This window comes from Telmatherina bonti (assembly GCF_933228915.1).
Source record: "Telmatherina bonti genome assembly, chromosome: 5".
In the NCBI taxonomy this organism is placed as follows: domain Eukaryota; kingdom Metazoa; phylum Chordata; class Actinopteri; order Atheriniformes; family Telmatherinidae; genus Telmatherina; species Telmatherina bonti.
In genome coordinates this window covers 23542654-23661594 of record NC_136623.1, presented here as the reverse complement: position 1 = coordinate 23661594, position 118941 = coordinate 23542654, and the positions used below count along the sequence as shown (strand labels likewise).

The window sequence follows — 118941 nt, the reverse complement described above, 5'->3', positions numbered from 1 at the left end:
GGCTTTTAAGTTCAACAAAGTGTTTAATCAGCATTCAGTCTTGCATCACAGTCAGCCTGCAGTTGTCACAACCAACAGCTCTGGCTACAAATAAGATTAATGGAAACAAAACACCAGGGGGCATAAGGTAATTTTCAGTGTTCGATGTTTCATCAAACATCATCATTCATTTAAAAAAAAAAAAAAAGGAATTTCTCCACTGTAAGACAAATAAAGGCATCATTCATTCATTCATTCATTCATTCATTCATTCACCAAGAGCTTCCAACAGTTACAAGTAACTGTACAATATTAGTAGTAGACTTCGGAACTGACGGCAACAAAACAGAGAAAAAATGATTAAAAACTTATTTCCTTTACCAAATGCAAGATGGGCTGCGATGGACTGGCGAGCTGTCCAGGGTGTACCATGCCTTTCACCCAAAAGACTGCTGGGATAGGCTCCAGCTTTTACTATAATCGTCCATATAATTTGAAAATTCTCCAGTTTTGTGAGCATTTTGTGGTTGCAGGCGCACTGAGGATTAAAAGACATTGTTTCCAATGAGGACATTTTAGGAAGCATCGTTTAGAACAATACTGTTTTGTATTTCTTTTGTTTTCTTTTGTTTTTTTTAGATGTTGTGACATGAATGATTCATGTGAAATTATAATTTTGTGAAGGATTTAAATTTCATTCATATTATTAGATTTTTTTTATTTGAGCTGATGATATTCTAAGCCTGACAAACTTTAGCACATGGTGTGTGCCAAAGAAGTTGGGCTGATAAACAACATCCCATTTACTGTAATTGAGGTGCAATCCTTCGCCCATATGGCATGTATTTGCTATGCACCCACACATACTCATTGGCATTTCCATTTACACATGCTCATAACCCTTTAATCAATTAGTCTTTAACCTGCATAGTAATGTCATCTGGTAGCACTCAGGAAACCTTCCAGTTTTGCTAGCACTAACACAGTCTGCTCACCCTAATCTCCTGCTGCCCCCCAAATCTCCTGATGCCTCCTTTTTCCTCCCAACTCTGTGCAGTTTGTAGATTGAGCTGAACTCTGCTGACAAAAAAAAACAACACAAATTTAACAGAGTAAGCAAAAAAAATATTTAATGCATGTAGATTGTTATTGTTTATGGAGGCAATGTGTAAAAATGTATATATTTCTTTCTTTGTGTGGTCTCTTGATCTATACCTCCACTTGTCTGAACACGGACCCTAACCACCCACCCAGTACACCCCCTCTAACCACCTTATGAGATCAGAAATGCATAGACACGTTCAGCCCATAATGTTCTTACCATTTGCACTGTTTATACGGCCGGCAAACTCATTTACATAACCTTGATTATTTTATTTCAGTGTGTGTATGTGTGTGAAAGCATAAGTGGGTAAATGTGCTTGTCTGTGGGAAAGTGGCAGCGCTAGAGAGAATAAGTTATGCAGGTAATGTAGAGGTCCCTGGCATGTTAAATTTCTGTTGATTATGACTGCTTGTGCTGTCTAGCTTATTTGTTATTATATCACAATGTCTGCACGTGTTTGTTTTAATGAGGATTATAATGAATGGAACCATTAGAGTGCTGATTTCAGGAATGTGCAGCTCTGATTGCCCATTCAGGGTTCCCACCCTGCTTTCTTTAGAGGTGGGGAGGGGATGTGGGCTCTGAGTACTTTTTCACATAATAATTACAAAAACCCAACCATCTAGGTACAGTTATTGTTTTTATATGGTAATGTGCGAAGAGTAGAGTATTTGTTGTCAGTTTCTATTATTCTTTTTTTTTTTCAACAAAAACTTCACAGCACAGTGCTTCAGCTGTTCACAGCAGCAAGAAAAACATTAATCTTAAGTTGCTCCATCTTGAAAATGTTTATCCTTGGACTATTTTAATCCTCAACAGATTTTCCACTGTGTGTTCACAACCTGTCAAGATACAATGCGAAAGAAAAAAAATGTTTTGCTTTGCTTTGTTTTAGTTTTCGAATCAAATGCTGTTACTCATAACAGACAGGGGATGTCTTTTAAATGAGATCAGATTGACATGTTCAGATTGCAAATGTTCACAGCTGCTTTAATCAGCCCATTTTCCTTTGTCTTTGCTAGTTTTCTAACACTTTTGCAATTAAGCAAGAATTACTTTTGAAGTTGGTTTCTCCTCTTCTATCGCTGCTTTTGTCTGTAGTTATTTAAATGAGAGGCCGGCATACCACCCTGCATTGTGCATGCTGTGTTTATACTACTGCTTTAGAGCATAAACAAAGACTGTTTAATTAGGTGCCTCACACTTTACTACTCCTTAACTCATAGTTAACTTGCATACATATACACATATACACCCATTATCATCCCCACTGACTACACACAGCACTTTCTGCATTATATGCGATTGAATAACAAGCCTCCTGCTTGGCTTTAGTGAAGAGCACTTAAATGGCAATGACAACCAACTTATGTGTGCACACGCATTTCTGTTTGTGTGGCTATTTTTTTTTTTTTTTGGATGCTGACAAGGCAGAAGAGCTTGTTAAGAAAAATGTTTTTCTTGGCCAGAAATCAGCAGCTTTTTGCTAACAGGCTGTGTTATTGATCTATTTATTTATTTATTTAGTCTGGAAAACAAAGACAAGAGTAAATGTGCAATATTTAAATCTTAAATGTGGAAAATCACCTTCAAATTTTAACCATATGCAGGCATATGCTGACGTACTATAGCTTAACTGTTTTCTTTTCTCTGCATTACCAACTCTTTTGTCCCTTTGACAATGTTGCCCCAGTAGACTCTTTAGGTTGGTCACCATGGAGACCCAACCTCAAGTGTTGCAGAGTAACGCAGGTCAAAGGAGGTCAACCTGAGGGACTGTTTTGGCAAACGGAGCACGCTTCATTAGGCCTTTTGGCTTGGGGTTCATTAAAACTGCAAGAGCAGACATTCCAGGAGACTCTATTAACCAAGCGGTCTTGTGACACACTGTCAGGCCAACAGCTTTTGAACATCTTGTGTTAAACCAACGTGCTCCCACCCACCCCCCCAGCACACAAGCACAAAGACACAACGGCATAAATGCATGCACAGACAAAAACAAATGTACACTACATGCACAAACACACTTCAAATCACACGCACAGACATGCACTGTCTCCTCATTCCCTGCGTGTCACACGGCTCCTCTACCAGACCAACCCCACACCCTCCTTAACACAATAACCTCCATCTGTTGGCCTGTTCAACTTTCCCTGGTGGTCTCAGGGATTTGGGGGTTTGTGAGTTTGTAGGTGGAGGGAACCACAATCATCCTGCCATTGCTCCTGTGACACCTTCAGATTGAAACAGATACTGAGTACGAAAGCAGAGGAGGGAGTTGCTGAGCATTCTGGAAGTTAACCTAAAAGAGAGAAAATCAATATAGTTTGTGAAGGATGAGCTGTTTCAGAGGTACAGCTGGTTATGGGTTAAATATTTTCCTAGGGAGGATAAAGGGCAGACTCGTGTTCTGCCAGCAACCAGCATTTTTTTCTAATAATGCTACTATAAAACATTAAATGGAGTATGTGCCAGGTATTGTGGTTGCAATAACAGAGTGAATCCTGCATGACAGCGCCACCAGTCATAAGTAAATCAAGACACTTTGCGTAAATCAAAATGCAAGCTCTGGCACTTCCGAGGGATCCTGTCAGATCAGTGTTTTTAGCTGTTGGCTGTATAAGCAGGTATAACTGGATTATCCTTGTGTTTCGGTTGGCAAGCCTTATCATGTGGGCTCTATGGTTGGTCAGTTCAAACTGGGCAGATTACAGTTTGCAGAGAGCAGGTTTAGCTTCGTTTGGGGTTCTGATATGTTAATTAAAGTGGATTTTCTGAAATTGGGACAGCCAGAATGGCAAACTCCACCTCAGCAAAGCCTTAAGCCCATCTGTTGGCAGAGTGTTATTCGGGTCTGCATGCTTTTGTTTATCTATTTATTTTTGGGGGGGTCTGCAGTCTCTTATGCTTCCATCTCTATGACAACCGGTTGGAACCTTTTAGAATAAGGACATCAGGAATTTGTGATGTAAGGTCATTGTAGTTTGTGATAAGTTTTGAAGATATGAAAGAGGGGCTGCAAGATTTTTAACTAAAGCATTTCAGAAAAGAACTGACCGCACAAAGTGTATTTTCTCTGCTGGTCCAGAAGAACTCATGTGGCACTTTCACAGTGGCACAAAAACTGTAAAATGAGTTTGTTTAAAAACAAACATTTTGTTAAATAACTATTTAAAAAATCCTTCACTATCCCTTAACTATGTTTAAAAATCTTGACGATTGAATGAAGCCGAATTCATTCACATAATACGCACTAAAACATTTGGAATGTGATAGCAGGAAGTGGCAAGTGGTTTTTATTATCAGACTGTCACACAATAGACCAGAGTTTGAGTCAGGGGCAAATGGCAGTTGAAGCATAAAATTATAAACTTGAATTAGCTGGACTAGTCCTTGTCATGCTCACCTGGGATGAAATTTTGAAAAATAGGCTAATAAATGGATATTTCTGGTGAAATATAATTGACCATCTGCAGTAACAGAATACAACTTAGTATATTCAATTACATTCTGTTGTAAACAAAACTGATATAAACGTGCTATTTATTTGCCTCTTTCAACTGCAGTGTTTCTTGGAAAAATATTGGACATTTATCTGAATGCTATGGCTAAGAAGGGTGTAAATCCACAGTGTGATCACAACATAGTATTATATTGATTTAGAGTTGATATTTACCAATGTTTGCATTTTAGATAAATGGCATTGGCTCATTGACCACATGCACATGACTGATATGTTGTGGTAGATCAATGTATTATTGCATGTCTAATGGCTACTAACCTTTTAAAAATCAGAAGTTGATTTCTAAAAAAAAAAAAGGTATAAAAACAATGCAATTTGTTTAAGGATACTGTGTGTCTTTTCGCCACTAGGGGCGCTAACCCTCTAACTTTCTACAGGCCAAATGACTCTGTTGCAAAATTAAACAATATCCATCCATGACAGTCAAAAAATAACACTCACACAAAGCAAAAACGGCCCCAAAAACACTACTATAAATTAAAATTTCAAGTAAATATAATAAAGCAGACACTTGGGCACAACTGATGTCAGTGATTTATTGTTATGCATTTGCCTTAGCTTATGGGACATTATGGTGGCACTGCTTTCTACTGAACAGTGTATGAAACACTAGATGCTAATTGTTCTGTTACTTCTTTAATATTTACATGAATTATAAGAAATGTTATTATTGCATGCAAACCAGCCAAACTTGCACAACATGTTTAGGGAGTTACATTGGCCTTGGTATCTGATTGACTTTAACTGGCAAAGACGTGAAGTAAAACGCTACCAGTCACATGATCCCATGAGAGACAGATCTGCTCCTGCAATGTTATAATGGTTGCATCTAATTATAGTTTTTCACAAGATAAACCAGATATTTGTAAAATTTCGACAAACTACAACTGCGATTTGCAGGTGTTTCCATTGAAGAGTATTAAGCCCAGTAGTAAGCAGCAGCCCTCCCAGTAGTAAAATTTCGTCCTGATGACGAGATATTTGAGAATTGTGGCTTATGCAATGTAGCCAATAAGTGTTACTTAAGGGTTTTTATACTTACAGCAGAGGATTTTTAACAGCTTTTTGAAGCCCTTCTCCCTCATTTCACTTTCAAATTCATTGTAAAACTCAGTATTTCTTCACACCGCACCATCTTTACCAGAAATTAACTGGTCACATGACCCCTTACTTATTGGTCAGGATGTGTAAATGCTAAAAAAAAAAAGTGTTTTCATTGACTTTTGCAAAACACTTTGCAGGTAGTATTCTGCTTTCTGAAGAGGGCAGAACTCGGAGCACCAACACGTGCCAAGGTCTGTATAGCGATTCCAGAAACCATGCATTATTACTCACATTTGGCTAACATTGGGCTAAAAGTTACACGGTATCCCTTTAAATTTAAGAAGGATGAGTGTATGGATGATTGTATACAGATGGATGGATGCTGCACCTTCTTTTATTACTTAGCTTGCTTGTTTAGAGAAGGGGTGGCCAACGCTGGTCCTTGAGATTTACTGTTCTGCAAACTTTTCAGGATGCAGCCCTTCTCCAACACACCTGAATCAAATAAATGCACGTTGCCACATCTCTGCTGTGCTAAATGACAGACATTTGAAGGAATTCAACCATTCTATTCAGGTTTGGTGGAAAAGGGATACATATAAGACTATGAGCACACTAGATGTTGGGGAGTTCACTTGGGAAGCCATGATTTAGACGACTCAAGTACTATGAAGTACTAAGTTCAAAAACTATTTTCTGAGATTCTGATTCAATTAACTGAGAAAATAATCTGCAAATTAATCACAGTAATCATGTGTTTTAGCCTGACATGTTGAGCTCCACCTCCATTGATTAGAAGAGTGAAATAATTTTTCATCAAATTTTTATTTTTACATGCATAATGTAATTAGATAATTGTGTAATTCTTGCTCAATAAATTTAACTGGAGAGCTCATAAAGGAGTATTTGTACGGTGTTATTTTAGTGCTTCCTCCCTTTGTTAAACTTCTGACTGCTAAGTCTAACACTAAGAATTTAATAGCTAAAATGAGACTTGCCCAGCAGAGTGCTTACTTCATGTGCTGAATGACAATACAACTGATTACATGCAGTCTAAGGATGGACCATACCATACCATACCATACTATACCACTGATTCTGCAATGTGTTTCAAAGAAAGTGACATGTGCATAGCTTAACCTCTTGTATGAATATGTTGCTTTAATAGTGAAGTAGAGTGACCTTTCAACAGGTTCAAGCAACATTGGTCATGTTTACATGAGAGTTTTAAAAACACCTTCTGCCTCAAGTCTCTGGTACTTTATATTCTTATTCCTCCTCATCTGCTGAAAAAAAGTGAAGTACTTTGCTTGTGTCAAGCTGGATCTTTAAAATTATAATCAAAATCAAAGCAAAAAGAGTTCTTATTTTGTGGTTTTCCATGTTAATGCCAAGAAGACAAGTGGGAAGTGGAGTTTGTTAATTTACAATTGATGACCTCAATTCGGAATTACTATTTCCATGTAAACATAAGAAGAATACTTTAATTCAGAATTATTTCATTACAAATTATTAATTCTGAATTAAAAGACTGCATGTAACCATAGCCATTATTGGTCCAAAAACCATGCTGTTCACATTTCATGAATGTGCAAATATGTGCATAAGAGATTCTTTCTGGGGAAGCATTCATTTAAATTTGAAATAAAATACCTAAAAGCAACCATAAAAGTCACATATTTGCAAAATTGGAATTTCCGTCTGAAGTTTCTCACCTTTTATTAAGCAAATGTTTGCTGTCATTCCGTTTGAATGACCTTACCACCACCCTAACCTGCAAGGACAGCTGGTACTTTGAAAACATGTTAACCATGGTAAAGTTTGAAATCCATGGTTAGGGTTTGCCATTGCATCACATGAACGCTGCAAAGAACAATTGTCTGTTTCAGAAATTGACAATGAAGCTTTTTCTTCTTTTTTGTGACTTTTTTGTGCTGTGTCTTTGTAAGGCAACCATAGCAGTGTTTTTCAGTGAAACTGAGCCAGAGCACGCTTGAATGTTAACTGATACAAGAAAAAGATTTATTGTATTTGGATGTTGGTTCTCCCATCTGCACTGTGTAGTATTTGTATACATTGTATATACAGTACAGTGTGTTGACTTGACAGATTCTTGTTGTTCCATTTGCATACATGTGAATCACATTGCACAATGCTGCCATCACCATTTCCAGTTGAACTGGGTTGTGTACACATCCTGAAGTTCTATAGTTCATAACCTTTCATTGCACAAAGTAAAAATATGAATGCACTACAAACATGGCCATATTTTGCAAAGTAGTAAATGTCATATAAAGAACCACAGCTTTGTAACAGGAAGAATTACCAAGTTGTGACTCAGTTTTGTCACAACTTGGTAACTTGGTCACAACAGTCTGTCCATATAATTCACAATGTGTAGTCAATGTCTTCTAACAGCTGCATTGCCTTGGGTATTGGGTTAAGATGACACAACTCCTCATGCAGGCATCTTTGCTGATAATGACAAATCATGTCAACTGAATTAAAATGATTAAATCACTGCTTTTAAAAACTGCCAGACCTCCTTCAGAAATGTGTGTGTGTGTGTGTGTGTGTGTGTGTGGGGAGAGTGGGTTGGGAGGAGGGGTTACCTCCTTCTGAGGTAAAAATTGTAAAATCGTCACCTCTGTGGTAATTCTAATGCTGTGAGGACGGTGTGAGGAGGAGCATTACACCTGACCTGAGTTACAGCAGTAAGAAAGATTGTTTCAGGATGTTGGGAAGGAAGAATCTGTGCACTCTATGGAGTTTCTTTCATGGATGAATTTAACTTTAGCTTTTGTTAAAGGTGTGCTTTGGATCTATTTAACATTGTTTCTTTCCATGCCTTGCTTTTTGCCCCTATTTTTACTCACCCAGATTTAGCTCAGTTTCATCCTGTAATCCTTCTGTTTTGTTAGTGACACTGAGAGAACAGCCTGGACTGTGTGGCTCAGCCCTGCCTGTCAAAGCCTATAAGATCTCTCACCGGGATCAGGTTATTGCCTTTGCCCAGTGTGTTTTTATATTGAACTGCATGTGATAGTACGCCTTGGTGTTGTATTGTTTTGTCTGTGCACGTGTCTACGTGGTCCACGCACATATGTTTTATTTTGTAGTCACTGTACATGGATCCGGCTGCTCTGAATAAGTGAATGTGACACACAAGAGTGGATGTAACAATTGTCTTTTCTGACCTTAAATTTCATGCAGCCCTCTCATGTCTCTTCCATCCTCCCACCCATCCACTAACATATTCATCCATCCTCACAGTGGGGTGATAGATGGGGCAGTGGAGACGGTGGATGTTAAAGTTTGTGGGCCGTGGATGGACAGCTCTGCATGAATATCGGCGGCACAGAGCAAGTGCTGGGAATTGGATGAGCCAGAGCAAAGGAGGCGTCAGCACTTTCCCTCCCATGCATTTTCACTCAGCCAGATTGAGTCTTATTATCTGACCCTACTCCTCTTTCCTCTGTGACCTAATAATATTGTTTCAGCGATCCTGTCCAGCTTCTGACCTCATGACTTCACACAGGAATGCGTGAGATGAAAAGAAAGAAGCATAGTGAGTTTTAAAATTTTGCTTCCTACTAAGCCTTGCTGTAATTATTAGAATCAGAACAACCGTGAAGAATTTCACAGCAAAATAGTAGCAAAAGACGTATCAGCATTCCTCTGTTTTTTTTTCCCTGTGATTCTAATCTTGTTTTATGTAACACTATAATAATCTGTGATGGATCGCAGCCTATAAGTGTAGTTTTAATGCAGTTTCACAGTATGAACCAGAATGTCACACTTCATTTCAAAAAGGTAATAAAAACTGCAATCAGATAAAATTATAAGGAACTGTACATATAAATATTCTCGTATTAATTGCGTTCTTCTCTGCGCAATACACAGTGAAGACAGATTAAGTCAATTAAAATGATGCATTGACAACAGTGAGCAGCAGAACCAAATGCAGAGATTGAAAGTCGGAAATCTTCTTGCTGTGAAGCAACAGTCCTAACCACTGCACTAAAAAGTCACTTAGGGTATTTCACATATGTAATCACAGTTTGTTTTAGCAGAGTCCAATGTTTACAACATCTCGGCACTGTCTGCAATACATGTTGCAAGTAAATTTGAGCTAATATTCATGAGCTTTGTTCCCACAAAGCTTGCACATTCGAGATAACCCCACCACTGCGGATGTACCCTTCACAAGCAGTTGGATGGTTGTTTTTTTTTCCCACTATGAAGTCAAGTGTGTGGCGGGAGCTGCTTGACAGAAAACTGTTCAACTTGAAGAAATTGCAGAGGCTTTGTAGTTCATTTACATGCACAAAATAAATATTGTTGTGTAATTTACAGTTATTATGAAACATTTCTCTTTATTGTGTATCTACAGATTGCTGGATTTGAGTTATGACAGCCATTGACAGATCCACTGACATTCTGAAAGCATTGTAATGTTGTACATTACAAAGACAAAGACATCTAAAATCTCATCAGTGATATCTTTTATTGGTAATAGTGTGTTTTACTACTAGCAGAATCAAAGTAACCTTATCTGTGAATTAATGAGGTTATGCAGGGGTTTGTTAGGCATCCGAGGTAAATGGGGGGAGATTTGGGAAATAATCCCTTTCCAATCTGGCCACCACAGCTGGTTGTCTCAAGCCTCCCTATCCCTCTTCTCACATACAGACACACACATTTAACCAGACACACACACCGGGCTCTGAACTCGATGCTGGTACCAGCAGGAATAGCAGCACAGGGATGGGGACTGATAAGAGCAAGGAGCGTGTTGGTTTAGTTTGGTTTTCCACATCAGTTCTCATACATGTGTAAACACAAGATTCAGTTTCATTTAACATTTTTGTAATGTTATTAAGCACTTTGATATGTCTTTGTATGAAAAGTGCTTCATAAATAAAGTTTGATTTGATTTAGGTACAAAAGACCTCTAATGTTCTTATTAAGACTTCATCAAAACATACTTTTGGAGAAAAAGGTGCTGAAATGGACAAAGCAACAGTTGCTGTCAGACTTTTGAAAGTCCTCTTATCTCTGTTTGCTTGTGTTATTTTAGTGGAGCTTGTAATTGTCACCCTGAGTTCTGGTGATGCACAATCCCAGTTTGTGGCCGCCTGTTAAATCTCATTCTTCTGGGAGCCAGATTGGCTTGGGAAGGGGTTGGGGGGGGTGCGTGTTGACCTTGTGTACAGATTTAGAACACAGAAGCATGACTGATATGGCAGCTGTACTGTGGCAGGCAGCAGAAGCCTGAGCTCCAATCAGATCATCAGGTCAGATGGTTGTAGTTAATGCCAAGGCTCAGAGTGTAAATGTAATACTCTTCAACTTAATGCACAAATACAATTTGGGAGGCTTTTCTTTGCAGCCACCAGCAGTCTTGAATGATTATTGAAGTCAGTTTCTTAGGAACCAACCTCCTCTTGGTCCACAGTCTGTACTAAAATTCCTTTTCTTCCTCTCTGGCATCAGGAAATAACTGAATGACGTCATGTAGCTTTTTTAATTCATTTTTTAACAAGTGAAAAAATCTGAGCAGCCACCATGTCTGTAATCATTATAATCACTTTTGCACATTTCCCATTCTTTGTACACAGCCAGTTGAACACAGGAACTCAGACACACGTAAGGATCACACATAGACTCCCTTGGACACGACCCTCTTTCCTTTTTCCACATATTGTGTTCCTTTCGACCATTGTGCTTATTGCTTTCTTTGATTAATCTTCCTCCTTGCTCTCCCTGATGCACGGGTCTGAGTCAGTAGACTTCCTGTTGGCTTTCAAAACAACTCTTCATGTCAACCTTCCTTCCGCCCATCTCCTACTTCCCCCGCACCTCCCTCGTCTTCTATTCATCACTCTGCAACCCATTTTGCAGTATCTTTCTGCCTCCTTCCTCCATCCATTTCTCTCGCTCCATTACCTGGCTCGTTCATGTCCCCTTCATCTCTCCCTCTGCCTGTCCAGCCTCCTGACATGAATTCTTTTCACCCTCTTACTGTATTTTCCTCCTCTTCTCTGCATCTTCCCTCTTGCCATTCATCTTCAGGTCCTCTGTCCGTCCACCCCCCCCACCATCTCACCGTCATTCCCCAGCTCCCTCCCTTCCCCATTACTTCGTCTGGCTGTGGAGCTGCTCCACTCTTGCTGACGGTGCTGTTTGCCTGAACTGAGTGCTCAGCTTCACAGGCCCCTCGCCTCCCATCGCTAACCCCCCCCCCCCCCCCTTCCCACCCTCCACCTCTCTTCCACCCTCTTCTATCCTTTCCTCCTACCTCCCACCTACATATCCCCACTAGGCTAGGGAATTAACCTTCCAGCCCTGGGCTGCTGGGCTTTAATGACTGTTTGTGGGGCCTGCTTCAAGCACACAATCCAGCTGCCAACATCTGGGCCACACACACCCACTCTCACTGCCTATACACCAGCTCTAGGGTGAAACTGATCCCACAGAGTAGTTACTGGGTAGCAATTGTATGCACTATGCATAATACGAAGCAATTGTCATTGACTTTGTGACAACTTTGTTTCTTTATCATGCGCTGTGACAAATTTGGGCGTTTCTTGCCTCAGTTCTAACTGGTTATGGTTGGTCTTTTATTTCTGAAAGACTGACCAACAGTGGAACAACAGATGCACCAGTGCAACTGCCTCAGTGCACTGTGAGGTAATAGCTGGTCCATGTAGTCAGCGCAGAGCCATATCACAAGCGTAGACTCTCTCAGAAGATCAACTGAAAGATACATGCACAAGGAAAATAAACATGACCTTTAAGTTGTCTTGCTAGAAGAGCTTTCAGTATGTTTCACTGAGCAAATGGTGGCACTCTCCAGCCACCATTCAGTTGGAAGTATATAATTGACAAAGGGGGAGGATGAGCAATATTCAGAGAGAAAAAAAAAAAAACTTTGGTCCATCTCTTTCTCCAGCTCTTATCTGATTATTCAGTATTGAAAATACATGTATGTGGATAGTACTGATTTAATCCATTATATATGAGAATAAATGTTACACAATCAAAGCTGTGAAGACATTCATGTTAGTGTCGATCTTTGATGGCTTCTCTGCTTCTTCTATGCCAGCACAACCTAATGCTAAATAATGGGATTTATGAATACTTTACAGGAAGACAGAATAGTAAGGAACTAGATGTTACTCTGCACACTGGCTCACTGCAGCTTTGCAAGCTTTGCATAGGTATTCACAGAGCTCTGAAGGGCCTGTTACTTTTTTAGTGGTCGGATGCGTCTACCTGGCTTTACACCAACTATTTTTCTTTCAGTCTTGCGGGCTGTCTTTTTTTTTTAAAATTTTTTTACAAGGATTTTATGGATCATCCCCTTTTTAGGGAGTGCCACCCATACTCTGTGTAAATACACCTTCATTCTTCAGTCTGTGCCACAGCTTCTCTCCCTCTCTTTATCTGAATGCTTCCGTCTTAAACTAAAGAACAAGAGTAGAGGGAGTCCCATTGGCATTCTCTAACATCTCCATCGCTCACTTCTGTTCAGAGAGCCATCTGTAGATCGAAAGACAAAAAGACGCTCCAGAGCCTTCGTGTCACTCAACAGGTAAGCCATGGCGTTCTTTATCTCATGCAAATTCACACACATATCCGAAGACTCATGGCTTTTTCTTTTTTTTTTAAGGAGAAACACTCTTTGTGTGTCTGCCTTATGCTTTCTCTCTGTACGCTATAGGCAATCAAATATGCTTGACTTGGTGGAATTTGAAAGAAGATTTTGCTTTTCTGTCTAAACTTTTTCCTTGGTAGAGCAGTTGTATTAGCGTGCATAGCAGTCATTGTAATCCACCAAACTTTAAGGCTTTTAGTTGAAAGGACTGGATATAAAGCACACAAAAACCCAAGCTGGGTTTCTTATATATGGCCTGAAACTGCCCTGGACTTGTCGATTAACTGAGCTCATGTGATGAAGCATATCTTACTTTTTTTACATCCTGACAGCTATGACCTAATGAATGTTTGTTTGCATGAGTAGTGATTTGATTATGACTGGATTGTGTTGATAATCTAACCTGCAGATTTCTAAAACCCTTTTTATTTTAACAGAAATTCAGGGCTAAAATTGCAGTGGTTAACAGCAAAGCCATGAGCCACAAGCAACTTGTGAGATTGGTAAGAGTTTGTGCTAAATTGATGGCTGTGGGAAGGTTGAAAGTTCATTTTCTGCACATTGTCTGATTTATGGGGTTTCACATTAAATTATTGCAAGTTTGAAAGTATTGAGTTATTTTGATTATGTTAGGAAAGATGCCATTAAAAAATCTACCTGCTGTGGCCATGCAAAATGGTTGAGCTATCTCTGATGTCCTTGTGGGGATTGTGTCAACATTTTTTGCTGAAACCAAATCCAATTTTAAATCAAATTTTGTAATTTTCATTTTTAAGAAGCTGGTAAAGAACAAGGTCAAAATTCTGGTGACAATGTGAGTCTTTAATATGTTGGTTCCTTATATTTATAAAAACATTTAATAGCAATTCAAAGTTAATATTTGAATGACATCACTTTTATTTCAGAAATGTTACACTTTCATAGATTTGTCATAAAAAAGCAACAAACATGTACCATGTAATGAGCATTCGCTGGCTTGTCTGTATTTTTCAAGCAATTAGGGAGGTTGTTTAACTAGGTAATGGGAATGTGGGGAGGTCAGGCAGGCTGTGTCTGCTTTCATTAAGAGTCCCAATGAAAATGGTGACTCATGAGGCTAGCAGCGACCTTTTCTGTGTTAGACTAACATTTCTCTTCCTCACAGTAAATGCTTGATGTTTGAGCTCTAAATCTCAGAGGAGGAGATGAAACTGGAGGTTTTTTTTTTTAAATTGCAGAGAAATAAAAAGCACAAGCGCCATTGTTTACTATCAAGAGATGGAAACCTGTAAGTTGCAACTGACATGAGAAAAAATGTCAGCGTTTGGAAGGATTAAATAATTGTCTTTGTGTTTATCCACAGGAGGCAGAGATAAAGAGAAGATGGACATTTTAACCTCACAAAAGAATTACTATTCATTGAAGAGGGATATAATTGGCCTTGTGTGTTCAAAGAGTATACTGAGGCTCTAAGATACACAAATGTTTTGCGAGTGAAAAATAATTGAGTGTGAGTTAATTCTTATCAAAGCCTCTTGGAGTGCAACTAATCGACTGAGGAGGGAGATGCGTCAGAAACCAGTTGCCTACAATTCATTTAGTCTATTCAGATGAGAAAATATTTAGTTTTCAATTAAGTAAATCACTATTATTTGTTCTAGTCTTGCTGCAGATAAACTGAAGTGATTATGCGCTTACTTAAAATCCAAAGAGCTTTCTTTCTGGTCAGACTAGTCAGCTTAGGACCACATTTTTTTAACTCTAGACAGAAATATTCTATTTTCTTCATTCATTAGAGCAGGAATCGACCCTAACAGATCATCACATATGTATGTCATGTCATAGGTAAATGGCGTTAAAACTGAAACAGTCATTGAAAATGGTTAGTGTTTTCTTAAAGGGTTTGTGTCAATTGAATGGCAGATGTCTCTTCTTGCTTCTGTTTATTTTATGGTTCTATTGTTTTTAATGTCAGACAGTGATGAAAGATTCATATTGTGGATGTCACATCTGAAGTACAGCACTGGCATCAGGGGCACTTCCTTCCAGTGGTTTAGATCTTATCTCTCAGTTTCTCCCAAGACTGAGAGATTCCTCCAACAGCCCTGTCTGGTAGGGTTCACCCAGGCTCGGTGGCTGTTGGCCAAATTTCCGATATTTACTTTTTCACCATACACACACACACACACACACACACACACGTACATAATACATATATATATATATATATATATATATATATATATATATATATATATATATATATATATATACACTACTCACAAAAAGTTAGGGATATTTGGCTTTCAGGTGAAATTTATGGAAAATGCAATATGTTCATGCTACAGTGATATAATATCATAAAAGTAAGACATTTAAGTAGAAGGATGCACTACTGATTTCCTCATCTCAAAAAATTCATTCAACACAAAAGGTAACAACAATGGTAGTTACACCACAACAAAAAATTTGAACGTCTCAATATCTCGTCATGTGCCCTTGAGCATCAATTACAGCTTGACAACGACGTCTCATGCTGTTCACAAAGCAACTTATTGCCTGCTGAGGCATGGCATCCCACTCTTCTTGAAGGGCAGCCCTCAGGTCATTGAGGTTCTGGGGTGCAGGGTTTCGAGCCTCTACACGACGGCTCAGCTGATCCCACAGGTTTTCAATGGGATTCAGGTCTGGAGAGAGTGCAGGCCATTCCATTTGAGGTACACCAGTCTCCAACAGCCGTTCCCTGATGATGCGGCCTCGATGAGCAGGAGCATTGTCGTCCATGAAGATGAAATTAGGCCTGTGCTGTTCATGTAGGGGCGCTCTCCCTGACGTCTCCAACATCGTTGTCGGCCATCATTTCTGCTCAGTGTGAATCGACTTTCATCAGAGAACAGCACTGAGGCCCACTGGTTCCTCGTCCAGCGTAAATGCTCCCTGGCCCATGCAAGACGATGATGCCTGTGCCTGGTGGTGTGGTCAGGTACCCGTGCAGGTCGTCTAGCACGCAGACCACGCTGATGGAAACGGTTTCGAATGGTCTGACGTGACACTTGGGTGCCTCTCACCTCTCTTAAACGTGCCTGGAGTTGAGTGGCATTCATCATCCGGTTTCTCAGGGCAGTGTTCACAATGTAGCGGTCATCAGCACGGGATGTGGCCAAAGGACGTCCACTTCTAGGCCTTTCTGTGACTCTTCCAGTCTCTCGATATCTCTGTTGCAACCTGCTGATGACACTCTGTGACACTCCAAGCTCAGTGGCCACTTCTGTCTGAGAACGTCCTGTTTGAAGCATCGCAATGGCAAGGGACTGTTGTTCCATTGTTAGGTGTCGTCTTGGTCTCATGATGTCAAAATGTGAACAGCATGATGAGGACAACTGTTTAAACACCAGCTCTAACTGAACCAGGACATTTATTGGTCAATTCAAGGATCACACACCTGCCGTGATTTTTGCCGTTAAGCTCCTTGTTAGAGAACAGCAACTTGTGCAAAATTTATTGAAACATTTAACAGTTGGACATGTGCATTTAAAAGCTTAGAGAAGATCACATTAAGTTCACCTGTACAGGTTTGAATGCATTTTAGGCTTGTTGTGAAATTTCACCCAAAAGCTGAATATCCCTAACTTTTTGTGAATAGTGTATATATATATATATATATATATATATATATATATATATATATATATATATATTTTTTTTTTTTTTTTTTTTTTTTTTTTCTCAACCTTTCTTTGTTATGCTATGCTTATGCACCTTTATCTCACATTTGTTTAAGTCTAATTTGTGTTCCTTTTTTTTTTTTTATTTTCCCAGGATTATTGAAGGTCAGGTGTCAGTGGTGAAATGGCGTTCTTGTCAGCATGGATTTTGTCTCCTTCAACTCTACCCTTTCTGTGTCTTATCTGGGGTAAGAGAGTCAAATGTCACTGTGAAGCCTTCATCACAGTAACTGTGGCCTTTTCAAGTCCCATCTATGGTCAGACCATTCAGCAGAGTACTGAGAACCTTGAGATTTAATTTTGACTTTGACATAATAATTACTGTGTGTAGTATGTGAGTTTTCCTCTCAGTTTGGGTCAAAATACCAGTTTATCGTGATTTGTCCTTGACACATACAGAATAAACCAGTTGAAATGACAAGAAACTGATCTATGAATTACTGATCTATGAATTACTCCACATAAACTAAGTGTTGCAATATATGTTTTTTCTTGCCGCATCTGACCAAACAAAACAGAAGATGCTGATAAAGATTTTAGGGCACTGTCCTTAAATAAAAAAGAAGTATAGAAATTAACCAGTGGTTACAAGGAAAATGGGAAAGTTTGTTGTGGGGTGTGGGTATTTCTGGTAGTTGGCTTGACCTGAGTTTTGCCTTGGCTTTTATTAATCACTTTCTTGGCAGGATTGTTCTTTGGTATAACAGGACTTGTTAGATATATGATGATATACATTGTGTCACAAGTGCTGATAAACTTTTCCTATTTTCATCTCTGACTCTACTTTGAAAAAGTGAGCAATGCTTCTGTAAATGTTTCCATGGTGATCACATCCATGATCTCCAAATCATGAGGCTATGTTCATCTACATAGCCCCTTTATTAGTTGGCTGTGTGGTTGTGAACATGAACTGAATCACACCTCAACCTTTTACTAAAATTATAACTTTAATTTACACACTTTCTCTTGATCACATAACACCTACTGGTTGAAGAGGAAGATGTAACCTTAAAAAGATCCACAAAAAAAGTTTTTATTACTATTTAATACTTGATTACTATTGTGAAACAAGATTTCCACTTCTCATCCAAGTGTGTCAACTTTCTATTCCTGAGAGAAGTGGACTGTTTCCTTTTCTCTCAGTACTCTAAACTAGCAAATCTCGATTTCAAAACTAAGGGTACAGTTTCTTTTGGTGCTGAAAGGTTTCTAAATGAGCCACCCATCTTTTTGAAAAGCCATCCTTCTGCACTCGTTTGTGATCCCATAGGTCCTGTTAAATTATATAATTTTCCACAGTTAGAAAAAGAATGGGCAGACAAGACATAGAGTAAATGTACAAACCACACACTGTGTCCTTGTCATGATTTCTGCATCATGTTTGCTCATCAGCTGTGTGTTGTTGCTTCGACGTGCTCTCAACCTATTCTGCCACTGACATATTTCTGAAGGCATGCTTTTGTTTTGTTTTTTTTTTGCTATGGCAACCATGATCATGTGACATACCTGATTGAGTGATGAATGTTAGGAGTACTAATAAACACGTTGTGTTCCCGCAAATGCAGTTGTTGCACAGAAACAAAGAGCAGTACGTGTGCTTTGTGCTTACTTACGGTACGTTGAAAGCTTTGCGGATCAACTGAGAATGTCATCAATCAGTGTCTAGAAGCTGGTATAAAAATATTTCTAAATCAACATGATCGAATACCTATAATGTGAAAGTGGACAAGAAGAGAAGAAAGAGAGAGAGAGAGAGAGAAATTCCTGAATTTCCCCTCTGCATATGGTAAATCATAATACTTGATGGGACACCTCTAGATCAGGCTACGATGTATAAATATTTGGACATTTAGCTGGAATATGACTCTGTCCTTCTTAAACCACATTGATAAATTAGTGTCAATGATTACATTTTAAAATGGGCTTCCTTTATAAGAGATCCTCCTCTGACTTACATGTCTCATCAACATGGCGCTTGCAGATCAGTATGTAGGGCTTTTTATAAAGGCTTATGTCCTCTACCACTCTGCCATCCGCTTTGCAACAAACGCTCCATTCAAAGCTTCTCACCAGACTCCATGCTCCTCTATTAATTGGTAATCATTACAAACCCACTGCAAAATTCCCCAGTTTATGTTACTCAACATAACTCTTCTTGGTTTGACCCCTCCCTTACTTGTGCCAACTTTTCATACACTGCATACAACATTTGTTCTGCAAACTTGATTTTGTTGACAGTACCTTAAACCCAATCCTCTTTAGGCTTGTCGTGCTTTCAGCCTGCTGCAGCTACACTGGAATGACTCTCTAATGCTAGACACTCTCGTCTCCAAGGCAGTTTTTAAAGCTTTTATCATGGACCTTTTTAAAAAGCAATCTTGCTGCCCCCAAGATTGCTAACCCTTCATATTGGCTGCCTGGGTGTGTGTATGATGTAGCCCACCTTTTGTATCTAATATTTTGTCAATTATACTTAATCTGGTGTTTAGATTATTTGTTTTTAATTTAATTTGAATTGTTGATTTTATAGCCTCATTTCCTCTGCCTCAAAAGCCCAGGCCTTTTGCCAGGCCACAGTTGTAAATAAGAATGTGTTTTTAATCTGTCTTGCCTTAATGAAGGTTTAAATGAAATTAAAAATAAAGTCTATTAAATATGGTCTTACATTGTGCAGCTTGTAGTTTTTCCTGGTTTAGTCTTTGTTATAGCAAAGAATAATGAAAAAAAAACCTCTCTGCAGTACCTTTGTAATGTCTGACCACACACTGAAAAGCTGATGAGCAGCTATTGTAGAATTTAGCAGCTAAACAGCAACATATCCCCCTGGGGAGATGTTGGGAAAAAAAATCTGAGAAAAACAAAGGGTAGATGCTAGACTTAAATATGTTCAAAAAGCTTGACTTGTTCAAAAATAATGACTTACAGGAATTGCTGACAATTTAACATATACTTCCTTTTTATCCCAGCTGCTTCTGACAATTTAAAGGTATAAATGTCATTATTAGGTAACTTGACCAAAAGGGAAAAAAGATGTTTGTGACTGCAAGCAGGAAGCAGATGCATCCCTTGTTGAGATATTAACTTCTTTTACTTTTCAGATGAAACTGTTTATGTGTACACACTTGAGGGTAAAAGGAGTACAAGTTGTTATGCAAGTGTTCATTTCTAAAACAAGAAGGACACAAATGCACAAGGCACTGGCAGTATTCAGCAATGAGAGGGGAAAGCTGTAGCTGATGTGAAAAGGGAAAGAAAAGTGGAAATTCACTCTGGGAAACAAAGAACAGAGAACATGCCAAGGTAAAAATACACAGTAAAAGGAAAAAGAGCAAAAACTTCACAAGGAAAATCCTTAAAATATATGGTGTGGTGCGAGGAATACATACAGAAGAGAAGAGAACGATTAAACAAAAGGCTGCACTTTGAATACACAAGTTCCTGTTGAGTAACCAGGTAACAGTTGAGCTAAGGGCCAACCTGGGGAAAGTTTACAACGTAAGGGAGGATCTGTCATAAGGAGTGATGGAAAACACACCCAGGCGCATGGAGAAACACAAAATAGTAAAAGAAAATCATTTAATTTTTCATTTTGTAGGCACTTGACCTTGATGGAAAACATCATGTACATAGGGAAAGATGTGAAAGTGCACTCAAAGAAACTACATCTTTAGTTTAAATGAAACGCAACAGCACAATCACTAAAACACAATTATAGTAGCTGAAGCACAGTGTCAATATAGGTCCACTATATGACTATAATCTTCCATAGAAGCATGGCTAAATAGTGCATTTCCCACACTGGGGAAAAGCACTGCTTTATGGTAATAAAGTAATCCAAATGAAAAAAAGAGAGTTAAGACTTTCAAGTAAAACTGATGAAAAATTTGTCAACAGGATGGGCATAAAGGATAATGTCCTGTGGCTTAGATTTGCATTTAAAACATGTAACCATAAATCATCCATGATGCCACTTTGGTACTTCCAACTCAACCAGGAAAAAGGAACTAATTTGACCTTAGACAGGGAGGTACATGAAACGCAGAGGAGAGAGAAAACCTGAGACCTTTGGGCTGGTAGAAAAGGTTAATCGGGTTAAATCCCTGTTTAAGACAAAAACTTTAAATATGTTTAGTAATGGCTATTATTATTATTATTGTTTTTTATTATTATTAATAATAATAATAATAATAATAATGTTTAAAATCAATGTTGGACCAATTTTCACTCAATTAAGTTTTATCTGTGTTTGTTGATATGGTTTATTTCTATAGTATATCAGAAAATGCAATCATTGTGGATCATTGTTGAGTATTCATTTATGCAAACTGTATGCAAATACACTCCCGTGTTTAGTTGTTTGTATGCATCCTCTGTAATGGCCAATCTTGCCCTTCATATTTGACGTGAGGTGACTGGTTCAGCCTTGATCTGAGAGTGCTGCCTCTCACTCATGTTGTCAGATGCAACCGAGCATGCACTTCACAAACAACTTGGTCACTGCTTCAATGAAGGTCAAGATTTAAGCAACCCAGTGGAATCAGTCTGGCTTCTCTGTGGGGCATTGTTTAAACGAGGCTCATGCTTCCAAATTAGACACTAATTGGAGTAAGCATTTGGACTGTACTCCTTGAACTGAATTTATTCATAACTCCTGTGTATAATAACCATATAATCCTTGCTCCAGCATTAAGGGGCTGATAGGTGGTCTGCTTTAAGGTTATCTTTCTGATTCAAACGCAGTGAACCACAGAATTTCCTCTCACAGCGTGGCTGAAGGATGGCCAACACCACCTTTGACAAACAAGTGGGATTAAAGTGATAATCATTACTCTTCCCAGGAGGTATTAGCTACTGGGACATCGACAATGAAGAAAAAAAAAGGCAGGTGAACAAGGTCTCTGATACCCCCATGCTTTTTTAATTCCTCCCCATACCCTATCTGCATGGCTGAGGGGAGATTTAATTTGCAGTAATTACATTATTGACTCATTTTCAGGGCCGTATCATTGCAGTTTCCCATCAATAAAACATATGCCAGGATGAATAATGTGGCCACACACAATAGGGTGCCTTCTCAGAGAAAAGACCATCGGGCTGCTTCCCTGTAGTGTATGTTTATGTCATGCCCTCGCTACTTCATTTATTTCCTTCAAAACATTTCTCACACACTATGTCATCACTCCTTCCATCTTTTTTCATTAACTCCCATCACATTCCTTTTCAACTCATTCCCTCCTTCTACTTTTTATGTCTCCAGGCATGCAGGCTCAGCAGGCCTTCAGGACTGAGCCCAGGAATCTTACTGTGTGGATGGGAGCCACAGCTGTATTGAAGTGTGAAGTGCTGCGGCCCTCAGGGACAGTGCAGTGGGTGAAAGATGGCCTCGCCTTGGGATCAGATAGAAGCCTTCCAGGCTATTCACGCTACAGCATGACTGGAAAACTCAAAGGTAAACAAGGGATAGTCAAGAAATGTGGGATGTGGACCAATGGACCTATCTAAAAAATAGATCTATTTGATGAAGAAGCTACGAACAGGCAACAAAGCAAGTCTCTGTTGATGCCTTCTGGTTGAATTAATATTTTAGGTTATAGGTCCATGAATAAGACAACAAATATAAACATCCTACTGTGAAAGTATTTAAATGGTATTTCATGTTTGGAAAGAAAGATTAAATGTTAAGAGGAACTGTAGAAAGAACAGAATAGTGTGTCAGTAGTTGATGGAACCAGTATTTTTTTTTTTCTTCTGGATTGAAGTTCATACAGTTTTAGTTATAAAATATTACCACTGTTTGGTCCAGAGCCATCAAATAGCAGAGCTCAGTGCTGGCTACTTCAAGAGGTAAAGAAGACATATTTGTTGCTATGGTGTCAAAGTGCAATAATAAAGCAACGCAGACATTTCAGGAAGCTTAGGCTGTAAATAAAATGGTGCAAGGGGGTGGGATGCAGGATCATCAACAGCCCCTACACACCCCCCTTATCCTGTCACTCACAATCGCAAACGAAAGAAGAAAAAAAAACTAACAAGAAATTAAAGCAATGGAAGTGTCAGCTAATCAGTGAAATGTGGCAGAAAATAAAGTGCATTGCAGAATGTGCACAAGTCTATAAAAAGTAATAGCCAATTAGAAGGTAATCCTGAGTAGGAGAAGAGCATCTGTTCCTGATCAGCCCACAACTAGACAAGCTGCACTTCACTGTTGCGCAGTATGAGACCACCAATGACATCTGCATGCTGATGCATAGACTATGCACATATGTGCACACATTCATATTAATGGGCAGAGTTTACATTATAAATAAATCTAGAAGGAAAAGTCTCTTTCCTCTATTTCTGATAGGTCCGGGTAGAAATCATGGGAAGTATAACAGTATATTCATAATAGCCACCTTTTACATCTGAACACCAAAATGAGAACCTGTATTGATGAAATGAAAGACCACAAGCACATAGGACCTGCCAAGCACTCACTCTGCCGAACACTCACTCATGAATAAAATAGTCATCAGAGCAGGTACACTTTTACACTTTCCAGAAAAAGAAACTGCAGACTGATGTTTTCAATCACTTTACACAGCACAGAAAGAGTAAAATCATTTAGGACGACACTTGAATGCACTTGATAGGCCACCAGTTTTCACTGATTGTCACCATCAGCCATGTTTATTGGTGCTTGAAAAATTCTGAAATCACGCATTCACAGACATAAGAATGGGCAGCTTTGATTCAACACACACTTACTATAAATGGAGTGCACTCAGTTTCCCCAAGCTAAAGAAACAATGTAAACGTGAAATGACATGAGTCTAGCTCTACTGTAGGATTTCAGGCAGTTTAAACTAACGACTCTAACCATTAGGACCAGCAACACAAGCTGATAAAACAGCTTGTTCAAAGCTGTTTGTGCATAAAGTGTGTATTCCTTAATTTATTTTCAATGATTGACCCACAAGCAGTAATTTGATTGTAGAATTTAGCCTGAAGCCAGTCAATCAGGTTTAAATTTAATTATTAATGAATATACAAACATTCATCTCTTCAAATTTTCCATAATTAATGTCATGTAACTATTATAAAACCTAATGAATTGATAAGTCAAGAGATTTCATTACAGCATGAGATTGTCTTCTAATTTTTCTTTCTTTTTTTTTTTTTATCAAGGTAATAATTTCTTTTAAAATTTTGCACATTTTCTTTACCTTTCATGATTTAATTTTGGAAAGGCAGAAAAACACAACCGTCAGTTGCTTCACAGCTGACACATTGTATGGACTGTATCAATACTTCACACTTGCATTTTTAATCACATCCAAAGCAGTGGACACAAAGCACAAAAAGTACAAAAACAATTCTATGAAACAGTTGTTAAAGCAGCATAATTGTTGTTTGGAAATTCCCAAGTTAAAATCATAACATAACTCTTTAGAAGTGTTGTGGATGAACCTGAAGTGAGCAGTTCAGAAACACACTAACTTTCAACTGTTAAAACTGCTACCAGAAACTTTTTATTGGTGCTCAGTAAGTCTATACATCAAAAGAAAACTACAGGTTTTCAGCTCCTTTTACTGATATGGAATGTTGGATTTTTGACTTCCACATGGATAATTACTATGTGACAAATGATGAATAATATATTTTCATTTTTAAGGGCATGCAATTCTTATGATGTTTTGGGGCATATTTATGCAGATAAAAACCAGATTTTACATGGCTCATAAAGTTACAAGCTGCACAGCGTACATGCACACATGCGGATTTGCATACATGAAGACTTATTTCACTACAGGCTTGATGGCAAAGTATATATACCAGCACTTAAGTCTTGAAGGTTCCAATTTAGATGAAATGAATACAAAGTAACAGACAAATAAGCTGATCACACTTAAGCCATCTGCAATCTCTCCTACCATAAATACCAGCTCACTGTTATTTGATAGTATTGTTTGTGCATAATTTCAGAAAAGAGGAATAAGATTAATAACTTCAGCACGTCTTTCTCTCTCTCCACTTAGTGATAACTTAGATGTGAAAATTGCTTCTGGTTGGTGTTAATTATCTTGCCACCTTACTTGACACATGCATTTTTAGGCCTGAGTGGTTGTCAGACCAAGATGCTATTTTCCACATGTTAGTAGGCTGTGAGCCATCAGGAACTGGAAAACCAACAGCAAGCATCATCTAATCCCCACAGGTTATGGCAGTGCATCAAACAAATCAAGCCCTGCTGGCATGCCGCACTGTCAGAGGAGAGACGGAGAGTGAGGGGCTCTGTCTGGCATCAATTAATATACAGTTTATTCAGTCTGTGTTTTGAATCGAGGATTAGATTTCATTTACCACATTGGGAACTCCTTCTGAAACAAAAATGATACGGGTACACATAGCAACTTGCATGTCAATTAAAATGCCTGCCTCCAAAAATTCTTGGTTTATTTATAGCTAAATAAAATACCCCAATACCCAACAATTACCTATTAAAAAAAAAATAAAAAATTAATATATATATATATATATATATATATATATATATATATATATATATATATATATATATATATATATATACTGCTCAAAAAATAAAGCGAGCACTAAAGTAACACATTGTAGATCTGAATGAATGAAGTATTTTCATTAAATACTTTGTTCTTTCCATAGTTAAATGTGCTGACAACAAAATCACACAAAAATGATCAATGAAAATCAAATGTATCAACCCATGGAGGTCTGGATTTGGAGTTATACTCAAAATGAAAGTGGAAAAACAAACTACAGGCTGATCCAACTTTGATGTAATGTCCTTTAAACAAGTCAAAATGAGGCTCAGTAGTGTGCATGGCCTCCAAGTGCCTGTATGACCTCCCTACAACACCTGGGCATGCTCCTGATAAGGTCGGAGATGTTATCCTGAGGGATCTCCTCCCAGACCTGGACTAAAGCATCTGCCAACTCTTGGACAGTCTGTGGTGCAACTTGGCGTTGGTGGTTGGAGTGAGACATGATGTCCCAGATGTGCTCAACTGGATTCAGATCTGGGGAACAGGCAAGCCAGTCCATAACATCAATGCCTTCATGTTGCAGGAACTACTGACACACTCCAGCCACATGAGGTCTGGCATTGTCTTACATTTGGAGGAACCCAGCCAATCTTGGTGTTCTCTGGCAAATGCCAAACGTCTTGTACAGTGTTGGGCTGTAAGCACAACCCCCACCTGTGGATGTCAGGCCCTCATACCACCCTCATGGAGTCTGTTTGAGCAGACACATGCACATTTGTGGCCTGCTGGAGCTCATTTTGCAGGGCTCTGGCAGTGCTCCTCCTGTTCCTCCTTGCACAAAGAAGGAGGTAGCGGTCCTGCTGCTGGGTTGTTGCCCTCCCAACGGCCTTCTCCAAATCTCCTAATGTACTGGCCTGTCTCCTGGTAGCGCCTCCATGCTCTGGACACTACGCTGACAGACACAACAAACCTACTTGCCACAGCTGGCATTGATGTGCCATCCTGGATGAGCTGCACTACCTGAGCCACTTGTGTGGGTTGTAGACTCTCTCTCATGCTACCACTAGAGTGAAAACACCACAAGCATTAAAAAGTGACCAAAACATCAGCCAGAAAGCATTGGCACTAAGAAGTGTTCTGTGGTCACCACCTGCAGAACCATTCCTTTATTGGGTGTGTCTTGCCAATTGCCTCTAATTTCCACCTGTTGTCTATTCCATTTGCACAACAGCATGTGAAATTGATTGTTAATCTGTTGCTTCCTAAGTGGGCAGTTTAATTTCACAGAAGTGTGGTTGACTTTGAGTTACATTGTGTTGTTTAAGTGTTCCCTTTACTTTTTTTTTTTGTGTGTGTATATATATATATATATATATATATATATATATATATATATATATATATATATATATATTTATATATATGAACTTTCCTATCTCTGGGGCTGAAGTCGCTGAGGTGGTTAAAAAGTTGCTTGGCGGTAAGGCCCAGGGGGTGGATGAGATCCGCCCGGAGTTCCTTAAGGCTCTGGATGCTGTGAGGCTGTCCTGGCTGACACGCCTCTGCAGCATCGCGTGGACTTTGGGGACAATGCCTCTGGACTGGCAGACTGGGGTGGTGGTCCCCCTTTTTAAAAAGGGAATCACATTCCTCAGCATCCCCGGTAAGGTCCATTCCGGGATGCTGTAGAGGAGGGTTTGTCAGATAGTTGAATCTCAGATTGAGGAGGAGCAGTGTGGTTTTCGTCCTGGTCGTGAAACAATGGACCAGCTTGTATGGTCTCATTTCCAGTGAGGGTTGGACTCTGCCAAGGCTGCCCTTTATCACCAATTCTGTTCATAACTTATATGGACAGAATTTCTAGGCGCAGCCAAGGTGTTGAGGGGATTCGGCTTGGTGACCTCAGGATTGGGTCTCTGCTTTTTGCGGATGACGTGGTCCTGTTGGCTTTATCTGGCCGTGATCTCCAGCTCTCGCTTGAGCAATTCGCAGCCAAGTGTGAAGCGGCTGGGATGAGAATCAGCACCTCCAAATCTGAGACAATGGTCCTCAGCCGGAATAGGGTGGATTGCCCTCTCCGGGTCGAGAGTCGGGTCCTGCCTCAAGTGGAGGACTTTGAATATCTCTGGATCTTGTTCACGAGTGAGGGAAGGATGGAGCGTGAGATCGACAGATGGATCGGTGCAGCATCTGTAGTAGTGCGGAATCTGTGCCGGTCTGTCGTGGTGAAGAAAGAGCTGAGTCAGAAGGCAAAACTCTCGATTTTCCAGTCAATCTATGTTCCTACCCTCACCTATGGTCATGAGCCTCAGTTCTTTCGGGTTGTGACCGAAAGAACGAGATCACGTATACAGGCGGCTGAAATGAGTTTCCTCCGCAGGGTGGCCGGGCTCTCCCTTAGAGATAGGGTGAGGAGCTCGGTCATCCGGGAGGGGCTCAGAGTAGAGCCCCTCCAGAAAGATAGATAGATAGATAGATAGATAGATAGATAGATAGATAGATAGATAGAATAAAAAAATCTATATCATAAGTCTGTAAATATACATGTCCATCTCTCTCCAGGGCAGTATAATCTTAGGATTGAGAACGCCCAACTGGAAGATGAGTCCATTTATGAATGTCAAGCTGGCCAGTCGGAGAGCAGTGATGCAATCATCTCCAATGCAGCCTGGGTGACCGTTCTAAGTAAGACAAATAAATTAATAAAACTGCTGTGTTGACAGAAAAGACATGGGGGACTGTTTTTACTATCAGATGAACACAATGACACGTTTGATAAGGCACAGTGAGCACCTTCAGTTCTCCAGTAACATACATGACCTCTTGACCAGTAATCAGCATATAAAGAGCTGTTTAATATTCATTTATATTGATGAAGATCTTTGATTTGCTTAAGATAAGGCCATTGCATATGAAGCATACACTAAACTTAGTTTGTCCTTGTACAGTAAAAACTCAATGGTTTCACACAAGCATTACAGAAGGTTTCAGCCAGCATGTTCCTGTAGTTCCACAGTTTTAACCCTCAACTTCCAGCAGCTGCAAAATGCAAAGTAACAGTGCTGGATTCTCAAGCCTCAGGATGATTCATGGGCCTTCCTTGCACAGAATAAATTATTAGAGAGGTGATTGAAAAGTTCCTCTCAGACATGGACTGAAATATGTATAATTGTAAGCCTACACTGGACCACCTGCTGTCATTCTATAACATGCAGTATTACTCTTTCCCATCCTTCTTGCTAGTAGAAGCAGGTCCATATGTGGTGAGGAAGGCACTCTAAAAGGACCTTTCTTCTCCAGGCACAGTTCATTTACCTACCCCCCGCCTATCCCCACCCCTCCTCATCACACAATTTTTCCCTCTCTACCACAGGCTCAGGCTTTCTGTTTGGTGAACATGGTTGGGGGTGCGTGGTGTGTTGCAGAGGGGGCTTGCTGCAGCAGTTCGAGCAGCCTCTTTCTCCTCTGGGAAGAGAGCAGGTTTTTTTGACATGAATGGGCTAGGGGAAGGGATGGTGGGTGGTGAGGGGTATGGAGATGCATAGACTGCAGACGTCTCTTTTAAATGACTGTGCTCCATCCTACAGTGCAGCAGTTTCATGTCCTACAGCTGGCCTACACCTGCAGCAACAGCAGGCTCGACTCCCACATTTATTACCTCTATTGCATGTGTGCCCATGTACACCAAGCCATTACAACTGCCTTTGGCTTTATCAAAAAGGTCATAATGGGTGGGAATTAAACTCTTCTTCAGTCTGGGATGTTTCTGACATGCTGGGACACAAGTCCTGTTTGCGCTTGACAGCAGATGTATATTATGCTGTTTTCAGCTGGACATTTGTAGCTTTTGCCAAAGATAAAGAATGAAGCAGCCAACTTAAAAAGCATCCTGCAGTTTGGTCCTAAACGGTCATTTGTTCTACTTCAACAAGTCCGGTGATTCAAATTACATAATCTGGGGTTTGATAATGAGCTGATGAATTCAATTTCCTGTTAGTGCTGAACTGGGACTAGAAATTGTGCATCATTTTTGAAGAGATCTGTCTCTGATGAATTTTCCATCGGCTTCTCCACCAGGCGACTACAGCTCCCAAGGCCTCACACCCCTGGCCAGTCAACCATGGCCATATCCCATCAAGCTTTGCATCAAATCAAAACACTATAAACTCTTTATGAGGCGCTACCATAGAAGAGAAGGAAGGAATTTGAAAAACAAAACTGAAATTGCTGGTTGTAAAATTGGTATCATGAGTGGCTAATTCAAGATGGATCACCACGGGCAGTAAATAGCTACAACAGAGAGGTAAAATGTCAATAAGCTCCATCCATAGGCTTACAAAGAGATGTTTTCATGACATTTCCATTGCTGTAACATAACTCTTGTGTGTTTTTGCCTTCCTGTGGAGCTTAGATAGGGGATTACTGCTACAGGGAGATCAAGTGGTAGTGAGTAATCCATGACAATAACAACCCCTACCCCCTCCGCTGAAACCCCCTCCTCTGTTAAAACTTACCCCACACTTTGCTCGTCACCTACCTGACACATCCTGTGTCTCGGTTTATACTATTAGCTTTAGCATTTAATCCTATTAATGAACAACATTCTCCCCCATGACACCGCATGCCTGTACAGATGCCTCCTGCAAACGCTCAAAACTGTTTTTGATGTGTTTCTGGTTTTAGACTGTTACTCATTCAGGTCTCACAGAGATATGCATGTGTTTGTGAGAGTGCGTGTATACATTAGTGTCCATGTGTGTGTAAGCTTATTATCGGATAGTGGTTTGAGGTTAGGGGACATTTTAGGAACCGAGGCTATGGCAAGGTTTTGGCAGTAGTTAATTAGTTTAGCGGTTGAAGAGTATATAATGAGCCTTCATTTTCTGATACCTTGCCATGAATAATGGAACAACTTATAAACAGGAACACATGTAACATAGGACATGGCAAGTGACTCTTCATTTTTATTCATGAAAAGTTCTGCCAGTTGCCCAAAATATAACTTCTTTAGAGGGCTGTGTGTTTGTATGCAGGTGTGACATCAATGTTCACATTGCAGAGAGATTCTCTGCAAATATTAAAAAAAGACAGTTGTAGGGGCTTGTTGTGTTTCTGTTTTCAATCAAAAAAATAATATAAAGAAAAGAGCCAGAATGTATGACTAAATGCACGTGATAGTGTAAATGTTTTCTTTGTAAGTCAGTCCAATATATGTAGATGCAAAAGGAATGATACAGTTCTGAGACAACTTCATTTTAAACAGAACAATTCAGACAGTCTGATGTGATTCAGTACAATTTAATGCGGTCTGATGGAGTTGGATAATGATTTTTTTTTATTGTAAATGAGAGCAAGCAATTTCTAGGAAAGCCGGATTGGTTTGCTACCAGGACTGCTACTCAAGTTTTTCTGATCTCTTACAGCAACGGGAGAAAAGTGTTTGGCTCTTATTTCATATGATCCTTTGCAATAGAAGTCTCACACACTATATACAAAAAACTACCTTGGAGTTGATGTATTACCATGGCTCTAATACATACAAATACATTTATTGAGTACATACAAACTAATATTATTGTATTGAATTTAACAATAGATCTATTTTATTATCTTTGACCTTGCTGAGTTGGGCCAAAAGTACTGTTGGAAAACATCTTCAATATCAGTTTTTTCTCTATTTATTGAGTTGTTGATGTAATGTAATATGGTTGCAGTGACTCTCAGAATGTTCATTTGTATTGTCTTACAATCATATTCAACCAAGATTTCTGGTGTGTTTTACAACATTTTAAATCAGTTTTAGCCTCCAGACATTGTTACCAACTTGGCTCACAGTGGTAACAAAAGAGGGAGTCAAATACAGGATGAAGTATTCCCATTCTCTTTATTTACCAAACTTATTCAAAACAAACTCATAATGGGGTCTGAGTGTGTAAAATATCAGTAGTGAAATGCTGTGAATGGTTGTGTGAACATGTGTGCAATGCTGTTCAAAAATGCAACCCAAAGCTTAACAAATTATAATTACCGTGATGGTAAGAGAAAATGCTGCCCAGCCAGAGGAGAAAAACCCAGGGAGTGAGTCTGGCAAAAGCAGGCTTTATAAGTTAAGCCACTCCCACCTCTGCAGGTGCATTACATTCTCTCCTAATCACACCTAATACAAACAAACTGAGATGGCAGGCCATCACAACATCTTAAATGTTTGCTTACATCACAAGCAACAAATATGGCATAAATGCAGTATTTAGTGCTTGAAATGATTAAGGCATTGAAGACTGGAAAATGGTCTGTTTAAGTGGTTTAAAAACTCTATATGTGTTTGTGTAGTAATGTTGTAGACCCACTCCATTTAATTTGATGCAAAAAAATAATTTAAGCTCATTTGAACCCTTCCTTGCATGAATTGTTTTAAAAAGAGACCAGTTTTTTCACATACTATACTTTATTTCCAAGCACTCATTAAATTATTTGTATTAAAAATATTCTTAATTTTATTTATTGTTATGTGTAGGTGGGTGATACTTTATGAGATGACTCACAATTGTTCGCTGAAGTAACTAATGTGTGAGTGTCCCATTCTCAGCCGTACCTATACAGCACTAGCAAAAAGCTTTTGAACAAGTGTATTCTGTGGTTCTGCAAAGGTGTAATTGGGTCATTTACCGCCTTTTGAGACATTCATTCAATTCAAGGGTCTGTGGACTGGTGTAATTGCATCTTTAATGCTAAATATCAGGTTCCAATACAGAGTGGTTAATTTTCCGCAGCCCTAGTGTGTTTGTAATCTCATTTTTGTTTTATAAATGGCCAACTTGGAGGTGAACGCTGACCAATGGGAATTTAACTTGCTTTATATAATAGAACCAAAAAAAAGAAGTGTTCTGCAACATGAGATGCGTTGATGGTAGGCATCGGAGGGTCTTACTTCTGCAGCTGCTAAACACTTGCTCCACTTCTTTTCTACTGAAAAAAAGTGCACTGTTTCAGCGGCTTTCATGGCCAGAGATCCCACACCTGAGACCTACAATGTGTGCCTGTTTGTAAGAATGAGTGTGTGTTTTCATGCACCAATGAAACCCTTTAGCATACACGTGCATGGATGTGTGTGTGTGTGTATTTGTGTGTGTATTTATGTCTTTTTCTTTTCATATTCTGGGGATAGAACCAAGTAGCTGTGTCTATCAAAGTGTCTATCAGAGAAGTCAAATATCCATTATTTTCCATCTGATTCAGCATGAAAAGCTTTTTAGACTCACTGTCTCCCTGGTCAGTATTATTTAGAGAATCAGGTTAGTATGACATATTAGACCAAACACACACACACTACTGTCTGTTTTGAGAGTGAAGTGAGATGAACGCCTGCACAATTCAATAGTGTGCTTAGGAGCACAAATCTGCGTGAATGGTAGACTTGAGTTTATCTAAGGTTGTTTATGTGCAAAGGAGATGCAAGAGTAAACTGAACGAGAGAGACAGGGGGATAGGTGGAAAGAGCTGCTTATGCATATTGATGTGTGTCTACTAATCTGCTTCTTATCTGCCTTATCCATCCATCCGTCTGTATTTGTCTAATGAATCGAAATTTGTCCTTGCCTATTTTTATCTTCATATATGCACTTTAATGAGAGAGATCGAGCTGGAAAGGAGGTGCATTGAGGCAGAATTTTAAAAAGAAAATCTGACAGGCAAGTAAACAAAGAAGTGGCACAAAGAGTTAATAAGGAGATCTGAATGTTTGTTTTCTTTTTTTCTTTTTTTGCATATCTAGTAAATTGAATTTGGTTTTTTTTTTTTTTTTGGTTCTTTTTGTCCAAGTGCTCTCACATTTGTATAAACGTGTGTGTGTGTGTGTGTGTGTGGGTGTGAGTGTTCCCAACTAGGCTGATTGGGTCACCTGATTTGCCAGGGTAGATGTGATGAATGGTGGGCTGTGAGTCCTGGTCTGGAACACACCTTCCTCCTTACTCTTGCGGTTTAACTGCAGTGGTCAAGAAGGATGGTGTTTGGGGAGGGTGGCTCTGGCTGCTAGGGAGGAATGATGGAGTGAAGGAGAGATGCAAGGAACAGGCCAGCATGAGCCAGCAAGTGAGAAATTAGATACATGCCTGCCTCATTTGTGAACATATCATTATTCTTATTTTAGGATTTGTTAGACTGCCAGACACTCCTGGAGCACAACAAGTGATGTGACTATGTGAATTGTAGGCCTGAGCAGATTGAGAGTGCAGGGGCTGTCAATAGATGCATGGCCCAGTCATCTTCTCAGGGAAGAGGGGGGGAAAACAAACAAATGCATCTCATTATTGCAGCGCGCAGCTCTGCAGTGCTCTGGGTAACCCATCAAAGTCCACACAGATTCAATTGCTTCTTTTAAATCAGTTTGAACCTGCAGCCACATCTCATCTGTCTCAATAGCAGACCGAGACCAGTGTGCGACTCTACACATTGCAACAGCTCCTCCTAGTGGTAAAACATTGACTGATCTGGCAACAAAAGGTTGGAGATGAGCTGCTGAATGCAAGGCTGGTTTACTTAATTGAGGTCCAGCTGTTCAGTCATACACTAGGTTGATTTCAGAATTCAGCTGCAACTATCTTCCAGCTCCTGTCTGTGCTCACATTTCATTCTTGACATATCTCCATGTTTCCTCCTCTGCTGGTCTTTCATGTTTTCCTTACACTCTGGTATCCTTCCTGTACCTACCAACTCCCTGTTCTGTCTCTCAGCTCAGGCAGCCTTTGCACTTGATCTCTGATGAAAGAAAAACAACCTTCACTGTAGCCATTTTCTAATTCTACAGGCTCACCCACTCACCAAAACCTGGCACAATAGACTGATTTTCTGTAGTTTGTGCAGGATATAATAGACAGTCTTGGTAGGAACGAACAGATCTGCAGAGTCTCTTTGATAATTAGTTGGTGACAGAGTTCTCAATTCACTGCCAAACAATTTTTGGTCCCTTAGGGTAAAAGCTATGTTGTTGTTGTGTGTTTATTTTTTTTTCTGGAATCCCCTATTCATGGTCAGATAAAAGGATTGTAGAGTAGAACAGCAGTGAAGTGAAGACTGCTTTGATCACTCCAGAAAGCGCATATTTAGCTTGGGGGTGATGTGAGGAAAGAAGTGTTTGGTGTTTCTATGATAGATTAGCACTGGATCAGTTTCATCAGTGTTCAATCTCTTCTTCTCTACAAATTGTATTCTAACATGATGAACAATCAAACTTCAGTGCAACAAATCCCTAAAAAGTTGACAGCATGACATTACAAATCTTCCAATCTAATTATCAAATCTTTGTATAAGCCGATACCCATCTTGTAAATCAGCTGTGTTTGTACTCATCCAGTTCCTCCTTCCAAGCCTTACTTTATCGTGGACGTGGCAATACCTTGGGTAGCGGGAAACAAGTACTCCATCACCTGCGTTGCCCCTGATGCAAAGCCTGAGGCTGAAATTACAATCTTTAAAGGTGAGACTCCTTTCAGTTGCTCTACATTTGACAATGATGGTCAAGCTGGCAGGCTGGAAAAGAAGGGCAATGACCTTTTTTATATATATATATATGTATATATATAATATATTGCACATCCTGCAAGCTCCTCAGCCACAACCTAAATATTTCAACATTGAAACATAACAGGGATAAAATGCAGTTGCAGTTAGGACGTCTTGTTTCATAGATCTTTGATAGCAGAGTTGAAAGGAGTAGACGTAGTGTGGGAGGATGTAGCCTGATCCACTTTACAATTACATGTGCAGAGAAAGTATCAGTGACTGTTCACATCCACATCTAAACAAACTTATAATGAGATAAAGCAGAAAGATTTATGATTGTTTTGCTTGTTTTTTTTTTAACTCAGATTTGGCTGCAAGGTTAGGTTGCTTTTCTAAGGTGTATTTTATTTCTTGATTTTTAACTCAATTGTATTCCATTACACTGTAATGTTCTCTGCTGATATTATAATGTAGCTTTAACTTGATTTTCAAACTGTGGTGCAAATTCTTATCATGCTACACACAAACATATTTACATATTTTGTTATTCCACATGAGAACAAAACCGATGCTTCTGTTTGACATGAACACATTTACACAAGATATTGCCCCTTTTTGTGTGTCTTCCCCACATTGTGTCTTTCAGATGGAGTCGAGCTGACAGGTGCAGAGTCTTCCACCATGTCTGGCTCAAAGGATAAGCTTCAGAACACGCATGCTAAAGTAACGTATGTGTTCAACCGCCTGCCAGACTCATTCTCCTCACCAGCCTGCTAAATCTCTCCAAGTCAGCCTCAGTTTCTTGTTTCCCTCATTTTCATGCTCCTATTTTTCCATCTGTCTTAGTGAGCACAATGAATTTCTGCACACAGCGAACTGTTACTTGGCACTGCACGATTGAATTAGCTTCTGTCAAATGCACGAAATTACATTCCAGTGGCGAGACAGATCAGATCCTTACTGGTTCACCAGGTGCCTATACATTAAACGAGGCCATAGATTACTTTAATCCTGTATGTCTCCTCTATGTCAGAGATAATAACCTCTTGTCATATCCTCAGATAACATTGGTACTGAGAAACTGCAATGTTATTCAGCACTCAGAGCTGAGGTCTTAAGTAATATTGATGCTACTGCCTCATAATCACACTGAGCATGAACAGCAGTGGGGCTCTGGGTTTTGTACAAATATCATTTTACTAAAAATGTAGAAGACATAAACAGAATGTGGTGCACAGATGTGTTGCAATGATAAAAGACTTGGAGTGTCCACACGGTAGTGAGTTATGCTCTATCATGATGCTTATCAAGGATGTGAAAAGCCTTGTTTTCCACACTCTTCTTCCCTTTCCAGTTCTCTGTGAACAGTGAAACATATTTACATAATGCACCTATTGTCTACACACACAACTTTAACAGACAATAAATGTTTACTTACATTCATTTATGCACAATCAGATGGCTGATCAATGGGAGTCATGCAAGATGTAACAAAAAAAGTTTTAAAAGTTACACAATTTGCCTTGTATCTTTTTTTCTTTGGCCACCGCCTGGCCAAAAGAAAAGTCGCCACCAAACAAAAAGTCACACACTCTAAAATTTCCTGGACTGCCTTGGGCTTTTGTTGTGGCATGCATTCTCTGTGGTATTCTTTCAAAAAGCTTCTGCGGTGTCACAAGCCTTATGTCCATCCGATGTTGCATTAATTTTTCACCAAGATCTTGGTGATGGGAGATTCTGACCACAGGCCAGGGCCTTCTCCAGCACATCCAAAAGATTTTCATTGGGTTCAAGTCTGGATTCTGTTGTTGCCAATTCATGTGTGAAAATGATGGCTCATGCTTCCTGAACTACTCTTTTGCAATTTGAGCCTGATGAATCCTGGCAATGTCATCTTGGAATATGCTCATGTCATCAAGGAAGAAAAAAAATCCATTGATGGAATAACCTGGTCATGCAGCGGATCTGTCTTTCTGAGTATTAAGGACAATATCAGTCCTTTAAGCATACTAGGTACGCAACATGTGAATATGTTGTTTGTTCTTAATTCTACTCTGCTTTACATATTTGACAGTTATATAGATATTAGTTCTTTTTCTATTTACAAAATTATTGGTATCATTCACACAAATGCTAGAGAAAACATGTAATTGAAAACCACAACTATCTTCCAAACATCCTCAACTGTTGGATTTATTGATCCAGCAGTTTAGAAATCACACTGAGAGATTTAAACATTTTGTTAAAAACCAAAACAATGTACCAGAAAAAGCACAAATTAGCTTCCCATCAATAACTTGATGATAATCAAGAGTTTAGGGTAATTATTTATCAGGTTATTTAAAAATAAAATCTGTTATTGTTTCTTTCTCTTTAAAAAAAAAAAAATTGGATTAAGTGGTATAGAAAATGAATGAATGAATAATCACTCATTGACAAACTTATATATATGTCTATACAGCAAGACTGTAGCCCCTCCATATCTTTGCTCAGTTTTTGCTGTATTTCAAGGGAATCATTACAGCCCACTGACAGGCTCATACAATGTTTTAGTGGTTTTGTGTAAAATATGCATTTCTTAAAGCTATTAAAGCCAGACGAAGTCATGCTTACATTTATCCATCCATCCATGTTGGTTGACATAAAGACATGTTTAAGGTAACCATTGGGCGTGGACAACAAGACATGGCTTATATGTAATTCTGTGAATGAATGATTGGTAAATTCAGATTTTCAGACATTTGGCAATTTTAGCCTGTTTCATATTAAACAGAAGAAAAGTCAAATGTACTTAAGTGTCAAGAAGCTAAAATTCATTTGAAGGTATTCAAAAATTACTATGTGAAGAACTAAAGATATAGTTTCATCTGGAGTATAGCATGCTATCACACACCTTTTCTCCTTGCTGATGTCCAGCGCTGTGTTTACCAGCTGCTCCTTCATGTGCGTTTATGTATGTTCATGTGAATCACCTTTAGAAACTCCAGGCCCTTCCTCTCTATGAAAGGATGTAGCAAGCCAACAATGGCAGCGCACATTTTTTTAAGAGAAATGGCAGAGAACAAAAGCGTTCATCTGAAAGCAACCAGGATCCAGCATTACCTTGAAAAATAACTACGGTTGTCGGTGAAGAAGTTGTCGGATAAAGAGACAAGGACACAGCCGGATTAACATTGACCTTCAGTTTCAAAAGTGGAAATCACTGCCACAGCTAAAGCGACTACTGTTGTCAAGGAGTGGAGGTGTGGACCTAAAAGCAGGGACGGGAGGCAGAATGCAGAACTTAGACGTTTTAATCTTTAAAAAGAAAAAAAAGAAAATAACTCAACTAAAGACAAACTAACACATGAAGCAAACGAAAACACAATGAACCAGAAACAGACAAACACCAAACAAGACGCAGGTGTAATGAATCAACTGAGTCCACGTGAATCTAATGAACGGGAAAGCAAAACAGGAAGCAAGACACACAGGAACTAAACAAGGAAAACTACAAAATAAAACAGGAAACCAGAACTAAAGACACAACGTGAAACATTACATAATGACAACTGTTTGACCTGGAATTGGCTCTTCTTTTCTGTAAATAACCACATAAACGTTATAAGTTATTTTGACATGCTCCACAAAGTGCTATATTGTTTTGCTGAGTCTTTTTGCACTTTGCACATTTATTTGCAGATAACATGGTGGGGGAAAGAGTACAGGGAGGTGCGGCTCATGACGCATTTTGTTTTGGTCTGCGTAACAGCAAACCTTGCTGTGAAACATTTTCACTCTTTGCTCCCTTAATTAGGGATGGATTTTCTTCAATCTGATGTCATCTCGCACTGATTGCTAGTTTGACTGTACTGGGGCATTGCCGTACAGAACAGTCCTTTACTGTGATGCCCCTTGGACCCAATTGTAGTGGTGGGAAAGAGGGTAAATTACTAAGCTCTGATTCATGTTTAAGAACATCCCCCATTCCTGCCCTAAACCCCCTCCCAAACATAGCCCTTCAGAGCTCCTTCTGTGACAAACTGCTTCACCCAAAGAGGGATGGAGCACTATCGCAGGTCTCGCAGCAGTTAGACTGAAAACAAGCACTGATTCTAGTAGACCACAAACACACTGAATACATCCAATATAATTCATTATCATGCACACTGAATATTCTATCATTATAATAAAAACATCAGCAACAAAAATATTAAAAAATACAGAATAATAATAATAATAATAATAAAAAGACTTCCATCAGCACCCCATCTCCCCTGGGTAGGGTGGGTGGCTGGGCATGTTTTTCCCATGTATGTGTAGGTTTTCTCCCAGCTTCCTTCCACAGTCCAGATATGCATGTTAGGTTGATTTGACTCTGAATTCTTGCTAGGAGCGAGTGTGAGTCTGGCAGAATGTTTGTGTCTCTCTGTGTCAGTCCTGTGATGAACAGGGAACAGCTAAGATAGGCCCCAGCCCCCCAGGACCCTGCATTGGAATTTGAACACTGTTTACTTGAGATAATGAGAAAAATCATCCAGTTATCATGAGAAAGCAATCTTTCTTATCTTAACAAGATAATTATTTTGTTACATTGAGATAACAATGTTAAAACAAACAAACAAAAGACGTTAACATAACCACTCTCGGCTTCCATATTATACATATTAAAATTCTATATTTATTAAAAAATGTTTCAGTGCAAAATCGAATTGTTCTCCATGTGGATGAAAACTAAACAGACAACATGATTTACTTTTCTGAACTAATGACTGAAATGATCTTGTGTTGTTGTGATCTTGTGTAGTTTAACCAACCAGTGTTGGTTAAACTACATTACTATAAAAAAGTAAAAAATTATAATTAAGAAATACTTCTTCCAAAAAAAAACTGCATAAGTAAAATAGTTTCCTCATTTTAATAGTAGCTAATTACTCTGAAAAGTAATTATTCTGTTCAAATATGTTCCCTTCAACAGAACTTTAAATTCATCTGCATGTTAATTTATTCATAATAAAACTGAATATTAGATGTGACTAATGAATGAAATGGAAACTTAACAGAATAAATCACTCACAAAAAAATCACTGACACTAATCTCGGGTTGCTTGGATGTCGTAGCTTCGTCTCTTCTTCGGGAGAGGAGCTTCATGTGGTTGTAACTGCTAACAGCAGCCGGGAGGAAACTCTACATTTCTGGTGCTAATGAACATTTCTCATACAGGTCTTTTTTTTATCTCCGAGAGAAAACTGATGTCTGTAATTCCACACTGACACTTGAAGTCTGTAACAACTCTTCATCAGTCTATTATCATCAGTTAGAAATCAGTAAGCTTGTTTCTCCCCCCCAATCCCACATTCAGATTACAAAACAGAATTACAGTGTAATGCTTCATACATCTTCAGTGTTAACTTTTAACTTCACTTGGGTTGTAGCTAAGGAAAATGTTCTGGGGGCAACTTCTATACTTTACCCATTGTAACAGAACACAGCAACTCTTTTTCTACTCAGTCACTCCACCTCCTCTCCACTGTAGCAGTAATTCAAAACACTCCCAATAAAAGTGAAACTTATTTTCACCCAAAACAAAAATAAAAATGCACTGTCAGTAATGTTTTATTGTCTGTGATGATGAAAGAGCTGTAACGGTGGAAAGAGCAATTACTTAAATAGCCCATTACTGTACCACATGGAAATGTAATACTGTTAGTAACTCTATTTATTTTAACCCATCACAGAATTTAACAAATAAGAATTTAGCTGGGAGAAGTCTGTCTTTCCACTGTCCAAAGTCATGCAACCAGCGACCTGTCCAAGGTGTAACCTTCCTCTCGCTTAATGGTTGCAGGGATAGGCTCCAGATTCCCACAACCCTGAATTGGAACAAAGGGTTGAGAAAATGGATGGATGGAAAAAACACATTTAAATCATGTAAAAGCTGTTGCTGTGCAGCAAAAACAAAGTGACTAAAATACAACAAGGTTGAGACGTTTGTTGCAATTTGAATATGTCATTATAATCTGTCATTTAATCTGTCTCCCTCTCAAAGGTTTACTGCTCTGACTTCAGACCATGGAAGAGAGATGGTGTGTCAGGCCACAAATTCTGCCAATGCCAAGCCTGTAGTTACTACAATGACCATGAATGTGAACTGTGAGTGCCTAAATTAGCAGCTAACTTGTTTTTTTTTTCTCTTCAAAACACACACTCATGTAGCTACAGGGAGGTCCCGGGGTATCCAGCCTCGTGCACTCAGTGTGTGTTAGCAGTCTGAGAAGAAACATCCAACTTGAAGGCAAAGTAACACCTACTTTAAAAAAAAAAACAGCATTCAGCAGAGGCAACATCTAGGTCTCACTGTAGTTCCTGCTGGACTGAGATTAATATGACCAAATTAGAAAGCTGTCCTCTTACACTGTAAAAAATAACATACCATTCTGCAATTCAAAATAATTTAATTTTTTTTGTTTGTTTTATTAAATAATCTTAAAATTATTTATACACTTTGTCGTTGCATCAATTTTAATCCAAATGCACTAACCAATTATTGGACCAACGCAGATGCATTATACCAGCATGGCTTCTGGTAAAGAATTTTTAACATTGTTATAATAACTAATAGGCAATGGGAATCCAAGGCCACCTCAGTTAATGATAATAAATCTTGCACAACTAGCCCAACAACGCTTGTGCTCATCAGCTCAAATTAAATTTAGAGTGCACGGAGGCAGAAAATGAAGCCAGTTTCTCTTGCTTTTTCTTTCATAATATTAACACAAACTGTGCAACATTATATAATGAAATTGTTGCCGGAGCATGTGAAGGGTTAGTTGACACACATGCTGTCTCTGCCTTTTATTGCATTAACGCCTTTTTCTCCTCTTATTTGTTGATGTGTAAACCATTGTTTAATGTTCTAACAGCGTGACTCTGCAGTTAATGTTTACTATAGTAGATTTAGTATTTTCTACCCTGTTGATTGATTACTGAGACTTTAGAGTCATGTTGTTGATTAAAGTGGAGCTGCTCTGCTGGTACTTTTTCCACTTCAACTGCTGGATTATCCACGAGCTAACTAGACACCTTCATAAGAGGCCTCTACTGCTGTTTTAATCAGTCAGTTATAAATTTAAGCACACCTCCCGTCTTCTCTATCTCAGTTTTAAACAACATGTGCTCTCCACTAAAGTGCTAATGTTGCAGAACTTGGGACCACCGCTGTCGTCTTGCTCAGTATGCCAGCCCATCAAAAACCAGCGCGGTGGCCATTTTCACCCAGCCAGATAGTTAGCAAGGTGGCAATTTGTCATGCTGGCTCAGGGTCTACAGTCTGCTCTCTGAAACTGATTGCAGCAATAACAAAGGCCCATCCTCTTCTAATTTATTTTACTGCATATATTTTATTCACGGAGGCTGTAATTTATTCATATTTCGCGCTAGCTTATTACTGTGTGAACATCTGTTATTTTGCTTTATGGACTGAATCCAGCTCGCTGCTTTCTTAATAGTTAATGCTTTCATCAGATCTGGACCTCTTACCCACAGTCATGTTGAATTTGACCAATTTATTGGCTCAGTCTCAACAAATAGGGATACTCCCCACTCGATTGCCAAGTGTTTTCATTGTTTCTCTATGTTGTTTTATTGATTCTCTCTTGATACATTACGCTCTCAAAGTTGCTACATCCCTTTTTGTCTGTCAATTTTTGCCTTCAATTTTCCTTTCTACCCTTTGTTGTAACAGTTTTTGCTTTCGACTCTCATTTCCTGACAGTCCCACCCCAGCTTCCAGTTATCAGAGGTCTGAGTAAAGATGAAGTCCAAGCAGGGACAACACTTGTTTTGGAGTGTGAGTCTCAGAGTGGAAACCCCTTAGCTAGTCTCAGATGGACCAAGGTAAATCTTCTGCATCCTTTAATAAAACAAATTTTTAAGAAACGTGTCAGCAAGTTAAAAGCCAATGGACAGATGAATTATAGCCTAAGTAAGTATACCTCACAGTTTCTGTGTACCTATAGTGAGATATATATATATATATATATATATATATATATATATATATATATATATATATATATATATATATATATATATATATATATATATATATATATATACATACACACACATAATTTTTTTTTTTTTTTTTTTTCTATAATAACTGCCTTTTTTATTCTCACGTTGCATCTTTTAGAATGGAGAGATTCTTTCTACAACCTGGGAAGAGGACACTGCATCCCAGAAAGCTAAAAGTGTCCTCAAGCTGAAGATCACCCCTGCAGACAACCAGGCCGAGCTGTGCTGTGAAAGCTTCAATATGGTGTCCTTGTCACCTTTGTCTGTCACCCGCGTAATAACTGTGTTCTGTGAGTGACAATGGCACATAATATAGCCTGTAATGCTGGAACATACTTATGCTCAAAAAGCCCTGGTAGGAATAGCTAAAGATAGATTATTAAAGACACAAGGAAAAGGAATACACTAAATCTGACTCTCGCAGCTAAAAACTCTAATGTTAAGATCATTTAGAGAAACTATTTATCGTGGCTGCAGCCCATATTTTCATCTTTCTCCAGATTAATGCAAAATTCTGAAGCACTGAAGGCAACACTTTGAGCAACATTCATAGCAATGGTCAACTAAAATACTAACAAAGTAAATATTTATCAGCCTTGTCGCATTGACTCTGACAATACCCTGCTTTCCTCCTATAGAGCCAGAGAACTTAAGTCTGAGCATTAAATACACTATTTTATATAAATGTGATTTGAATCGACCCTTCCAGAAATCTTTTTTTACTAGTGCTGTGTGATTGTAGCTGAAGTTACACCAGCACTCCTCACCAGTCTCCCAGTAGGCTTCACTGCCATGCCTTGAAGTCATTTGTTCAGCGAAGGTGACTGCCTGACTGTGCTATAGGCTGTGGCAGAAGCTGCAGGGCACAGAGTAAGATTCCCCAGTGAAACATGGATATGCCCTTTCTATCATACAAGACCTGAGTAATTTCTTTGTATGCGATATGTCTCATGTGAGATAAACACAAATGTGCCAAACAGCCACATATATACCCACTACAGCCCTCCCTCCTAAGCCTGTCAGCTCAGTCCCGAGCCTTTGTATTCCCCTGAAGGCTTTATAGAAGAGCAACACATTGCCTGCAGCTATTGTGCCCTGTCTCCCCCTCTGGTTAAAACGAAGCAGACTTTAGAAACCACAATAAAAACCCCAAGAGAAAACAAGTTGCCACTCAAAGTGATCTACACTTTCACCCTTGATACAGCTCTGTGTTTCACATCCTAAAATAGTTGCGCTGCTGTGATCAGAATAGGTACTGGTAGCTACAATGCATGCGGTGATATTTTTACTGACTTGTTTTTTTGGGTGTTTGCCTGTGAATGTGCACCTTTTCATCAGTTGAGCCTGCAGAGCTGACACTGGTGGGTTCATTAGAGGCCATTGAAGGGCAGGAGTTGACTCTGAGCTGCCATACCTCCTCAAGTAATCCTCCCGTCGACATTCGCTGGTGGTTGGGGCACAAGGAGCTAAACAGCACTTCTCCATACAGGGAAGAGGTAGGACAAGATAAAAGACACAATGGAGGCTACGTCTTAACACTGCTGACGATGGCATTCAGTTTTAGCAGAATGCTGAAAAAGGCTATGTTTATGTTCCTTTTTTTGTAAACGAAAAGATTGTTAATGTGCAAAAAGGATTTCCTTTTAGTTAAGCTTCCCATTAGGGAGCCAACGAAAAGCTATTAAAATGGCTCCCATTAAATTAAAAAAATCCTCAATATGAAATTTGACCTCATATGAACCTTGTATGAAAGCAAACAGTGTGACCATAAGCAATCCCTGAATAGGCCTGCCACAGCTTCACAAATGAGTCAGCCTATTCCAGAAAGAGTATTCTGCAGCTCCTCTCCTCTTTTGTGTATGTTAATAAGATCAAAGTGAATAAAAGCTAACACAGAAGATGAGTAATATTAAACAAGCTCTTTATTCATCTGGCAGCAGAGTTTTCATTTGATCTTACACAAGGCACTCAGTGGGCTGTATGTGAGCTTTTATGCATCTGAAACAGTGTGAGGTTAATGAAGACTGACGCTTCTGTTCAGAGTCTTTGTTAGTCTTTCTGACTGTGGCTTTTACTGTAATCACTGCAATAATGGCTTTAATAACCAGATGTGCTGCATAGGCATGACCACTATCAGGCAGGTGCAAAATGACACTGTGCTCAATTTATAACACGGTACAAAAAAGGAGAGTCAGACTAATATGCTTATTTATCACAGACCGTGCACAACATCAGTTATTATAGCAGCTAATTTGCCATCTGTATTCGCCAAGCCACTGAGGGTTGTTTTTCTCAGTATTTTTTTTCCATCTCTCATACAGCTGACACCAAACCAAGTCTTTCTGCCCCCAACTGAACTGTTCTATGTCTTGTGTGTCTACAGGGAGAATATGGTGGGATGACAACCATATCCAATACGACCCACCAATTCTCACGAGAGGACAACGGACTGACGCTCACCTGTGAAGCTTTTAACAAGGGCACACATTTCTCCAAGATCCAGACCGCTACAATCATTGTTTATTGTAAGTGAGTCCAACTCTGTGCAGGACATTAGTTCATTTAAAATTTAGATTTGGTTGCATTTTCATACTGAAATAGTCATCTGTAAGAGATCATGAGTGCAACTGTAATTTCAGCTCTAATCCAAATAGGGATGTTAAGCAAAATGTAAATAAATACAGAATGAGCTCAAAAAGGGTATTCAGGAAGACAATGAGGTTCAGTTTTTTCTTTCTGAAATATGCAAAGCTTTGCAAGGAAAAATTGTCATTTGGAAAGGAGTAAACATTGCTCTGAAACTTGCGTCCTCATACTGTCAGAGATGGGTTATCATTTAGCGCGTAACGCTACTGCTTCCTGATATCCAGTAATACTGCAGTGATATGCTTTGCTCTGCTGACATGCTTTGAACTGAACACTGAAAACATGCCACATGGTCCTTCTTCTCTTCCGTATGTATGGCATGGTGTAAACATTTTTTTTTATAAGTGATTCCAAGAATTTTAACTTTCAGTATGTCTGTACTGAAATCTTCGCTTGAAATTAGCTTCTGCCCAGTGAAACAGCTGCATTTCTGGATCATTTTCACATATGGCTCTTTCTCCGCATGATAGAGCTCAAACCGACATACACTGGTAGATGTCACTGGAAATTTTTTTACAGACACTGATTTCTAGACACATTCCAGTAGTCATCTCTATGACAGACGCATACCTGTTTTTAATGATGTAACCTGAAGACCTGAGGAACCATAGCATCCCACAATTATTTTCAGCAATGTCCCACATTGACAAAGATTTTTCCAGATATTCTGGATCTCTTGATGATATAATGTGCTGAAGATGATGGAATGCTTAAATTTCAGACCGTTTTTGGCAGAATGTTGAACCACTGCCCATCCTTACTTGTGAAGGCTTTAGAGTTGTTTTGTTTTGTTTTTTTGTTTTTATATACAATCATCTTACTGACCTGTTACCAGTTAATCTTATTAGTTCCAACATTTTCCTCCGGCTGGTTTTATAGTTACTATTTTTCCAGTCTCTGTTGGCTTTTTCTGCCTTTTTTTTTTATCAGACATGTAGCTTACAGCAGATTCCAGATGAGCCAATATATTCTACAACAATTGTTTAACTTTCAACATCTGGCAAATTTTCTATCTGCTTTGTAAGCATTATTTTATGTTTTTATTTTGTTTTTGCACAGCCTCTTATCTTTTGTGACCTGGGATTTGATTTGAGGTCTTAGTGTAGAATGGGAAAACAGGGGGAACTGAATTTGTAGCTCCAAACACTATTTGGGCCAAATTTGGGCAGGAATTAGCCACCTAAATGATCTTACATATGTGTGCTATCTGATGACGTAAAACGTTGAGCCCTTGTAACCTGTTTTATTTTGTGGATTATGCAGAAATTCTATGAACAGAGCCAGTCACACATCTTTGGAGTGTTTCACTGCTGCGGTGAAAGAAGTGGGGCAGAAAGAAATAATTTGTTCACACTGTTCATTAAACTAAAGCAGATTTCATAATATATTTAGCTGCATGTATCCACCTACATAAGCAGCAGGATAGTCATTCTAGTCAAGTTTATAGCAATGTTTCATCGATTGTTACTTTTAATTAAAATAAAAAAACAGCACTAACTCATATACTGTCTATCATTTTACAACAGACCCTCCTCAAAAAGTATGGATTGTTGCTCCACCTGAACACATTCCCCTTCGTGCAGGGATCACAGTCACTCTTGTCTGTCACTCCAATGGTGGGAATCCGGCTGCAACCCTGACCTGGTTCAAGGTGAGACTGTTCTGTTTATGCGTTACCTATACATACAGAACGCACGTTTTGTATTGTATGCCAAATGTACACCCACTGCTCTTTATTTCTCACCCCTATTTTAGAATTCAAAAGCATTGCCTAATGCAAAGAGACAGACCTCCTCTGGTATGGGAGTAGCTCGAGAACTCGTCCTGGTCCTGGCAGCAAGTGACAACATGGCCACATACCGCTGTGATGCCACTAATGAGGGAGGGAAGACCATCTCTGCTCACACTAAGTTCCAGGTTCATTGTGAGTAAGACTGCAAAGAATGCCTGACCTATTCCTGGTCACAGTTTTCTTTCAGGTATCTATTAATCTTGATGTCAGAAAAATGGAAATGACTTAAACCCTGTGACACTTAATATTTCAGTGGAATATTTTATATTCTTCATCTTAGATTCTTTTGTTTGTTTGCTTAATGGTTTTCCAGTTACAGCAGTGAATATGAAGATTACAACCAAACAGGAAGTGCTTCGTCGGGGTGACGTCCTGAAGCTGGAGTGCTTGTCTGGAAGCAGCAACCCAAAGGCCATCACCTCTTGGAATCTGGACACATTCAGGTTTGACTGGGTGGTAGATTTTGAAATAATGTGACCCTGATGGACAAGACATGACAAAATTACATGATAAAAATGCATAAAAATTACATCAACATTGCAGAGAGTTTTATAAAATGTGTTTTCACTTTAATCGTATTTTCTGAATCTTTTGTTTATTTTAGTTTTCCGGTGTTTCCTCAAAAATAAATTTCTAAAACTTTCTAAAAAACATGATAGCACCAGCTTCCAGTTAAATTAGACTGAAAAACAGATGCATATCCTGTAATTGTGCCACGATGTATGTTTGATAAGTGAAGCTGAAATCCTTTAATAACTGGATTTTCTGGGTGGGATTTGTTTCCTAGTTTTCGGGGAGACGAGGAGGCAGCTCAAAAGGATTTATATGGTGGTGTTTCGGTAACCAGTACATTATCCCTGAACCTGAGCTCTCAGCACCACAACAAGAAAGTCATTTGCCACGCTTACAACCCTGAGTTGGCAGAAGGGACCAAAACATTCTACCAGCTCGATGTGCTTTGTAAGTAGTGCCACAATTGCTTTCTTTTTTGTTTGTTTGTTTTTTTGTTTGTTTAGTTACTTGTTTCCTTCTATTTTATTTGTTTGTGATCAAAATGTGGTATGCATAATTTTTAAATGATGCATAAATATGATCACTAATGGCTCAGATGAAAACTGCTTTGCTGGTATACTTTTGCAGTGTGCTCATGCGTGCGTTTATTTTTTGTTTACAGGAAACCTTTGTTGTGATTTGTGGGTCTGTTGAGCTCTGCGGCAGTGTGTCCTAATTGTGCATTTGCTTTGCTGCGTGGCCATGTTTGTCTTTGATGCCATTTCACAGGCAGAAGACAGCCTCTGCTTCAAAGCTTGGTACTGTGTATGAGCATGAAGGAATGTCACTGTGTGTTTGAGCGGATCTGCTGTTGGACAACAGCACTGTCAGTCGTTGTTTTAATGCCTGTCCCTCTCCCTCCTGCCTTGCATTCCTCCCCCATCGTTTAAGTGTGTGAAGCTGGTTAGATCTGGAATTATTAGTGGGATGTTGACTTTTCTCCTGGTTTGACTCTCATTAGTGTCTCTTAGTGCTTTCATGCTCAACATGTTTTGTGAGTTTTCATGCTCATTCTTGTTGGTCCTTACCACTCCCGTAGACCTAATTTTGTATCTGTGCCTCTGCTCAAGCACTCCTGGTGCCTATCCAGCTTACTATAGCTGTAATTCTTTGCCGTTTCTGTGTTCAGACCCACCAGAATTCAGCTCTGACCAGCCAACAGAGATCCAGGTGGTGGAGGATGACGTGGCAACCATCCCGCTGATGGTCTCAGCTAACCCAGAGGAAGTCTCCTGCATTTGGCGGCACCACAGGGAGATGCTGGTCAAAGGTGATCCCAAGCCGTGTGATGGCTCTATAAACCAGGTCCTGGTTGAGCTGAGCCAGCAAGTAAGCACTCAGCTCTGCCATTCAGGGTCTGAATAAAACATGGCAGGTTAGCCAGCATGGGACCCTGCCAAATGTGATTCTCATTACAGCTCTAATGTATGCAGTCTAAATGAGGATTGCTGTCTCCCTGAATACAACACTACTGCTCTAAACCTGGCTTTTCCTCCAGGTCGGTGTCATCAGGGCCCTGCTGCACTCACCCTTTTTCTGTTAACTCCGCTAGCTATATTGTAAGCAGTCAACACCATAAAATGACTGTATTTTGAATGAGGAAGTGCATTTTTTTATAATTTGGGTGCTGGGGTACAGAGGGTATCTCCTGCACAAAGCCTATTGTTGGCTTGATGTGGGAATCCAGCCAGGCCAATCAATAATGCAGGATTAGATGTCACTTAGAGACCAGTGGCCAGAGGACATGCAGCTGATGAGCATGTAATGAATACTTAATTTACCATTGGTTTGCATGTGTGTATCTGTGTGTGTTTTATAAAGGGGAGGATCTGCATTATCACTGGTTGGATGACCACTCTCTGGAAATCAAGAATGTGACGAAGAAAGATGCTGGAGTTTACATTATCGAGTGTGAAAACGGGGAGGGCGTCAACAAAACATCGGTCACGCTGGATGTTCACTGTAAGACCCTGCAGAAAGCGAACAGAGAAGCAGATACACCCCCCAGCTATAGAGCTGTGAACTGTTTAATGGTTCAAAAGTACCTCCAGTTTACAGTGAACAAAGAATATAAAAATAGGAGAGACAAAACAGAAGGTCTTTGTTTATAATGGTCTCGCCACCTCATTTCTCTCTGAGCTGTTGCATGTCCACTCCCCTTCCCTGTCACTCAGGTCAGGATGCAAAATAAGATCAGAGGGGGGAAGGCCCTGTTCAGTGGCGGCTCCTCGGTTGTGGAACTCGCTGCCACAGCATGTTAGACAGACCTCCTCATTGTCCACTTTCAAATCTCTATTTAAAACCATTTTTTCTTTGACCTTTGACCCAGCTTGAGAGTTGATTTTATTATTATTATTTTAATATTAATTTAGGTTTTTCTGTGTTTAATCTTTTATGCATTTATTTTAGTTTTGGTCTTATTTTACATATTTATTATATTAAATTTATTTTATGTCTTTTAAATGTTCTTACAGTTCTTTTTGTTTTTAAAGGGCTTAATAAAAAAAAAGTTGGCTTAACTGATAAACATGCACACCCTTTAAGTCAGTCACATCACTACTCCCCACTCTTCAAATAAAGAGAGTGCTTTTTACTATGAATTTATACCTTTAGGCTGCTAACAGAGTGATTTTGAGTTGATCTAAAGCTGAGAAGTGTCATACAATAACACTGACTTTCAGCTCCTCCCCATCAAACCTTCATTAGGCATCTCTGCAAGGCCGTCCACTTGCCCTGCTGCCTCAGGGCCAGCCTTCAGCTCCAGGCCCTCTGCCTCAATACTGATGATTTAATAATGCGAGTGCTAGAAATGTAGGTCTGCCTTATTCACCAAAGCCCATGGTGCAAGCCTAATGGATTCTGCCATCCCAAACTGACTGGGCTTGACAGTTGTAGATATTCATTATGTATGGAAGATTGTAGTAGCTTTTATGTGTGGCAGTGTAGCCCACTTAACAATGTCGTTCTTGGTTAGGAGACCAACATGAGTGGATCCTGCAAACCCAGAGGTCTCCGTCTCGCTACTGTTTCCCGCCACTGTTCTTCAAGAGTGAACATAGGTACAGACAAGTAGGCACTAATGGCCTTTCTGTTGCGTGTACATAGCACCCACGGGAAGAACAAAAAGCTTGTGAGGCGAAGGCAGACAAAGCAAAGAAGGAGAGTCACGCTGACTGGGAGGAGAGAAAGATGATGGAAAGATGTATATAAGGAGGAAACAAACAAAGGCACATTGGTCACTCTGCTACAATCAGAATGGGGATGCGTTCTCATTATAGTGCTTCATTGGTCACATGGCCAATTTTCAGTTTGGTTGCAGCAGCCTCTTTTGCTGCAACATATAGAGAAGTATTGAATCCCAAGCGCAGACACGGATTACAACAGGGTTATGAACACTGTCAAAGGCAAACGAGCAGGACTAATTATAGCACTGCAACATGCCTTTATAATGGATGACTTGTCCTGGGCTGACAGTAGTCCTGCCTTTGCTTTGTCCCAATTTTCTTTTTCTCAGATGCTCCCCGTGTCAAAGCAGAAAAAGACCCTGTGTTTGTTAACCTGGGGGGAATAGCAGACCTAATATGTGTGGCAGATGCCAACCCTATTATACCTGGCATGTTCTCTTGGAAATGGCTGGTGAGAGCTACAGACACTCATACATACACACACATACACACACATACACAACAACAGTCAACAGTCAACAGCTAAATTATATTTTCTTTATCTGGCTTCTTTTGTATTATTTTCTCTTTCCTTACCGTTTATCACATTGGCCTTTGCAAATGCCCAGATAAACCATATTTCACTGACTCTAACTATCCTTCCACCCCACCTCTTCCTGCTTCACTCTCAGCCCAAATCCAGAAAAATAGCTTTCATTACTGCTGCGTGACTAAAGGACACATTCGTCAATGTGGCGTGGTCTGTGTCTACTGATGCTTTCTGCGGTCTCACCCACCCCCTTGCCAGTGGAGTGTGTTCTGCTTTCCACCTGCACAGCCCCTCCTTTTCTCTTTTCTCTTTTCTCTTTTCTCGGGGCACTCCAGCCTTTGGTGTTATCCTTCTCTGTCCTTACAGCTTGTTCCACTGAGTGCCCTTTCCATGCAGATCTCAAGCCTCAATTTCTTCCTACCTGTCTTACTGTCACACAGCAAGACAGGTAGAAAGCCATCTCCCAGGAGGAGGGGAGTGGGTACTGAGGGATAACAGCTGTCTTCTGATGATTTCCCCTCACTTTGTCTTCCACAGGGAGAGGAAGAGGTGGGGATGGGAGAGGAGACCCAGGAAGATGAATCAAGCCTCCTGACCATCCGTGATGTGACTCGAGCTCATGCTGGTCTTTACCAGTGCACAGCTGATAATGGCATAGCACTCCCTGCCAGTGTAAATGTGCGACTGGTAGTTAAATGTGAGTTTGTAGTGCGTGTGTGTGTTTACTACTGAAACAGAGCATTTCAGAAAACCTACAATGCTCATGTATCTGTAAATACACAAAAACTGTTTATTCTTATTTTCCTTGTTTGCGTGGTTGATCTCCATATCTTTTTTTTTTTTTTGTCTTGAGTAGTCAAACCAAAGCTTCAGAAAGGACCCCAGTGGAGGAAGGTAGCAAGTAGAGGAGATGGCACTACAACAGCTGAATTAGTGTGCCATGCTGAGGGTTATCCCCGTGTTGACTTCATTTGGGAAAAAAAAGGTGTTCTTATGGATTTGGCAAACCCCAGGTTAGAAAAAAAACTGCTGTTCCTTTATGTTTATTATTGATTTTGGTGCTACTGAAAGCAGTATTTGTTGATGAAGCTTCACAGTTTGATTAGATTCGACCCAGATACAATATATTATCTTGCCATTTCTTGTTTTTTCTACAAGCTGGAGTCAATTTTATATTTCCACAATGCCTTCTATCTGCCTGCTTAGTATTTATCTTTTGCCTATTTGTGTGTGTGTGTGTGTGTGTGTGTGTGTGTGTGTGTGTGTGTGTGTATGTGTGTGTGTGTGCTTGTGTTTATACTGTAGGTATGAGGAGAAGACGATGAGGGAAGGCTACTTCCACACCAGCACACTGCAAGTCATAAATGTGAGCTCAAGTCTGGACTATGTTGACTTCAGCTGCATTGCTAGCAACTCACTTGGGGAAGACAAGCTAGACATCCAGCTCGTCAGCACAAGTACTGTAACTGAATACATTTCCATTTTTTGTGTATGGATGTGTGTCTCTAGGTGACAACGGCTGGATCCACAGCATTCTCTGTTGGTGTCCTAAGATATTCTTTTTTTTTTTTTTTTTTAATTTATCCAGTGGCTCATACTTTGTTTCAGATGCAGGGTTATTTAATTATTAGACAGATTTAACAAATACTTTATCCTACTGTTTAGTTTTAAATATTACTGTCATCTGTGTAGCTAAGTTTCATTGCACTCATTAAAACATAAGAAAAGTTGATAAAGACTGATAGGTTGTAGACTCAGAGATAGATAGAAGACTGCACCAAAACTAAAAAGCGAGTGTGTATTGATTAGTCACTCTTCTTGGTGTCTAGCTGTCCAAAACTCAGCTTCTATTAGTGTGTTTTTGCCCCCTAGTGGGCACAATTGCCTCACAGTTGCTTTAAACAAGTGGCAAATGATGAAAGTCAGTTTTTATGGCACACAAAGTGTAGAGATTATTCATATCACATTTTTGGCGGTGGCGCACTAATTTTTCCTTCGGTTTTTAATTTGGCAGCCTTTCAGAGTAAGTGAGCGTGTACTGCCCTGTCCAAATTCTGTCAGACTTTTTCAGCAACATTGCAATAGTTAAGAGAAGCCCATCAAACATCCAGTATTTTGTGAAGTGCAGAGAGATGTTGCTCCTGAGGGTCAGCCCTTTAAGTGAACCCATCTCCACCTTATCATTTAGCCTATAGCAGTACTTTACTGCTTCCTGAGATAATACTGCAGCGATATGCTTTGCTCTCCTGGCATGCTTCGACTCTCTTACCTTCAAGCAACCAGTGTGTCTGCGCGCATCCGCTGTAATCAACCCATTCCAGCTCTCAGCACATGCCAGCAGCCATTGCTGGACACATTTAATGTTTACTATAAAAACCATGAAATACAATCCAATACTGGCCCTGTTTCTCCTCTTGTCATTTATCAGAGCTGTGAATATTCATAATTAATCTGACACAGTGATAATAAATTTTATATGCTTCCTTATCATTTTGGAGCCCGAGAGGAAGAATTTTTTTCTTCTTTTTTTCTTAGCATGGTGCTTTTTGGATTTGAGAGAGACAAGATTTTAAAAAAAAGGCTGACCACTTTACCCTGGAATCTTCTGAGTTGAGTTTATAGTGGGAATTATTTACTTAGTAAATTGGACAGCAGCCTAGACCCTTGTACAAGTAGAGCATTTCTTTCTTATGTTGCAGCTCAGCTACTGCACCTAAAACTTCCCTCCTTTTCTGTTCTGCGCTCCAAATGCTAGATAATCCACCTGCACTTTACTGCCCTCGCCGTAATTGGTCTGGATAGCCTCCATTCATAATTATTCTCAACAGTGAAACCAAAATAAGGAAATTTTTCATTACATCTGTGTTTGAATAAAATTAGAAAAAATTGGTCCCTTTTTTTCTGAGAGAAATGATGCAAACGCTGGTCATCATTCATGAGTTCCCATAAAAAAAATTTTAAAAAATCAATTATAAGCTTGAAATCTTACAATTATATGGCCAAAGGTCCATTCACAATAATAAATTATCATCAATTCTTCTGGCATGTTTTTAAATTCTCCTAAAACCAAGAAGATCATCTCTGTGCTCACATTTGACATGGTATTTATAATTGCACCATGTCAAAGAGAGCAACCAAAGGAGTACACAAAGGCTGCAGGGATGCATGTATTAAGTCTGAAAATATTAACACTTAGCTGAATAATGATAGATATAATTTTTTAAGAACTAATGCACTTGAAATACCTCCTTCCTGAGGAGAGGGTTTAGGTCTCACAGGAACACATTTGCAATTTTCAGCTATCTTCTATTCTTTTACCTTTAGATCACCCAGATCCACCTTCATCATTCAGCCAAGTTAGTGTCACCCATGACTCTGTCACTCTAGAGTGGATCCCTGGCTTCAATGGTGGCTTGCAACAGATATTTCGTATAAGGTAAAAAGCCAGGAGAAAATCTTTCAGAATGACACGCTCTGCTAACAAAGGAACTGTTATTCAACTGCCTTTTGATTGACAGATACCGTGGAAACCAGTCAGTCAGCTTCCTGTATGTGGACGTCTTTCCCCCTGATGCAGCAAACTTCACTGTCTCTGGTTTGCAGCCTGCCACAACCTACAACTTCTCTGTAAATGCTCTCAATGCAATAGGAGAGAGTGATTATGCTGACAACAATGCAATACTGACCATCACCACCAAGGGTCAGTTTGGAGTAACCCCAGTTTACCAAAGAGGACTAAACAGTGTAGATATCTGAATTTTTGTGTTTTTAATTAATTCTTTCCTCATAGAGAGGCCACAGTTAGAAAAGGACCCACCAGAGGAGGATGAGCCAGGTGAGTTTTTTTTACCGCACCTCAACGTTTCTCAGGGCAATCAGAGATGGCAGATAGCTTCCTTTGCTGCGCCTTAAAGGCTGTTGTGGTAGCCATAGTGACAGTTGTTGTGGCAACACAAAAGCATTTCCAAAAAAAAAGTTTCCAAAATGTATAATTTATCTTTAATTGTTTATGTAATGAGATTACATTTTTTGATGTGTATCAAACCAGGTCCACGTGGATTTCCAGCCGATTTGACTGTATTGCTCACAGTGGTATTTGGACTGCTGCTGCTGCTGAATTCCCTGGGCTGCTTCTTTAGGCTGAAGTGGAAAAAAAGGCTAAATCAAACAAGTAATCGTGATCATCTTTTCATCTACAGATGTGAAAGTGTTCTCTCCATCACTTTCTGCCATTGTGATGCTCCACTTCCCCAACAAAACTCTAAAGAAATTATTTGGAGGCATGATGTAATTGTCAGCTCAGCACCTCATCTTTCCATGTCCCTCTTTCTATTCGTCTATCCTGTCACCTCTCCTTTTGCTCACCCTCTAAGCCTCTGCCTCCCTCCACATTCATCCCTGAAAGCTGTCACTTCCATGTTGCATCCATATCTCTTATCTCATTTGCTTTATGCCCTTCCTCTTTCTTCTCTTTTGTCTCTTCCCATTTGTTCATCAGCCTAACTGTCAAGGTCTCCCTCTCAATCTTTAATTTTTTTCTTCACCAGCTTTCCCGGCCCTCTGAGGTTTTTTTGTTGTTGTTGTTATTTGTTTTGTTTTTGTATTAAATGTCTTTAATCACTCTTACTTGACTGCCTCTTTTGTTTTCTGTGATAATATCAGTGCTTGTGATATGATGTTCCTGTCTTTAGCTTTTCGTTTTTCCATGACTAAGCCTCTTCTCCGATGTTTCTTTACTCTCAGCAGGGGCAGGAGGGAGCGATGTGGGGAAAAATGAAGAGGATGGGTAAGTCAAGGCTCTCCAGTTCCATCAATGAATCACACAATGAGTCCACAGTAGTGAGTTTTAAATCTTATCTACTGGCTTTCCATAGAAAAAAAACAGGCAGGCAAAACAACAAGCTTTAGTCAATATCCCTTCACTTTAGATTCATCAGCCTTGCACAATAAGCAAAAAGTCATCCAGTAACCAAATCATGCAATGTCATACAGAGTTTAATGTGTAAAGGAAACACGTTTCTATGCAGTCATATTCAAGTCACAGTGAGGGCTGATTAAAGCCAAATGTCACTATTTAGCTCACAATGGCTGATTTCTCCATGCAGGTCAAGTCAATCAACTGTTGGAAACTCCAATAAGTATGAGAGCCGGGAACAAATCAACACTGCAGCCCAGCGTACACTCCTCATCGACTCAGGATCTGAAACAAACAGCAACGTCTATGAAAGCTATGTAGCGGTAAGAATAGCAGGGAGAAGGAAGAAATGAATTTGAGAGAAACAGAGAAGGCTGAGTAATCAGATGAGGGAGGAAAAGAGGTTAGACAGAGGGTGAGGGGATCTGGCAGAAAAGGAAGTGGTGAATTCAGCCATAACATGGGAAATGGATAGATAAGGTAATGAAACCTTAAGCTGTGTGTGGAAGATGGAAGACAGATCAATACCTCACAATTAGCATTCAAAATAGACATTGATCTTGGCGAAATTATCATTTTGTACTTTAAAAAGGCCAACAGGGATTTGGACCCAGAAGAAAACTGTTTAGTGAAGCAAAAGAAAACAGGTACTGTTGTGCTGTCAGAAGAAAATCAATCCACAAATACTCCTGGAGGCATATTTCACCTCATCCTAATTAACTTTAAATATACTTTCTTATTTATCTGTTGTGGTATTTAGTTTAGAATTAAAGGAATTTTGTTTTAATTTGGCCTGGTTTTGAGATCTTCATTAAATCAATATGCCACTTGTGTAATATAAGCAAGCCTATGTTGTTTCCTGCTGGTAAAGGTTGGTGGGAAAATAATAGGGAAGGTGTCGCAGCAACTCCCTCTGCAGTAATGGCGTATGGAAACATGTGGAATTGCCATTTAGATGAAGTTGCATGAGATGAAAGTGTTTTGATGCTATCGCTCCTGTTTGCTAATTTCAGAAAAACTCCCATTATTATTACCCTACTGACGACTACAAGCCTTATCTCAGCCCGCACCCTGAGGAAAGACGTGGCCTTGGTGAGACACAAATATACCTCAGAGTAAACAAGGCAACAGTAAACAGCTCATATCCAAAGGGTTCAGAATTATTATTCAAGACTTTTTTTTTCCATTAGTGAATGATAAAAGAAACTTTATGACTCATATTTATGTTTTGATTATGTTTTCTTTGTGTTATTTAAGATGTCTCTCACCTCCCTGTGAACTCTGAAAATCATTTGTATGATGAAGTAAAAGATGGTGGAGTGTTCCAGGACACAGCGTCTTCCTCCCACCTTTTCCCCCAGTTTTTGTCTGACCACAGATTGACTCCACAAAGGAAAGACTGGGGGTCAGCAACCTATGCTCAGGTCTGTAATGGATTTTAAAAAAAAGGAAAACTGAAACAATGAAAGCTGTTACACTGCAAAAACTCAGCCTTTAAAAAAAAGAAAAAAAAATATACAAAAATGAGGTAAATGTGTCTTAAAATAAGATAAATTATCTGCCAACAGAAAAAGAAAATTTGGCTTGTCAAGACTTCCCAAAACAAGTAAAAATACTCTTAAAACAAGAGGAATTCTCTGGCACAAAAACTAAGAATTATCTTACCTTCAAAAAAGATAAGCATATGTGTACTCAATTTAAGATTTTTAATCTTACTTAGATGTCAGTTTTTGCAGTGTAAATGATGCATTGTGTAATAACTATGTATTCTGTATGTGCATGATGTATGTATGCATTTTAGCATGGACATCATGGTTAAGCTGATGCACTTTGTCTCTCCACAGGGTACTGAACACTCAGCGCAGTTCGTGGATGTTCAGCAACCACAGACAGATTATGAGCTACCTTTTGAGCTGCGTGGAGAGTTAGTATGAAATGAAAAGATAAGGTCAAAGAAATGCCTTCTTGACTCATCACTTGTCATTAAGTATCATGCCATGTAGCAGATATGCACCTCTGTGTGATTTATTTCACTTTTTATATTTTGATCTCTCATGTTGCCGACAATGGCCCTGTTCAGATTATTACTGATGCAGTATTTTATTCTTAATGCATTTATGCTTATTATTATGTATATTGCAACAACTTAAAGGATGGAGACGACCTAACGCACAGTTCAGTAAAACGAACTGAGGCGGAATAGGAGCCAGAAAGAATAGCAGAGTGATTTGAAAGAAAGATTTGAAAACCTCGATTACCTCTCACAGCCAGGAATGTCAAAATGATAACATGCCAATGCAAATCTAAAGATAACATTTTTAAGCTTACTTTCTCCTTTTTCTCATATCTCACTTCTTTTTTCCTTGCCGTTGATTCAACTTGTTCCTGTTCGAGCCAAGTCATGATCAGTACCCATAGTTCCTATCTTTGCTGGCCTGCAGGTAGACATGAATCAGTTGGTTAGACATAAAAAGTGGACTGACGTGAGTGACATTGGAGCAGAAGCAACGCGGCCTCTCAATGCCACCTCAGCAGACTTCATCCTTTTGACCCATAAGACATCAACATTTTCAAGCATGTATCCAGATGATGACAGGCCCTGCTCTTCCCCCGAGTACTACAAAGAATTCCTGGACTCACAACTGGTCAATGGGAATCCCCGCAATGAGATAATATTAAGTGGTATTTCGCAGTTATGTCTTGAGGAGGAAAAGCTGTACCTGCAGCCAGACTCTAATCCTGTTTTCTCCCAGACTGAAGTTCAGCTCATGTCATGGAAGGGGAAGAGTGGGCAGTCAGTGAGAGATTAGGACCAGAGGGGGTTTGTGTGAACTTTTAATGTGTCCATTATTGCAAATGATAATAATAATAATAATAATAATAATAATAATAATAATAATAATAATAATAATAATAACAATGATGATAATAATAATAACAATAAATTATATATGTATTAAAGAAAAGCCTTTAATGCCTATATTGCATATATATATATATATATATATATATATATATATATATATATATATATATATATATATATATATATATATATATATATATATATATATATATATATATATATATATATATATATGTATATACACATATAAATGTGTGCCAAATCAAACTTTATTTATGACACAAAGTCCATTAGTATAAAAGCACTAAAAGTAATAAACATCTGTCTTGCTTCTGCCATGAAGAAACAATATCTTGGGTATTTCATTAAATCCCACCAGGAACCAGACCACCCACATCCACAGAGGCCACAACTGCAACCTACTTTGCTTTTTCTGATTTCTGCCACATCCTGCTAAAATCCATGTATTGTGTCGAATTTGAATTCCATTAATCAGTTTCATTTTATTTAAATTTTAATCCAATTATATTTTTTTGTAATAATTTTAAATCAATTCAAGTTTAAGATACTCTATATAAATTTGTTTGCTTAACTATGAAGTAATATTTTTTTGTTTATCTTTTTATAGTCTTTTTTTTGTATTAGCTAGATTCAAAGTAACTAGAAACACACACCAAAGCCTGAAGCATATGAAACAACTAATCCACTCCATTTCACTTGCTTTGACACTGTCTTTTGTAAGCACAGACCCTAAGTTCTAACTTTTGGGAAACGTTATTATATGTTCAAACAAAGTACCGCTCGGGTGCAACTGCTTGAGAAAGTAGAATATTGCTATGTGACCTTTTTTTTTGTTTGTTTGTTTCAGTGAATTAGCTCAAATCCAAAATCATACAGTTTAATGCCCTTAACTGAATATATTAAAATGCAGTACTAAATCGCCTTTCCTTGTGTTGTGTTTTCTTATTCAGCCAAAACAGATTTGACCTCTCAGGACAAGGACACAGAATTTCTGAAGGTGTCTTAAACGGTTTTTACTGATTTGTTGGTAGCAGGTCCTGTGTATCACCGGGGTTTTGGCATCCTCTGGGGTTGGATTTATTCTGGATTGGGATCTAAGGAGCCTGGAGATCAAATCCCTCCCACAGGGTTTGTCAAGTTTCCCCAGTTCTACATGCATAGTGTTGGTGGCGTGGGTTGAAATTTATGCCATTTTAAGCAGGATGTTGTAAATTTTTCAGCTTAACCACTTGTCATGGTTAAGCTGCAGATTTCTGGCATGCCTGTCTTACTTAGAAGAGGTCAGAGACTTCTTCAAAGTTCCTATAGCAATGCCTTTGTAAATATTTACCATGCATACATTGATTTTTTTTTTTCACCTCCAGCTTCTGTTGTTATCATGAAACTACAGTGCAATTTTTATAATACATAAGGGGTTTTGTTTTTACACTTGCAGAAAAACCAATACATCATTTCCACAGAAATGTTTACCTACAGGATGCAAGAGGATATTTAAATTGATCAAAGCTAAAACAAATCCAGTTACCATAGTAAGGACCACCTGTCTGAGGATAAATCTGAGATTTTCCCTGAACTGTGTTTCCTTTGGTAGGCTTGCTATTCTCTATTATAAACTGTCAAGGCATGTTTGTCTCATTACTGAACAGTTGTTTAAGTTCCTGTATAACTAACTGACTTCTGTTTCCAGAGACTGCTCATAATGCATCATTTCAGCTCAGGCAGGAACAGTAATCTGCTAAACTGATAACTTGACAGCTCAATACTGCATATCAACTTCTACTTTTTCTTTAATCGCCTCATGAACCTTTTGATATGCTGCTTTCAGAAAAATCTCAAGGGAACTCAAACTGACAGGCTACCAGTCTGCACAATTAAGTCAAAAGAAAAGCAAATGGGTGTTTAACTTTATATCTCAGAGTGCATTCAAACACCTCTGCGTGAATGAATACTCTTTGCAACTATGTAAAAAGTTATTCCTCCTGCTGAAAGCATATAGGCAGTAAAGTTATCTCCAGTAGGCTTGCGGCAAATGGTAAACCTGACGTTCCTACTTGGAATTTTTATCACTTTAAATGGAAATCAAATTAAAAGGTCTAACATTTCAGTCGGTGATTTTATGGGCTATTGTAATAACTCACACTGGGGCTCAATTTTGGTGGCATCAACACTGCTGATACAATTTTACCCTCCCTCTGAATAAAAGAGTGCATATTGAAGAGATACAATTGAAATTGAAAGTTGAGTCAACATGGTCTTCCTATAAATTACCCAGTGAAGTCTTTTCATGCAGAGAACAATTTCCTGTATTTGCATCTGTCGAATATGTGACCCCTAGTGGCAAATAACAGTAACTACATATTTTTAACTACGTTTAACAAGTGTATTTGATTTCTGGCTCCAACCAAAAGATGTAATTTCTTAAACCCACTCTGAAGTTGAATAACTCTTGCTGTGAGATGTTTTCATGTACCCAAGGGAACAATCAAAATGGCTTCCATCAAGGCGACTGTCGTGGTGAAAGGAATGCATTTCAGCCCAAACCACAACCATTTCCTAAACCACGCCAAGAGATATTGCTGCCTAAACCAGACCAGGAGGTTACAAATGGACTTTAAGAAGGTTTTGTTATTAAATTCCAACTCACAAGTTGGGGGAAATGTTTGGACATCCCACAGCTCCATACACATGAAACTACAACTACTTACTTTCCCCCTCTTTTTGAGCAGTTAATGACTTGTTTAAAAAATGTCTGAATGGCGTTTGCTTTGCTGTGGAAACACTTGTTCCATCGTGCTACTTGTAAGGCAAAGCAGGTTCATATGTATAGTACGTTTAAAACAACTTTTTCCATCCATCCATTTTCATAACCGTTTACCCCAATTTTGGGTCACTGGATGCTGGAGCCTATCCCAGCAATCACTGGGCGAGAGGCAGGGTACACTCTGGACAGATCGCATCCAGGGTGTACTCTGGGTCACGGAGAGACACACAACATTCACACTCAATGTGGGTCTGTAGGTGTGTCTGTGTGTAGATGTGTGTGTATACCAGGCTGATGGTGAGGGGGTGTGAATGTGTTGGTGTGTAAAGGAGGAGGGAATGCAACGTGTCTCTGGGTGGGGGCGTCTCCTAGGGGTGTGGGGGCGGTGGGCCCTTGGTCTGTCTCTCCTTCTCCCGCCCCTCCTCTTCCTTGCCCCCCCCCCACTTTTGCATGTGGTTCGTTGGTGCCTTCTGGGGCCGGTGGCGGCTCCTTTATTGGTGTTGCTGAGGGCCCTGGTTGTTGGGGCAGCTGCCCTTGGCCTGTCCTGGCCTTCGGGGGCCGCGGGAATCGGGGTCGTGCCTCGTGCCGCAGGTGGCTCATCTTCTTGAGGGAGGTGCGCTTCCCTCGGGACCTAAATCCCCAGACCCCCCTCCTTCCCTTCTTCCACCACATACAGGCAGGGCGTTGGGAGGTGGACACGTTGATCTGGATGGTGAGAGAGGCCATCAAGGTGGTCTCGATTGCTGCACCCAGCATCGGTTCACCTCCCAGTTTTAATTACACTTAGTCAACATAACACAAAAAACACACACTGACAACACATGGACATATTTTAGGGGGCAGGCCATGCAGTGTGCGGTGGGCGGGGCTGCTTTGGTGGTCCCGCTCCCAACATGATGTGGTTACTTCTTCCCAATTTTAATTGCAAACAACACACACTTCACAATCATTCATAAGCTGGGAGGGAGGGGGTGACAATGGGGTCCTGCCACACCCCTATTTCCGGGGCTGTGCCAGAGGAGTTTGGGCGGGGGAGTGGTGCTGTTCAGGGGGCCTGGGTCCGGGCTGGCCTGGCAGGGGTGGGACTGCTGCTGGCCCTGGGTGGTGCTGGATCGGCTGCATGTGTGGGGTGGTGGGGGGGCGTTGACAGGGGTGGGGGGTAGTTGTGGGGCCCTGATCGGGGCCCTTCTATCCCCTGCTCCCCCGGGGGTATCTCACAGGGGACACGTTGGGAAAGAAAGGTGAGGGCGTGCATGAGCCAATGGATGAAGTGGTGAATGAATGTTAGGGTAGATGGGGGGGGGGGGGGGATCAGGGTGAAAGAATTTAGGAAAGTGGATGGCCGCTGGGATAGGAGGAAGGGGGGGTGTATGCAGATGGGTGGGGGTGCGTATGTGGGGTTATGTTGGTGGTATGGGGAAGTGATGGGGTGGGTGTACAATGAGGAGTGTGAATGTGGATAGAGGGGTGTAGGGAGGTATGTGTGTGTGTAGAGTGGGGTATGCGTGTATGGAAGAATGGGTGATTATAGAGGGAGCAGGGATGTGTGTGTGAGGGGGTGTGTGTGTATAAAGAACGGGGGTAGGAGAGTGTGAGTTTGAGCGTGTGTAAGAGAATGGGTGTATAGGGTGTGTTTAAGGAGGAAGTGTGGATGGGTGTGGGTAGGAGTAGGTGGGTGGGGGCATGTGTGTGTGTGTGTGTGTGTGTGTGTGTGTGTGTGTGTGCGTGTGTGTGCGTGTGTGTGCGTGCGTGTGTGTGCGTGTGTGTGCGTGTGTGTGTGTGTGTGTGTGTGTGTGTGTGTGTGTGTGTGTGTGTGCACGCGTGCGTGCGTGGAGGGTCTTGGTGCTCGGGAGCGCTGCTGGTGCACTGGGGTGCGGCCTGGCTGCCGCTCGGTGGCGGTCTGGGGATCCCGGCCCTCCGTCGGTGTGGGCTGGGCCCTCTGCCTGCGGGGTGGGGGGTTGCTTCTGGGCTCTTGGGGCCGTGGGGCCCGCGCTCTGTCTGCCCTGGGTGGCCGGTGCCCGGCGGGGCTGGTCCTCGCTGGTCCAGGCCTGCTGGGGCCTGTTCCCCCTGACTGCGGGGGACTCTGGCTGGGACCCCCCTCTGCCTCCTCCTGGGTCGGTGCATGGCTGGCTCCGGGGTGGGGAGGTTGGGGTCTGCGCCTGGGGATGGCTGCCGATGGCCCGGGTCTCGGGGGTACTCCTGGCGTGCCTCTTGCCTTTGTGTGGGAGGGGTCACACTGGCATGATCACCTTTTCCGGAACACGTTCCACTCTGCATGTTCTGCATGTGACACAGTCACCGAGTCGTCACGCAGTTTTATTCACTAACAGCAGCTAGTTTTCTCATTTCTGTTTGTTTCTCATTTATATTTAACTTTTTAGATTCATAGTTTAGTTACTATGATCTAAAGCTGGCTTGTATGTGTATGTATATGTGTTAATACTGGCAAGTGCGTATATGTTTGTACGTATGTATGTGTGTGTATGTGTGTGCATAGAGGTGTGCGTGTATATGTATGAATGTGTATATGTATATGTGTACATATGTACATATATGTGTATATATATATATATTTTGTGTGTATACATGTGTGTGTATATGTGTGTATGTATGCGTGTGTATGTGTGTGTATATGTATGTGTATGTATGTATGTGTGTATATGTATACATCTGTAGGTTGTTTTCTTTCTTTTTATTTTTGGGTTATTTTTTTAGGGTATTTTTTTCTCTCCCTTTTCTCTCCCTTTATCTCTTTCACTTTTCTTATGAGGTGTTTTTTCTCCTTTCTCTTTCTGTCTTTCGTCTGTCCTCTCTGGTCCAGCAGTACAAACTCTACAATTCAAACAACAATACAAAATAAATATAGAAATAAAATAAAAATTCAGAAAGTCAAGGGGATCATTATATCTATAAAGCTTCCCTTGGCAGAGAAAATTTGCTCAGCAGAACACAGCATCCAGACCATCATTCTGCTTGCCTAAATGCTGGACAAGACAAAAAAAAAAAAAAAAAAAAAACATTCACACTCAGAGTGTGAATGTTGTGTGTTTATGGATTACTTTAGAGTAATCCATAAACCTAACATGCATGTTTTTGGACGGTGGGAGGAAGCTGGAGTACCCGGAGAAAACCCACACATATATGGGCAGAACATGCAAACTCCACACAGAAAAGTCACTGGGCTACTTGCACCCCAGCCAAGGCTTGAACCAACAACCTTGCTCTGAGACCACAGTACTAACCACTGCCCCACCATGTATCCTAGGTGACTTTATATAAAGTATTACAGCAAGGTGCAGCGAAAACATGACAAATAGAATTAAACCAAACAAAAAAGAACAAAAGAGAAAAAACTCGGAGATCGCAGACCTGCGACAAGCGGCTCATTCTCAACAATTTTGTGGAGAATTTAAAAATGCCAATGTCCATAAAACCTTTCAGATATCTCTAAAAGTTTAATTAAATCTAAGTTAGCCCAAGATCCATTTTCACAAAAAAAGAAAAATCATTAAAATCCAACCAGCAGGTTTTTCAAGAAATTCCTCACAAGAAGACCGATAAATGGGCAAAAACATAACCTTCTGGCAAAGGTTATTATGTGAAAACAGAACAAGCTAAAATAGAGGAAAACAGACAAATAAATAAATAATAAACATAAAACATACATGGTACCTATGATACAGGGCGATGTCACCAGGAAACAGACACGTGAACAATTTGAGCAATCAGTCCAGGTCTTATTTAAAGGTTAAAAAAACACAATTTGGTCATTTTGATTGAAGGACTTATTGGATACCTTGAATGTTGTGTACCGAAATCTCTATGGATATTGGTAATCTTTCTGAGTTTCTTGCAACATTAAATTAGTATTAAATTGTTAACCTATTGACTTAAACAGTCTTTTATAGAGCTATTACTCTGCCCCTTAAAAGATTTTTATACTCCATCATCTAATTCACCTGTGATAAATAAACCAGCCACACTGGCTGTTTTTTTTTGTTTTTTTTTTGCTTTTACTGATACAAACATATATAGTCAATCTTTCTTACATTTTGTTCAAATAAAAAATGAAAAGAGGTATATTAAATCTCCTGCTCTTAGTGTCAGTACAGGACATGTGTTTGCACTTATTTAATTCCATTTAGCTTTTTGAATGACTTGCTGCATGTTTTTATCTCAACCACTAAGTACACAGGGTTGCATTATAAATGTTCCCATTTCTAATAAAAACCCATAGGAATGTGAAGGACAAGTTTATTCACAAGCATCCCCCTACACTGTGGACAAAGACTGGCCTCTGCTTGTGTGGATGAATTGCTGGCTTTGTCTGCTGTAACAGTTCAGGTTTGTGCTTTTCACTGGGGCAGTGCCGTTAGTCCTAAATCATTTCAAAGACTTAAATGAATCCTAAAAGGTATACAAAATGCTAAAAGTTAAGGATTCAAAACGTTTGCAATGGCTCAAACCTTCAATTGATTATTAGAAATATATATAAATGTAGCCAGGTCACAACTCTTTGGATTTTGACTTTTTATTTTTTTGTTTCTAATTTAAATCATGGTCATAATGTGGTAATGAATATCTCTGCAGAAAATTCTATGGAGCAAATCAACTATTTTTTTATCACAAAAGTTCTTTTATTAAATGCCTTATTGCTAGTTCGTGTAAAATGTGATTAATATGCACACCATTTTCCTACTCATAATCAGTGTAGTGAAGGGAGGGTTTATAACCATCCCACAATTTCATGTGAATGTCAACACACCGACATCCTCTCATTACAAGGCTGTTGTATTTGTCAGTAGCATGGACACAGATGACAGACTTAACTTAGGGCAGAGAAGCTTGTATAAACACGGAGAGAGGCAGTGAATCAGACAGGATGCAAAGTGGAAGGACAAGCTACCATGCTGAGAGACAGATGAGCAACAGGCAACAATCTTAACAAATGTGAAAAAGGGTATTCCACACAACATTCTGTAGAGGGTAACGCCATTTAGTAAGAGTGGGTGAGAGAGAGAGAGAAAGAGAGAGAGACAGAGAGACAGAGAGAGAGGCTGAAACCAACTTCACAAAACTGGATGAGGAAGTGTTTGTAGTGGTGAGCACATGGGTGTGTCTAGTTTATGTGACGTACAGTGAAACGCTTTCTGGATGATGAGACTCTGGCTACATCTTTGGACAACATCATTTTGCAGGATGGATACCAAGGTAAGCATAATGATTTGAATAAAAGACTAAATATCTGAAGGCCGAGGGCTGTTTTGGGTGAAGCCGAGTGGGAAAAGATTGATAGAATTTGACAGACAAATGGATGAACAGACAGACGGAGAGCGAATGAGAATGCAGGATGTGACAAACAGGCAGGCGGCTTGGGGAAGGGAAAGACGTCTGTACAGCCCTGGGGAAACAGGCCTCATCTTGACATATGCTCAGGAGTGAAATGAAGATTGGCATGACCTGCTAATCTGAGCTGTCAAAGCTCATGACGTCCACAGACGCTCACCTGTCACACAGCTCCCACCCGGGGGGACGAGCTGCCACCAGGATAGGTCAAAGATTGAGATTCATTTTCTGCTGGGGGTGGATTCAAACCAGGTCCCTGGCCTGGACTCCCATCTGTTACCATATCTGTGTCTGCTGTACATATCTGACAGTTGTTTTCTATTTAAAATTTTGCCAAACTGTTTTTTTTTTTTTGTTGTTGTTTGTTTCTTTGTTTTTGTTTTTGTTTTTTTTTTTAAATCATTATTATAGTAATTTTCTTTTAAGCTACAAGCAATATGTTGAGGGGGAGGAAAAAAAGCCTGACTGATCTGGAGACTGCTTGCTGTCATAGAATCTCCATTATGTTAAAAATATTTTGACACATCTTCCAATGCCAATTTTTTAATTGGTGACAGCTTTCAGAAATATGATGAAGTTACATCTACAGTGCTACAAAGTTCAGCACAGATATATGTGGGAGGACCGCACACGCAGAATGTGGCGACCATCACTCATTTTTGGCAAATAGAAACAAGTTTCTCATTGTTTGACTTTCAAAAGTAAGAGTCTGTTTGCTGTCATGCTGCGTGAGAAGTGTGGGTGATGAATGCTGAGCGTTAAAGCAGGAAGAACAAGTGGCCATGTGGTGCTAAAATCAATGAGTGCCTCTTCCTGTCTGTTTGATTTGTGCTGAACAGAATGTTCCAGTGTTGTTGCCTCAATCATCCAGGCAGATACTCTAATACCGTTGTGCACATTTACATTATATTCCTTCTCCGGCTAAACAGTCAAAGATCATTATCATATGATTGTCATATAACTGGCACAGAACTGGAAAAATCAACAGTGCTTTTTCTTTACGCTGAAAATCAAGTATTTTATTTGGATCATGTGCATGCACTACTTATTTAAAAACCATATACATGTTTGTCCTTAAAATGAAATCCATAAGACCTCAAATTACTTCTCAAGTTAGAGTAAGTTTTATAGAATTTTGAAAAATATATTTTCTGAAATACACATTACAAAAGGTAATAAAATACCCTAAAAAACTGTTACCTTTCCTCTCATTGCGGCATCTTTGTTTTATTTATATATTTATTTGTTTTCTTTCAGATTCATACAGCATCCCTGATACTTTTCCTCTTTGTCACATTAAAAGGTGAGTGCCAAAAAAAAACATTGCTCCTGATACTGAGCGTGCTTACTGTGAAGTTATGAGGCATGAAACCATAGAACTTATACTGAGCATGTGAATACTTCAAACAAGTCACAATGGTAAAAGAGTTCGCAGAGGAAGCACTGCTACAGAAGTAGTAGCAAAGCATTGCTTAGAATGGGATGCTCCAGTTTCAGCATGCAAATCATTAATTTGCATTTTCCACAGGCAACACAATGGACTACCCCCCCCCTATTTCTGATTCACTACATCATGACACGACCAGTAGTTTCACATAGCCATGACATGTGGATTTATGACTCACAGGAAAATGTATGTCTTTCACACAGAATGCTTTTTTTTTTTTATTTGGCAAGTAGAGTATTTAAAACAGTGATATATGTTTTATACAAATTAGTGTGTAGTTTGAAACTTCTTACACACGTGACCTGACAGCCAACACATGAAAAGTAACTTGAGCTACAATAACTGACTGGTCATTTTGTATTAGAAGGTATAGGTTTTTTTTTCCTTTTGACATCATTTAAAGGAGGAAGAATAGTTCACTTCTTCTTTTAAATTTCAAAATGTTTTACTCAGAACTTCCCATATCTGACTTGTGAACCAGACTGCTGGCAGACACTAGACATTGGAAACCTAGATGATAGTAACATTTAGCAACGAGCTTTATTTACGATTGTGTGTAAGTTTCATTCTGCTTCATAGAAAATATATTGATGCCCTTTGAAATGCTGGAATGGAAGACTAAAGTAGCCTTAAACGAAAATACCTTTGTAAAGTACATTGACATGTGGTTACTCTGTGCCACGCTATGTCGCAGATGTCCCAAAAATCAAAGCATCACTCATTTTTAATTCCTATAAATGCTAAAATTAGATTCTCCAGAGCAAACCCGATCTCACAAAACTGTAATAGCAACCTGATTCTTTTAGTGAAAATAGTTGCGCTCCAAATCAAGACTTTTTTCAATGATAGGATGTGTAATAAAAAGAAAGTAGGAGTATGATGATAGAATAGAAACAGCTGCCAGTGTAAGATGGTACTTTAACAACTGCAACTGTTTACCACAAGAGGCCTAACGTTTCCCCAACGTTATTAAAATAAGAATGATATGCTCATCAATATACACACAACACATCTGAATAATAAAATTATATAAATATCAGCAATAAATGAATATCAACAAAAAAATAATTACATCCTTAATCAAGTCAAGTTCTATGTTTATTAAAGTGACTAGAATCACAGCATTAGCACAACAAAGAGGAGGTTTTGTGGAGGTTGAGCACTAATTGGAAGGTGCTGAGTGAGTAAACAGTGAATGAGGCTTCTGTGTCGTGGTCTTGCTCAACAATCTAGCTCTGTTGTAGCCAGAGGTTGCCTCACAGCCCGACTCAAAGGACTACTACTGTGACATACTCAGTGCATCTGCAGGCCTCTCTCACCCTGCTTGGCCCAGCGCATTCTGAAGTCTGCCCTCTATCAGGAATACATGACAGCATTGTTAGACAAACTCACAGACATAAACAACACAGTGCTTTGTTTGCCCTGTAAAGTGGAATGTTGTTTTAAATTGTTTTGTTTTTGTTTTTTTTGGTTATTAAAAAATGCCTTTTTTTCTTGCAGGGTCATGGGCTCAGACTCCCACGCCACCAGATCAAAAGGATCCTGTGGCAGACACTGCTACGACCGTCACCAGTAATGCACTTGTGAAATCCATCAGTCTGTCCACAATTTTAACTTAAGATAAGATGTCATGTCTTTCAGGTTGATCTTATGCACTTGGTTTCTATATGCAGCAGGAGGAAGAACAGAAAGTAGAGTCACCAGAAATGTTGATCCCTCCCCGGAAAATCCCCCTACTGAAAGAACCACAAACCAACGTATCGTCACAAGCAGCTCAGTCAAGACCACCAGCTCAGAAGTAAAGACAACAGGTAGTGGAATCTGTCATCTGCACCAAATACATGACATATGACTTCTTTTTAAACATGTGGTGTTTTTTTTAAATTTTTATTGTAGTTTTCATTCAGAACATGATAAAGTGGCAAAGACCACACAGTTAACAATCTTCACTCTTCACCTTCATGTGTTTAAACACCCAGTTGGTGGAGCCATTGAGTTTGGCCAGTAACCTTGTAGAAGACTTCCTCTCAAAAACAGGAAAAGGCTGACTACTCTTTGCCTTCACAAATACAGGAAGCTAGTTTTCATGTAGTAAGAAAATGTTGAAGTCCCCGTCTATCTTAAGATATGTACAGGATTTTTTTCTGCTACATTTTGCAGCACTGGTGAAAAAAAAAGAAACTACAGTGGTAAAAAACAGAAATGGTGCTGATATTATTTAGAAATGGTCAGACTAAATTTCCTCTGAAAGTCACTTCCCTATAAAAAAAAGAATAACAGTTTGGAAATACTTAAAATCAGGAGTCAATAAATAAAAGTCTTCATATTTATGTAATATAAATTTTAGACTCCATAGGCTACATGTGGAATAGGAAAAGAAAAGGGATGTTTAATGTGTTTAAAAGGAATTGACAGTTTAATTCTTTTTTTTTTCCTTCCTTTTATCCACAGTAACACCCACCCCATCCACAACAAAGGCAACCAACAAAAACAAGACCGGAGAAGTTGCGAGTAGCACCTGGGGTAATTTTTTCTGACTCCATTGTCATGTTAAATGCTACAGGCATTATGGTTTTATTCTTATTTCTGGGCTCACTGACGTTATCACAATTCCCTCTCTTCCAAACAAAACCCATGGTAAAGTGGAAGGACAGACTTCCTCATTTCCTCTGTTAGCAACAGATTAATGTTTGATTGCCCCTTATGCAAAGGGAGATCAGATATTCGTCTCCACATGCATTGCCAGGTTATCATAGAGAGTTTTGATACATCATCAAGAGTATGTCAGCAGAGTTGGTAGATCTGGTGTAACATCTCTGACAAATGCTCCCCAGTGGTCCTCTTTTATTTGCAAGGCAAGGCAAGTTTATTTGTATAACACAATTCAACAAGAGAGTGAGTCAACGTGCTTTACAGAGACAATGAAACATTCAAAAATGAGAAGCACAGTTTAAAATTAAACAAGGTAGAAATGAAAATGAACTGACATTTGATAAAAACGATTAAAATCACGATTAAATCCAGCTTTGTCCAGCTTTTTTTCTCTTTGGTTCCAAAGACTCACCTTTGTTTTGTTTTTGTTGAAGAAAGTTTAGGTACATCCAGCCATTAATCTGTTCAACGCATGTAGTAAGATCCTGTGCAGGGTCTGTATTTCCTGCAGATGCTTCCTCTGTCCCACAGTTAAACTTAAGTCATTAATTTTCTTTTCTTTTTTTTTTTACACCACTTAGATTCAAAGTATGATGACGCGTTCCATTACGGTAAGAAGCTTCTATTAATTGCACTGATTTGTGTTACTGCTTGTATTGCATGATCACATTTTGGATTTGCACTGCAAGACAAGTTTATTTGAATAGCACATTTTATGTTCAAGACAATTCAAAGTTCCGAACTTACAGTACCAGATAACTGTTTGGACACACTTTCCAGTTAGATTTAAAAGAAAATTTTATCTAAACTTTTGACTTTTGACATTGAAAGCATTACAGCAGTTAAAACACATAACATAAGGAGAAACAAAATCCTATTATAAGGTTGTGCAAATATCATAATGAAATCACAGCAAAGCTAATCCTACAAAGCCCAAAGTGACTTTATATATATAATTTCTGAGAGATTTTGCACTCCCCTATGGTAAAAACTTTGCTGAAAATCATTTGTAACACATTGCAATTCAAGGCAGCAGAAGATTATACTGTAATAATTTTGTCAGAACATGGTAATAAATGGAAAATGTACCAAAATTTTTTTTTTCTTTTTTAATTCTTTATTTATTTACTTATTTATTTGGAGGGGGAGGTGAATTTTATCAAAAGACCAAATAAAGACCTCATATTAAAAAATTGGACTTTTCCTACCATATTTTTATGGGTTTGACCTTAAAGGGTTTGATTTAAACTAATAAAAGTGGGGAACAATCTATAAACGTAAAAAGACACCACTGAGATATCACATATAGGGACATGAGAAAATAAAGATTTTTAATCTGAACATTTGTATGTCATATATCCAGATTATTATTCCCTGCGATATGCTGGGTTGATCATTGCTGCAGTGCTTTTCGTCTTGGGGATCATGGTTATTAGTTGTAAGTATGACAAAAACTGGAAGTTTTTTTTTTTTTTCTGTGTTTTATCATCTTTTTGTGATATGTGATGTTTATTGTTTCATTTATCTCTGACTGCAGGCGGAAAAATCAGTCGGCTGCCCAAGTGTCACAAGAAATCATCCAAGTTAGTATTTACAGGCTTCTTAGTACCAGCCAATAATTTTACATGCCCTTAAATAATCCAAAACAACTACAGTTGTGACGATAAGGATGTCACTTGTCATATGCATTTGTCATAATCTGTCTGAATATACTGTAGCCATACTTCTACCATGAGTCTGGGAATCTGCATTTAAGTCATTTGAGTAATTCCTACTCTGAGCTACTGGGTGATGTATTAACAATCACTCACTTCAGAAATATAACAGCTCAACAGAAGGCAGAGTAGGATCTCTGTGATGATTTATGGATCAAACAGATTCTGATTATGCTATTTGTTGAGCAAAACCATAACAGACCAACATTAAATTATAATTTGTTTTCTTCATATTAATGTTTTGTAAATACCATTAGTTATGGAAATAGTGCCGGGTCTTTCAGTGTTTTCTTGCTTTCCAGATCTTATCGAGTGGTCCAAAGATGAGAAGACACATAGTGATGGATGCAAAAAATGTGCAAGTTACAAACCATTATTCCATCTGGATAAAACACTCTACTAACACCTGGTGGCATGTGTCTGCATGTAGACTGACAGGCTGGCATGCTGCATGGTGACTGTGATAGAAGAACAGTAAATAGAGAAGAAAAATGTGATGCATGCTGACAAGTGGAAAAAAGATACATCACTCTTTTGGTCTTTTGAAAAATGTTCTCTTTTAGATTGCAAGAATCAGTTATATTGGCAATAATGACAAGACTATTCATATTTTAATCACATCATCATCATCATGCATGAAACAAAGTTGATTCTAATAACCTTTGTGTCTTACTGCAGGATTATTATTTAAGGTTATAATAAAAAAAATAACCAACAACAACCCATGTGTGAATCTCTACTGGTATCTTTCCATGCTCTTTGAAAAAACAAAAATGAAGTTGGGTCACTGCTATCACATTGCTTGCAATCTCAACAAAAATGGGTGTTTAGTAAGAGTGTCTAAGCCTCTTAGTGGCTTTGTGCTTGTAAGTGAGTAAAGCCCTAGATTAAACAGCATCCTTTGGCACATTATCTTTGCATTCATAAGACATTTGAATTATGCAGACAACAAACTGAGAGAAGCCATGCACATTTAGAACACATTTAATGTCAAAACAAACACAGTCCAGAACTCAGCAGAGCTACAAAATATACAGTAGAATTCTTGATTCTAATCGCTGTCAGAAGCTGTGCAAACAGAGCCATTGCATGATATACAGCCACATTCTTTAACTGTTTTCCTCTGAGATATCAGGACATCAGTTACAAGAAAATCTGATTATAGGATGATGAACCCAGGTCAAAGTCCTTCCCTTAAAAATAAATGAATCTGGACAGAAAAGTGCATATATAAACATAAGCATTTAACATAAATGTTTTGTTATCAGAGTAAAACTAATTAATAAAAGCACATTTGACATACACAGTTTTGGCTAATAAAAGACGCTTTGCCACAACAGTTCTGAGCATTTTAAAAGATTATTGAGTCAAATATTTTTTTGCTAAACTAAATATAAACAATGCAACTGCATAATTCAGTGAAAACATACAACATATCATATTTATAAAAACTGGTCCACAATTTTCTTAGTCATAACAGACAAACACAAAATGTCAGAGTTCCAAAGACACTACCAGCCACGAGACTGACACATGTTGGAAATTGTGTCCAAACCTTTTACTGGTAGTGCAGTAGAAGAAAACACTCAACAGCTACGTGTGTTGCGTTATCAGGACATAAGTAGTGTGACAAGAGAAAGGCTTTCCAAGAGTAACAGAGTAAAGTATGGTCATGTGTACGAAATAAGGTGAATCCAACTGTCTCCTTGAGTTTATTTAAATTATGTTTACTTTTTACTTTCCAGAAAATACATTTGAAGTGAGCATTTTCACTACACTGACATATTACTACAAAGTCACAATGTAAAGCAGTATATATATATATATATATATATATATATTTATTTTTATATATATATATATATATATATATATATATATATATATATATATATATATATATATATATATATATATATATATATAAAGCCAAAGGAGTTGATTTAACTGATCAAGTCTACTTATAATGTTACAACAACTTTATAACATTGTAGTAACAAAAAAAAAAAAAAAAAAAAAAAAAAAAAAAAAAAAGAAAACTACTTTGGCTGCTATCTGAATATACATGTTGTTATCAAAGACAAAAGATTAAAAGTGGTCAATAATAGCAATAAGTGTTTGTTTAGCTTTTTTTATGTTTTTGGGTTCAGGTGGTGTAGCTGACACCAACAAAATAAGAGAGAAGACTGAAATATTTTGTAATGTTATTATTGTCGAGTAGTCCTCCCCTTGAAATGCTACTACATGGTAAAGGCTTAGAGGCTTTTTGGGCAGGGCTTAAATCTCATAAATAACACGTACTGTTTGTCTGGTGCTTAGGTATGAACAGTAAAACGATTGCACATATCAGAATCTGCTGATATGTCTCCAAAGCTATTGAACGGCATAAATATGAAGATGGCACTTTCAGTTGCACTCAGATGTGCAACCCGATGCATGGGTGACTGCCCTTTCTCGCTTGCTTGCTTTCTTTCTTTCTTTCTTTCTTTCTTTCTTTCTTTCGTTCTTTCTGTTTTTCTTTTAGGTGTTGCTGGGTTGCAGCCAAGTTTCTGTACCCCATCGCCAAGACAAGTGGCAGGATTTAATGGATGCGCAAAATGAGATCTTACATTGGCAAATCAGGTGTTTTGCTCCCTTCTGGCAAAAGCTGTCAAAGTGCTTCTGTCCTTTTCCACTTAAACGGTTATCTTCAACACATATACAGCCTTTAAATAAGGTTGTTGATTGAAAATGTATGTAGAACATTGCATCAAGCACTTCATAAACTCCCTATGAATCGAGCTGCCACTTTCCCAACAACTCCAATTAATTTGACTTTTTATTTCCCCTCTCTCCAACACCAAGCTTTTTTTTCTGCTGGTGCAAGAAGCATTAATCTAACTTTCCACAGCATCTGTAGAGCCATTTACAACACGCTAAACTAAAACAAGAGCCTTTCAAAATGAAAAAAAAGGGGGGGTACGAAAACATCATCATTCATAGTGGTCGATTCATATGCAGCACCGCATGTGCATGAGGATGAGGATGAGGTTGTGCTCATTGGCCATTTCCACTTGCTTCTATTTTACATAGGTTGGTATGATGGGAAACAGTGTTGTTTTTTTTTCTCTCTCTTTTTGTACTTCCTCACATCATCCATAATGGGCCAGGAACAGAGGATGTCAGACGAGTGAATAGTAGAATAAAGTGAGTGCTGAGCTGGCTTAAAGTGGATTAGCATAGTTTGTCTCACTCAATGACTATTTCACAGACAGGTCTGTTCCACGTGCACCAAATCAAACGCAAATACAGTTTCACTGCATAGCTGGTGGGAATCATTTCTTTTTGAGGGTGTTAAAAAGGAGGAGTGGGGGAAGGAGGGGAGAGAGGATGAGTTCTAACTGTGCTAAATTATCCATTTTAACAAAAGCAGCTTCAAGCCATTTTTACCGTCTTTGATTTGGAGTCCTCAAATAGAATCCAATTAGAAGGTTTGAATGTGCTCCAAATGTCCCAGGCTAAATTGTGTGTATATAAAGTACAAATGGCTGGGACAAAGACAAAAGTGCACAACGGCAAAAAGAAAAACATACTGCATATGTTTCATGTGGATATGAGATTGTGTCAGAGTGAGCAGTGAGCAATGAGCTGAGCGGTGAGAAGCAAAGGAGGTTTGTTGCTGTGCAAAGAAGTTTAAACTGTCCTGAGTCAGAGTAGGAGAAAACATAGTTTCATGCATCACTCCTCTCTCGGCTTTGTGTTATACGGACGCTGCTCTGCTGGGATCTAGATGGTCCCTTTCTGGTCCTGCTCTGTCGGCACTGAGTAAATCCTGAGGAGAAAGAGGACAGGTAACAGGATGGGGAAGATGAGGTGAGACAGAACTTCATTATTTATAGGTTCTTCCTCAGTTGTTGTAAGAAAAAGAAAATACAAGCAACATCCCTGTGTGGCAGAACCCAGGAAACTGCATGTCTGCCTGATTCTGCAGAGCTTTGACAGGTACACTGTGACTGCATCACCTCAAAACACAGCTCATCCCCAGGTGGGACTTATAAACCTGGCAGGGAACTGTTGATCCAACAAGCCAGAGGTTGCTGTGTGATTAAGCCTCTTTTCAACGGAGCGATCATTCAGCGCCAAACACTGCTAGAGCTGACTGCAGCCCCGCAAGGCAGCCAGTAATCCTGCAGAGGAATTTAACCCTTGCAGACTTGGGTGTCTGCTCTGTAATGACTGTTCTCCCTTTTCCAGGGGGTCTCTGAGGACCAATTTGAACTCCGAAACCTCTCTGACCCAAGTCATGTTATTATACTTCACCTTTAGGACAAAAGAAACCATTTACTCTGCAAAAAATCCTTACGATTGCAAATTGCAGTTAAGTGGAGAGGGGGAGGCCGAATGCCAAGAGTGACAGTCTGTAAAACTGGTTTAGACTGTTCTGCTGTCTGACTGCTGGTTGACTGTTGTCAAGAAGCCAGAATCATGTTTATTTGGTTGTTGTAGTTTCAAGTACAGTACAGCTGTGTACTCAGTAACACACTTTATGATGTAAGCTTTTAAACAAGCTGGCTCCTGCCTTTTTGGTCATACAGCGGCAAAGTCTTAAAGCCATTGTTCAATCAATAGCTGGAGAGTTTTAGCTGTTAGTTGTGGAGGACACAAGCTAATTGTTGTGCAAGTCCAGGCAGGCTCAAATGGGTGGATGATGGTTGTGTTTTTACTTGTGTCTGTTTTTCACTGGCATTAATGTTGACAATTTTGATGAAGCAGGGCAGATTAAAAAACAGAGGCACTGGAGAGGCTGTTACCAACCAGACTGGTTCTGTCACTAAGAAGCTGACTCAGTGTGAAGTGAATTTATATTTCTTAAAGAGACACTCACAAATAAGCCTTAGAGGGACAATGTATGTTCTTCTTGTTCAGTGGAATGGTGACGTACATAGAAAAACAAAATGTTGTGATAAAGTAGATGTAATTTGACCTTACCCTTGCTGCCGATTCTGCATTTGCCGTTTCACTAACATTACAGCTGCAAGGAGGAGAGAAAAAAAAATTGGAATAAGGTCATGGTTGTACGAGAGAAAAGTTCATATTTGCTTAGGTGTTAACAGCTTCACAAGGCACACAAGCACCACAGTGGTGCCCGGTAAGCACTGGAATGCAGTACATTTGTCAGCTGTAGAAATGTAAAGTTCACATTTCACTATGCTGCGTTTCAACAAAACAGAGCACTTACCAACTATTGCTATGACTGAAAGAGCCAACACCGTTGCAGCCACAACAATAACAATCAGAGTAACTTGATCTAAAAGACAAGATATTCATAGGTTGGCTGTAGGTCAGAACATTCAGTGGAAACAGTTACCTCACCTATGACTCATGTTAAAAGCAAAATAACATAAAATACTTGATTAAACCATAGTATTGCGAAATATAATCTCACCTGAGGTTTCATCCACACCTGTAGCTTTCTCTTCGTTTAGGCGAGGGATAACTGAAAAGATGAGATGATGACAAGAAAATTATGTTGTTGTGCAAATTTCTACAACATTTTCAGACATTTTAGCTTCGCCGTAACAATCTTTGCTAGACTATGCCAGGTTAAGTTTTACAAACAGAGCAAGAGTGTTGAGACTTTTATGAGAATTGTGGCCCTTTGTAGAGATGCTCCTTCTCCACCAGCCGGCACGCCGTAGCCCTGATCTGATCAGATCTGTAATTCTATCAAATGTCAATCAACATGAAGATGAGGAGTGACAGAGATGCGTGGAGAGAGAATGAGAATGCCAATGTAGATTAGATGACTGGCAGGATGGCAGAGATGTCAACATGTTCATTGGCCTTTCAGTAGAATCCACAGGGCCCCTCCAGAGCGCTAACTGATTCCATTCAGAGCTTAATAGTGCGAGGTGGGGGGGGGTGTCTAAAAGCCAACAGGGTCCACAGCTTTTCACATATCTCACTGGACTGGAACACCCTGTATACAATGCTGACTTGCTGACAGTAATTAGGGGCCATAACCTTCACATAGTCTCCTCTGGGCAGCTGTCATTGCTGTGTTTGCTCCTCTGACACAGAAGAAACTGCACAATTCAAGTCCCCAGTCTGCTGATAGGACGTAAGAAACTTACATTTTTTTGGGATGTAATCCTCATCATCTGGGTCTGTCAAATGAAAAGAAATCAGGATTTTGTGAAGACATGGAAAAAATGATAGATTCTCAATGTTAGCAGTTTCAAACCACATAGAAGTTCTTCTACGGTGCGGCAGTCAAGATATACAGCAGTTTTAATCTTTAAGCAACACTATTGATTAGAGATTTTACAAAGTCTGTGTAGGGGAAAGGGTTTGAAAGTGAAAAGCTTAAGTAAGAATCAATTTTTGACTTTATAAAAAAATGCATGAAAGAGCTAAACTGAGGGCATTAACAAAACTCCAGGTGGTTTTTCAACTGCGTCCATACTACGTACCTCATCACAAATTAATATGCAGAACTTCATGAAAATGTACACTGTACATTTGAAATGTACAGTGTACAAATGTTCACTGATGTTAAATGAGAAAATAAAAAATATTTAAGTGAAAATGATCTCCTTGGGTGCTCTTGAATACTAAAGCGGGGTCAAGTGCGGAGAAAGAAATAAAAATGGTTCCATGAAGTGTTTTAATCTGTGGGAATGGAAACAGGTCTAAAACTACACACCTAGTTAGGCACCTGGTATATGTATAGGGATCTGCATTCTTCCAAAAGCAAAGTGTAAAGTACTCTTGTTGTTTCCCTTGAAGTAAAAGCTTAACAAAAATGCAAGTGTACTTATGTGTCCGACATTTTAATCCCTAAATTGATGTGAGGCAACAACCTGTTAGTATTTGTGTGGTGAGTTTTTTTGAGGGAAAAAAAAAAGAAAAGAAAAAACTGAGCACAAGTGAGTGACAGGTTTAATTCAAAGCTGCTGTTTTTCTTCAATGTTTCCAAGCATATGCTTTACATACCATCTTCAGCTGACCCTTCGATTTCTTTCAAATCTGTTGCAAAAACAAAGAGAATAGAATTGTCTGAATACATTTACAATAAATATACAGTTTGACTACATGAACACAGTACTTTAACAGAAAATTACATACAGAGGTTTCATACATGGACATGTTTTAACTGCTCGCCTGTGTACTTTTTTCTGACTCATGCTTTTACCGAGAAGCTGCCAGCTTTTTTGGTAAAGGCTCTGTACTTCCTATTTTCTGTACCAAAAAAAGCACAACCCCACTATTGCTTATTTCATTGTGTACTTTTTTTTTTTTTTTTGTTTCATCTTACTCTTGTGTTGTTTGGAAGCACATCTACTTTTTCGACAAAACCTTTTTGGGGTTGGTGTGGAATAATAATGCAAGTGCATAAATTAATCTTTCCACATTCAGGCAGTGCACATAGGTAGTTGAGGAAACAGCTTGATGCAGGGATGCATAGACCCTGATTAGATGTTTATCACCTGACAGCGTTAGATGAGAACGTACCGGCTGCAGCTGGCAGTAGTAGCAGCAGACACAGGAACAGCAATCGCATCATCTTCAAATGCTGCAGAGGAAAAAGACACCCAAGTTAAAAATATCTACTATTAATATTCAGTCATTGATGTGAGAGAAATCTTGATGTTTTGGCTGTGACAAAAATCAGAAAGTCTTTCTATTATTGGGGCTTGGCTGGTGCTTTGAGTTTTAGGATCACGCTCTGCTAGTCAGTGGAAAGATACCAGTTCTGAGCCAACCAGTCCTTGTATTATTTTAACTAGCTTATGATCAGGCATGCTACAGTAGATTGTAATCTGAGATGGGCGATGGCAAGGGCAGAATGATAAATTTCCCATAATGCTCAGCAAAAAACCAGTTCAAGACATTCTGTCACACTCAGCTAGCAACAAGTGTCTACTCAACATTTTCCTCTCCCCTGGGGAAAGCCCACGTGTTGTGCCAGTTAAGCAAGTAAAATTTTCCAGAAAGACTCCTGCTTGCCAAATAAAATGGCATCAAATATATCTGGTTCTGTTATATCCTCCTCAGTCAAAATAAGATTTGATCTCTTCTTTTTTTTGGAAAAGAGAACAGTAACTTCAATTTCACTGGAACCATATCTGCATATTCCATTTCATCAGGGAGACCCATAAAGAGATGTGTTGCTGTTGTTTCTTTGTTTCTTGTTTCTGTTGTTTTGTAATTCTTAAGGCAAAATATGACGACTTCCGCATGGCATGAGGCCTAAAACTAAAGTCTACCTCCCTTCCTTATTATAGCAAATAGATGTGAAACGCAGATGTTCTTAGCACGCTAAACAAAGAACCAGCTGGTTTCAACACAATGTGGATGTTGATATTTTTAAATGAGGAATCATGAGAATGACCTTTCCACAGGAGTTCCCGGATGAAGCCTCCTTGTTCAGGCCAAGCCACTGAGATTGGCTTGGGATCAGGAACCAATACTCACTCGTGTCATGTTTGACCAAAAACAAAGAGGGGACTCTCACATTGACCTCTGTGCCACATGCAAGCACCTTCTCATTGTTAGCCATGAACATTGTGTCCCTGTTTCCTCTGCCGTTAATGACTATGAGGAAACAACTGTAGCGACTTGCATTGCGAGGGTGCAGATTATCATACAGGACTCTGAAGGACAGCAGCAACGCTCCAGACACGCTCCTTGCACCCCATAAAAAAGTCACAAATTTACCACTTTCATATTCTTAATACAGTTTGAGGAAGTTGACTATGGCCTTCAGTACTACAAGTCACTCTGCACTTCCCTCTTTCAGTAAAGATTATTAAATGTTTATGCAAAATCTAATTTCAGAAATCTTGATTTATACTAAATACTGTAAATTCATCTATAAATGTTCAGACATATGTCCACCACTCTGGGCTGTATGGACACGGTCAAACCAGTCTACAGGATTATCTTCATGCTAAAATGGCATCAAGAACTATTTTGGTTGATTATATTGGGAGAAAGATGTTAATCACACAACCGAGGCTGATTGGAAGCGGATTGTAGTGTGGGGGCTGATCTGGCCTCTTGAATAGCTCCAGTAAATCTCCAAACGCATCCAACCTAAGAAGCTGCACATAAAAGCTCCTTCTGTATCCAATTTGCTTTTCAACATTGCTTTGGGTGAAATAATAAGCTGATCCAATTTGCAAATATTTATCAACCCAGTCCACTGCCTCTGTATCCAAATGGCTCCTGACGCCTGTATTATTTTTCAAATTGGGTAATATATTCTTGTACATTTGAATTTGGTCTTTCTTACCAAAACCCAATTTGCAACATATAATAACCTGCTGCATGCTCATAAAGCAGACTTTCCAGCTGCCTTCTGGCTATGAGATCATAAACAGTAAATGAAGAAATCAACAAATCGTGGAAGTATAGTGCTGCTCTGCAATACAGAAATATACAGTACTGTTGCCAGAGGGGTAGGGGTAACGCTGAATCTGGTTTCTGTTCCACTTCCTCCAGTGCAGCCATGCAGTTTCCCAGTGACAAGATTAACACACAGCATCACACCTGTCTGGTACTGTTAGCAGACCCAAGAACCCCTAAATCCTGATTACTAGGGTTAAATTTCTTCTAAAGATTTCCACTCATTCCAACCAATTAAATCTAGTCTTTAACTAAGCAAACACAGTGGTTTACAACGTCATCCCACAGGCTCTCCTTATCAGCTTGTTCAGATAACAATTCTCTGCTCAAACACAGCACACCACTGACAGGACTATCAGCAGGGACAGCCGCTAGCAGCTGAAAATATGAGAATTTCTGTGGTTGAGAAATTAAAAGGTATTAAAAAAAAGCATAATAATAAGAAACAAAAAGAGTGCAGTGACGAGGTATTTTGTCATATAAGTTCATTCTTTTTTTTTCTTTTTTAAAGTGTACACCTTTTGTGTACACAGAAAGATCTTGTTGAAATTCCACACTGCCAACTCTGCAGTTCTGTTTATTTAAGTGAGGTTAATGCAAACCTTATTTATATAGACTCTGCTGTCCCATTTGGGCTACAAGCAGAGTTACAAGAAAGCTAATAGAATGACTTAAAATAACAAATCAAACTCACCCCAGTCAGTGTTGTGCATACCAGTAAGCAGTCCATAACAGATCAACAGTGAGTACAGCAATGTAAGAAGCTGTGTCCAATATAAATGGTTTGAAGCAGAGTTTTTAAAGCATGGGGCCGGTGCAATCATCAGCTAAGAGGATGTGACAGTGGGTCTTAAAATGACGCACTGACGTCTCGGAAACACATATCCTGTAGTTCCCAGCTCCTTCTGAATGTGTGTCAAAATAAAAACCGTGCAGACACGCAAAGTGATTAAAACAGTTATCACAGCAGCAGTATTTTTGAGTTCCACTGAGCACCAACAACGAACAATCATCCGATTAAAGACATACAGGAACCAGGACACGTACAGCTCAGATTTACCTTTTATCAGATGCAGACAAAGCTGTTGTTCTTTGTTATGTTAACAACACTATCACCAGACCTGTCCAAGCCAAACTGAGGGTTTAAGCAGGTGAATTACTCCTATAAAACAAAACACACACACGCACTTTTTTTTTCCCGCTGTTCGATCTCTCCCATCCCCGACACAAGAAGTTATTGGTTTGCTCTGTCCTGCTTTAGTAAAACAAAGAAAGTCCCTCATCAGCTCAGTGAATGACATGAAAATTACACACAAACAGGAAGTGAGAATAGGCTGCTTGTGCATAGCAAGCCCTTTTTTTTTAAAGCATGTCTTTCTTTTAGAAAGTCAGCTGCATATTCCAGATGGAGGAATGAAGTTGTTGACACCAACTTACTAACTGTAGCGTTGCTGTTTAAAGCCAAATTTATAGTCTATGACTCATACCTAAAATCAGACTAAATAAACCAGTCAAATGGAATTCTATATGGTGAAACAGAAACAACAATGCTAAAAAAAAAGGTAAATAACCAAAAAAAAAGAGATGCGGACTAAAAGATCATGCATATTATTAACCACAAAAATGTCTATTTCTTGAATGTGGGTTTTGTTATATCAAGACTGATACAAACATTCCAGATTCCAATTACTTACCCTAAAAGGCAGGTCTTGTCTATACAGAGTACTTGGTGGATATATAGATTTTCATATATCATCATAGTCTTGTGCCTCTCACTTCATTTCTACCCTGAGAAGTCACGCACTGACTCACTGCTTCAGCATGGCTGTCAGTTGGACAGACCAAGGCAGTGCAGTCGTTAACAGGAAAAGCTCTCTGCTGTTGCTGCCGAATAGCCCACAATCAGAGAGCAACTTTATTTTCACCTACGAGGGGACTTTACAGCCAAGTCATTTAGTCTAGTTTTTGCTGAAGAGGAAAATGCCTCACCTTTCCGTTTACATTAGCTCTCAAGACTATTTCCTGAAACCAATGGTTATATTCCTGTCTGCAGTAGCAAATAAGATCTGTTTGTTTGAACTTAATCAAACCCTGTGTTGCAATAAAAGTAATGTCAATTTGTGATAATTGCTGCATCTGACCAATGAAAATATAATGCCATTAATATCAGGTTACCAGGTTCATTTGTGCCTTCCCAAGCACAGGAGTGAATATAGGCCTTCACTGCCTGTGTTGCTTTTTTAACACAAGCCTGGTTGTTGTTAATTAACTTTGGAAAAACAGAAACAACATAGTTGCTCCATCCTTGCAATTTGCCATCCAAAGCGTTAAAGTTTGCCCTGCTGCTCCAGCCATGCTACGTAAGGAGTAGGTTTACAAGCATTTATGTGCAGTTGCAGGATTTTAATTGAAATCAAAGGTCACTTTTGCACAAATACCAGGATAGCAAGACTAGTTCATCAGCATGTTAGTTCGTTCTCCACTCCAAGTTGCTTCTCTTGTTCTGCTGTCTACACACACACACACACACACACACACGCATACACAAAAGAGTAAATGACCTGTGGTATCCCTCAGTGGTGTAACATAAGATACCATATTGCACTCTGTTAAAGAAATAGTACTGTAATCTGCACTGCACCAGCATTCAGTTTGCCTTCGTTTACATTATTATTTGAAGTTGTTCATCTAATTTCTGCATTTTTTTAAATTTATTTTTGCATTAAAACTCACTGCTTAAATAAGCAGTGCAATATTTTGAAGCATGTGCTTATGTAGGGTACTGACTGAAATGTACTTACATTCAAATGAGCTGTTGTTCAGAGGAATTTTGTACGCTGCTGGTATGTTGTTGCTCCCACTCCAAGATCCTCTCTGTCATGGAAACTGCCAGCGTGTGTGCACATTAATACAGGTGTTCTCAGTAAAGATCCTGAAACTGTTCTTCATTGGCTGCTGAGCTTGTTGAAATATGACACCAGCCTTCTTATCAGTCCTACTACTGAGCCTGCTGTGTGTATTATGAAACCTGCACAGTGCTCTCAGGAAGTAAACATGCAGCAAAAATAGTTTCTTATGCTATTGTCAGGGTTGTTCATCTGTTTTCATTATATACTCATATACACATTTTCCATTGTTGAAATGTTGGAGTATATTCAAAGGTTTTGTTTTAAATTAAAATCTAAACTCAGTTTTGTTTTGTTTGTTTTTTCCTGAAGATTTGTCTGATGTGAATCCTAGTAGGAGGGTTCTGACGCTGCTTGCCATTTATGTTCTACAGCAAATGTTTCACATAAACCTAAAAGCTATAAACGCTTGGACAAGTCACTGAAGGCTCAAAAAAATAATAGCTTCATACATCAAATCCTCCTCTCTGATTGGCAGTCTAAAGACAATTCACCTGCCCAGGCTAGTGGGAATGACCAGTGATCAATCTTTCCATATGTGTGATGTCTCTATGAGTTGTCATGACTCGTACCTTTTTCTGCACTCTGGCTGGCTGTGACCACAGCCTCCCCAGTACTTAGCACATCCCTAACCAGACTGCTGTAAGCCTGATGGAGATCTCCAGTTCAGACCACAAGACATCTGTGGATATCTCCCCCTTAGGGAGAAGGTTCTTTAAAGGCACCCTGGGGTAATGCCCTGAAGCTGCAGTACATTAAAGAGTACCACAGAGTGTTCACCCCAAGAGCAGTTCCTGCTTTTCTGGCTCATAGTTAAACTCCCACGAAGCTGCCTGTCTGTACAGATTTGCTGAACTGAATCCATCGTCTCAGTTCTGATCTGGGAGTCAGCAATGGCTGCTTGGTGGGAAAATGTGCCTCCGTCAGGATCATCATCTTTTATCATTTAGGCAAGGCAAGTTTATTTGTGTAGCATTCATGTACAAAGCAATTCAAAGTGCTTTACATAATAGATTAATAAAATCAAATTAAGATGGTTTAACTCAACAAGTTTACTTAAGATATCATGACTCACAGCATCCTTATACTCTTTGGATGATATATTACTTTACCAATATTTTTTCCAGTGACTTAAAATTAAAATTTGGGTGATAAATTAGTCCTAGCAGACCAACCTTGTTGAGTTCATGTCTGAGCAACATCAACCTCTTAAACTCTCTAGCAGTATGTGAAAAATGCAACAAAACTTTTTGATACCCCCTAAGGAGTATTTTTACTATGTGGTTGGCAAGTAACCCATGAAAACATCTATGAACCTCCTTTTGGTGAGGTAGTGATCCTAACCACCATACTACAAAACCATAAAAAACGTAACATCTCTTTTAGTTCAGCTGCACTCTCTGCTCTTTGAAAACTAAAAAAAAATAAAGAAATATCTCTACTGGATGACTTGATCACAAGTTTAATGGAGGAAACTGATGCCTAGGAAAATTGTAAATGCACTCTAAGTTAAACTACCTGCCCAGGTTCATATGTCTCTCTTCCAGCGATGTCCAAAGTTTGTCCTCGAGGGCTGCTGTCCTGCAGGCTTTTGATGTATCCCTGTTCCAACACGCCTGGCTTCCATTCAATGGATCCAACAGCGACTGTAGTTCTGCACAATGAGTGATTACTTTGAGTCAGGTGTGTTGGAACGGGGATAAAGGGAAAACCTGCAGGATTGTGGCCATCGAGGACCGAAGCTGGACACCCCTGTTCTATTCCATTACAAAAGAAATAAGTATATTTTAGAGTATATTTGAACAGTTTTCTGTCTCTGTTATCTACAGCTGTGCACTTAGGCATCATGAACTTGAGATAAAGATGGTAAAAGTCATGTTTAGCTAGTGATATGAACTCATCTAAATTTATAAAGAACTTAACGTATCAACTTGTTTGCATCGATGACTGACACCTTACTAATATAGATTGATGAAATTCATTGGAACCTGCATGTCGTTCTGTGGAGTGTGTCACTTAGCACGTATTCGAGAGACCCCATCTTGGCCTTCTCCCATTTTGCTAATGGATTGGCATTGCAGTACGACTAGTGGTGTCATCTCAGGGTTGAATGGGATCCAGTTTTAGTGGAAATGCAAACTACGGTGCAGGTGTCAGAGCCACCTCTCATTACACTGATAAGAAACTCTAGATTTAGTCCTCAGATTAGCTGTGAACAGTGTCACAGTTTAAAGGTTAAAAATTTGGTTGTTACTTTAAATTATATGACTGATAAACTCAATATAACATGATTATAGTGGGTTTGCAAAGAGCATCTATATTGCTTTTAGTTTACACTGTAAACACTGCTTGCTTTATTTGACATATTTTAATGGGCTGTTTCTACATTTTCCATCTGTGTTGACTTTAGTATTATTGCATTCAGCTCTCAGGTCCTCACTGTTGAAATGCCAAGGATCTTCTTTGTTATGTTCCTGAGCCAATGAGGGAACTTTAACGCTAATCCACAAATCAATTCTCCTAAAATTAATATGATATGCTATTTGATATTTGTGAACCGACTTTGATCATGAAACTATGGCTGCATCAATGAATACATGAGTTTATCTAACTAGTCATGTACACATTTTTAAAATTACTAGTTGAACTACAATAAACATATCTAATCAATTATAGGCTAGGACCCATAGCAACAACTTTTGTAATTGTTTGTAATTAATTGTTTGTAGTAATTATTAGTATAGCTTTTAAAACACAATAGTCAGGGCAATACATAAATAAATATCCCCAGCTGTAATTATTAGTAACATAGCTTCTATTACATAGAGAATACTGGTGATTATAAACTCACTTACTATATTCTTCGACTATTACTATTTTAGTCCACTAGTATGGAACAGATAATTATTGTAACTTATTCACCTGTATACTTAGATTATTACTATTATAACCCGTTTGTATAAAATAGAAAATAAGCTGAACGCTTTCTCGGCCGGCAGAAACTCACGACACATGCATTTTGTAATTCACCCTGAAACACTGCTATTTTGAATGTTATTTATATTGACTGCACTTTGTTATGGTTGTACTCAGGCACGTCTGTTGGGTATATTAACTAATGTAATGAATGTAATGACTTTTATAATAATGGTTGTTTAATAATGGAATAATATGCTTTTACAATGTTTTATTTTGTCAATTAGGGAACATCTGTTAGGGGACCACAGATGGAAATAAGCCTAAGGCTATAATCTGGCTTGTTTTTCGTCTGCAAACTGTACATGACGTTCATTAACTGGCATTGTCCCTTTTAAATAAAAATAAATTGAAATTGAAATTGAAATATCTCACAAGATATGGTTCTTTGTCAGGGAGGTAGTTTCTATGGAAGAGCACTAATAATTGAGTTCATGACCTCAGTTTTGCCAATCAGGTTATGGCATGTCAGATTTTGCTGAGCTATGTTGCTATGTGTGTAAAGAAATGTGAGCAATGGGGAACAAACAGAAGAAGGAACTATTTTTTAAATATTTCAGCTTATTAAGTAAAAATGATGCAACATCTAATCAAGCTGTCTCACTGACTCATTGTTGTTTTTATTTTTCCTCGCTAACACTGAAGAACACCTGTGCTCCTATCACATGCACAACACATCTATACGGACTAAAATTGTTGTTTTTGCACAACAGCTGTTATTAGAACCAAACTGTGTGGATGCATTTGCATTGATAACAGGAAATCCATGACACATTTCACCCTGATTAGCACTGACTGCCGTGAGACCTGCTATTGTCTGTTTTGTTAGGTTTAAGTGTAGTTAAGCTTGACCAAACATGCTGACATAGATGACCAAAGAATGCTGCAGTATTGGTCTGTCAAATGGAAATTAATTTGCATTAATATGAGAGTATACGGTTATATTTGATTCCAAGTTTCTGAAAAGCCGGTTTGCCAGCCATTGATTTTATCCTCTTTGGGCTTGTGGTGTAAACATCATGGGAGCTAGAACAAGTTGCTTTGGGCATCTATAGTATGTAGGTTCAGGTCAATAAGGATTGAACTTGCCCCCCATAAGTGACATCAGAGGATGTTTGAAGCAGTTTTTCTTCTCATTATTATTCTTTTTATTTTTTGCAGGGACCTCTGCTGTCCTTTGTGTGGAGAGCACAACTGCAGGCGAGTCTTGTTGCCATATGGAGGAAGTGTTACTGATCTGCAGAAAACATTACTTTGATGGCCCAGGTCAAAGTAATATCCTTTTGCATTGCAGGATGTAGCTTTTCTCAGCAGAACATTATAACAAGATGAGCTGTGTTCTTCACCACACCTGTCAGTGGCTGTAATGTAGCTGATCGTGGCAGCTACAAGACACAAGCTGATTAATGTATCTTTAATCTTGAGCTTTCACACATAGATAACTCAATTTTCCAGATTAGTGGAGCTCTGATGGTTTTTCCTGCGTAGCTTCCTGTCCAGTCTCCTGTCATGCAACCCTTTTGTGAACAAAGACGTTGTTGTCACTAACACTAGGTCTAATTTGACTGAACAAACTCCTTCCTTCTATATAAAAATATGATTCTGATTTTAAAGAAAACTCTGAATTTTGTTTGAGTGACATTAAACCAACACAAATTAATATACATCTTAATTTACTTCTTTATTTTCCTTATTTCCTTACTGCAGTGGGGAAAAAATCTAATTCATTGTACATTGTGGCTCAAAAGATGTTAACACTTTGACTACTTGATTCACTTAAGTATAAATATCATAAGAAATGAACTCCTAACCACACTGCAGGCCCAGTTATAAACACAGTTGGTGCCCCAGCTGTGCTAAACAAGTGGTTGAGTTGTTGCATGCACTTCCAGTAACATGACTCATTAATTTCTTGGCCAAACCTACACATGCCTCACCTGTACCTGTGGCAAATGATTAATTACAAAATCCTTTGCCTTTGTGTTATCCTTGGTTGTTTGTTTGCTTGGTGAACAGTTGAGTAATGCACACAGTGACTCACTACTCTCTGTCAACTGGGGCATGAGCTGAGGGATGCCCCAAGTGATATAACAGCTCCCTCTACGAGCTGGAAGTATGCCTTGTGTGCTAAGGGGGAGAGCTACACCCTTAACTATACCTGGGGCATGCAGGTAAAGGGAGGCATAGCTGGTTTTGCTGGATTGGGTGACAGTTATTCATGTGCAAACTTCAATCAAGTCTATTGCAACACTGGCCTTACGATATGAAATTTAGAATCTCACCTTATTTAATGAACAAATCATTTGCATTTTTGTCCATGGTGCAAAGATGTGGCTTTTTGCCATGTATCTAATCATTTCACTTAAGCTGAGGTGCATAACATTTTATTGAATTGTCCATTATGTGCTTAAATTCTGCCTGCTTCCCTCAGGGTTCAAGCATGATTATACTGCTCGTCAAGCATGAGTAATAACACTTTTTGTCATAGAAGCATGGAATATCTCATTTTAATTTGGCTTGTCACAAAAGATTGAATGTTTATTCAGATTCATTGCTACTGCAATTTTTTTTTTTCTCTACTACTATATTTTTGCACATTTTGCAATTATTGCAGGAAACTCACCACAGACATTATTCTTTTGCAGGTGTATTCCAGTTAAAGTTTTTGTGGCCAGTGTCTAACTCATCAAACTCCTGGTTTCCTACTTGGAGGAACATTTCCACACTTTTTATTGGGGATGTGTTTATAGTTCAGTAAAAAGGTTGAACAGATTGTATTGTTAGGCTGATCAGTGCACATTACTTCAAGCACATTACTTCATATACATTTAACGGCCTCACTCAGTCAATTTCTCAACCACTCGTTCCAATTAGAGTTCGTGGGGGAGCTGGAGCCTAGCCCAGCACTCATTGGGTGAGAGGTAACTTTTAACTCTTAACGATCACAATCCATAGTTTATAATTAAGTGAACCTTTATTTACATGGCATTTAAAAAAAAAAAAAAAAATCACAAAGTGCTTCAAAATTAAACAGATGTGGGGAGAAAAAACATTATTACAAAGGTTTAGAAAAAAAAGCAGGTTTTATGTTTTGCTGCTTTTTAAATGATATCCTTGAATCCACTGATCTGTAGTTCAGGGAAAGGAGTCCCAGGGCGCAGGAGCCACTGCTGCTAAACTGACCCCAGTTAAGAGAGCAGTGGAAAAGCAGATGTGCCAGATGAGTCTTAAATTCATAAGCTCTTACATAAAGGTGTGTATATTATCACTTTCCACCATCATTAATCTTTTATGCTATTGTGTCCAAATGAACTTCACAGAAACATGGAAAATGAGTCTTATTAGGTTAAAAAATATATTTAGATTTGGAACATTAACCGATTCAAGATTGAGTGAAAGATTCTGTCTTTCGAGTGGCTAAAGGTAATGTTATTGTCGACAACTCTATCTGGGTATTTTAGAAGATCCAAAAAGTAGTGCCAGCTTAGCTTTGCTGAAATAACAGATGCTTAAGATTTCTCTGCATGAAAATGGCAGAGAAAGACCTCTGCATGGCGCGCCACACATTGGCCTTGTGATTCATCAAAGTGACTTGTTTATTGTTGAGGAAATGAACAAAATATCCAAGCGAATCACATCTTTTTTCATTCTGTCACTACTACCACTCCCAATAAAATAAATGTCAACAGCATGGGTAAGTCTAATTATTTGTGTCTGTAGCTGAAAAGTTTCTGAGCAGAAAGCTTATTATGGATCAGGTTGTAGAGACGTTTGCCCGTGTCGATCTGCTAAACAGCACTAGTAAATCACACTTCCTGCATAAGTCTTTACGCTCACTGCAAAATCCTTTCTACCTGTGCCTGCAGTCACCACATCAGTCAACATATTTGACCTGTGCTCTGGTAATCACACTCAGAAGGCCATCTGCTTAATCTTTGAGGCACATGCTGCTGCCTTCTGCTAAATAGCTGTAATCTTGATAGAAAGTGGAATAACAGCTCTGTCTGCTGTAAACAGATCAATGCGGCAAAGAAGTCAATTGTGACTAAATTTTAATTCATTACAGATGCCTAAAATAAATACAAGGCTCCAAAGCTGAAAATTGGACTATATGATTAAGAGCATTTTAATTTATACAGCAAGTTTTTTGCCACATCCGCTGCTTTTCTATCTATCATTCACATACTCATACAGAGTATTAGGCCAATGTAGGGTTCAGTGTCATGCTAACAACACACTGACACATGGAGTCCAGAAGCAAGGAATCAAACATCTGACCCTTTGATTGACATACAATCTCTCTACCCACTGAGCCACAGTTATCTGAAAACGTATAAAATATTATACTATTGTTTCGAATTTTGTATGTTTTCAAGGCGAATTAGAATATTATATGGAGAGGTGGAGGGGTATCTGAAAACTTTCTTTCTGTGCTGCAACTTACAGCCCAGCAGCTGTGCCAATTATAACATCTGTGCTGTGTGTCGTGTCAGCAAATTCAGAGGCTTATGTGAGCAGTTTTACTTTGTAATGTTGATTATTCTCCTTCTCTCCTATCAGCCATTTCCTGCAAACTGAATAGCCATTATGAGTCCTGCGGCACAGCCTGCCCTGCCACCTGTGAGGTACCATTCAGTTCAAGCGCCTGAACCCGTGCTTGTGTGTAAATGTGCCTTTGCAACCTATGGGTTCATCCGCGATGGTGACACCTGTGTGTCTTTGTCACAGTGTGGCTATACTTATAATAACAACCCCCGCTGCAGCGACCATCCATCTGTGCTGATGATGCACTGAACGGCGTGTTTGTGACCTTAACACCCACCAGAGGCAGTGCCATTTGATTTCTTGTGGACCTAATATCCACTGTGATCCCAAAAATGGAGCTACAAGATGTGTGTGTTCCCACAAATCACAACATATATTTCTGTTTCAATAGCCTGACCAGGATTTTCATGTCCCCCCTTTTGGAAACATAAATGGCTGTTTGCCTGCAGAAACCTTGATCTAAGTCAGTTTAATGTGCAACAGAAAGAGAAGGATCCAACTCCTCATGTGAATGGAGTGATCATGAGCCGGCACAGCAAAAACACACAAAGCAGAGATGGGACAGCTGTTATCCAGATGTTTGTATATATGTCACAAAATACTTTTTTTTATTATTATTATTATTCTGAACTAAATAATCACTAATGAAAAAGATCGTGTAAAATTACAGTTGAAAACATTTTCCTGGTTTGTCAAATTGTCAAATGCAGTTTTGCCCCCCCCCCCAGAATGGAACGAGTCCTGTCGCTCTTCAGGGATGCTGCTCGTACAGACATGAGCTCTGAATGAAGTTTCAAAACTGTAAGCTTGTAACAAAAATATGTTAATACAACTTTTGCCGCCTGCGGTAACTTGAACTGTGTTCCCGCCATTGACCTCAAACTTACTGGCTCACAGTGGCATCTCAGTCAAGACTGTTTTGGAAAGCTTTGGGGAAGTGTGCAGAATCCTCAGTGTGTGAAAGAAAGTCTAAGAGGAAGTTGTCTAAAATGTTCATCTGAGCCTCAAGGCAGACTCTCTGACCCAGAGGCTTGCAGGAAGATTCTGGAAAGTAATGGACCATTCAGACACTGTCATGGCAAGGTGGCCCCCTGCAGCCTTTACAAGAACTGCACCAGTGACCTGCATCCTCACAGAGGTCTCCAGCATGCACTGTTTTGCTCCTTGGCAGATTATACACCTGTACGCTCAACCCACAAGCAGCGTACAGCGTTCTGCTGTGAGTGTTAATGTGCTACCAGCGCTGTCGTGCAGGTGAATTGAATTAATATCCTGTACAATTGTAGCTACGCTACATTAAGTTCAGCATCTCTGCTCACCAGATGAAATATGGAGAAATTGTAGATGCCTTTGCAAGGATTTAACATTTCAGCATGCAAAGATTCCTCATATTGATCATAAAATATGAGGAAATAGAAGGAAGATTTACATACAAAGCTGATATGTCTTTTATTATTTAATATAAAACTATTGTCTTAGTGTGTTTTGAGCAAATTAAAGGCTGTGGTATACACCAGATGGTGTGATGTGACTCATTAGTATTGAGGCCACAACCTTTCAAATGCCATTGGGCCACTAGATGGTACTAATGCATCACCAGTCAACCCTAACCTTTACAACATCTTGCTGTCTTCCCGCCCTCCGTGACTGATGTATCTCTACAGACCTGCCTGGTCTCTCTAGCATCACTTACAAAATGAGCTCACCTTTACTTCGACTTGCAAAAGAGCACAGTGCTTCCAGACATTTAAAACATCTGCCCCTGTGCCAAAGGTTTAGTTTAAAATGGCAACATCTGTGTAAGCCCAGAAAACTGTATGTGCTTTCACCGTGGAGAACGCTTAAAGGCAGTACAGAAGTGTGCCCGCACTGTCCACATGCTAACAAAGCTGTTTATATCATGCAGAAGGACACATGACAAATGATGTTAAGGTTGCCGCCACACAGGTCTCAAAAGAGCACATTTGACTGTAAGGCATGAGAATGTTATGGTACATGAACCACACACCCCCTTGCACACATGATATCTTAGAAAACTGGATATGGAGCTTGTTGTCAAGGCGAAAGACGGAAGTCAGAGCAGACAGATTGACCTGCAAGTCAATAAAATGCGCTTTTAGACGGTTTCTGTTTGTGTGTGTGTGTGTGTGTGTGAGGGGGGGAGAGGGGGGGATTTATTCATTTTGCCAAGGATACAAACTGCCGTGTATAAGGATGCCTTGTGAATTATCTCTCCAAGGTAAGTGGAGTTTGTACGAACCTGCTATCGAAACAACATCACTGTGTATCAAAGAAATGAATGGATAACCATCAAGACCTCCAAGTCAAAATAATCTATTTTTAAGCAACAAAATCTATGTGAAAATGTCAGATATTTTCCACCACACAGTCTGTGATATGTTTTAGGAAGTCTTACTCACAAGTGGGACAACAGTCTCACCCAATATTTTCAGGTGAATCTTGGCAGTATCACAATTAAAATCATTTGGATTGTTTATTTATTCTGTGATGTCATCTATGTAACATAATGGAGACTATAAACAATTAAACATATGACCATTGACTATGTTTTAGTTTGTGTTCTTTTCCAATGTATTTTGCATGTATCATGTGAAATCATTCTAATCAGCCCATTTATTATTAATCACTAAACTTAACCTACTGGAAGGGGCGGGGGGGGGGGGCACAGTGGTGGAGTAAAGAGTGTAGAAAACATGTGAGATGAACTGCAGGTGTTAGTACTTGGATTTGCAGATCAGTGCCTCTGTCTGCCCCCCTTATAACTCCCGGCAAGTATGTTTGCCCAAATTACCTCATTTTCTCCCAGCAAGGTGTCAAATGTTGACAATATGGTGGAAAAAGACAGTTATAAAACATTAACCTCATCACATGGCAAAACATTTAATTATCTTATGATAATGCAAACAAATATCACATCACTTCAAGCTCTTTTTTTGCATCATTCACACAGAATTTGTGGGGGTTTTGGTGTGTGTTTCACTTTAAGTCAATGAAATAACAAATGGTTAATATTACGATAAAAGTACATGGCAGTTTATCATCCTCTCAATGTGTAGAGAAATTATTCCCAAAACTACGTAAAAAAAATCAAATGAAGTAACTCTGCCTTTTCATGACACCTGGATTGTCTCTTTTAACAGCTTATTATCATCCTTAATTCAGTCATTACAGCCCGCGTGTGAACGTTTGCCCCTCGCTGAGTCCTGACAGGAAGCCATTATTACAGCTGTGTGTGCAGACAGGGTGAGAAGAGCTTCAGACTCAGTAGTGTGTTTTTTGTTCATTGGAAGAGAGTTTATTTTACTAGTTTGTCACATCAGGGGTAAATTGCTCCATTACATTGCAAACTAGTAATAAAGATTCTTATTCAAATTCTCATTTTACAGGCTTAGGTTTTTTTTTTTTATCAGTTTGATTATTGAATTCTTGCATTTTGATGAGGTTCTTTAATATTTCCATGTTCAGGCTTCTGAGAACAAACCTTCATAGTTCTGGGTTGTTAATTGCACCTGCGGGCCTCTTATCTTTGAGCAATACTTATTCCCTCCTCCGCACTGTGGCAGATAGAACTGTGTGCTGCCACAGACATGATTTGTATCTCCATAGTTAATAGTAGTTATGTCTTTACTTTCTCTCTGACCTCTTCCATTGTTCGAGATTGTTTCAGCAGCAGTTTGGCTTTTGTTGAAGAGATGCTGACACTGTGCACAAGCTGTCAGTTCATCAAAGTCCCCAACAACTACACTCACAGAGAGCGCTCTCACTGGTATTTCTACAGCAAGTTTACAACCACGATTACTCCAACAGGCATGTCTGGACTGTGGGAGGAAAAAGAAGCAGATGTAAACTCCACAAGGATTGCTACTGTTGTGATCTTAACAATAACTAAATAAATATCTAATATATTGATTGCATAAGAGAGGAATGCAAACTCAACAAGCAGAAAAGGTTGCAATTACCAAGATTGTCTTTAACAGTTTAACGGTGATAGACAAAGCATTTGAGTGCTGCAGCACCACACATCAGAAAGGAAAAATGTATCCATACAGAGCCAAATATGTTATATTACTGGGGAGAAGGAGATCTTAGATCAACAAGATAAGTATGAACTGAACACTTCTCTATTCCTGCATTGAAGATGAAAAGTTGGTATGTTGACCTTTTAAATGGCTATAAAAATATTCAGTTCTCTGAAGGGTTTTGTACATTCCACATATTTGGCTAATTCACTCCCTGTAGTGTGTTTCTGCTTAACATTTGAGAATGCACCAGTGTACTGTTGGTCTTTTTCCGTCAGGAATTACATGATCTTACTGATTACATGACAGATATTTTCCCAATCAGCAGACACTTCAGTAGCGTTTGCTGAATCTGTCTGTTGAACCACAAACACAGAACAATGCAAGTTTTGTATTATGCATCATTTCAGGCAAAAATTTCAATATTCAGTTAAACTTGCCTCTGTCTCAGTCTGTTTTTGGATAAATGAACAAATGCACAAGCAGGAGATTTACTTGTACCAGTACTTTACCCAGAAAAGCTAACTCAATCACAGGTACAACTTGGCTTCGGTAAGAAATTGAATGAAGACAGAAGGAAAGATGTATCTTCTGGACAACACAGCACTGACACTAGTGGGGAGAGAGTGATGAGTGCAATCTTTCTCTGCATGACAGCACAATCTGAGACATCCTCTTGGTGGGTAGAACTGAATTAAGCCATTGTTGGAACTGTGGTGTGGAGTGTGTTATTTACGCATCAAGACAGTCTGTTGCTGGAGCAGGGCACATGGCCACATGTCTATTTCTTAGAGCACATAATAGCAGTAGGAGTTTGGAGGAAGGACATATTTTGTCAAAAAATATTTAAAACGATGTATTTTCTATCACCAGATCTCTTGTGGCCAAGCCATAGAAGCCCTGCTGTTTGTGTTGACCCCACCTCCATCTCACACCCTTCTTTTCTCCCACCTGCTTCTAAGGAAGTGGCTTTTTTTGTGGTATAGTGGTAAAAATGTATTTTTTTTGGGGGGGGGGTTAAGTGTGCATCTTAAAACCACTGTGTGTGCATTTTCTTTGTGAAATGCATGTAAAAGATAATTTGGTAAACACAAGCAAAATAGACAGTGAATACTGTGCACATTTTTGAGAATACATAGTCAGCAGTCAGTGCTCATCTGGAATACTTAAAAGCAAGTGCAGTTTTTTTTTTTTTGTGCTTATTTCTCATTAGATTAAAAAGCAAAAATGCACTGAGGGCTGCACACCTCTGAGTTGTTGCTGCCAGCTTTTGGGTGGGGTGAAATGTAAGGAGAAGAGCTGAAGTGCAGGGCAGCAGCATGCACTGCAGCATGCACTGCAGCATGCACTGACAATGGTTTCCTGGAAATGTGACAGACACAAGGGGCGTTATTCATGGCTTAAAATCAGCAGCGCTCTGAATAGTCATACTGCAGCACTGCAGATCTCAGTCATCAAACCATCACTTATTCAACCATATGATCTTAATATGTGTCTGAGAAACTGATGTAAGAAGCAGGCAATGTGGTTGCTTCATTTTTAATCATAATAGACAAAAGGCACTTTATTGCACTCAATATCCGGATATTGATTATTTCTAAACCACTGAAACTAAAAGGTCTGTTTCTTGAACAATTGCATTACTAAGCATTTAAGAGTAAAGCACCATAAACAAGAATACAGATTATATTAAAGAATTTTATTAATCTAATTGTATACTTCTAATAACAGATAAGCATAGTCAAAAATTAGAAAAAGTGAGGTACAAAGGTGAAAAACCGTGTACCTGTGTCAACAATGGTTTTATATCTAAGGAATTATGTACTTGGCCTAAACACAAAAAAATGATTTGACCATCCTCTTTTACCAAAATTTCCTGATCATATGTAATGCCTGGTGCAAGTAAAGGTGCAGTTGTTTGGAAAACTGGTCTAGACTGTTTCATAAAAATGTTTTCATTTTCCATTACATATTTATAGGCAGATGGGGATAAAAAAAAAAAAAAAAGTTCAAAACTACTACTTAAGTAAACCTCACTTCATTTAATTTGATTTGTGTTAACCTTATGATGAAATAAATTTCTAATATTTACTATGGGGATGAACAATGAATGATGATTGCTTCACAACAAGAGGCTTTTCAGTTGGAACATCAGCAGAGGCCTTTCTGTCAGCATCCTTTCCTGTGCATTCATGGGTTCTTTTCAGGTACTCCATTTGTACATTTATACTGGAGTGACTGGTTGTTTGTCTGCAATACTGGCTTGCATCTGAAGAAGTATAAACAATGGATGGATGGATGGATGGATGGAAAGACTTTGGATAGGTAAAGGCAAAAAATATGATTATGATTATTATTATTATTATTATTATTATTATCAGTAGTAGTAGTAGTAGTAGTAGTAGTAGTAGTAGCAGTAGTAGTAGTAAAAAAAAAAAAAAATAAATAAGTAATAATAATAACTAGAACCAGCTATTATTGAAATAATAGCAAATGTGAATGCCTATTTATGGAACTATGCTGAATGATTGAAATGAAATTGCATAAGTATAATAAATTGAAAAAAAAAAAGCACAACTGAATTTTTTTATTTGCCCCACATTGCGATTAAACCCATGAACTCCTGTTTTGAAGTACACTGACTTACTCACTACGCCACTAGTACTCTTAGTTGCACCTTGGAAAAAGCATTTAAATGTCTTCTAAATGGGATGGGAAGGCCTTTTTTTCACTTCCAGCAGGGTGTAATTAGCGGGATTGCAAACACATGTGTGAGGTTGAACTAAACTCCAGTAAAGATGTGACAGACTTTATTGTTCAATGTGAAAAACTTTTTTTTTTAAGTTGTTTAAGATTTATCAGTGTTGAAATGTTGCAGGGAGCATTGTTGGAACAAATCCTACATATTTAACTGTGACATTTGCAAATAAACTCCTTTGCTCCTTGAAGTGTGCAGCTGAGACCAATAGCTCACTTTGAGCAGTCTGCAGAACTGCATGCCATCACACAAGCAACAGCCGACAAACAACAATAGAGCTTTATGTTAAATGCTGCATTTGAACCAGTGACATTTATATGTACCTTTGTACCGGTGCACAAAATGGACCAATGAGCTGAATTCCGTTTTGCCCAATCAAAGGAAGAGATTTCAATACATTGACAAAAACTTGAATACCTTAAAAAGTTTAAATGTTACAAAGACCAAAAGTTGTAGAACATATCTCCTGAATGGGCTGAAGAGTTTGATACTTGAATGGTTGAAGTGAGACAAATGATGTCGGAGGAGTAGCATTTCAAATATTTTGCAGGAAAGACACTGGGGATGGGAAATTAATGAACCAGACACTGACACAACCGGTGCAGAGCTCTGAAACCCTATTGACCAATCACTGTGCTGAATTTTTGCAAGGTCCAATCCGCACTTGGTTGGAAGGACTTTCATCCAATCACAAGGCTGAATTTATTTTTACAAAATGTTAAATATCTCAAAAACTACAAAGATTTAAAATAAAATAAAAAATCGTAGCACACATGTCCCGAAGGAGCTGCACAGTTTAAGATCTGAATGATTGAAGTGACCTGAACGGCGCAGGAGGAGTAGCGTGGCAAAGTTTGGCGAAATAATAATAAAAATGGCCGAACAGGATCTCAATAATGTGAATGCCCATGGGGGCATTCACATTAATAACAAATGAAAGTGAGTGCAGTTGGTACAATAGAAGCTATCTACTTAGCCTGAGAAGTGAGGTCTGCTTCAACAATCCTTTTGTTAACTTTGGGAGTTTTGCATTATCAATGGACAGTGTTTTAACATGATTTAATGATGTTTTAGCATGATCTGTGCTTGGAGTAACTCTGGAGCCGCAGGAGCTGATTGTCCAAAGAAGAATGCTGCACAAGCTGATGAAGATTATGGAGGATTCTTCACACCTTCTCCACACCACTGTGAAGAAACAACAAAGTATGTTCAGTAAGATCAGGTCCGATGTAAAACTGAAAGATACAGAAGATCATTCCTGCCAGCAGCCATCAGCCTCCGGAACAAGACCTGCATAAATTAATTATATTCTACCATACTGACTTTCCCTTTGGGGATTAAAAAAGTGTTTTTCATTTCATTCATTTCATTTTATAGACTTTGTGCAGGCATCAGCTTTTCAAGACTTTATTTGACATATGCAGATTATCAGTCAGCGGAAGAACCCATGTCACAGGTATTTGCCCTCATTTACTCACTGTGACATCCCATTGGTCAATCAGCTCTGTATGTGGATGTTCTGTGTGTGTACCCCTCATTTTGCCATAAGTATTGTTCTTTTCAGTGTAAAACAGGACAAATCTAATGGTCACTCTGAACCTCAGTGAAGAGGTTGTGTTTCTATGAGAGCAACTGGGGGAGAATGTTGTTGACACAGTGACAGGCAAATGTACCTTTGGTAATCAACCAAATTACGTAGTCTTTGTGGAAACCACATAATAAACTCAACTCAAGCGTTTCTGTCGAGTCATTGGTTCTTGATTTTCTCTGCTAGGAAATGAAACACAATAGAACAGGATAAATTCTGACCAGCCATCCTCCTACCAATGACTTCTTTTTAGGCTGTTCATGATTTATTATATTTAATATCTAATTACTTTTTTAAAATTATATATATTTTACAGTGGCTTTAAAGTTCATTCTAATGTTCAAATCAACATTGCCGTACATATCTTCGACAGACGTTCTTTGTGTTATCGCTTGTCATTTATAGAAATTCTTAACTGATTACAATCAAGATGAGCAGTTTTCCCACAATTAGTCCAGTGCAGCCATTGAAATAAGGTTTTATCTGAGCATTGGGGAACTGGTTCTAACAAAAACTTTAAGGAGGGCACACCTTCATCAAATTCAGCTTAACAATATGCGCACAATAACTAAAACAAGTTTCCTGCCCAGCCCAAGATCATAAGAACACCAATTAAATATTTGAGTTTTTAGTCTTTATTTTTGGAACACTCTAAAGCAAACTTTTCAAATCCAAGTTATATTTGCTTTTATGCTCCGAGTGATTATTGCACCCTCTGCTACACACTGTTATTCTTTGACTGGCACATAGAGCTAACAGAATCCGCCCATATAAACCAGCTACTGCCATTCTCAAGCAGTGTTGGTTGAATTTTACATATTCATTCTTCAGAATCTTTCTCCTATTTTACAAGTCACGTAGGTCACTCTAATGAACATAAACTACTCTAAAAAACATGGAATGAACTTACAAAGAAAGTGTGATCTATTTGTTGAGTAAAACTTAACCTTTAAAAGCCAAATCCATGAAAAAAAAGAATGGTACGAAAAGTTCAAAATATGAGGTCTTTAGCTGGCCCTTTGACAAAATGTAACAAAAAACTTTATCATTTTTTGGGGGGATATTTACAATTTATTACCATGTGATATGTCAAAATTATTACAGTATAATCTTCTGCTCCTGGTATAAATGAGGACAAGTATTAGATTGTGTTCAACAGGATTTTGAGCAAAGTTTTTTCCATAAAGAGCAAAATTTCTCAGAAACTTTGTGTATCAAATATGTTTGGCTTTATGTAGGGTCAAAAGCTAAGATCATAATGCATAACTGACAATTTACCTGACAAAATCCTGTCAAGTTTTAAAACATTACAAGACAGAAAAAGATCTCTGGAGTAAAAGAAATGAGGATGCAAAGGAGAAACCCTCAAATTTTATCCAAATGTCTGATGGGAATCTAATCATCACCCTGCTTACAGCGTTTTGAAACCTTTGGGATCCTGGATTTTTATATCCTAAAAATGGAAGTAAAAAATGTACTTTTAAGACACAAACTTTCATCAAACCAGACTTGAAGCTTGATATATAGTCAGAAAATTATTTTAAAAATAAGTTTGACCTTACTGTTTTAAAGCTTTGCCCAATCCAAAACCCTACAAGATATTATGTGGCATAGCCCGACAACTACAATCACCAGCAGCGCTCAGAGAGTACAGACCTCCAGCAAGCTATTGTTTTTTGTTTGTTTGTTTGTTTTTTAAAGCAAATTATTATGGCCATTACTTTTTAGTTAGAAGCTTAAATCGCAAAATTAGCCCTATCTCCCCATAATAAAGAATTCCTTAAAAACCTTCTGGTAATTCAAATCACCCCACACATCGAATAACTTGTTCCTTATTCCATTTCTGGCATTACCTGAAAAACTGTCTGTGACTTTTTAAGTTACATTACTCACAGAAAGATGGTCAGAAACCAATGCTTAATGCATGACCTTTACCATGGTAGAAATAATAATAATAATAATAATAATAATAATAATAATAATATCACCATCATCAGCTAAAAACTGCTTTATATTGTAAAAATGTAACTATAAAAATGCTAATAACACATCTATATGTCTTGGGGTTGATTAATAGTGTACTATGAAAAGAAAATGAGTATAAACTGGTGTTTTGTGTCTTTGTTTGTGCTCTATGATTTTTTCTCATAACTTGCTCTACAAAAGTTTCTTCTACATTGCAAAACAAATCTCAAGAAGATTATGTAGCAATGTCAACATGATTCCTGGAATAAATGATCGGAAAAACATTGCAAGGTGTATTACAGACATATTAATCATTCCTCCCATACATGCAGTTTTTGTTTAACTTTACACCTATGTCAACATATAACAGGACCTAAAAGTTATTGCAAAGATCTGCCTGTATTTGTTTTAGAGGAAGGGTATTGTTGGGCTCTGAAGTTTTTTCATTGGTCAGTGATTTTTTTTTTTCTGTTCAATAATGTATAAAAGGATGAATGAAAAAAACACATATATGCTTCTTAGCAGGTTAGTTCTTAAAGTGAGTTGTCTGGTGATGTTAATGCACCTTTATGTTTTATGTAAGATGACTTTTAAGCAATTGATAACTAAATGACTTTCTCTGTCTTCCAGCCATGGGAACCCTACTGCTCATTTGTGCATTGGGGGCTTTAATGAGTTGTAAGTATAGATTTTATAAAAACAGAGATAATATGTTTATGAATTTACATATTATTTAAATTTTTCATACCCGCCTGTCTCTACACATTGTTTGTTTTACCGATGGCAAGAAGGGTGAAAAAAAGAAATAACTGGTATCACCGAAAAAAAGTTTAAATTGACCACAATGATAGTAAGTAAAAAATATATGAAAACCATGACATTGCTTTTTAATTGTGATTCAGCAAAAATGTTTTGAAAAATAAGGAAACAAAGATGATGAACAAATTTTGCTGAACAATTCTTTTGAGACAATCACTGCAATCACTTCTGTAGTTGTTGACGGGTCTTTTACCCTACTGCTGATCAGCAAAGTGCTTTCATATGTCAGACAAATTAGTTATTGTTATTATTATTGTTATAATTATTTTTATTATTTAACTCAATTCAATTTAAAGGCAATGTCTTATTTCACAAAATTATAATTTAGTGAAAAAATTATTATGACTTATTTTAGTTTCTAGTAATTTGCCTTTTCTTTAATTGAAGGTTATGAATACATTTGAGGATGACTTTGTAGGTTGTCAAACTCATAAGTTGAGCTTCATTGCAGGTGCCAATGTGAGGGAATCACAATACTGAACTGGAAAAGACTATAAGAATGCAGCATCAGACAACCATCTAAATTGAAATTAGGTTTTGCTGGGAATTATATTTACCTGACAATGATATTGAGTTAGAACTATTAAAGCTGAATGGCTGACACAAGAGTATATTATAAATGCTTTGAGCCCTGGCTGAGTGATCTTTTCAGTAGAAGGGTGGAAACATAATATTTCCTTGATGTAATTTTACTGTCTGCTCAAGTTACTTATTGAGTGCTGTTAAAAACAGTCCAGTGAGTGAGGAAACAAAAGTAAAAAAAATAATAATAATAATCCATTTATTACAAGTGAGCCATCCTCTTTTTCACTTAGGAAACAAGGTCTTCTTTTCAGCTGCCTATTCTTTGGTGTCATCTTATTTCTTTGTACTGTGTGCTATGCAAAAAGTCTTATGGCGTGTTTTTGTATTGCCAGTGGGGGAATCCATTGATTGCCTTGGTACAGTCTCCATAATTTACCAATGCTTTCTTAACATATTTTCTACAGGCTCTCTTACTTTCCAAGTCCCAATTCTGTCTGACTCCATCATTTTAGTTAACATTAAAAAAAAAACATTCTTTTGGACATGTTTTTCTCCTCTTGTCTCGTAGGTCCACTCAGCGAAGGCTCGGTAGGAAAGGAGTTTGCCCTGTCTTTCATGCAGAATTATGCGCCACGCTATGACAGTCCTCAGTTTCAGCTATACATCACAGCTATTCAAGCTAATACAAAAGTAATTGTACAAGTGCCTCCTTTGAATTTCAAGCAAGAAAAGATTCTGAAAGCTGGAGAAGGGGCCATCATCAGTGTTCCTACAACTGTTGAGATGTACGGCTGCCAAAAGTCTCCCAACACGGTGCGCATTGAAGCCTCAGCAGATGTGTCTGTAACCTCCCTTAACTACAAGCTGTACACAGCAGACACCTCTCTGGTATATCCAACCACAATGTGGGGCACAGAATACTTCGTCTTCACTCCTCCTGGATCCCCATACGGCTCCTACAAGGAGTTTGCCGTGACAAACGGAAAGCAGAATAACAAAGTGGAGATTTTTCCCAACGGACCAATCACATTCCAGGGTCGTGTCTACAGAAAGGGCTCTAAAATGACAATAGATCTCCAGCCGTATGAGAGCATCCAGCTACAAAGCTTTTATGATCTGTCTGGCAGCAGTGTTTCCTCCCAGCATCCTATTGCTGTTTTCACGGGGCACACTTGTACCTGGCTTTTCTCAAAATGCAATCATGTTTATGAACAGCTTCTGCCAGTAAGCAGCTGGGGAACCAGCTTTGTCATCCCCCCACTGAGCTTTCAGAAAAAATATGATACTGTTTACCTCCTGGCCTCTCAGCCCACCCAAGTCACTGTCAGCAGTGGCAAAGGCAACTCTCACTTCAGATTCTCTAAGGGGGAAATGAAGAAGATTAACTACAGTAACCCTGAGACATTGGTTATTAAGGCTGATCGTGGCATTCAGGTCCTCCTACTCTTCAACGGTGTCAAAAGTGGCTGGTACCGGTTCTACGACCCATTTTTGATGACCATTTTGTCCACAGACCGTTTCTGTTCTTCTTACTCACTAGAGGCTGTTGGGAGTTTTGAAAACAGAGCTCTGATTGTTGCACAAACCAGCGCAACAGCAACACTGAGGTTTGACAGTAAAAACCTGCCAAAAGATGTTCAGTGGCAAAAGATTAGAGGAACAGACTTCTCCTGGGCAGAAATATCCTACAAAAAAACTTCTGGCAACAACGTTCACACTGTGACAAGTTCCGGAGCTGGTTTTGCTCTCTACAGTATAGGACTCAGTCAGATGAATGGTTATGGTGCCCCAGGGCAGTGTATGCAACAAGGTACGATGCACACAAAGCTCTCCACCCTCTCATCACAGTGTGAACATTTCAAATAAAACAGCCACTATAATATGTGCATTATCGGACATTGTTTTTCAGGAAGAGGCTCTTTGTCCTGCAGTAGTGTCACCTGCAGTTCTAATGAGGTGTGTGAGATGAGTGGTGGGTATCCCTCTTGTGTCCCCAAACCACCAAAACTAAATGTTGGTACCTGCTGGGCTATGGGAGATCCTCACTACCGCACTTTTGATGGCCTACGCTTTGACTTCATGGGTACCTGCACCTACGTCATTGCTAAAAACTGTGGAAAGGACAGCCATCTTACAGCATTTGAAGTCCTTGCCCAAAATGAGAACAGAGGAAGCCACAGAGTGTCATACGTTGGCCTGGTCATGGTAAATGTGTATGGTGTGACCATCACAGTAGTTCGGTCTGAGACAGGTCGTATAAGGGTAAGTGTTCCTGTTTTGAAAAGATGGCATTTTTAAAAACATTCAAGTCTCTTACTCACCATTTATTTTTGCTTCTTCTCTTTTCTACAAATTATTGAGTCACATCACTTCACTCTTTTTCTTTTTTTTTTTTCAGATTGACGATAGCTTATGGAGCTTGCCTGTAGTTTTGAACAACGGCAAACTGAATGTATTTCAGAGTGGCCGCTCTGCAGTCATAGAGGTTGATTTTGGTCTGACAGTCCGTTATGACTGGAATCACAATCTTGTGGTCACTTTGTCAAACAATTATGCTGGTAAAACTTGTGGACTCTGCGGTAACTTCAATGGCAAATCAAATGATGACTTCACCACACCCTCTGGCACTAAGGCAAATGGGGTTGTAGCATTTGGGAGCAGCTGGAAGGTGCCAGGAATGGTAAACAACCCACAGTGCAGAGATGACTGTGTGGGTGGCTGTGGAACGTGTGACCAGAACCAGCTGAAAAAGTGGGAGAGTGACTCATTTTGTGGGATCATGACGAGTAAAATAAATGGTCCATTCAGTGAGTGTCATGCAGCTGTAGAGCCACAAGCATATCTGGAGAGCTGCAAATATGATTTATGCATTGGAAATGGTCTGCGACAGTTCCTTTGCAGAGCTCTTGAGGCTTACAGTGATGCCTGCCAGGATAGTGGGATCCAGATTCAAAACTGGAGGGAGATGGCAAAATGCCGTAAGTATTCCTAACTAATAGCTTAACTTAAGTATGTATCTATTACTTACTGTCACAAGCGTTTATCCATTCTTCTTGTTTTTCTCCCTAAAGCTGCCAAATGTCCAGCCAACAGCCATTACGAGCTCTGTGGTAATGCCTGCCCTGCCACTTGTTCTGACCCGAACGCTCCATCCAAATGCAAACGTCCCTGCGTAGAAACCTGCGCCTGTAATGCAGGCTTTGTTTTAAGTGGAGAAAAGTGTGTGCCTGCTGCTGAGTGTGGCTGTACCTATAAAGGTCATTATATACCTGCTGGGGAGGCATTCTGGGCTGACAAGGGCTGTAAGCAATGGTGTAAATGCATTCCTGGAAAAAGAGGCATAGAGTGTGAGAATAAAGGCTGCAGGGCCGGGCAGCAGTGCAAAGTGATTGACGGTATAAGGGAATGTCAAGCAGTGTCTTACAGCACCTGCCAGGCCACTGGTGATCCCCATTATGTGACCTTTGACAAGATGAGGTTTGACTTCCAGGGTACATGCGTGTACCAAATGGCAGCACTCTGCTCCAAGGATCCAGAGTTGGTCCCTTTTGAAGTCCTGGTGCAGAATGATCAGCGGGGCAGTAAGGTGGTTTCTTATACCAAGCTAGTAGAAATCAAAGTATACGCCAACAGCATTGTAATTACAAAGACACACAAAGGCCGGATCATGGTAAGAACTACATAATGTTTGGTGCATCATTGTTAAATCTGTTTATCACCTAAAACTGTATTGAATATCATATTTTAGCATCCAAATAACACTGAGTTCTCTCCTTCAGGTGAATAATGAGCTCATCAACCTCCCTTTTGAATTGAATAAAACAAAGATATCTGTATATAAGAGTGGCTGGTATGCTGTTGTCACAACAGATTTTGGTCTCAAAGTTGCCTTTAACTGGGATAGTAATGTGTTTGTAACACTGCCAAGCAACTACATGGGAGCCATTTGTGGCCTCTGCGGCAACTACAATGGCAAACCCCAGGATGATCTGACCCCAAAAAATGGCAACAAACCAGTTAAACCAGCTGATTTTGGTGCCAGCTGGCAAGCTTCTGAGATCCCAGGCTGTGGACAGGGGTGTAAAGGGGTGTGTCCCAACTGTGACATTACCCAGAAGGTTCAATATGAAAAGCAAGACTATTGTGGCGTGATAAGAGACCCCAAAGGACCTTTCCATGACTGCCATGCCAAGGTGGATCCAGCTGGCCACTTTGAGGACTGCGTTTATGATGTATGTCTGTACAATGGCAGGAAGGATGTGTTGTGTCAGGCTATTACATCATACACATCTGCCTGCCAAGCTGTGGGGGCCAAAGTAGACAGCTGGAGAACCAGTCACTTCTGTGGTGAGAAATCTATTCAATTAAACATAAAAAAAAGATTCTCTGTAATGATTATTCACTCTGTTCAAATATATTTAATAACTTGTATGTATATTTTATTAAGTACTTCTATCTTTTCTTTGTATTAATCATGAACTGTAACAACTACAAGTGTCTTTTTAGAATGATATATGTGTGTCGCTGTCTTTCGTCCTTTGTTTTCAGCAGTGAAATGTCCCATCCACAGCCACTATGAAGTGTGTGCAACTGCCTGTCCTGCAACATGTGATACTTTGGCTCCTCCTCGAGGTTGCAAGGGTCAATGCGAGGAAGGCTGTTCCTGTGATGAAGGGTACATCCTCAGTGGAGATAGCTGTGTTCCCTTCTCACAATGCGGCTGTATTCACAACGAACGCTACTACAGCATTGGTGAAGTGTTTTATCCCAGTGGAGAGTGTCAGGAGGAGTGCAAGTGTACAAAAGATGGAGAGGTGATGAATACTAAAATGATTAAGACAGAGAATCACTTGGTACATGTGATCCTGCTGCTAAATATCTTCAATCACTTCTCTTGTTTCTTATGTACTCTTCTCAGGTTGAGTGCAGGAAGTTCACATGTGGCCCAAATGAGAACTGTAGAGTCAAAAATGGCATACACAAATGTCATCCAGTTGGAAAAGGTGTGTGCCGGGCATCTGGTGACCCCCACTACCTCTCTTTTGATGGACAGAAATTTGATTTCCAAGGCACCTGCACCTACACGCTTTCTAAGAGCTGTGGCCTGGAAGGTACCCACCTGGAGGCTTTTTCTGTGAAAGTGGAGAATGTGCAGTGGGACCGAATGAGGGGAAAGAAAAAGGTTGCCGTCACCAGGCTCATTGCTGTGGAAGTCCATGGTTTCACTCTCATCCTGAGGAACAAGGTGTTTGGGGTCCTGGTGAGTTCTCATTCCTCATTTATACAGCATCCATATTTAGGATTACAGTATTCTTGTTAAGAAACACTTATTCCTCTCTTGTAGGTAAATGGAGTGTTTAACAACCTTCCAGTGAATCTTAATGAGGGAGCAGTGCAGGTTTATCAAGAAGGCAGAAATTATGTTATTGCAACAAATTTTGCTCTCTTTGTCACTTATGACCTGGTTTATCATGTGACGGTCACGGTACCTGGGAATTATCGTGGAAAAGTCTGCGGATTGTGCGGCAACTTTAATGGAAACAGCAAAGATGACTTTCAGATGCCCAACAACCAACTCACCAAAAATGTTAATATGTTTGGAAAATCATGGAAAGTTACCATTCCTAATGTGGTTTGTGAAAACGGATGTGAAGGGAAGAACTGTCCAGACTGCGGACCAGCTCAAAAGGCTGTATTTTCAAAGACCACTTATTGTGGTATCCTTACAGCACCCAAAGGTCCATTTGCAGTCTGCCATAGCAAACTGGACCCACAGCTGTACTTTGATGACTGTGTGTTTGATGTGTGTGCCTCCAACGGTGATGGAAATGTGCTCTGTGACAGCGCAGCAGCCTATGCCTATAACTGTCACATGGCAGGAGTGGACGTCAAAAACTGGAGAACTCCCTCCTTCTGTCGTAAGTGACAGAAGTAATATTTATGTAACATAACAATGCTTTTAACACATAAGAATAGCATATTTTCCTTGTCTTTTCATGCTTTATTACAGCAATGAAATGCCCTGCCAACAGTCACTATGAGGTGTGTGCAGAAGCCTGCTCTGCATCTTGTCCAGGCCTTACAGATGTTGTTGAGTGCCCCACCGGCTGTACAGAAGGATGTGAATGTGATAATGGCTTCCTATTCAATGGACAGACATGTGTAAAAGAGACTGATTGTGGCTGCTACGAAAATGGAAAAAGTTACAAGGTACAATTACGGATCACTGCATCCATTTTTAAGCTACTTTATTGTCTCAAACTGACCTCAACAAAAAATGCATTTATTTTGGTTCTTTGCTTCCACGGACGTGGTTGGGAACATTTGGCACTTTGTTCTTGACACATCATCTGTGTGATACTTTCTTCTCATGGGGCTCCAAGAAGTTTTGCTTGGTTGGTTAGATATTTGAGGCAGGCGTGGTTAACTTGTAGAAGCACGACATGGAAAGTTGTCTTTTCCGCATTTTTGTTGATACTACATTGAACAGCGAAGAAAATGGTAAGAAAGTAGGAAAATGTATACAATATGTGGCATTTAAAGACATGCACAATGTGCAAAAACCCCACCCCCTGCCACAGATGAAGTTTCTCATAAAATATGACCCACCCCACTCCCCTTCGCATGTAGTTATTCCCACCCTGTCACAGAGCTTCTATGGCGTATGACTTGACCAGACCAAAATAAATTCATTTCTTGTTCTTGCGGCCTGGAGAAGAAGAAAAATGTTGACGCCTTTCTCTTAGTCATATGTAACAACATTTACTTTAATATTGCCTTTACTTTAATATTGAAATAACTTCATTTGTGTCTCCAGCCTGGTGAAGTTGTGTACAATGAGAACTGTAACACAAAGTGCACCTGCAATCCAACCAAAGGCCTTGTTTGTGAAAAGCTTTCCTGTCCTCCTTCCACCAAATGCATGATCAGGAACGGAGTGAGAGCATGTTACAATACAGGTAAATAAAAAAATGAGAAGTATTTGCATTTATTTATTGAAATTCGTATTTTTAATTGAGTAAATAAACTAAAACAAATACTGCACTTCACTTATCCGTTGCAGATCCTTGCAAAGATGCCAAATGTCGTGTCCAGGAAAAATGTAATATTGAGAATGGCGAGGCTGTGTGCATCCCCAAATACACAGGCACCTGCTGGGCCTGGGGTGACCCCCACTACCACACATTTGATGGTTACAACTTTGACTTCCAAGGAACCTGCAAGTATGTCATCTCAAAGACTTGCGGGAACCTAGAAGATCTAGTTCCATTTTCTGTCACTGAGAGGAATGATAACAGAGGAAACACAGCAGTTTCCTATGTCAGAGAGGTAGATGTGCTTGTGTATGGGCACACCATAACCATCCGAAAAAACCAAGTCGGTCGAGTCACGGTGAGATTTTAGTCTCTTGCCTTTTAGACCTGCTGTATTTTGTGTGTGCAGTTTAAGGCATAATCTGATGAATCTTCTACAGGTGGACGGGGAGCTGCTGAATCTTCCTGTACAGCTGGGTGATGGTGAGGTGTCTGTTCTTCAGAGGGGCCCATCTGCAGTGGTGGAAACTAATTTTGGTCTGTCCGTCTCCTATGACTGGAACTGGCATCTTGTCATCAAGCTTCCCAGCAGTTATTATGGCAGTGTCTGTGGTCTGTGTGGCAACTTTAATGGTAACAAAGGAGATGAGCTCCAGAATCCAGCTGGGAAAGCTGTCTCCTCAGTGATAGAGTGGGGAAAGAGCTGGCAAACACCTGATCAGGATAAAGACTATCCCTGCTGGGACACATGTGAGAAAAACTGTCCTACCTGTGACGGTAACGAGCAGAAACTCTATAAGACTCAGGCTTTATGTGGGGCCCTCACAGCCAAGACCAATAGTGTTTTTGAGAAATGCACTAGAAAATTGGACCCCCAAGCCTTCATGAACAATTGTGTGTATGACATGTGCTTCAGTAAGGGGGATAAAAAGATGCTGTGCCAGGCTCTAGCCTCCTATAACGCACAGTGTCGTGAGGCAGGAATAATAATAAAACACTGGAGGAAAACATTTGGATGTCGTAAGTATTTAAGAACTTCATTCATTCAAGATCACAATAAAATATTTAAGTTTTTCCTATTTTTGGTTAATTTATGTCTGAATTTAATTTATATCCAGCAATGAACTGTCAGAGTCACAGCCACTATGAAGACTGTGCCAGCCCTTGCCAGCCATCATGCCCATTCCCTGAGGACAAGCAGAAGTGCAATGGTGCTTGTGTGGAAGCATGTGTGTGTGATAAGGGTTATGTCCTCAGTGCTGGTGCCTGTGTGCCAGCTAAAACATGTGGTTGCTCTTATGAGGGCCGCTACTACAAACCAGGCCAGCAGTTCTGGGCCGATGAGGCCTGTGGTCGTCTATGCATGTGTGACACCACTCTAGGCATGGTGACATGTAGAGAAGCTTCCTGCTCTGCCAAAGAGAAATGCATGGTGGTGGATGGAGAGCGTGTCTGTCAACCCATCAGTTATGGCACATGCACAGCCTCGGGTGATCCACACTACCGCACTTTTGATGGGCGTAGGTATGACTTCCAAGGGACATGTGAATATCAGCTGGTCGGACTGTGCTCCCAGCACCCTGGACTGGAGTCGTTCAAAGTAAATGTGCAGAATGACAATAGAGGAAACAAGGCCGTGTCTTTCACAAAGACTGTCAAATTTTCTATCTATGGTGCCACTCTCATCTTTAGCAGAGAATACCCCTACAAGGTCTTGGTAAGTGTGCATGCGGAGGTATGGATAATTACATAAATAGTTGATGCAATAAAAGATTAAAGAGTTATCTGCTCTCATGAAAATTTTTAAGAGAAGAGAAATAGGACACAGCATGTAGTCGCATTATTGAAAATAACAGCTCAGATCCTCTCAGCCTCATTGAAATGAGTGGATGATAATTCCTTTTGTCGCTGCGCTAATTCTGACATCCCTCATACTCTTCTGAATATATATTTAATTGCATATTAAAATTTTGATCCAGGGATTCTTAATTAAACTAAGATTTAAACGCACATTAGAAAGGATTAACAACGTCCATAGGATTATTAAATCTGTAATCTCCTAAAAATATCCCTTCCTCTTTTCCTATGTCTACTCTTCAGCTGAATGAGCAGCTTGCTTCACTGCCTCTGGATTACAATAATGAGCTGGTTGTGTTTCTGAGTGGTCGTAGAGCTGTAGTGCAGACAGTTGCTGGAATCACTGTGAGTTTTGACTGGCAGAGCACAGTGAGTGTCACTCTGCCCAGCAGCTACCAGGGCTCTGTGTGTGGTCTGTGTGGCAACTACAATGGGAAAGCACAAGATGACCTGACTATGCAGAATGGCAAGACTGCTGCAGATGGAACTAAACTTGGGGAGAGCTGGCAAGTGGCCCTCACACCTGGTTGTTCTGCAGGCTGCCAAGGGGTGTGGTGCCAGGCCTGCTCAGACTCTGAGAAAAAAGTGTACAAGGCCACCAAGTACTGTAACATCATTGTTGACAAGGCAGGGCCTTTCAGAGAGTGTCATGGCCATGTGGACCCTGCTCCTTACATGGAGGACTGTGTGTATGACATTTGTCAATATCACGGGCACCAAGGTGCAGTCTGTGATGCTGTGGAAGTGTATGTGTCTGCCTGTCAGAGCCAAGGAATAACCATCCACCCCTGGAGAACAGAATCATTTTGCCGTAAGTTAGAATTAGTGTGTTCATTTTTTTGTGCTAACTATTTTGAGTGTTTCATGTTTATCTGGTCTCATCCTATCCTGCAGCAATGGAGTGTCCCAGGAACAGCCATTATACCCTGTGTGCCTCAGGTTGCCCAGCCACCTGTGCCAGTTTAACCTCCCTTTCCACCTGCCGCAGGCGATGTGCTGAAGCCTGTGAGTGTGACCAAGGTTTCCTACTGAGTGGAGGTACCTGTGTGCCTTTGAAAGACTGTGGATGCTCCTATGGTGGTCAGTACTTCAAGAAAGGGGATGTTTTCTACCCTGAAGACAAGTGTATGGAGCAATGCATCTGTGGAGAGAATGGGGCTGTATCTTGCCAAAAGGCCAAGTGTCGTCCAGGAGAAGTCTGTAAGCTTGCAAATGGAGTGAAAGGTTGCCACCCAGAGGGGCAAGGAAAGTGTGTGGCATCAGGTGACCCACATTACATATCCTTTGATGGATGGAGGTTTGATTTCCAGGGTACCTGTGTCTATGTACTGGCCAAGGTTTGCAATGATGACAAAGGCCAGCTTATACCATTCAACGTCACTCAAGGCAATGAAAAATATGGAAACGGAAAAGTGGCTGTAACCAAGTCTGTTGCAGTGACAGTCTATGGTTATGTCATCTACATCCAGCAGCGAGTGCCATGGAAAGTTATTGTGAGTTCAACATCATTTCCAAAGCACCTGTCCAAATGTTTTCGATTTCCTCACAAAAAGATGCAAAAATGATAATATTTCCATATGTTGTTGTTCCAGGTAAATGAAGAACTTATCAACCTCCCTCTCTCCCTGGATGAGGGGCGTCTCACAGTCACGCAGGAAGGTCGTAATATAGTAGTCAGAACAGCCTTTGGGTTGAAAGTCCTTTATGACACTGTGTACTACGTTGAGGTGGTCGTTCCCTCTACATACCAGAATAAGATGTGTGGCCTTTGTGGCAACTACAATAAGAAAAGTGGCGATGATTTCAGACTTCCTGGAGGCAAACAAACGAAAAATGCGGATGAATTTGGAAAAACATGGGTGGTTGATCTGCCTGAGCATGTGTGTGGAGGCTGTGGAGCTCAATGTCCAGTATGTGATCATGCCAAAGTTACTCTGTATGGCAAACCCGACTCCTGCGGCATCATGAGTGCACCTAATGGCCCTTTCAAAGCTTGCCACACTAAAATCGACCCAGCAGCATATGTATCTCATTGTGTGTTTGATGTCTGTGCTGTGGGTGACAATAAAGATACTCTGTGTGACAGTGTGCAGGCCTACGCTCTGGCCTGCCAGAATGCAGGGGTCCAAATCCAATCATGGAGGAGCAGCTCCTTCTGCCGTGAGTAACACACATTGTTATTATAAGTACATCCATGTTTTCTGTGCTTGACTAATTCCATTTATTCATTCATTTGTTGTAGCTGCCTCCTGCCCCGTACACAGCCACTATGAGTTGTGTGCTGACACCTGTGGTACGACATGTTCCAGCTTTATTCAGCCAGTTTCTTGCCCTGAAAGCTGTTTTGAAGGATGTGAATGTGATGCTGGCTTTGTTTTTGATGGCAGTCAGTGTGTTCCCCTGGACAAATGTGGGTGTGTGCACAACGGCACATATCTGACGGTAAAACTTATGTTGACACGCATTACTGCTGTGATTGAGTCACATAAAAGATATTCCTAATTATCCAGATATTTTCACATTCATGTCACAGAAATTAGACATAACTAAAGTTATTTTTTTGCTCACCTTGGAATAAGTTATGACAACAAACTGTGTTACAGGTGGGCCAAACAGTCGTGGACAAAGATTGCAAGTCCAAATGTGTGTGCCATGCATCTGGGCTGGTAAAGTGTGAAAAGTTGTTCTGTGCCGATGGGGAGGTTTGTGATGTGAGAGATGGGGTCCGGGGTTGTCAGATCAAACAGCATCACTGCACTGTCAGCCATGCTGGCAAGCTGAGCTCCTTTGATGGCATGGCTGGAGAGATTGGAGCACAAGGGGCATTCGAGGTGGCGTCGCTGTGTGATGAGGCCGCTAAGCAGTGGTTCCGGGTGGTCGTGGATGTCAGGATTTGCAGAAAGGGGGCACCTCCCACTGCTTCATCTGTGTATGTCTTCTTCAAGGACAGTGTTGTGACAGTGAACAGCCAACATGAAACCTGGGTGAGGAATTTTTTAAGCAAGCTTTTGATGCAGAAACATGTTTTGTTTCTTTGTTTGTCTAAATATTTCTTTTTTCTTCTTTGTGCTCTTCAGGTAAATGGCAGGAAAGTGACTCTTCCCAGCAAAGTGACAAATGAGCTTGTGGTCCAAATCTCTGACAGGAGCGTTGTCATTGAGAAGGCATCAGCTGTACGGGTCACTTATGCAATTTCACAGGAGGTCACTGTCACTGTTGACAATCACCTGTCTGACAAAGTGTGTGGTGCCTGTGGCAACTACAATAACAACTCCAAAGATGATCTGAAGACAGCAGACGGGAAAATCACCACGAGTATGTCAGCGGTTATTGGCTCATGGAGTGCTGGAGACTTCTCCAGATGGTAAGTATTTGCAGAATATACATCAACATTTCAGAGCAAAGATTTAATGCTGTTTTCAGTGAGATGACCAAATAGCCCTTTGCAGCGCTGCATACTCACATCACAGCTTTATTCATATCAACTTGAAGTGTTTAAATAAAATAACTTTGCCCAGTTGTGTGGGTTTTTTTTTTTTTTTTAGTTTAAGGAGAAGCATTCATCGGTCTCTTGATTCGACCACTAAAACAATCAGGTCCAGATCATCAAGAGATGGGACAATGATACAAGCGTTCAACTGCTTATTCTCTTAACAGCTAGAACTAAACAAGGACTCCACAGCCCTTTAAAAGGAATGAGAGTGTAGTTTTTAATTGCATTTAGCTCAATTTAATTAAGAAATGCTGGAGAATCCCCTATGGTAATTACTGATTAAAAAGCAGGTGAGGCTGACAGGCATGGCCATCAAAAGCTTCCAAGCTTGCAATCCAATCACTGCTTGTCATCCAAGGACACTGAATACTCATCTGGGTACAATAATAATTTGGGGGCCCTTGTGTTCAGTTTCAAGTCTTAGCCTCAAGTCGATGGAGAAATATGAACAAAAAGAGGAAGGGAGGTGCTCAAAACTCTCAAGATTGACTTGAGGCTAAGACTTGAAACTGAACACAAGGGCCTCATATGACTCATATGATTTCTTCAGTGCTTGTGCTTGCATCTGTCTAGTCTCCATTGTGCCAGAGTGGATAGGATTTTACATTGACATGAATTTATTTTGTCTTGCAGTGGCCTGTAAATGTGTATGGTCTGTGCTGATCAACGAATCTGGTACACAGGTAAAAAAAAAAAAAAAAAAAACTAAACTACAGCTATTTCCTTTAAGAAATGTGAATATAATTGTGACAGTGTGGTTTACGTCTCTGTGTTTCCCATCAGTCAAACAGGATGAAGAAAGCTGCTTGCTTACAACCCTGCTCATCACAGTTTGCCACTTTTTCTTGATTTATAAAATAGTTATCACTGTTTCTTGGCAATCTGGTCCTTCACTGTTCCCTTTGGATTTGCAGAGCGGTGTTTAGTCTTGTCCAACATTTCCATCTAGTGGAGAGAAATATAAAGCATGTAATCTCTTTTACACACAACTCCATGTAAGGAAAAAAAAAGTTTAAAGAAATAAACCATAACCATTCTTTTCAAATGTGTTTGCTAAGAAAAAAAAAAGTGTCTTCTTTACTGTTCTGACTAATAAATTAATATGTTTTCATGACAGCATATGCCCAATTTATTTGCTATACCCAGAAAATGACTTCTGTGTTACTATAAACCTCTTGAAAATGTTTTGTGTAGTACATACCAGTTGGCATCTTGTGTTTGACCTCTGCTGCAGATTACACAAGTGGTGAAAGAATTCTCATGCCCACCCGATTGTTTAGAAAGCAAAGTCCTTGGAGTCAGGGGGAATACAATAACAAAATTCCACAATGTCCAGCTAACTAACTACAATACCATACTGAGACAGGACCTGCTTCCAGCTTGGCCCAGTTGTGAGGGAAAATCTCACCGTTTATCCTGGGAATAACCTCATGAAAACTGTTACATCGCTGAGGGAAAACTACCTCTGTGGCAGACCACCGTGGCCCTCTAGTGCTGCAGTGTTTATGATTTCACTTCACAGTTCTGAGCCCCCCCTCTACTGCGTTT

The 118941-nt window shown here is 39.4% G+C and overlaps 4 protein-coding genes across 7 annotated transcripts; 3 read left to right on the top strand and 1 right to left on the bottom strand.

The window, feature by feature from the left end:
- Positions 1 to 17124: 17124 nt before the first annotated feature.
- On the top strand, positions 17125 to 58623 carry nphs1 (NPHS1 adhesion molecule, nephrin; the record flags this gene model as incomplete). Its single annotated transcript, XM_079241116.1, has 28 exons — positions 17125 to 17203; positions 22273 to 22464; positions 28079 to 28201; positions 34866 to 34988; positions 35661 to 35742; positions 41044 to 41147; positions 42769 to 42890; positions 43189 to 43360; positions 44409 to 44566; positions 45454 to 45595; positions 47243 to 47367; positions 47472 to 47640; positions 47822 to 47951; positions 48296 to 48468; positions 49190 to 49330; positions 49882 to 50022; positions 51575 to 51696; positions 52312 to 52471; positions 52631 to 52787; positions 53080 to 53231; positions 55099 to 55210; positions 55293 to 55474; positions 55565 to 55609; positions 56518 to 56560; positions 56880 to 57012; positions 57703 to 57781; positions 57947 to 58113; positions 58534 to 58623. The coding sequence occupies exons 1-28, from the start codon at positions 17140 to 17142 to the stop codon at positions 58621 to 58623; spliced, it is 3603 nt and encodes a 1200-aa protein (XP_079097242.1). The 5' UTR covers positions 17125 to 17139.
- Positions 58624 to 67423: 8800 nt separating this feature from the next.
- On the top strand, positions 67424 to 74208 carry fxyd5 (FXYD domain containing ion transport regulator 5). 2 transcript variants are annotated; one of them, XM_079240239.1, is made up of 9 exons: positions 67424 to 67548; positions 68941 to 68986; positions 70631 to 70702; positions 70807 to 70941; positions 71582 to 71653; positions 72364 to 72393; positions 73146 to 73220; positions 73320 to 73365; positions 73800 to 74208. In XM_079240239.1, the coding sequence occupies exons 1-9, from the start codon at positions 67492 to 67494 to the stop codon at positions 73822 to 73824; spliced, it is 558 nt and encodes a 185-aa protein (XP_079096365.1). In that variant the 5' UTR covers positions 67424 to 67491; the 3' UTR covers positions 73825 to 74208. The 2 variants fall into 2 exon arrangements, with proteins under 2 accessions (XP_079096365.1, XP_079096364.1); XM_079240238.1 differs by having other exon boundaries at positions 70804 to 70941.
- A 1232-nt stretch (positions 74209 to 75440) lies between these two features.
- On the bottom strand, positions 75441 to 85777 carry LOC306755596 (uncharacterized protein). 3 transcript variants are annotated; one of them, XM_079240036.1, is made up of 8 exons: positions 85689 to 85777; positions 80992 to 81052; positions 80473 to 80505; positions 79611 to 79643; positions 78923 to 78973; positions 78716 to 78784; positions 78466 to 78508; positions 75441 to 77308 (listed from the first exon to the last, which is right to left on the bottom strand). In XM_079240036.1, exons 2-8 carry the CDS (start codon positions 81041 to 81043, stop codon positions 77263 to 77265), a joined length of 327 nt encoding a protein of 108 aa, XP_079096162.1. In that variant the 5' UTR covers positions 81044 to 81052; positions 85689 to 85777; the 3' UTR covers positions 75441 to 77262. The 3 variants fall into 3 exon arrangements, with proteins under 3 accessions (XP_079096162.1, XP_079096163.1, XP_079096161.1); XM_079240037.1 differs by lacking the exon at positions 85689 to 85777 and adding an exon at positions 84582 to 84717; XM_079240035.1 differs by lacking the exon at positions 85689 to 85777 and adding an exon at positions 83582 to 83716.
- Positions 85778 to 95528: 9751 nt separating this feature from the next.
- On the top strand, positions 95529 to 115948 carry fcgbp (Fc gamma binding protein; the record flags this gene model as incomplete). The annotated part of the gene is made up of 17 exons (XM_079241115.1): positions 95529 to 95553; positions 96993 to 97142; positions 105578 to 106819; positions 106919 to 107271; positions 107408 to 107987; positions 108081 to 108679; positions 108789 to 109356; positions 109558 to 109823; positions 109928 to 110269; positions 110354 to 110927; positions 111020 to 111219; positions 112105 to 112401; positions 112484 to 113015; positions 113162 to 113760; positions 114144 to 114585; positions 114921 to 115393; positions 115493 to 115948. Coding segments are annotated over 17 exons (7698 nt in total), but the record flags the coding sequence as incomplete, so codon positions are not given.
- Positions 115949 to 118941: the final 2993 nt, after the last annotated feature.

Coding starts and splice junctions, on each gene's coding strand:
- fxyd5 (XM_079240238.1), top strand. CDS start 67,492: ATGATGAGACTCTGGCTACATCTTTGGACAACATCATTTTGCAGGATG. Junction 67,549..68,940: donor TTTGCAGGATGGATACCAAG/GTAAGCATAATG, acceptor GTTTTCTTTCAG/ATTCATACAGCATCCCTGAT. Junction 73,366..73,799: donor TGTCACAAGAAATCATCCAA/GTTAGTATTTAC, acceptor CTTGCTTTCCAG/ATCTTATCGAGTGGTCCAAA.
- LOC306755596 (XM_079240035.1), bottom strand. CDS start 83,617: ATGGACTGCTTACTGGTATGCACAACACTGACTGGG. Junction 81,053..83,581: donor TATGCACAACACTGACTGGG/GTGAGTTTGATT, acceptor TTTCCTCTGCAG/CATTTGAAGATGATGCGATT. Junction 78,974..79,610: donor GGATTACATCCCAAAAAAAT/GTAAGTTTCTTA, acceptor TCATCTTTTCAG/TTATCCCTCGCCTAAACGAA.